Source organism: Petromyzon marinus, chromosome 19 (genome assembly GCF_048934315.1).
Source record: "Petromyzon marinus isolate PM22_M1 ecotype Great Lakes invasive population chromosome 19, UKy_Petmar_22M1.pri1.0, whole genome shotgun sequence".
In the NCBI taxonomy this organism is placed as follows: Eukaryota; Metazoa; Chordata; class Hyperoartia; order Petromyzontiformes; family Petromyzontidae; genus Petromyzon; species Petromyzon marinus.
In genome coordinates this window covers 2,548,452-2,652,690 of record NC_133685.1, presented here as the reverse complement: position 1 = coordinate 2,652,690, position 104,239 = coordinate 2,548,452, and the positions used below count along the sequence as shown (strand labels likewise).

The following is a 104,239-nucleotide window of genomic DNA, read 5'->3' as shown; positions in this document are numbered from 1 at the left end:
TTGGTGGGGGGGCACGAAAGTCGACATAGCGGGTGGCTGGGCGAAGAGAGTTCACGAGTTGGGGCGATCTTCCCACCGCGTAGACATTTGACTGGAAGCTTGACTGGAAGCTTCAAAAGGAAGCGTTGGTTGACAAGGCGGAGTGCGTGTATGGATGTTGGCCTTCTTTCGCACCGTACGTAGCCAACCGTGCTCATCGGACGTGTGCGGGAGGAGAGTGTAGAGTGAGTGGGGTTGAGAGGCAGCAGCGTGTGTGGAGGGGAGTAGAATGAGATGAGAGGTAGGAGAGTGAGTGGAAGGGGAGTAGAGTGAGATGAGAAGTACAGTTAGGGAAAAAAGTATTTGATCCCCTGCTGATTTTGTTCGTTTGCCCACTGACAAAGAAATGATCAGTCTATAATTTTAATGGTAGGTTTACTTGAACAGTGAGAGACAGAATAACAAGAATATCCAGAAAAACGCATGTCAAAAATGTTATAAATTGATTTGCATTTTAATGAGGGAAATAAGTATTTGACCCCCTCTCAATCAGAAAGATTTCTGGCTCCCAGGTGTCTTTTATACAGGTAACGAGCTGAGATTAGGATCACACTCTTAAAGGGAGTGCTCCTAATCTCAGCGAGTTACCTGTATAAAAGACACCTGTCCACAGAAGCAATCAATCAGATTCCAAACTCTCCACCATGGCCAAGACCAAAGAGCTCTCCAAGGATGTCAGGGACAAGATTGTAGACCGACACAAGGCTGGAATGGCTACAAGACCATTGCCAAGCAGCTTGGTGAGGTGACAACAGTTGGTGCGGTTATTCGCAAATGGAAGAAATACAAAAGAACTGTCAATCTCCCTCGACCTGGGGCTCCATGTAAGATCTCACCTCGTGGAGTTGCAATGATCATGAGAACGGTGAGGAAACAGCTCAGAATTACACTGGAGGATCTTGTTAATGATCTCAAGGCAGCTGGGACCATAGTCACCAATAAAACAATTGGTAACACACTACGCCGTTAAAGACTGAAATCCTGCAGTGCCCGCAAGGCCCCCCTGCTCAAGAAAGCATATATACATGCCCGTCTGAAGTTTGCCAATGAACATCTGAATGATTCAGAGGACAACTGGGTGAAAGTGTTGTGGTCAGATGAGACCAGAATGGAGCTCTTTGTCATCAACTCAACTCGCCGTGTTTGGAGGAGGAATGCTGTCTATGACCCCAGGAACACCATCCCCACCGTCAAACATGGAGGTGGAAACATTATGCTTTGGGGTTGTTTTCCTGCCAGGGGGACAGGACAACTTCACCGCATCAAAGGGACGATGGACGGGGCCATGTACCGTCAAATCTTGGGTGAGAACCTCCTTCCCTCAGCCAGGGCATTGAAAATAGGTCGTGGATGGGTATTCCAGCATGACAATGACCCAAAACACACGGCCAAGGCAACAAAGGAGTGGCTCAAGAAAAAGCACATTAAGGTCCTGGAGTGGCCTAGCCAGTCTCCAGATCTTAATCCCATAGAAAATCTGTGGAGGGCGCTGAAGGTTCGAGTTGCCAAACGTCAGCCTCGAAACCTTAATGACTTGGAGAAGATCTGAAAAGAGGAGTGGGACAAAATCCCTCCTGAGATGTGCAAATCTGGTGGCCAACTACAAGAAACGTCTGACCTATGTGATTGCCAACAAGGGTTTTGCCACCAAGTACTAAGTCATGTTTTGCAGAGGGGTCAAATACTTATTTCCCTCATTAAAATGCAAATCAATTTATAACATTTTTGACATGCGTTTTTCTGGATTTTGTTATTCTGTCTCTCACTGTTCAAATAAACCTACCACTAAAATTATAGACTGATCATTTATTTGTCAGTGGGAAAACGTACAAAATCAGCAGGGGATCAAATACTTTTTTCCCTCACTGTAGGAGAGTGAGTGGAATGGGAGTAGAATGAGATGAGAGGTAGGAGAGTGAGTGGAATGGGAGTAGAATGAGATGAGAGGTAGGAGAGTGAGTGAAAGAGGTGTAGAGTGAGAGGCAGGAGTTCGTGGAGGGGAGTAGTTAGAATGACACCACACATTGAGGGCAAGCCATAAAAAATGTGCAACTTGTAAACAAGACGTTTATTTTTCTTTATAATTTCACGGGGTATTTTTTTTGCAATGCCCGATATAACAGATGGCTGACATTTAGCCCATGCTAAATGATACTCGCATCGTATTAAAACAGTGATTATAATAATTAACACAGGTTTTATTTAGTACCTTCCAGACAGTAATCCTTAAAACAAAACAACACCAATACCAACATCCATATGCTCAACTCCTCGAAGGTTCGACAAATGACTTAACGTCAGCACTGAATTGGCCAAAAGAAAATGACTTACGGCACCAAGCGGACGTGAAGGCACTAAAATGATACGAGGGGAGGCTGAAAAAGATTTGAGAACACGCTGTGAATTAACAGGGGGAATGGCTCTTCAGTTTAAATTTCACCTTGGCGACCCAACACCGACCTGAACTCAACATCAATGGACCGCCGGGTTCTTTAGGATGAGACTCATGTTGGGTTAGGCACTGTTAAAATGAAAAATGACAACCGGCCAAACGTTGAACATGACCTACTTTATAATGGGGATGAGAGCAAGCCAGTTTAGGGGGAGGGGGGGGTTGAGCATATTAGTCAACCAAACTCGAACACACGAGTGACCCAGCCACTAGTACTAGCTCTTCCACTAAACCTAACCAAGTAGCTACTAGTACTGGCCCTTCCCAATGACCCTAACCCAATCGCCAAGCAGCAACTACTGCAAGCCTTCCATTTGCCCCAATCCACTAGCCAATTAGGCACGAGTACTCGCCCACTCTCTAATCAACCAGCCACTATTACTATCCCTCCCACTAACCAAACATTCACTAGTACCAGCCCTCTTTCCATCCCTAACTCTAACCAACTAGCCACTAATGCCAGCCAGCTCTTCTGCTAAACCCTAACCCACGAGACAACCAGCCAGGAGTACAAGCCCTCCCCTTTGACCCGAACACACCAGCCAATCACTAGTACTACCAGCACTCCCTTGAACCACAACTATAACCAGTCATTATTACCAATATGACCACTGACAGCAAATAACCACCCAAGCTTCCCTTCCCACCCACCCTTAATATCTGCTGCTGCTTTGTCAGGGGGGCCTCGGTGTTTACATTTTGTTCACGTTTTTAAATCGTTGGCGTTGACGGCGCCACTTACAAACGGCGGCTCTCAAAAGCGCATTCTCAAACCTCCCCCCGGGGTACGCACGCGATTGGCCAGATTAGAGAGTATCCCCAAAAATCTAAATGTGTCCACTGATTAAATAACAAACGATCATAATAATAAACGGGAGAAATTCATTGCGTTAAATTGGCTTGCTCATAATTGGCTGTTGACCAGTGCAAAACACACATACACAAAGTCGCACACACTGTCACATGTAAAAGGGGTTTCCTTTTCAAACTGCTCCTCTCGAAACACACTTTTATCTCTCTCCTAACGAACATATATACAGTATACGCGGAATTATGTACTTGGCAAATGCCAGCATTCACGCAACATTTTTTATCTCAAGTTATTGCTGCTCTTAAAACACATCGGGGGTGGGGTCCCGACAAGTCGTGAAACAAGAGTCGGTTGTCTCTGAACATACATCTCCACTGTTGGTCCTGAAGCCAGTGCTGTGAAATTCCACGTTCCTATGACGGGGACCAGCCTCACATCGGACAAACCAGAGCTGAATTTCCGTGCACTATACTGTATAGGTAGTCTCAACATGTGCGCTGCTGTATGACACACAATGAAATGGCAGTGACGACGGTGGTAATGATGATGATGATGGTGGTGATTAATGGAATTGAGATATATGGTTTATTTCAATGACACTAAGTCGGCTCATTAGACATGGTGATGATGATTGGGATGGTGGTTGGTGGTGGCAGCGACTGAACAGAATCGACCTTGGCTGGGATTGTGCGAAGCTTTTCCGCTACTCTGATTGAATTGCAATACATAAACAAACACAAGAAGCTACGTAGTAATCATTCCTGGCCGAGCAGCATGCCCCTACGCGCTTTGGATAAAACATCAAGTGTCCGAATGAGGTAGCCCCGATTAAGAACTACCCTTGCACGTCTGACCTGCGTGCGACGAGAATACGTCACTTGCGATAAGGTCAACTCTCAGTTTTCTGTGAACCGACCGACAGTGTTGAAGGGGGTCAACCGCGCGACCACGGTTCATTAGGCGGCTGCACGCTGACTCGTCCGAGGGTGAGCGATTCAGTGCCGACGCAATGACCGCAAACCGCGTGGGCAAAGTAAACCGATGGCTCAAAAAACAAACGCCAGGCTCACTCTTGACATCTCTACCGCCACCCCCACCACCACCACTCAACTCACGCAGGTAAATAAAAACATTTCCCATCAGGCCCCCACCATTTTACACTTTCCTTTGCACCATCTGGGTTGCTTGTTTCATCGCCGTCTGCACGCTGGATTATCTAATCGAGAAGCTGACTCGACCCCTAAAACCGTTGTGGAGTTTCAAAAACCATTGGTCCGGCTGCCTCCTGCCACGTGACGTGGCCTGCTATCCCCGGCAAAAGGGGGGTGGAGGGGGGCACAGCAAACACTCCCATCCCCTTCGAGAAAATAAAATTGCTCCCCTGCTCCTGCGCACAGCGATGGCACGCTCGCTCGCTCGCCACCCTTATTTTTCGGACAGGGTCTTGGAGACGGCGGGGTCACATTTCAAATTCTCGATACCTTAAAACAAACACAATGGGAATACTCAGAATATTTACTGGAGGGGAGGGGGCGGGTGTGAGTTGAGGTCTGTCCTTTGTGGGTCAACGTGTACAACCACCACCCCCCCAGAAGCCGCTACCTCAACAAACAGCAAGCGGCCTTACTGTTGTTTACAGCAGTCATAAAGCACGACGTCGTGGAAAGTGCGGGGGGGGGGGGGAGGGGGGTCAGGTCTGGTCCATGCAAGCTTCGATTTCCTCGTCTTTAGTTGTTGCTATAAATGCAGCAGCAGCAGCGCAACGCCGCGCTTGTCAGACAGACGGTGCCGCGTGTTCGACGTTCGGACGACGTCGCCGACTACGAACAGAGGGTTCACACTCGAAAGCCCCCCTCCTCCCCTCGTGACACGGAGAGGTGAGTGATAAGCGAGCAAAAATGTTGAAAAGAACCTGGTAGTGGGGGGGGGATGGGCAGGCTATATCCGTGCCACTTGACAGCTAACCACAGCCTGGCCCTACCGCCAAAACCTCAATACTAACCAGCTAGCTAACCAAACGCTAGTCCCTAACCACTCGCCTACTGACAACCAGCCCTATCACTAACCACGTAAGTCCTACACCTGATACTAGCCACATGTAGTCGTAAAACAGACACCGGCCGAGCCATAACCACGCTAGTCCATTAAACACCAACTTTAACCCCAAGCCCAAACTACGCTAGCCTACCAAACACGAGCCCTACCCCTCACTCTAAATACTAACCGCACTCCCCAACAGACCATTAAACTAGCCCTAACCACATTATCCAACCACACTCCAGACCCGTAACTCGAACCAATTAGCCAAACCCGCCCTGAACATGATCTCTAACCATAATTTTAGTTTAAAACTTTGTGTTTAGTTTTGTCCTTCCGCCGCACCTCCGATGAGAACGGCTGGCTTCGTACGGTGTGAAAGAAATTCAACATACGTACGTACATAGTTAGCCAATCATCAACTTGCACTAAACCTAACTAACCATACGAGCCAACCACACGAGCCAACCACCCCCCTAGCAATAACCCCAACAGCTGCGACTTCCCTATCTTCACACAGCCACTCCTGTAGCGATTCTCAACCCAACAGCACCCTTTATCATTTCTTTGTTCGCTGTCACTTTCTCGTCGTTAATGGTAAGCCCTCGGCTTCACGTGTCCTTGTTAACACTATAACGCGTTTTCGCTACTACGCTGTTCTTCCATGAGGGAACGCTTTTGACACTACGCGGAACGCGCTTTCCCTGTTATAACGGGGGCCGCGTGTCATCACGCGCTCCCCCCATTATAACGGGGTCCGCGTGTCATCACGCGCTCCCCCCTGTTATAACGGCGCTTCCGAGCGGTCGACGAGAAACTACTTTTCTTGAGCTACGCGGCTTCGGAATGACAGAGTAGCACTGCGGCGGACCCTCCGTTGTTTCCCTCGCCATCTGCGTGTGCGCGTAGCAGTAGTACATCGTATCTCGCCAAACGTTTACCGTTGCATTATTTATGGAGAAGCGGTTTTCCCTTAACGCGGCACTTTTCAGGAACGAGTCTACCCGCTGAACTCCCTGGCTGGCAAAAGGGGGGGGGGGGAGGGGTCCCAGGGGGGCCCACGTGAACTCGCGTCCATTCACCATTCACGTGGCGTTTCTCGCAACAAGTCAAGTAACCCCCCCCCCCACCCCGTTCCAGTTGAACGTTGGGGCCCGGTCCGGTTTAGAGACGATCCGCACGAACCTGAGAACGGCTCTCATCTGATGATGTATCTGTCCGACAGGAGTTTGTAGCTCCGTAAATATTTTTTTTTTCCATTAAGTTCGGATCAAGTAAGTCATTGTGGCACTGATGATGTCACTCCGGTAGAGTCATTTACAAGAGAAGCAGCGATGTTTAAGAGACCTCTATGGAGGCACACGGGAAAGTGAATTTGACGACTTTTTATACACTCATTACGGATGCTTCAAACTCGTGGCAGACAGCTCATGACACAGCCGGATTGTGTACATAGCCACGGCACGTGCGATCCTACCACGCCATGACAGTCAGTGTGCGGGTTGGCGAATGAGGAATAGATGTGGGAGCATAGACAGTAGAGTACAACACCACCACCTAGCCCGGCACAGCTATCACGCATGGCGGTCAAACATCCCAGCATGATCCAGGCTCAACCCTAATGTAGCTTCCGAGAATCAATGAGATCGGGCAGATTCTGGGCGAGTCGCTCATAGGCCTAGATACGTGTCCACACCGGGGCTGAGCAGTTTATCTTTTTGGGATGTGTCGTTAGTTAAAAAAAAAAGAGAAACCTGGCTCTCAAAATGTTTGCATGACATCCCGACCGTCGGCGCATCGACGCCACGCGACGGTTCTCTTGCGAGTCAAATCACTCCCCACCGCCCCCCCTCTCCCACGCCTACCGGTGTGCAAATGAGAGGCGTAAACAGAGGCAGTTTCCGAATCGGTCTCCAACAGAAGCCAGGCTTTGAGAACTGAAGTGGGCTTTCACCGTGCAGATGTCATCGCGGCTTCCGAGTGGGGAAAATGTATTCCTGCTCCGACTTGAGAGTGAAATGGAGCATCTTTTTCTGCGCACCGTAAATAAAAGTAACGCATGACCGTGTGCGGGGATCTAAAGTGGGCGCGGCAGCTTACGTGGAGCATTTGCAAACAGTCGGCTTCAAGTTATTCCTTGCGGTACCAGTTATGTCAACACAAATTGTTAAAAACCTTACAATTTTAAACCATTCCACACACACACACACACGTACAAAGTCAAAGAACCACCATATAGCCTTAACAGACTTTTGGGGGCAAGTGCCGTGAGCGGAGGTATCTTGCGTCTTCGAGGTCGCTCCCGTTCTGCTCCGGCGGCGAATCGTTTCAACCCTCGCGTCAGTCCTTGGCCCCGGACGTGTCTACGTCAGACATCCATCGACAGCGGCGTTATCATCGGGGGGGGGGGGGGGTAGGAGGGAGGTAGAGGGGGGCTCAGAGACGCAGCGCAAACCCGGGGCAGGGGGAAAGTAAGCGCACACACGGCAGCGGCACGCAAAAGACACTCGCCTCTCCGTAAACTTGAGACAGGCAAACATTACTTCACATACATGTCAACGAAGGGTAGAAATCCTATCGAAGTTTCATGCAGAAATCCTCATACGGCTCTCCGGTTAGACATCTACGAGATACGCGTCGACGTATAATTTTCAGGGTAAACCCGACCAAGAGGCTGTTTTGGAAGCTTACGTTTATGATGTCTTGGGCAAACTAATTTTCATCTTTGCAAAGTCTTTTTTGCCCTGGGTTATTTCTTCAAGTTATGTGACCCCGCCACACACACATTACGGCCAGAGAGACGGGACATAGATCTCGTGCACAAACGCCTTCAACCGTAGCTGCAAAGCAAGAGCAATTCCGCACAAAGAAGACGCGGCATTTTATACTCATAAAAGTTCCCATGGGGGGTGGAAGGGAGGTGTGGGGGGGAGGAGGTTGTGGTGTAAGCGTAACCCTAATATGCATAATTAATAAGATACAAATTGCTGGGAGGATGCAATCTACGATAAGGTCGCTCGTACTACTGCAGGAAACGATGAGGGAGGCGATCACAGAATACGGGGGATTCCGCCTTCTCGCGTACATATGTTCAACTTCTTTTGCACCGTATGTAGCTAGCCGTCCTAATCTGAGGTGCGGGGGAAAGACGACAAACTTAACGCAAAAAGCAGTTATCGAAGAAACAAGCTTTTTAAAGAAATGGTGGTAACACAAGTAGCAGCTCATTTCATTCTTTTATCTCCCACGTGCCAATGATGATCTTTGTCCCCCCAGTTTCCACCTTGGAATGTTTAGCCAATGCGTGGCTGCGGGATGCTAAAAAAAAGTCAATTGAGTTGTACGGCCCAACCTTTCGATCTATTGGTGATTTTTGCAAAATATGTTTTGTCGAGACCCCAGTGGTTTCGGTTTCAAGAAGCCTTCATTGGCGGCGGACGACCTTCACGTCACCACGAAACACGTTAAACACGGCACGGGAAGTTTTGGCCACAAACAGGGTAGAGGCTACAGTTTCGTACGTACGCACCAGACCCTGTTTCACGTATTATCATCAATAAATATCGACAACGCTGCAAAAATTTCCGCTCCTTCATTTCCATATACAACGCAGTACCTTTCCTAACTTGTGCCCGAATTAATTAAATAGTGGTTTTTAAATCTACATTCTCTCTTTTTCCGTTTCGTATTTACACACGTATGGTACATCGGCAATTTCGTTCCCAGAACTCCGCACGCACCCAAAACGCTGAAACATTTCCGGTAAAAAATAAAATAATGAAATCGACGGGGAGCGCTGTCGGCCAGAAGCCGCGGCTCTTCGAACGTCGAGTGGAATGTCATCGCGACAACGCTGGCCTCACGGACGCAGCCGCCGTTTGCCGCCGCCGCCGCCGCCAGCGGCGTCTTCACCGCCCGTCGATACCGCCGGATCGTGCCGCGTCGCGACTTTGCCGACACGCGGACCAACGCAGCGGATTCGCTCCTGCCTGCCAGGGGGCGGCGGGGGGGGGGGCAGGAGCGGTCGCAAACAGCGCGGCCACGGGAGGCGCGCCAAAAGGAACTGGGTGGAGGCCTCTAAACACACGACGCTTCACGCGGCGGCGTCCGTGGGTAAAAGTCGGAGTGCCGTGACGATGACCCCCGGGGGGGGAAGCGGCGAAAGAACGACGGAGGTTTAAGTCGAGTCCGCGCGGGAGGAGGCGGCCGGGGTAAATCACAAAGCGCGAGGGAGGGGGGGGGGGGTTGGGAGGCAGGAGGGGGGGCGGGTAGAGCAGAGCCAGCGTGCGTCGCGCTCAGTACGTCTCGGAGTCCGAGTCGACGATGTCATCGTAATCGTCGGTGGCGCCGGCGTACGAGTCGACGCCGCCGCCGCCGCCACGGCCGCCGCCGCAGGCTACGCTACCAACGGCACGCGCGTACGCGGCCACGCCGAGAATTCCCGCGCCGTTGTACGTCTCCTCGGCGGCGGAGTAGAGCGCGCTTTTCAGCGGGCCCAGGCTCCCCGAACGGCGGCACAGGGCGCTGAGGCCCAGGGCGGGGCTGCCCAGCCCCGGACACAGGGGCATCATCGTGGCCAGGATTAGGGCCAGGCAGTCGGCCACGTCTTTGTTAGGGGCGCATGCCAGGGCGGGCGTGTGACCTGTGGAGTTCCGCCCATACGCCATGCAAAGGCGGACACACGTTGATTGGGAAAGGGGTGGGGGGGGGGAGGGTTGGCGGGAGGCATAGAGGGAGACAAACAGGGGCAGGGGAGGGACAGGGAGAGGAACACACAGACACCAAAAGCAGGCGTTAGAGGAGTTAGACATGCAGAGGCCCAGGTGTAAGAAACGCGTCGAGGCGCGGGGTTAAAACGATCAGAACGGCGCGCGTTCACCGTCGCGTCGTACGATTGAGAGAGCGTCGCACACCACGGGAAGCGAGAAGTGTTTGTAACCAAGATCACGCCAGGAGCCACTGGGGTGGGAGGGAGGGGGGGGGTGGAGAGGGACTTTCGGCGATACAGCACACCCCGTGGTCTGGCGGCGGCTTTTAAATTGTGCCAAATGTGACAGATTCCATGGTGGACGACGCAAGGGGGAGGAGGGGGCGCTGATATTTACGGGGATCGCTCGTGTTAATGGTCGACGTTTTGATTCCGGACATGTAACACGAATCGGGGGTTTATTTTTTGACTGAACAAGGTCACCTTTAAAATTTGATATGGCACGTCGCTTTGGTTCCGCACCCTGTCAAACCAAAAGAGGACCCGATTGATTGAGGTGGAGTGCTGCAATAATAAACAGGGGGGATTAGCGTTAGCTGTGATGGTTTGCGTTCCTATTGTCAATCTACTGCCAGACGAAGGTCTCTCCGTGTCGCGTCGATCATGACAGTTGTTTGACTATACTTCATCGTGCAAAACACACTGCACTGCCAAAGAGGAGGGCCAGCACGTGCCCAGGACCAGTCCGGATATCGCTTGCTGCTAATTTTAGCTACGGGCCTGGAATTCAAGCACAGATGACCGGGTTCACAGTGCAGTAGGCTAACCACTGTGCCACAGCCCCACCTCGTTTAGAGAATCGTAAATAACATAATATTGCAACTTAACGCTCTCCCGAATCTGAGACATCCTCAAGTTGCAGGGTGGGTTCCGTTCACCGCCGAATCTCGGAAAGCGCAAGCGGTTCGGCATGAATTTTTTTTTAGAGAGGCACAGCGCCGTTATTTTTAAAAGCGCTGTTACACTTCGCAGAGAACCGTAGCGACACGACCACAGCACTCTAAGATACCTGGCGCCAAACTGTGCCACACGCCCTCCACGATGGCCTTGTAGGAACCTCGGTATGGATAAAGTTATTTTATTTAACTTTTTCTTTCGGTTCGTGTACGTCATCAGAACAGAATCGAAAGAAAAACGTACACGTACGCCATTGGATCGGGTGAAGCTCTCATCGAGAACAAGGCTTCGAATTTCACCGACACCTCCCATGCACTGCCACCGTTCGGTGACAGGATGGGGCGGGGGAGGTGGACTAGGGCCCAAGTCTTTGCAAGGAAGAGGACAAGAAAACCTCAACCAATACTGAAATCCCAATTGAGAGTGGGGGTGGGGGAGGGGCTCCAGCGTGGAATGGTTTTGAAAACGACGACATCAGGTCCGGGTGCTTGCGGGGTTCTGTTAGTGCAGGCTCCGGCACACAGGGGCATGCGTCTGCGCACAAGCACGGCACAAGCGAAGCGTGACGGAGAGCCCCCCAGCCCTGCCGACCCCCCCGACCCCACCGACGTGGAGGACGCTAGACCGGCACGCCGTTTAACCCGCGGTGGGTGCGAGTGAAACGGCGCCGTGGTGGAGAGTCGAACGGCACGGTCACGGTACCAGCGGCAGCCCGCATGTGCGGCGCATGCGCACATTAACAACGAAACGCCCTTCTAATCTCCTCTCTCTTTCTAATTAGCCTGGCGCGCAAAACCTGCTAACTCGGCACGGCAAAAGCGGGTGCTAAACTGCTGGGCGTACGTATGCGGTTATAGGCAAAACACACACAAGCACACACAAGTTGATCGTTGCTCGAGAATTAAAACGCTTTTTTGTTATTTTACCAGGTAAGGCCCTACTGAGCTATGTAGCTCTTTTTCAGAAGCGACCCGGCCACAAATTATAGCTCATAAAAATGGGCTTATCGCGTGGAAATGTCTAGCAGCCAAACACTCTAAACACGTGTTGATTCTAAATGTGAAGGGAAAGACTGGAGGGCCTGGAGAAAAATCCACACGACCATGGGGAGAAAGACACGCAAACTCCAAATATACAGCAGGCGTCGGGGATAGGGATGGAACCCACAACCTCCTGTGCACCAGGCGAGCGGGTTAACATCTCGCCACCATGGCGCGCTTACCGTTTTCGTCGAGAGCCAACACGCTGGCCCCCTTGCTCAGAAGGTCCTGCACCACGGTGGAGAGGCCATTGCGCGCGGCCAAGTGCAGTGGCCTAAGTGCGGAATGGCGGAGGGTTAACGCTGCACTCGACCGCCACCGTCACCATCGCCGTGCTCAGCTAGGGCGCGTGAACGTTCGTCAAATCCGAAGCACGGAGACACGACCGCGGTCGCGCACACTCAAAGACGACACAAAGTCTCTCAACGAGACACTTGAGCAGAGGCGATAATCACATACTCGACGGTGTATACACATGGTCACAGGGTCACGCTCATCCACAATCACACGCTCGACGCACGAGGGGTTGGGTGGACCAGCACCACGCCCGGCCGCCTTTGTCCCCTTTACTACACGTCACACCAGGTACTCATTGAAGGCTGAGTCTCCGGACCTCTGGCTTCGTAGTGCAGTGGTGATAACCATGACACTACTGGCATAACCACACACTCAACCACAGGCATAACCAACAACAACCGCCATTCGCCACGAAGTGGCTGTGACGTCACCACAATGCTTGTGCCAGGCTGTGCACGTTGAGGCCACGTGAAGTGTCGAACACCCACTGGCAGGAGGTCACGGGGCAGACCCAGGTGCCACGGGTCGACTGACTGAGATGACTGGCTGATGCAGCACCTGTGCCCCCGACTGTGCCAACTTGCTGTGTTTTAGCCACCCGGCGCTCCGCTCGTTGTTGTGAGCGTCGCTCCTCTGCCCTCCGTTGTTGTTGGAGGGCGACTGCCTCCAACTGGCCAGTAGCGTCCTTCACGAGCCTCCTCCACAGAGGCTGATCTTGACACCGCTGGTACCAGTCATTGGAAAGTCCACTCAGCTCCACATCCTCCTGTACCACATCACTCCATCTCTTCTCTAGCCCGTGCCGCACCCATTTAGCCCCCTCTATTCGGCCGAACAAAAGCTGTTTCGGCATGCGGTGGCTGGGCATGCGGGCTACATGACCCAGCCAACGCAGCCTTGCCTGCCAGAGGAGCTCACCGATGGGACCTTGCCCAGATCTTTCAAGGATTTGTGAGCTCCTCACACAATCCAGCCTGGTTAAACCCAGGATGGATCGTAGGCAGGCTAGCCTAAATCTTTATAACCGGTGAAGATGTTCCATTAGGAAGGTCCACATTTCGCAAGCGTAGAGAAGGTAGGGAATGATCATGGCCGAGAAGACCTGAAGCTTCGTGCGGAGCGTCAGACCAGGTAGCTTCCACAAAGCGTTACACAACCGATGAAAATATAATGCCGCTCGACTGATTCAGAGTGAGACCTCTGCTGTCAAACCGGAGCCGTTCATGAGCACACTCCCCAGGTATGGGAAACTCTCCACTCTCCACACCAATTGGGAGTTGTGGGGGTGGAGTGTCCGATGGTACAAAATACCCAGGCAGGTGCTTAGTTTTGGTGGGGCTGATGGTAAGGCCCCACCTCTTAGTGACAAGCTCCAGGTTCAGCAGTAGCGCCTCCAACTCCTCCTCTGAATGAGCAGCAATTACCAGATCATCGGCATACATAACTTGGTTGACCAACAGGGAGCCATCGCTTGACCGCACCCGGGCATCGATCAGCCTCCCATTGTATCTGTACCAGATGGAAATTCCTCCGGTACAGCCATTGAAGGCTTCACGAACTACGTGGTTGAAAAAGATGTTAATTAATGTTGGAGCCAGAGGACATCCCTGTCGCACTCTAAGGTGAACAGGGAATGGCTCTGACTCCCAGCCACCTAGTTTTACCCGGGCCCGCACACCAGCATCCAGGTCCTTAGTGATCGTGAGCAGAGGGTCAGGGTCTCTGAAAGCACAAAGAATAGCCCAGGCCTACTAATGGTATCGTAGGTCTGACCAGTTCAATAAAGCAAAATGTATGTTTTGTTGGAATTCCCTCCACCTCTGCTGTAGCAGACAGACAGAAAATATGGCATCTGTACAGGACCGCCCTTCCTGAAACCGCATTGGGGCTCCCGCAAGCTTCTCCTTAGCGTGCCTGGCAAAGCGATGTTGAATAATCCTTGCCAGAACCTTTCCCGGCACACTGAGGAGTGAGATGCCCCTGTAGTTGTTACAGTCTGTGCGGTCCCCCTTCTTAAAGAGGAGGACCACTAGGGCATCCTTCCAATCCTGCAGAACCCGTCCAGTGGTCCAGACTGTTGTTATGATGTCATGTAGGGCAGTCTGTGCACAAACGTCACCCTCCCTCAGCATTTCGCTTGGGAGATCATCTCTGCCCGGTGCCTTTCCTGGTCTCAGACTCTGGATCACCTTCAGTACTTCCTCAACACATAGCACCTCAGCCAGCCACTCACAGGGGGTGACATCTTATTCCAATATTTGAGACAACGCAGCCTCAGCAGGGTCATCCACACTTTGTCCCATGAGGTTTTCCAGGCTGAGGGATTTCCCCTCCCCCAGGACCTCACAGAAATGCAAAAGCAAATCTGCAAACCTGTTCCTGGGGGTCGGAGATTGGATCACCGTTTTTTCCCCTAATGATGGTAATAGGTGTGGTGCTGCAGGTTACTTTTTTGATAGAGTTAAATAGCGATTTGTGATCGCGCGCTATTGAGGCAGACTCCATCTCCTCAGCAACCCACGACCACCACCCATCCTTGCAGCGCCGCACGGCTCTCTGAACCTCCGAGTGAAGGCTGCGGTAAGCCTCCTCATTCTCTGATGTGGGACGCTGTACACGATGAGAGTGGGCCTGTCGCTTTTTCTTAGCTAGCCTGAACACCTCCTCTGTCAGCCAGGGTCTCTGGGGAGGTCTGGACTGCGTACCCAAAGCAGCCATTGCAGCTGCATGAGCCACAGTCCTAAATCTCGCCCATTTCCCCTCGACATCTGGAGGAGTGGGGGACGATGCCAACCCCAGCGGCAAGCGATGATGAAATTATCGCTTGCAACTTTCATCAGCTAGCTGAGACCAGGTCACTTGGGGTTTTAATGGGGTCCTGGGTGTACACCCACCACTGGAGTGGAAGAATGGCAGGCGCATCTTACAGATGACAAGTCGATGGTCAGTGGGCAGATCAGCTCCACGGTAGGTCCTGGTGTCAAGGACATGGGCCCGCATCCGCTGTTCCGTCACTATGTAGTCCAGTCGATGTTCTTGCTTGGACCTGGCATGCATCCATTATGTTGTGTGGATTCGCCGATGCCAGAACAGCGTGTTGGTAATTACAATCCCGTGGGCTGCACAAAAATCTAGCAGCCTCCTACCGTTGGTATTGAGCTGATCTGGCCCATGCCTTCCAATCACTCCAGACCAGGTGCCAGCATCATGACCAACTCGGGCATTGAAGTCACCCAACAAGATGATTCTATCCTGAGGAGCCACTTCAGCCAGCACCTGTGACAGGAGGTCATAGAAGGCATCTGACTCATCGGCCTTGCCTGCATCCCTCCACGGATGTTCATCTTCGGTGAGGGCATAAGTAACCACGACCACCACTCCTCGCCTCCGATTGATGGGAAAGCGAGCCCAAAGTAGACAGGCATAACCACACACTCAACCACAGACATAACCACACACTCAACCACAGGCATAACCACACACTAATACACAGGCATAACCACACACTCAACCACAGGCATAACCACACACTAATACACAGGCATAACCACACACTAATACACAGGCATAACCACACACTAATACACAGGCATAACAACACACTCGAGCACACGACACTGTGCACGTGTGCGACTGCGCATTCAACCAGAGTCACGTGACCACACTCACGTGTGCTGGTTGCGGTTGGGGCAGTCAATGAGGGCAACGACCTCCACCTTCTCCAGCAGGAGGAGAGCGCACGTCTCGTGACCCTGGCACATGTGAACAAAGACAAAGAGCCGCCGCGTAGCCTCTAACAGACTGTTTGAGCAAGTGGTGTTAGCGACCACCTATGGAGGCCGGAACAGCATACGAGGGGGTGGGTTGAAAGCACCATGCCCGGCTGCCTTCGTCTCCCCAGTGCTGATGTTCACACAGCAACAGGTACTAAATGAAAGCTGAATCGACCTAGGTGTGCTTATATCCAGCCTATACTGTGTATAGGATAACTGAATGAACAAATCTGGCTGTCGCCTGATGAAGCTAGTTGTAATTACTGGCAAAACATCGTACTCAAGAGTGTAAATGTCGTGGCTTGGCTCTCCAACACACCCGTGTGCTGTAGTAACGAATTAGAATGTTCTGTTTACGTGACAAACCTTACTAATTGGCTGTGTCGTGTGGTGGCGGGTTTAACAGCACATTTATATATTTACGCGATCTAACCCAAAAAAAACCTGTATTATGGATAATATTGGTCACGAAAGCCTACGTGTTAAACTAAATGAACAACAATACAAAGGAGATGGCAAGTATTAAGATCTCGTACATGAATCTGATTATTGCCATCTCTACATCTGAATCAGCTCAAGCCTCCCGTAAATCACGTGACCTCTATGTGGCAACCCCCACTCTGAACTCCTCCCCTCTCGCCGCCCGTGAAGCAGCAGCAGCAGCAGCGTCGAGGTCCCTTGTGTAGCTTCTACCTCCATCATCCACATCTTTCCTGACCCTGTGCTCTCATTTTTCCATTCCCCTTCCATCCTTAAGAGTATTTGGCTGCTGTAAATTCCACACGATAAGCCACTTCATTGGGCTATCATTAGACAGCAAGGTCGCTTCTGAAAAAGAGCTACATAGCTCAGTGTGCCTTACCTGGTAAAATAAAAATTGTTAGTTAGTTTTCCCTCTTATTTCCTATTCACTCTCTTCTCTCTTCCGTGTCCCATTCCTTTATCTTTGCATCACAGCAAAAACCCGGTTATACATCGGGGGATGCGTTTCTGAAAGTTGCGACGCCGAATATCTCAACGACGTCAATCGAAGAGATTTACAGGGGGTAGGTAGGTGGAGGCGAAGGCCGAGAGGCGATGGCTATCGAGAAAGGACGGACGATGCCGTCAGCGGCGTAGATTTGGGGTTGTGAGGCGATGCTAATCAGGTAGCGGTGTTAATTTTAAAGTGACGACGTATTTGCGAAAAGACGTAGAACGGGGAGATGTAAATCGGGGTACTATTGTATATCCTTAACTCTATTCCCACTGCCATGGTATGTATATGTATGTATGCTGGGCTTCTTTCGCACCATATGTAGCCAACCGTGCTAATCAGAGGTGCGGGGTAGAAAGTTGCAGGTTACTCTTAAAACACAACGTGGCCGCTGGACAGATCGGAAACTCACCTTCCCGCAGGCGAGGTGCAGCGCTGTGTTCTTTTTATCATCGGTGAGAGAGAGATCACCCTTGGTGTTGTTCACCAGGTACTCTGCAACGAGCACACGGGACGACAAGCAACGCGTCACAGGTACAATACACACGGGGCTACTTCGACAGCAGTGTTCTTCACTGCAAGGCCCATGGGCCACTGACGGACCCTGGTGGCCTTTAGAGCGGCCCCGAAAACATACAAATTTGAAAACATCCCATGGTGCTGTCAAACCCCAAAGGTTCCAAATGTGCGTCGGCTCTCGCGCTGATGTCTTCTCGGCAAAAGTAGCTATATAGATTTTTTTCGGAAGCGACCTGGCCTCAAATAATAGCTCCTATAAGTGGCTTATCGCGTGGGAATTTACCGCAGCCAAATACTCTGAACGCACGACGTCGATTCTAAAATGTGGAAGGAAAATCTGGAGGACCCGGAGGAAAATCCACGTGACCACGGGGAGAGAGAAACACGCAAACTCCAAATATACAGCAGCAGGCGTTAGGGTAGGGAACGAATCCACAACCTCCTATATACAAGGCGAGGTAGTTAACATCTCCTAGCCACGGTGATGATGATGATGAGAAAGAGAGAACGCAAACTCCAAATTTACAGCAGGCGTTAGGGTAGGGAACGAACCCACGACCTCCTGTATACCAGGCGAGGTAGTTAACATCTCCTAGCTAACGTGGTGATGATGAGAGAGAGACACGCAAACTCCAAATTTACAGCAGGCGTCAGGGTTAGGATCAAACTCACGACCTCCTGTACACCAAGCGAGGCAGTTAATATCTCGTGACCGTGGCGCTACCAAAATAAAACAAATGCATCTGCAATTCACCAAGCTGGAATTTAACCAAAGTGAGCAAAAAAGCAGACAATAGCGATCGGGTGTTAAGCCATCAACTCTCGGACACTGGCGACCTGGTTTCATTGCTGGCGAATTGAAACCTGGATTGGAACGCATTACTTGAGCGGTGATGGCTCGGTGCTCTGACAGCCTAGGCGTGTAGCTACAAGACAGGAGCTGATTATTATTTCAGTCGACACCCGAATTTGAACCCAGGATCTCACGAGGTAGCTGGCTCAACGCTCCGAAACTGCGAGTCACACGGGCCAGTCGCGCTTCACCAACCTCCTGTCGTCAAACTCGGTTGCTAGTTTTTTTTGTGCGTCGAATCGGCGCCTGTGACCCACCCACCCCCCCCTCCCACCCCCCCCTCGGGGCCTATCCACCCGATCCCACGGTTGGCGCTCACCCACGATGCCCGACTGCCCCTGCAGCGCGCCCGTCATGAGCGGCGTGCGGCCGCGCCGGTCCGTGGCGTCCACGCGTGCGCCGTGGCTCAGCAGCAGCTGCGCACACTCCACGTTGTCGGCGAAGGCGGCTGCGTGCAGCGGCGTCCTGCACACCCAACGCGTACACATACGCAAAGATTCCCCCAGCCTTTGCATGTATGTACACATTTATGTTGAACTTCTTTCACGACGTATGCTTTTGGCTGGCCATCGAACAAAGACTGCCACCGCATCGCGCGCTTTCGGATGCGCTCCTGCGGCCATCTAGAATGCTTTTTCTTTTCCCTCCATTGTACGCTGCCTTGTTTTAATGGTTGGCACACGGGAGTTGCGATCCACACGTCGCCGGTTCGTTGTCCCGGCGTGGCAGTTGACACAACGGTGCAAGTTTGCTTAAAATCCGCAACCTCCCCACCCTCTCCTCTGTCCACCCAGCAGTATCAACGCCAGTCGATCAGCAGGCGGCACACACGTTGGGGCACGTGGTGGGCAGCACCGGCCTCTGCTACCCAGCACGCTGCCCCAGGGCAGCCGATAACGAATGCTAACGCAAGGTGGTTGGACATCCAACAATCTATTTGCTTCCGACATCCACCGACGTTAACGTGTTGGCGGAGCTGCCCTGCGGGCCGAGCGATCCCGCCGGGCAGGAAAAACAAAGTGCGCGTACCGCCCCTTGCCGTCCTGGCACATCACAATCTTGGCTCCCATGGCATCAATGAGCATCTCCGCACAGCTCTCGTTATCGTTCATTCTGCGCAAGGAGACACAAAGACGCAAATCAAATTAAAGCAACTACAGACCCAAGTCAATTCACTGCTGGATGAAGCCCTCCTCGCCAGTGTATGTATGTATGTAGAACTTCTTTCGCACCGTAAGTAGCCAACCATGCTAATCGGAGGTGAGGAGGAAGGACAACAATCTAAATACAAAAAGGAGTTTTAAAGAAATTAGCTTTCAATTGAGATGATTTAAAAGTGCATAGCTCCAGTGGCTTCCTAATATCTGAAGAGCGCGTTCCAGACGGGCGCAGAAGCACATGCGAAAGCGTGCGATGCAGTGACCGTCTTTATTCGCCAGCCAAAAGCAGTTGCTGCTGCGAGGATGGCCAGTGGTGTAAGTGTGCTTGGTATGGGCCCTGGTAATTTAATGGGATCCTGGGATCCTGCCTACCTACCCCCCCCCCCCAACGATGTCCCCCCCCCCTCTTCGTAGCCCGGCACCTGGGCCCCCCTCTCGTCAGCGGACCCCTGCACACTTGACAGCCAATCCACTGCTCCCGCTGAGCCTCTGTCACAGTCACTGGGGCGTGTGTGACCATATTTAAAACCGTGCCGGTCGGTGTGGGTTGATGGTTGGTGAAGATGGGGGGGGGGGGGGAAGGGGGGTGTGGCCAGATCACCTCTGTAAAAGAGCTAATAGCTCAGTGGGCTTTACCTGGTACAATAATACAAAGTAATAATAAGTTTGTGGCCAGGAAAGGAAATCAGGTCACCACGATTGGTAAGCAAGGCGCCACCGCACTCCCCAAAAAGATTAAGAACGCACACAAAACACCAATCATGCAATCATAAACACGAGCAGTGGTAATAACAAAACTGAAGGCGGCGTAAGATTACTGTGCATTGTAGAATACAAATTAATCTTACTCGATATCTAAATGCTACCGCAAGCCGAGACGCTTCACTGAACTTTGCCCAGAACTATAAACGAGAGCAACAGTAAATATCAAAGGCGTAATTGGACAGATCAAGCGATGGGACGGAAGTGGGAGAGAGCGAGGACTCACACGGCACAGTGCAACGGAGTGAAGGGGTTCCCCTCGAACTTCTGGCAGAGCTGCTCCAGCAGCAGCTCAACGCACGCCTCGTGGCCTGCACGACATGACACACAGCACCCCGCCCACTCACCACACAGCAGCCTGCTTACTCAGCACTCGCCACACAGCACCCTGCTCACCAAAGAGCACCCTGCACACCACACAGTACCACCCTCACTCACCACAGCACCGCGCTCACTCACCTCTCACCACCCCGCCCAACACACAACACCCCACTCACTCACCAAACAGAAGCCTGCTCACCAAACAACACCACCGCTCCCTCACAACTCGCCACACAGCACCCCACTCACCACGCAGCGTACTGCCCTCCCCCACTCACCACACACCAGCCCGCTCACCAACCACTCACCAAACAGCACCCCACTCACTCACCACACAGCACTCCCCCCCCCCCCCCCACTATCACCACAGAGCAAGCCCCGCCCCACCCACCCACCGCCCGCGTACCGTGGTAGGAGGCCCAGTGGAGCGGCGTGTAGCCCCACTTGTCGGCGCCTCGCAGCGTGGCCGGGGAGGCGCGCGGCGCCTGCAGGAGCTGCGCCAGCACCCCGGCGTGGCCGCACGCGCACGCCAGGTGGAGCGGCGTGCGGCCGTGCGTGTCGCGGAGGCTCACGCTCGCCTCGTGCTGCAGCACTGCCTCCACGCACTCCTCGTGCCCCGTCGCCGCCTGCCAGGGCCCACACAGGAAGCCACTGGAGCTGCGCTCTTTCAAATGTAGATTGAAAACTAGTTTCTTTAAAACCGCTTTTTGAGTTTAGTTTGTTATTCTTCCCCCGCACCTCCAATTAGCGTGTTTGGCTACGCACGGTGCGAAAGCAGTGAAATATACATACACAGCGTGGAGTTGCCGCATTTATTATTGTTTGAGATTATTTAGATTATTTTGCTATGAATGTACAATATTTCAGAGATGTTTGTGGGGCACCGCGGTGGCGAGATCTTATCTCGCTCGCTCGGTATGCAGGGGGTCGTGGGTTCGATCCCGACACTGACGACGCATGTATATTTGGAGTTTGCGTGTCTCTCTCCCCGTGATCGTGTGGAATTTGGCTGCTATACATTTCCACATGCTAAGCCACTTTGTTGAGCTATCATTTGTGGCCAGGTTACTTATGAAAAATAAGTTGATACCTCAGTGGGCTTTACTTGGTTAGATAAAAAATTGTTGAGTTTTATTTGTATATATTTTAAAGTTATTTATTTACCTTTCCTATACCTGCACTTCTATCATGTTTTTGTATTGTTTGTTGTTGTAACATTCTTACCCCGTGCCCCTACTGGACATCTGTGAAAAAGATCTTCATAGCTCATCGGATTCCTCCAGCATAAATATTCTGATTCAGTTTTATTATTATAATATATTTTAAGATTTCGCTAGTTTACCCAGAAAAGCCGCACTGAGGACTCAAGATTCCTTTAAGGAGGGTCCTGCCAAGTGTTTTGCAATCGGGGGGCGAGGTTACTGCTTTGGGTGTCATCCCAATTGAGTAATTCGCAGGTAAATTTTTCAGCATTCGGATGTTTGGTCAATACCAGTTACAGCTATGGAAGGAAACTGGAGAACCTGGAGAGAAACCCATGCAGAGCAGAGGAGAAAACAAACTCCACACTGAAAGGGGCCCCCCGAGTCAGGAATCTAAAACCCAGGGCCTTCTCGCTGCGAGGCACCAGCGTCACAACTGCGCCGTCACTGTCTGCACGGTGACTGTGAAGATAGAGGTTAGTGGGGGCTTGGGGCAGGACAGGTCGCGAGAGGGGATGATGGCCAGTGATCGAGTGACGGGCAAAGTAGTAAACATGACCCGAGAAAAAAATGTCTCCGCGAAGATGGAGCAATGAAATCGATTCGTCTGCAGGCGCTAGGTGGATTGCTACATCACGTGACCGTGAGAGATTGGGAAAAGCATTCCATCCAGCAGCGGATAGGTCATGACTGATCATAATACTGACACAGAAGGCACCCCCCCCCCCCCCCCAGAAGGATGGTGGGGTCTGAGTCGTCTGACGACGGAGATTTGAACCAAATTCATAACCGGATCCTGTGGGCCCAACCCCCTTCAACAAACACAGTGACAAGCGCGATGAAGTATGGTCAAACAACCCCCAAGACCCACACGCCATGGGGAGAAATGATTAATTAACCAGTGGAAAGCGTCCGATCGACGGTGGTCATGACGACAAAGGCGACGGTTACGAAGGTGACGATGAGCACAGAGCGAAGGACGAGAGAGCCGCGACACACCCCCCCCCCCCCAAGGGTGCTGCCGTGCCTCACCCCGCGGTGCAGAGCGGTGTGTTTCTGGAGGTCGACGGCGTCAGGGTTGGCGCCCTTGTCCATCAGCAGCAGCACGCAGTCCGTGTGCCCGTTGGTGACGGCTAGCATCAGCGGCGTCCTGTCGGTACGAACAAACAAAATAAAAAAAAACATTTTACGTAACTATTTTCAGAAGTGACCTGGCCACAATTGATAGCTCAACGAAATGGTATATCATGTGGACATTTAGAGCAGCTAAATACTCTAAACGCATGTTGATTCTAAACATGGCGGGAAAAAAACGGAGGCCGTGGAGAAAAATCCACACGACCACGGGGACAGAAACATGCAAACTCCAAATATACAGCAGGTGTCAGGACCGGGATCAAACCCACAACCTCCTACATCTCGCCACCGGGGACACCCCACAAACATCTATGAGATACTGGACATCTGTGAAAGAGAGCTTCATAGCTCATCGCATTCCTCCAGGAAAAATAAAGATTACGATTCTGACAAGCAGCAGCACAATCGGTGAACGCCATGCAATTGCTTGTTGGCAGAGGTGCCTCCAACAGAGGGAGCTCTCGTAGAAGGAGACGCCGTTCCGCCCGAGCCAGACGTCTTGGAAGAGGCGAGAGTTCCCACATTTGACCGCACCACACGTGATCGACGAACCGCGTCGTACCCATTTGTTACTGCCGAGTGAACAAAAGCGGGAGGGGTGACTTTAAGAAAATCTCACCGTCGTTTCAAGTCCTGCGCCGGGAGATGGAGCAGCAAAATTATTGACATTAATATTACACGTCGACATTTTGGTGTCTGCACCATGGCAATGCCTATGCTGTGTGTGGGCGCCGTGGCGGTGTTGGTGCTATTGAGGTGTGCGCGCCGTGGCGGTGTTGGTGCAGGTGCCGTGGTGGTGTTGGTGCCGTGCTGGTGTTGGTTGGCACCGTGGCGGTGTAGGTGCCGTGGTGGTGTTGGTGCCGTGGCGGTGTTGGTGCCGTGGTGGTGTTGGCACCGTGGTGGTGTTGGCACCGTGGCGGTGTAGGTGCCGTGGTGGTGTTGGTGCCGTGGTGGTGTTGGCACCGTGGCGGTGTAGGTGGCGTGGCGGTGTTGGTGCCGTGGTGGTGTTGGTTGGCACCGTGGCGGTGTAGGTGCCGTGGTGGTGTTAGTGCCGTGGTGTTGGGAACGTACTGCCCCTCGGAGTCCTGCGAGTCCACCGCCGCGATCCCCTCCTTACACTCGAGCAGAACTCGGAGGCTCTCGGCGTGGCCGTTACACGCTACGCACACGTGACACCACAATGGGGGGGGAGGGGGGGACACAGGGTCAGTCCCGTGAGTTAACGTGTTCCGGCCGAGGTTGAAAAGGCATGCGTCGACCTTTTCCGCGTGACGTCATTAAGTCGCGTCACCTCCCGACACTGTAGACTACGTGACGCATGATGTCACTTCGTTGTGCAGCTCAGAAGGTAATGTGATTCCCTGCGCTAAACGAGTGTCGCAGCAGTGCTCAGCTCCTGTTCACAACCCCGAGCCAGTGGTGGAAATTTCCACATCCCTATGGCAGGGGAGAGTCTATCCATAGCACAACCACTGTTGGCTTCCCCACAAAGCGATACTTTTTTATCGGCCCCAGAATTTTAATTCGCGATTTTCCGATCGTAAGCAGCTCTGCAACTGCTGAGCCACCTGCCCAGTAATCTCCGATCATCGTCTTGCCGGCAGTTTAATCAAGCGTCACAGAATGCAAACGCGCAGTGAGAAGCATCACAGAATCCGCGTGTGCGCATGCACACGCGCGCGAGTCTCTACAGTGTGTATCGGCGCGTGTCGCTCCAGCGACGGCATCGGCGCTCACCGGCGGAGTGCAGCGGGCAGCGCTTGGCGGCGGTGCCGCTGCTGGCGCCGGCGCAGGCCCCGTTCGCCAGCAGCGTCTCGACGCATTCCGTGTGGCCCCGTGCCGCCGCCAGCTCCAGAGGCGCGCGGCCGTGCCCGTCGCGCAGGTCTGCCTCGCCCACGAAGCGCAGCAGCACCTCCAGTGCCTGGTGGTGTCCGTGGTAGGCCTGCCGGGAGGGGGGGGGGAGTGGTCACACAGCGGTTGGCGCGCTGCGCTACGAAGCCAGCAACTCGAGTTCGAATCCCGATCACGGCCAACACCGGTGACGATTATCTGAACCGGTCCTGGTCGACTCACCCTCAAATGAGTACCTGGCGCGGTGTGTAAACATCGCCACTAGGGAGACAAAGGCAGCCGGGCGTGGTGCTGGTCACTCACCCCCTTGTGTGCCGTGCTGGCCTTCATAGGGTGCTCGCTCACACCACTTGTCCCAAAAGTCAGTGAAGGCTATATTGGAGGATCTTTGTCGTTTGTGGGGGTGGAAGCAGTTTTTTTTGGTTTTGTAATTACTTTCCCCAATGTTAGCTCGATTGTGTTAAGTGTGTCAGGTCACAAAAAGGACTACCCCTTCGGAACTCTCGCAGAGCAGAGGCTTATTTATTAGAGGTAGGTTGAGCCCCCACGCGCTCCCCCATACAATTCAACTCGATATTCTACGGTGCTTCTGGGCTAACGAGGGGGCGAAGACTCACGGCCAGGTGTAGGGGGCTGACGAGCGAGCGGCTGTCGGGATCGCGAAGCAACTCCGCTCCCGCCATGTCCAGCAACTACTCGCGGGCACGGACAACGCGCGGGTCGGCACACCGAGGGCAGGGGTGGGGGGGAGAGGGTCGTCAGACAGAAGGTGAAGCAGCGGAGTGGTGTTAGTGGCAGAAGGGTAGAGGGTGGTGGTGTTGGTGATAAGACAGTAGAGGGTAGTAGTGTCCGTGGTATTGCGTAGAGTGATAAGAGGGTAGTAGTGTTAGTGATAGGGCAGTATATGGTGGTGGTATTCGTGGTAGAGGGTGGAGAGATAGAGGGTAATGGTGATAGAGATTTGGTGTGGTGGAGGGTAGAGTGGTAGAGGAGCGGTGGTGTCGGTTGTAGTAGCAGTGTTGATTTCGTGAGTACGGTGCTGTGGGTTAGTGGCAGGGATGAGTGTGTTGTTGTTGTTGTAGGGCTGGTGCTGGGCTCACAAGCTCGAGGCACAGCCGGTGCCCGAAGGCTGCGGCGTAATGCGCCGCCGTGTAGCCCTGTTTATCGCGCAGCGCCGGCTCCGCTCCGTTCTGCAGGAGGTGCTCCAGGCACCTGCGCAGCCGATATAGAACACGTCAACTCCTGGCCACACACACACACACAGCAAAACACTCACGTAACACACACCATGCACCGCCATGCCACTGCAAACTAAGCCCACCACACACAGCATAATACTGCCATGCCAAACCACCCGAAGCGCAGCAGACACTGCTACACAACGACTAAACCACACCAAGCACAAACAGCCACGTCATGTCTCGTACCGCCACGCCACACTATGAACCACGACACACCACATGACCACACCGAGGAGCACCGCCCAAGAAACTGGCCACACTACACCACGTACAGCTACACCATTCCACCCCAAGCACTACTGCACAAGTATGTCTACGCAACTCAACACGTACCATGCTACAGAACAGACAGCCACACTAAACAATCCCGTATACTGCACCACCACACAACACCAGAACTAGTCGCACACCACCAAACACCGTCATACCACTCCACGCACACATTCACACCACGGCACACCCACAAAACTAGCCACAGCGAGAGCCGTACATAACCACACAGAAACGCAAAGAGAAAAGCGTAGCTACGCCATGACATCGCACCCAGCCACCCAATGCCATACACAGCCAGTGTTACCACACATAGCCATACTCCACCACAAAAGGCTGGTACAGGCGCACTATACACGGCCACTCCATGCCACACGCAATACGCACGACCACACCATGCACCGCCACTCCACGCCGCGCAACACCCAAACCAAGCGCCACGGCACGCCATGCGACACCGCACCGCAGGTAACGCGGCCCGGAATGCAATGCACGCGATGATCCGGTGCACATTCAACAGAGCGCAGTGTGTGCACAACACCAGTCCACAACACACAAAGCCGGCTGTGCAAGGAAGCAACACGGACGTCGCTGTTTGGAACGCTTATCCCCCAAAGCACGCCATGCAGGTAAAAATGAATAAAAAATAATAAACCAACGAAAATCGGACCCAGGTTCGACTTTTAAGACGGACGCACGCGATGTCTTGACGATGCGGGACAAGTGCAGGCTGGATCGTGCGTTTGGGCGAGATGTAGCTTCACAGATTTTTCGATGTGATAATAATGGCTAAGCTGGCAACAATTTCAACAGCGAAAATCAGCTAACACGCGAATTGGGCTCCGGGTGTTGAAAGATTGCATCTTGAGGCACCGCGATGGGACTGCAGTTTTCCCTCGCTTTACGCGGCAGCGGACGCGTTACAAATTAAGGGCTCACAAAGCGAAACAAGTAGCACACACTGTACACGACACATTGCCCTCCCACGTCCAACCGCATAGCGAATTTTGGGTAGAAATAGGTCGTCCGCATATAGAGCGCCAAATCCTGAAAACTTATCCCGTGTAGAGCGGGGGAAACCTGTCTTAAGATGCTGTTTAAATCCCACTTGTGGCCTGCCCGTCTGAGAGACGTGGGCACCTTGGATGACCGTGAGCAGTCCCTCTATCGTGTCTTGAGCTGCCATGGTTGGGGACAGGAAATCAGAGAGTCCACCGATGTTTAAAATCGGTCTCAATCTCACGTCTAAATATGAAGAGTACGAATAATCATTTGGAGCTCTTTGTCAATCCACCCCTAAAAGGAAGGCCTCCCCCAATGCTGTGATGGTCATGAGGGTTGTTTGACCGTACTTCACCACGCTGGTCAGTGCTGATCGGTGAAGGAAGAGAGGTTCAGATATCACTCGCCACTGGCAAGGAATCAAACTCAGGTCGCTGGGTTCACGACGGCGTGCACGAAGCTTTTTCTCGAAAACTAAACTTTGTGAAGACACACCCTAAGTGTGTAGCTACAAGATGAGAGCCGCTTGCTCGTATTTTCCTACTTTGAGTCTCGATTTAACCCCATCACCCGGGCAGAGGACAGAGGAGTCAGAAGCCGCCCTCCCCAAATCCTCGCAGGAGCGAAAGGGCACCGAATCCCAGAGCAACTACGGCAAGGAAGCAGTGCAAAGGATTATGGGACAGGATGGAGGAAGCCCGCAAAGCCAGCACCGGCACAGGGATAAGCAGCGTGGGATGGGGGAGGCAGAGGCGGTGCCTCCGACAGCGACGACCACTTACATCAGCGCATCCTTCTGCAATTTGTCAAGCGAACTACCGGCTTCCTCCACGTCACAACTTTCCAACAAATTGTTCTTCCTTCACGGGGGAATGATATACAAAGGGTGACACACACACTCGACGGCACACACAGGGCACGCGGCAGAGCGCCGAGGTTCATTTTTACCGCGGGACAGTGGCGTGGCGCGCTCACGCACTGGCGGTGAGCGTCAGACGCAAGTGCAGCGAGGGGGTTGACGCGAGCGCCTGTGAAATTCTGCGCAGCTGTTTTGCGCGAACGTTTAAAACGGAGCAGAGTGCGAGTTCTGGCCGAGCGCCATTACAGGAGAGTTATAAGAGTTGCCAAAGTATTTGCGGGGGCGTTTACACGAGGGTGTCGCTTAAGCGCCGTGCGCTACTGCTGCCTGCGAGTTGAACGACAGCTGTGCGAGTGTTGCGTGCAACCGTTGAACGAGTGCTGATACAAGGCGCGCGAGAGTTTTTCTGGCAACAAAACAGGTGTTAAGATGTTAAAACACCAAAGTGAAACATTTTACAAGGAATCATGTCTGCATTAACCACAATGCTTGTGGTCAGAGTGCAAAAAAAACTGATAATATATGCATTGTCCTTGAAACGGATTGGTCCACACCAGAGACAGCTTTCTAATGAGCCTCGTCTCAAACGGTGTTAGACCAGAGGACGCCAAAAGGCGTACACAGCCCAAAGACAAAAGCCTTAACACCTATAAGAATAGGTTTCTCCCCTTTTTTCTGGCAACAAAACTGAGACCTGGTCTAACACCTGTCTTGTTGCCATAAAAAAGGGGAAAAACCTATTATCATATTTTGGTACTGGCAAAAGAGGTCCCATGATGTAGATGCTCACCCCGAGCTCTCATTACTCTGATAGTGGCATTGTCTTTGTGCTGTGTACGCCTTTTGGCGTCCTCTGGTCTCACACCGTTTGAGACGAGGCTCCAAAGAAAGCTGTCTCTGGTGTGGACCAATCAGTTTCAAGGACAATGCCAATATATTATCAGAGTTTGTGTTGTTTGCATTCTGACCACAAGCACTGGTTAATGTAGACATGATTCCTTGTAAAAGGTTCCAGTTTGGTGTTTTAACATCTTAACACCTGTTTTGTTGCCAGAATAAAAGGGAAAAACCTATTATCATATTTTTGTACTGGCAAAGGAGGTCCCATGATGTTGTACGAGTGTCGTGCGAATGTTGCTGTGCAAATGTTGCATTGGTCTTGCGACAGAGTTGCGCGGGTGTTATGCGATTATTTCACGACTGTTGATAGAGGCACCCGAGCTTTACAGCAGCGTTCATTGCACAAACATTGTAGCATTGTCGCATGGCTATTGTACGAACGTTGCACGAGTACCGAGAGTTGCCCGAGCCTTGCACGAATGCTATGCTGGCATTTAAAAAGCAAGTTACCCAATCTGGCAGTACTACGCAAGTACTGCCACAGATTGGGGCAACCCTCTAACGGCACTTTATTCATTTGCCCGAGTGTCGTGCGATTGTCGCACGGCGAGTGACGGTCGCAGCAGCTACGCAGCCTCCGCAGGAGAGCCGCGCGCGCTCGCTCCCACCCCCCCCCCCACCCCCACCGCGGTTTCACCCCACCTGGCGTCTCGGTCGGCGCCGGCGGTGTAGTGCAGCGGGCTGCACCCCCGCGCGTCCAGCTCGTTGGGCGCTGCCCCCGACAGCACCAGCTTCACCAGCGACAAGTAGTGGCAGCTGGCGGCCGCGTAGTGCAGCGCCGTCCTACGGCAAAACGACGGGCGCGGGGAGGGCGCCGGCCGATCAGGGGCGCGGGAGCGAGCCAGCGAGCGAGCGGGCGACACGACACGAATAGCAACGTCGCGACGGTATACTTCAGAAGGCGGGTCAGGCACTTGGCACGCACAACTTATTTTGCTTTGCAGATTTTGCTAAGTGCTCTCCTCCCCCTATCCGTTTCCCCTCTTCCCCAACTCCCGTCCCTTCTGTTCACTTACTTTTGTTCTTCCTCCCTCATCTTCCCGTCCCCATAAAAAATAAATCCATGCTCCCACTCGGTCCCAACTTGAGTGGGGCAGTGAGCCCAATCAACGTTTTTTTCCTCCCCTAAACCTAAACCCAGGAGCGCTGCGTTCAGGACTTTTGTCGAACTCAGATGGGCACTTTTAGAGCGGTGCCCCAACTGTTGGGCCACAACTCCCCCACAGACGCCTGTTTTTGGTGCATTAAAAAAAACATCTGGAGCAGGACTCTCCGAAACACCGAGTCTTGAGACTCAATCGAGGCTCACTAACACGGAACAGTGGGCAGTGGCTGCATGCGAGCCTGCGATCCGCGACCCGGCGGCAGGGGTTGGTAAATCCCGCAGGGATGCGCAAAACTCTCTGTGGCTTGCCGAGCTGCAAAGTGGCCAGGAGAAGGCAGTACAGCAAAAGCTGTTGGGTTGTCAACTCCCTCCCTACGATTCTCCTCCTGCACGCCCTCCCCCATCGTGCAACCCATCTCACCGCTCACGGCCGTGGCCGTTCCTCCACTCCACGGTTGTCGTACTCTACCGGTAACTTTTAAACCATATTAATATTTACAGGGAGAGGTAGAACTGGCTCTCGAAAACACGCCTCCCGGGCGTGACCCGGCACACACCAGTACCGCCGTACCTGCCATAGCGGTCCTTCTTGCCCAGGTCGGCGCCACTGGACAGCAGGAGGTTGATGCACTCGGCGTTTCTGCACATGCGCACAAAGGTGCGGCATAAGAGAGAGAGAGGGGGCCAAAATATAAACCTGGGTTGTTGGAACGGAGTGCGTGGAGGGGAGTAGAGTGAGGTGAGGGGAGAGGAAGGAGAGTGCGTGGAGGGGAGTAGAGTGAGATGAGAGGGGAGAGTGCATGGAGGGGAGTAGAGTGAGGTGAGAGTGGAGAGTGCTTGAAGGGGAGTAGAATGAGATGAGAGGGGAGAGTGCGTGGAGGGGAGTAGAGTGAGATGAGGGGAGAGTGCGTGGAGGGGAGTAGAGTGAGATGAGAGGGGGGAGTGCGTGGAGGGGAGTAGAGCAAGATGAGGGGAGAGGTAGGAGAGTGCATGGAGGGGAGTAGTGCGAGGTGAGAGGTAGGTAGAGGTGAGTCCGTGGAAGGGCTTGCGGATGGTGAGTGCAATCGTGAAATCGATCACAGATTGACGTTTGGCGTTGCGTTCTTTACCCGCCGGCTGCGGCAGCGTGCAGACAGGTTCGCCCAAACTCATCCACAGCGTCCACGTCAAAGCCTGGGCCGGGTTTGGGACGGAAAAACGGATTAGCGGCAACTCAAGGATGCATACGTTCATGTCGAGGTTGTCGAGTAAGCCAGTGGGGACGCATTCAGCAGTCACCGAATGAATTTCCGAAATGCTGCTGGCGAATGAAGCGAGGAGTTGCGTTAGCATGCCGTCCGTGGTTTGAGAAGACTCGTGTGTTAACTGAAGTGCGGACCCACTAAAGTTAGTTACTGAAACGGCCGGCAGGCTCCACAAGCTCATAGCTTTGCGCCAACAGAACGGAGCGAATACTAAATGTATCAAACTACTATCACTATCATTAGAAATCTGGCAGAGTGCAGACAATGCCGTGGTGTAGACAGCGCCGTGGTGCGGACACCAATATGTTGGGGCGTGAAATTCACGTTAAATTAATCTGTTGCTTGACCTCTGCAATCCACCCCCACTACACACCTCTGTTCACCCACCAAGATAAATGGGCACATCACACCATTACACCCCGCTGCTGTACTTCATTTGATTTAATTTGCCTCGTGTCTTTGGTGGCCTGGGTCCCTCTTGCAAATAGTTTTACTATCCTGGCCTCTTGAGTTCTCATCTTGTTCAACAAAGTAAACTCAAACCCTCTAACAATGCTCTATGCAACTCCCTCTCCACTGGAGGCCCTGCCACCAGCAGCACCACCAGCAACGGCATGAACAAGCAATTACAGGACCCCGCCTTTACCTGGCCAGGGCTCGACAAGGAAACGTTCCCCAACCTTTGCGTTAAAGTGAGGAGCCCCCCCCTCTCCCACCTCCCCATCCCGCCACGAGTGAGTGGAGAGCACTCACCCGGCGTGAGGAGCTTGCGGCAGCAGTCGGAGAAACCGCTCAGCGCCGCCAGGTGCAGCGGAAACATCCCGTGGCTGCCCCTCCTGCGCTCCGGAGCGGCACGGGCGGAGAGAATATGACATTGGCAAGATGAAAAAAAATATATATCCTAAGAGGTTTTACCCTTTCTGGCAATAAACCGGTGTTCAGATATTCAAACACCAAACATGACGTCTTCATTATAAACCACACGTACTTGTGGAAAAAAATTGCTCCGATGACATATGCATTGGCTTTTGATTGGCCTACACCAGAGACAGCCTTCTTTCTGGCATTGTCTCACCACCGGTGTTAGACCAGGGAACAACCAACAGCACGAAGGCAATGGCAAACATTGGCAGCGACGTCCGGTTGTGTGACGCCCAATGGGACGGTCCCAGCGACGCGAGCGTCAATTCAAGCCGAAGCCACAATCGCCCGTCGCGTGTCGCCCACACGAGTTTGGCACGCGGTTGGCGAAGCGCGCACACGCCCGTGAGCCAGCGCTGTTGGAGGCAAGGGTTGGTCGATCACGTAGAGATTCGTGAAATTCACAAAGCCCGTCAGCTAGAATGCACGGCGGTCATCGGGAGGTGGCCGGGCAGTAACTGGGCTCAAAGGAACCCATCTGTGCAAGGAGTGCAAGTGTTAGCCCCCTCGTCATTTCTCTGGGCAATGCGGTTTCTTGCCACGTGAAAAATACTCGGCAGGAAATGATTTTCCCCTCTCCCAAATGGACAAATGGTCACGATATTTCCCAGTGAACAATTTTACTCAAACCATAAAAATTGTATGTGAATTATAATGACAGAAGCTTCCGAAATTACGATTCAGGATCACGAATTCAATTCGAGAATCTTTTTTTTACGCACACTGGTTGAATGTAGCACCTCTAGTGGCTGCAGGGAGCACGTTAACCAATAACTTGCAATTCCCTGGACACCGTAATCCCTCGTTTAACGTGATAGATGCTTCACTGAAAAGTTCCACCTTTAGCGAGGAATTAGTGCATTGAATCACGTTTGCACTAGAGTATAATTTCAACCTGCAGCCATCTCGTGGCGGGGACAAACAACCGAGATGACGTTACGCCACCACGTTACCGCATCATTCCGCGTACTGCGTCGCACCGCTCAGCCGCGGCAGCTCAAGAAAGTAGTTCGTCGTCGACCGCTCAGAGACCGCGTGATACCGGTGTGCGCATTCCCCGTCGTGCGAAAAGCATTCCCAAGTAGAAGAACCGTGAAATAGGGAAAAGGGGTTTGATGAACATGCGTAAAAATCGCTGATCCACAGGCACCGTGACACGCTGACAAAACTGCTTAAAATAATCTATTGGGCCAAACATGCCAATGCTGGAACCGTCCTGAAAAATCCTTGTGACTGCATAAATAACAAATGACACTATTATATTGAATTTTGCACCGGATGGTAAAAACAACCAAAGTGCTCGTGGTTGTCCTTCGTGAGTGGAACAGAATGTTCCTTACTCGTTCGTAAAAGACACAGACTAAAAACTTTTTTTTTATCAACTTCGTCAAAAAACCAACCCCGGGGAAGGAAAACATCACTCGGCATTTAACCATCATTCTCCCAAGTAAACGAGTCAGATTCCCTGCACGATTATCTCTTTTGCAAGGAAGTTCTGGATATCCTGTTATTTTGTTAAAAAATAACTCTTCGCTTGAATGAAAGGTAAAAGACACAGCGCCCTGCAAAATTTCCTGCTCACGCCACTGCTGGTAGAAGGTCCCCCTCAACTGGAGGTCGTAGCTCTAGGGAGCCCGTCGAGAGGCTATGCTTCCCACACGGGTCAACCGTCTTGGAAGAGGCGCGGGTACCCACCCTCTACGGCACAACACACGACCGGCCATGGTGCGCGCCCCCTCCCCCGTCCCCATTTAAACTGCCGGGTGGACAGAGACCTCCGGGGGGATTTGAATCAGAAACGGGCACACAGCGACGCCCCAGCTAGCCGACATGAAACCATCTGTATTCTTAGTTCTTTCGGTAAAGTCACGTTGAAGGGAAACAACAAAATAATAAAATAATATATATTTTATTATTTTGAAGGGAAACATCAAAAAAATAAAATAATATATTTTATTATTTTGTTGTTTCCCTTCAACGTGACTTTAGCGAAAGAACTAAGAATATGAATTACTGCAGTCATGAAAGCTTTAAATCAAAAATGAAACCATCTGTCGCGAGAACATCCGAGCCGAGTCAGCGCGGGACACTCGCTGTACGCGTGGTTCTCCACTGGCCGTTTGGCGAGCCGGAAACCAAAACCGTGCTGTGCTGCTGGCTTCGCGTAAACGTCTGAAGCCGACTCGGGGCCAAGCAGGGCCAGGCACAGTGCTAATCGCCACCTTCATTACGTGACATCATCTTATCTTATTTAAATTCATATCATGCCTTGACAATGGCGCCGAACAAAGAAGTATCTATTTGTACAGCAGACTTGTGATGAGATGAGTTGAAGAGGATGGTGGTACATAATGAATATGATTATGCGTGGAAATAAACGATGGTGAAAGCGACAAAAAGTGGTTAATGATGAGTGAGTGTGGTGAATGGGTAGGACAGTTGGGAAAGGGGACAGTGTTAATGATGGGGGAGGGAAGGGAAAGAGGAGTGTGCTTAAGCGAGGGAAAACAAGCGAGTTTTAAAGGAAGAACGAAAAGTGGACAGTGAAGCTGATTGTTTGACATTTTGTGGCAGTTTGTCCCTACACACTTCTCGACTCGTTCATGCCGCATGATGTCCTTGGCACGGCTCTGCTTCTACAATGGAAAAACAATGCTGGCGCCTACCGAGCCACAACAGGCTTGCTCAGCACGGCCCCGGTGCGGCTCGGTTGTGCAAGTGGAAAGTTAAAAGTGGCACTGGCCTGGCAGCATCGGCGCCGTTGGAGATGAGGGTGTTGATGAGCAGCTCGTGGCCATAGCGTGCGGCGATGTGCAGCGGCGTGTTCCCCTCCTTGTCCCCGCAGTCGATCTCACCACCTGGGCAGACGAGCGGACGCAGAGACGCGAAAAGCACCGTTACTCCAACGCGTGGGAGCAGCATCGCTTCACAAGAAGCAGAACCCATACGGAAGCCTCTCGCAAAACAGTGTGACCCGTGCGTCAAGAGAACGGCCGCAGAAGAGATTTTTAACAGGACCTCTCTTTAAAAATGCCTCGGGCGGACTCTTTTAGCCTTTCTTTGGTGATGCTGCGTTGGCAGCGGTGCGCAAGTAACAATTAACAAATTAATAAGTACTGAAGACGGACACTTGTGTTGCGACCGAAACGTCGCGTTTTCTTTTATTATTTTTTCTATATACGCGACTTGACCGAAAGAACCACAGAGTATGGATTCCTGCAGTCGAGAACGCTTCAAATCAAATTAATAAGTGTGCTTTGATGAAGGGCCCTTTGCCCAGAACATCGTATATTTATTTAATTTTATTTTAAGGCCACAGTGTTATTGACAAATGCGTCGACTTTAATTACCTTTTACGCAGCACAGGGTGCATTTTCCCATACACCCAACTGAGAAACCGCTTGTCGCACGACAATTAAAAAACAAGTTTTTAATCTTCGCCGCCGGAATTTAGGCACAAGTGTGAAAAAAAGAGCCATCTATATATAACAAAAATACGTGGTCGTTTGTTTTTGTAGTCATTGGCGAGCAGCAACGAGACCACAGACTGGCTGCCGTTGAGAACCCGGCGCAAATTGGGAGCAACCGCAACCCAGACTCAAACCCAGGTACACAGCGGTGTTTGGGCTCAGTGCTCGGAGCCATGAGCCACCCAGCCACCTCGAGTGACACGTGATGTAAACACTAGAGAAATCGCTGTGGATTTACATGCCGTGAAATTGTAATACAGTACACGGTTTTTTTATATAAACACACCGTTCTGAATCAGAGTCTGTGATCTTGTGAATCGTCCATGAATTGCGGTCATGTGCAGTGGGCTCTTCCCATCGTAGCTCTGAAAGAACAAAGCACACACACACACCATTGATAAAACGCATCTCACACACACACACAACATAGTTACAACTCGCATCACATACACAAAACACACAGAAAAAACAGTGACCACACACATCACATAGACTATAAAGACCGCTCACATCACATACAAAACACGCAATTACAGCACATATGCACAGGAAGCAAATACAAAGGTTCCCCGTATAGCCTTAATAGACTGTTGGGACAAGTGCTGTTAGCGAGCACCTATGAAGGCCGGCACGGTACACGAGGGGATGGGTGGCCAACACGATGCCCGACCACCTTTGTCTCCGCAGTAGCGATGCTTTTACCGGCCGCGCGAGGTACTCATTTGAGGCAGCGCGGTAACCCGCTACGCCACCGCTCCCCAAAAAACGAGTGTGCCGACCACGTGCCACGCACGCACGCAGCACGCCACGTGACCCAAGACCGATTCCACACGACGATGAGCCACTTCGTCGAGCAATCATTTGCGATAGCCGGGTCGCTTCTGAAAAAGATCTACGTAGCTCAGAAGGCCTTACCTGGAAAGATACATAATTGTTAAGTTTTGGACCGATTCAAGGCAACGGGCCGACATCGCTGGCAAGGGTGCCGCGATCGGCGGCGTGGAGCTGCTGCGCTGGCGCCTTGCCTGCGCGTTCACGTCGGCGTGGTGGTTGACCAGCAGCTCCAGGCAGATGGCGCCGTGCGTGGATGCGGCGGCGAAGTGAAGCGCGGTGAAGCCCCGCTCGTTGCGGTGGCCGGCGTCGGCGCCGGCGTCCAGCAGCTCGCTCACGACGGCGTCCTGCCCGTTGTGGCACGCCACGTGCAGCGCCGTGTTGCCGAAGCCGTTGAACTCGTTCATCTGCAAGCGCGCAGATGAACGATTTAAAAAAAAACGAAGAAACGCACGCGACAAAGGGACGGTGGCACAGAAAACCACGTATGTACTTTTCCCGTATGCTCAGAATATCGTGTGCGTGTTTTCGCTACAACGCGGTTTTTCCATTAAGGAACACTTTTCGTACAACGCTGAACACGCGCACCGTTATAGCGCGGAACGTGCACCGTTATAGCGCGGTTTGCGAGCGGTCGACGACGAACTACTTTCTTGAGCTGCATGGCCGAGTGGTACAACACAGTACGTAGAATGATACAGTAATGTGGCGGCGTACCCTCAGATATTAGTCCCGCCATCTTACAGTGTGTCCGTATTTCATATCTCGCCAAACATTATTTATGGAGAAATATTTTTCGCTTCACGCGGAACTTTTCAGGAACGCATCTCCTGCGTTAAACGAGGACTGACTGCACATACACACGCCGTGACTGTAACGAACGGTTTGGAGCACTCGACTTGCAATGCAGAGGTCGCCGATCGTATTGATCTCCCGGTGCCGCAGTCAAAACGACAGGAGAGTTCCTGGATTTCAGTCAGTGCAGGTCGTGTGTGGTGGGGTAAAGCATGGATACTCCCCACTTCTTTTAAGAGCAAAAATACCCTCCGAGAAGGGGCTGTCGAGAGCTCCCACCGAATGGGGGCGGGGCCTTCCGCCTGCCAGCAGTGGCGCGAGCGAGCAATTACGGGGCTGCGTCGTTATCCGCGCCTTAACGAATCCAGGGCGCGCGTGCGGCGGTGGGGATACGCACTTCCGCTTTGAGACTCAGCAGCAGCCTCACGACGGTGACGTGTCCGCTGGCAGCGGCGGCGTGCAGTGGGGTGTAGCCCTTCTTGTCTTTCCAGTTCACGTCCGCGCCGTTGCTCAGCAGCATCTTCACCACCTCCGTGTGGCCTGGAATGAGTAAAAAAAACACAACACCACCCAGCGGTCGGCATTGGTGCCGGTCGACACCAAACACGGGAAAAAAAAATACCTCTGCGCGGCACGACTGAGAGGGAGGATTTTTGGCAAACGCCCGAGGCCGCCGTTGATTTAGTCGGCCAGCTCTTATTTTAGTCGTAGTCTGGTCGACGACTACAAGTGGAATTTAGCAGTCTCATCCACTGGATTTCATCGGAGTCATTCTCTTAGTCCGGTCAATTAAATCAGTCAAACGTTTAGTTTCTGTGATGCAAAAACGTTTAGCAGCCAACCGTGCCAATCGCACCTCCGATTAGCACGGTTGGCTAAGTACGGTGCAAAAGAAGTTCAACATACATACACACATAGAAGGGGAAATATGATAGACAGTCTCGGTGTAGGCTTTCTAGAGGCAAGGTTAGTAGAGGACGGAGGGGTTTGTGATATCCACTGGGCTGCTGCCAGGTAGTCCGGAGGGGGCAGCATAGCAAGTTTGTTCTTAAATTCATCCTTGTCCAGAGTTTGCATGGGTTTCCTCCAGGTGCCTACGTCTGACTACCTCAGTAAGACTTTCACAAATAATTATAATTACATTGTGAGATGACCAAGAAGATTAATGCAATAGGGATAGTTATCCATTTATCCGAAAGACCAAGTTGACATTAATTTACAAAGGCATGAGATTTAGGCTGTCACTCACCCCTGATGTCAGCCGTGGTCTGAGTTCAAACTAAGGTCGCCGGGATGATGGAGCAGTGTGCAAACTGGTGCCGCCACCCATCAAATCGATAAATTCAGCGCACTCAAAACATCACTGAGATCGCTCTACCCCCCATGTTTCAATGGCCACAAAAACTTTTGCAGCTCAGATTTTTTTTTAAAAAAGCTAATTTTTAAACCCACATCAGTGGATTTTTTATGTGCACTGATGTAAGGAATGAGGTCATGCTGTCACGGGGTTACCGCAGCAGATTCCAAAATAAAGGCACGAATGAGCGCTTTCTAGCGGCGTCCGCCAGGGTTTTCTCTTCACGACTGAGGGTCAAAGCGCTCTGACCAGACACCGACGGGAGAAATGAAGACCTCAATGTTCAGCCAAGCGTTCGTGCAGATTGTGCAACAGTGGACCACTCAATGTCAAAAACAACACGCTCATTGCAACACTGTAATCTAGAAGCGATGAAAAGACAAAGCTCCCCAGTATAGCCTACAGACTGCTGGGGCAAGTGCTGTTAGTGGAATGCCTATGAAGGCCGGCACAGTGGTGTGGACAGCACTAGGCTCAACTGCCTTTCGTCTCCCCAATGCTGTTGTTAACACACCGCACCAGGTACTAATTTAAGACCGAGTAGACCCTAAGGGAGGGCCACGATGGGTTCAGCAGATATTCATCACCGATGTTCGCCATGAGTGGGAATCGAACTTGGGTTGCCAGGTTCGCAGCGCAGCGAGTCAACCACGGCGCCACCGATCCACACGACGCAAACTCCGGTTCACTTAAACGCCGGTCATCCTTGCAGTGCTTTCAGGTGTGCTTCTGAGGCCTTCTGGAATGCTCTTCCTTCCCATACTAGGAAGCCACTAGAGCTATGCACTTCTAAATATAGATTTAAAACTAATTTCTTTAGAACTGCCTTTTTGTGTTTAGTTTGTTGTCCTTCCTCCGCAACTCCGATAAGCATGGTTGGCTACGTACGGTGTGAAAGAAGTTCACCATACATACATACGTGCAAAAAGAACACTAACCTCGAACGCATCATACCCGCACGCATTGTATTCCGTCCACCGTGCATTCGTAACATGTACGCTAAGACGCACGCGCAATGTGAGAAACAGCACAGGCCAAAAGCAGTCGCAGCTGTCTTTCCAAAATAGTGCTGCCCCCCTCTCACAGTCGAACAATGCAGCCTTTGTCACGTGTTCTAAAGAAGCTTGTCTGTTAATTAAAAATAAATTAAATTTTTTTGTTGCGGATCACAGACCCAAAGACCCAGCATGTCAAGCTGCCAGCTACAAAAAGCACCGCTGAAAGTGCAATACATATAACTCAAGAGTGGTTGTCCTATGGATAAACTTGCCCCTGCCATAGGAATGTGGATTTTCCATCACTGGCTCATGGTTATCAGAAGATGAGCACTGCACATAAATGCTCCAAATCACTTCACACTTTTTAATAGATAAGAGTTAATACATTGTTTTAATTGCGCATACTCGTGAGAACGAGGTGAAAGAGACGTTGGGAGGGAATCCCGAAGACGAGTAGTAATAGGGAAAGAATCAGAGAGAGGAAAGTTGCAACCTGTGGTGTACTGAGTTGGGGAGTGTATGAACAAGTGGGTGATTGAGTGGGTGGGTGAGTGTGTTGTTGTGACCTGGCGGTTGAACACAGAGTGGTGGATGAGATGCAAAACAGCAAGTCCCGGTCTCCCGAATCCTCAGCGTGGGTGGAGTTAATCAACGAGTGAAGTTACACGGGAACAGCAAACGTGGCAGTCGCAATACAAGAGTGATATGGAGGCGACCAACAGTGAATGGAGGAGGGGGAACGCAACCCGAACGGCACAGCCGCACGGGCGATCGCTCACCCATGTAGCCGGCCCAGTGCACGGCTCTCCGCTCCCTCTTGTCCATCGCATTCACGTTGGCGCCCTTGGAGATCAGCAAGTTCACCATCTTGGGGACAAACGCGTCGGCAAACATAGTACGGGACAGACAGGGCAGCACGACAAAGCATCAGGACACAGAGATGCAAGTGCAGTTACAAGGGGATACAGGGGGGAACAACAGGCAATATATTACATATATAAGGAGATACAAGGAAGTACAGGATGCTGACAGAGAAAAAGGGCAGTATTGGGCAGTACAGGATGTTTACAGAGATACAGAGATGCAGATATCGGATAGTACGAGGCAGTACAGGATACTCACAGAGTTACATGGCCGTACAGGATGCTTACGGAGATGCAGGGAAATACAAGGAGATACAACAGTTGAGTACAAGGCAGTAGAGGGCAGGACAGGGAGGGGCAGAGAAAACTGACGGTATGGAAAAGACGAGCACAACATGTACAGGCCGAGTCAAAGTAAGGAATGAAAAATGAGAAGCAAGAGTCTGTTAAGACAATGGGAAACACTTGATATTTTTGTTGGCCGACCTCCAAATGGCTAAAAATACCAGACAACTTATATACTCAGCCTCTCCTTCTACGCGGATGCCAACGCAGTCTCCAAGGATTTTGCATTCAAAGATGACCTTCTTATTAAGGCGGTCGCTGTAACTCCGGCGAGAATAGGAACCGCTGATGTTGCAAAAAATGGACTCGACTTTGAGCCCATCAACAGTGTAAAGCCAGTTTGCGGTGTTTGAGATGGTTTGTGGTGGTTGATGACACGATAATAGCAGCTTGTGTAAAGGAGCGTGATGGATCGTTGTTTTGCGAGACCACTACCCACGCAAGAGCATTAGGGATGGTGAGAGAGTGGGAAGGCCTTCAACCAGCAGTTGAGAGATTATTGCTTGTGGGTAATGGAGGTCGAGACGGCTTGCGGTGGTTTATCAAGTGATGAAATCACCGCGTGTGCAGAATAAAGATGAATCGTTGCTTTTACAATGTAAGCAAACCCCACGCCAGCCCGCGAGTGATGGCGATGCTTTGGGGAGTTCTTAATGCAGCAGTGGACAGATCAAGGCCGACGGTGACAGCTGTAAAAGCAGCTTCTGCCGACACACGAAACAGGCCCTCAATGTTTCCAGCGCCCATGGGTTTGGAAGCAGCGCCGTCCATCAGGCGGCAGTGGGTGCCATGGTCTCGTGGTGGAGCGCTTGCTGCTCGTTTGAGGTTCGAGCCCAGCGGCCACCCTGGTTAACACCGCGGGGTGTATTAACCACAAAACACTACGGTCCCATCTGCTTCAAGGTGATGAACGGCAAAGATTCCGTGACGCGATTCAAAAAGATGAGGTCAACGCGAGCATGGTATAACGATATAAAATCTGCAACATTTGAGAAATGACGTTGCAAATTAGATGGGCAAAGCCTTCGTAACAATGGCGCTCTCTACTAGCGGACTATATTTGTCTGTGAAAATGTGCGCCTCCGTGACTTGCCTTGCACTATAAGAACGGAGCGAATAGCCATCGCGCTACTTATGAATTAGAATTATCGAGGCTGTCCCTACGTTCACAGGCACAGGCAGGCATCTACATGGCCAGCTAACCTGGTGGACCCCCTTGGGGGAGGGGGGGGGGGCTTCACCCCCCTTGGGGGGGGGGTTAGGCAGCGGCAGTAACCAGCAACTACATTACCATGGCGACCGATCGCGGACGAGTCCACAAGAGCGGGCCATGGAAAATTTGCATCTTAATTGAAAACCCGCTGCGTAATGAAGCACGCATCTCAAAAGGCACCTACAGAGGGAAAGACACCAACCGGTCAATTACAATCAATTTACGCCATCACACCGTCAAAACGGCGGCGCGAAGCGTCGCGAGCGTTGACGTATGAACTAAACTCGAATCCGCGAGGAAAAAGCAGCAGCTGCGCAACACGGTAACGTTCATGGCAGAAACCCGAGCCAGATCGATATCCTAACCAGCCACACGCATTGATTGCATTTTTTTCAGCTTTTATTATTTTTCTCTCTCTCTCTCTCTCTCCTAATTTATCTGTCAGTGCTGTTAGTGCACGCCTCGGTAAGTCCCGCTTGTGTGTGCCACACAGGCACGCACACACGCACATCGCTGTCCTGCGTGACCTGGCGATACGTTGGGAGGTACAAATATGAGCTGGAAGGTGCATAGAGGTGCTAGGCGGTGAGGAAAGGTGCAGAAATGTACTTAATGGATGATGGGAGTCACTTGGTGGTACAAGCCGGTGCTGTATGGTGTAGAGGCAAATGGTTGATTTACATACGTGGTTGAACAAGACTGCACAGAATTCGACAGGGATGAAGAGCGGGTGGTGCAAGGGAAAGAGGAGAGAAATTGATATGCATGACATTAGCGGGCAAGTACGCACAGATGCAAGGTGGTGCAAAAAGGAACATCCGTGAAAAAGAGCTTCATAGCTCATTGGATTCTTCCAGGATAAATAAAGACCCTGAGAGATTCCGAGTATGACACACAACAGCACATGGCAAGGCAGAAATGTAACGGAAGTTACCATTAGTACAGAGCAACGCAAGCTGGCGAAGGGAGAATTGGCGGTACAGAAAGCGAAGAGGGGTGCGGTACAGGGCAGCACATCACCATACGGAGTGCCACACGGGCAGCAATAGAAATCACAGGGAGACACAGGAGCTACAGGGGGTACAGAGCAGAGCACGGAGATTCTGGGCAGTTTAGGGGGCGGCACAGGGGGATAAACAGGGTGGTGCATATTAGTAACAGAGGGCACAAGAAAGGCATGACTTTTGCAAGGCAACACAAAATGGGCATGGTGGTGAACAGAGGTCACGGGGGCAGCACGGAGTTGGGAGGTGGTGGCATACCCCTTATCATTGCCTACTTTATTACAGACCAATTCAGACCTTATTGATCACCCCGTGCACTTATACATCTCAACCTTCATCCTACAAAGGCCCATCACAAGGGAGAAACACAAATAGACAAAAAATAATATATTGTTTGGTCCGTATTGAAACGGCTGTACACCACATGGACCTGAAAACTAAATTTCCCTGCACAAGGAAACAGTGAAACCGTATAGTTTGACAAGTATGAGGTGGTGGTGGTGGTGGTGCGCGCGAGCGCACGCGAGGCCGACCTCCAGGTTCCCGTTGAACGCCGCATGGTGCAGCGCGGTGCGGCCGGCCCTGTCCGACACGTTGACGTTGCTCAGCAGCGGGATGAGCGCGTCGGCGCACTTGATGGCGCGGTTGGCGGAGGCGACGTGCAGCGGCGTCTGCCAGTTCTTGTCGCGCGCGTTCACGTCCGCCGCGTGCCGCAGCAGCATCTGGACGGCCGCCTGCGACCGAGCGTCCGTTAGTTGGTCGAGCGGATTTTCGGCCGGAACATTTTCCTCCTGCTTATCGACGCACTATTTGTTGTCCTTCCCCTACACCCCAGATTAGCATGGTTGGCTACGTACTGTGTGAAAGAGGTTCAACATTCATATACATACTATCCGTTATGAGGACCCATATCGAACAGAGGTCTGGCAGCTCTCACCAGCATTGGTTCAAGCAATCTCCGGACTCTGCTGATGAGACAGTGAATGTCGAAACCGGTTCAGAGTTTTTGCTTGTGTTGAGGCAAAGCACGTCCAGAAGGCCGTGCAGCTGATGGGATATGTAAAAAAACCCTGTATTGTTTTATGTAGAGGGACAGATAAGTGAAGGAGGCGTATTATCTGCTTGGTATTTTCATTATCCGGCTTCCACGGTTTCCTTCCACGTGTAGCCACTCATTGACAGTGTGGCTAAAATTTGCGAAACTCCCAAACCCATTGGGCTGCGAGGTGCTTAGGATATGACAGTTCAGTACGGCGACTTCTCAAATGTCTCTGTGCAGAGTTTGCATGGGTTCTCTCCGGGCACTCGAAGATTCCTGAGCAATGAGAAAATGCCGCATTGGGATGCTTAGCCACAGATCCCAATGCAGTGGGTAAACGGCAAAGGTGCAGAAATGCAACTGCTTGCTCACGCCACTGGTGGCGGAAGGGCTTCCACTCGAGGGCCCTCTGGAGAGTCTCTCCAGAGGGCCAACTCTTCCACACTTGCCGGCCATCGTTGCAGTAATGGGAGTACTCGCACTGCTCCCCAACCGCACGAGACCTGCTGATCGAGACCGTTTGTACCGGGCGGAGAGAGGTGGGTGAGAGGGGTGGGTTTTAGAAACCTGCACTCTTGTTTTAGCTCGCCGCGCCAGGAGATCGAGTCAAACCTGCGGACTCCAGAACGCCAAGTCCAGTGTTGCGAAACAAGAGAAAAGAAACCCTATTTTTTATTTTACCAGGTAAGGCCCCACTGAAGTGGCTTATCACGTGGAAATTTTATAGCAGCCAAATACTCCATGCGCATGTTTCTACACGTGGGAGGGAAACACCGGAGGGCCATGAAAAAAATCCACCACGACCATGGGGAGAACTTGCAAACTCCAAATACAGCAGCAGGCGTCGTCAGGGTCGGGATCAAACCCACGACCTCCAATGTACCAGGCGTGCTGGATAACATCTGGCCACGGCGGCGCCCCACGACACCCCCGGGCGCGCGAGTTTAATGACGGACGCCTGGACAGCTTCCCCGCGAGACGGCATCAGTGAATTAAATACCGCGCTTGAGCACGCGGCGCACGCCGCCCCAGTTCGCTGCCCCGTGACGGCGTCCGTTCCGAGTGCTTCTCACTCGCCCGCTTACTCGCTCGGTTGGTCGCGTGCTATTTTACATTTTAATCTATCTCTGCGTTTGCTTCCCCGAGGCGTCCAGGCAAAAGAGCGGGCGGTGTTTGCGTCCGTCTGTTTGGTGTGGGTCAATGTTGATCTTGACACGGCCCCTCGATTTTAAAAAGACGCCAAACCTCAACTCCAAGCTCACTCGCCCCCGGGCGCGAGAGTTTAATGACGGAAGCCCGATTCTCATCGGTACCGCTGAGAGTGGCTCTAATGTGGCGCTCTTCATGCACAGCACCCCTGCCCAAGAATAAGCCAACTCAAATAAATGTGACTTTAATATTTAATTTTAGAACACTTTTGAGTGTGCCAGCAGCATTCCTGATATGACCCGAGACGGACCGAGTTCGAGAGGCAGGGGAACCAAGCAACCAAAGGCTCACGGCCCCTCCTTATTTTGTATGTTTCTATTGTGAACTTCTTTTGCACTGGAAATGGGTAGCCATGCTTATCTGGTGCCGGGGAAGGACAACATTTTAGGCGACTGTTAGGACCCGTATGCAGTCAAGGTTGCGTACAGGTGGGATAAAGTGTGGGTAACTCTCAACTCATTTGAGACGTCTGGCCAGGGTGGAAGAGTAGGCCAAATACCCAGAGAACAGTCACTGGTGTTGGCCATGAGCGGAAATCGTACTCGGGTCGCTGGTTTCGTAGCGCCGTGCGCTAACCACCAAGCCATGCTTGCATGCACGCACATTCACACTCACGCAAGCATACAAGCAGCAACACAAACACACGAGCAAGCTCACCTCGCTGCGGGAGGCACAGGCCCGGTGCAGGGGGTTGAGCCATTTGTTGTCCTTTGCATTGACTCGAGCACCTGCGAATGATCGGCATGACAAGACGTCAACGTCACGTTTGATCGGTCGGGCAGCTGCGATCGATCAAAAGAGCGCCACATTGCATCGCGTTCAACGGGATCGGGGCACCTGCGAATGATCAAAGCGGCAAAAACAAGTCGCGTCACTTTCAATTGCTCGGGCATCTGAGATTCATCAACAGGGCAAACCCATCACGTCAAATGCTTGGGTAGCTGCCACTGATCGACACCGTCACGTCACATTCACCGAGGAGAGGTCACTTCACGAGTGACACATCTTCCCCCGTGTAGCCGACACAGGATTGTCGGACCAGGTGCTGTCAGCGACCATCTATTAAGGCCAGAGGACAGTGCACGAGGCGCTGGTGCAGACAACATCACTCTCGGCCAATTCACTGTATTTTTTTTAAATACAGTGTCCAAATGCTTTGCGTTTTTGGTCCTACATGTTTCACGTAACGGTGTTCTGACGTCAGTAGTGAGGTTGGCAGAAGCATCAAGGAGTCTTAGACGTCTCAACACCGTCACCAACACAGAGATTCTTAGAATGTCCACGACATTCTTGAGATGTTGCCTGCGGGAAGCATGACACCAGTTAGGCCGTGTGTGACAAACCGCTACTTTTACCATGTGGTATGTTGACAGAAGAGATATGTTGTCTTTTAAAATACGCCAAACACTCAAACAATAATCACAATCCACTCCTGTGCCGATTCCAGGAATATTCGCGAACCACAGTCATAACCTAATACAAAAGGTTTTTTTTTGGTCTCATTTGTATAGCCCTATGACAATCAACTGCTGGATGAAGGCCTCCTTATTTAATGTCAAGACTGAGGGTTGTTTGACCATACTTCAGCCTGCTAGTCCATGTGGGTCGGTGATTATGGATGAGTCCAGGACTGGTCAAATATGTTACTCGCTACTGATGTTAGTCGATGGTTGGTAAACAAATACAGGTCGCCTGGTCCATTGCGCAGAGCACCAATACCTGGGCCACCATTCGTTTACACTGTCTGGCATGTTCTGTCTCATTTGTTCTGCCTCGTTTGTTCCATTAGCCCGAGGGAAAAAAAAAACGCATGTGCATAAATCCTAAACGATCCATTCTCACATGCATGCACAGGTGCACGTATCACGTGCGTAAATGTCAATGGTGATCGACTCTTCGCCGCATGCAGAAATGGTTGCAAGGTCGTGCGTAGGGTCAGGATGAGGTCGTGATCCATTTCAACAATCGATTCCTTGCATGAACCCAGCGACCACGAGTGGCTGTAGGGGGTTGAGTGCACAAATCGAAACAACAGATCGATTCTTACGCATGCCGCTGGATACACATAGAGCAAATCTATGAACTGCTGCAACATTAGTCGCGTACTCCTGCCCACGTCCCCCCTTCTGAGCAGCACCCTCCTGACAAACGAGTCGTGACACTCGGTGAGAATTCCCTCGGTAAATAAAGAACATACTTCGTGTCACCCCACTATTTTGAGATGCGGTTGCATTTATAGATTTGTATTCGTTAGGAAGAGTCCATGCGTACACGCATGGATTATGTAACGCTTACTAACACGCAAAGTGCTGCATGAGCAGCGTGGATGACGCTGGGTAGCTACGGGAAAGGGAAAAAAAATGTCATTGACACAAGTTGTCCTTTTCAGCTCTCCGATCAGTGTGGTCGGTTTCCTCTTGGCAGCATCCTGAATAAGAACACATCTTGGGAGCGCCACGGTGGCTAGGAGATGTTAACAACCTCGCCTGGTATGCGGGAGTTCGCAGGTTCGATCCCGACCCTGACGCCTGTTGTACATTTGGAGTTTGCATTTTCTCCCCTACACATTTAGAATCAAAACGCGTTTCGAGTATTTTGCTGATAGAAACTTCCACATTATAAGCCACTTTCATCAAGCCATCATTTGTGCTCAGGTCTCTTCTGAAATAGAGCTACATAGCTCAGTGGGCCTTACCTGGTAAAATAAAAAATAGTTTATAGCTTAGTTTAGTTTTAAGATGAAAGTTGGGCTCTAGTGCATCATCTTTACCAGAGTTACTGTGCCCCACTGTTTTACGTATGGCCCAGACAGACGGAGTTAGTGGATAAACGCTGTCATCCTAAGTTGGAAAGAGTTACAAATGAAGGAACGTGATTATCAACGAGTAACTGACAACATAAGACAACAGATGTTGACGAATGTTGTAGTCGATCTTCTCCGCCACTGCACGGTGTCTTCAGGGGTCGCCCCGCTCACCGGAAAGGATAAGGAGCTCGATAATGTCGGGGTCACCGAGGAAGGCCGCGGCATGTAGGGGCGTCCTTTTCTCAGAGTCCTGAAAGAAATTACATCATAAAAATTACATGATCAAGTCACATAAATCAAAGCGTGGCTTCCCGCACACGTGTGTGTGTATATAGCGTGAATATCGTGTGGAGTGGTAGTGCAATGGCTAGTGCACTTCGCTATGAACCCAGCGGCCTGAGTTCGATTCCCGCACAAGGCTAACACCGGTGATGATCATCTGGACCAGTCGTGGGCCTCCCCTAGGTGGACTTAGGCTCCAATAAGTACGAGTCACTGTGTGTAAACATTGCCACTGGAGAGAAAAAGGCGGCCGAGAATTGTACTGGCCGCCCACCCCCTCGTGTGCCATTGCCGACTTGAAGGAGGTGCTCGCGAACAGCACTTGCCTAAACAATCTGTTAAGGCTATACAGGGGATCTTAGTCTTTGTATATGTACAGGAACGGTGCGTCGCCAGCTCTTTTGGAGTGTTTGCTCACAAATCCCTATTCTCAAAACTCAAGATGATACAACTGTCCGCTGCCAGACCAGCCAACCGCACCTGTGCTGTAGACCACGTCGCCAAAATAACCCTGATCACTCCCGCTGGCTCACAAATTAATTTCGGACCAATATAAAGATCACACCATCTTGAAGATCCTCCACAGACTTGACCCTGCCTGCCTCTCCACCTCCTGTCTCACTCTACTCCCCTCCACACGCTCTGTATGTGTGTTAAACTTCTTTCGTACCGTATGTAGCCGACCATGCTAATCGGAAGTGTTCTCCCGGCCTTTTCCCTCGCTCTAATACCCCTCCACACGCTCTCCCGGCCTCTGTCCTCTCATTCTATTCTCCTCCACGCACTCTCTGCTCCAGCAAGCCAGGCATTCGCACATTCTGCTCTGCTGTCCCAATTGTCTGGAACTCCCCCCCCCCCCACCCCTGCAGCCATCTGGAGTGTCGACTCAATGCTCCGTTTTAAGTCGAGGCTCAAGACCTTCCTCTTTCACCGAGACTCCCTACGAGTGAATGCCTTTCTCTTTAAAATAAACATGCCCAGTCTCGGTTGCAGCTTCCTGAGATGCGGTTGCATTTGGACACTGTCTAAACACACATTGCACCATGGTTGCTTTTACCATGGAGTTTATTTTTTTTCCCAACTGTATTTCCGACTGTGCTCTTATTGCTCAATTCAGTTCACGAAGAAGCTCCCAGAAGCGGAGGTAAACGACGAACATCGTGGCGAACAACACGCGGTACAACCCGAATACGCGTCGGAGAGCAGAGTTTGGGGTTGAACACAATAGGGGGACCTCTGTGGGTAATAGGCACCTGTTGACTGATGCGGTCCTGTGTTCAGACACAAGACCTGAGGTCTCAACCACCCCACCCACCTGGCCCCCAGATCCGGCTGGGCTCAGATTAACTGCACCCACCCTGGCTCAGTAGGGCTAGAAGGCTAGTCTGGAATTTCTGGTTTGGCAAGAAAAGCCAGGTGGACAAAAGTTAAATCGAGCATGAAAATAAATATTGACAATTGTAAACCAAAGTCTATGGATCAAATCACCAATAATGCGCTGGATCTCATATCAGATCTCGGAAGCTGAGCAGGGTCCGAGCCTGGACAGTGCTTGGACGGGTAACCGTCACGTACGAGACAGGCCATCTGTCACAGGCTGCTCCGGGGGCTCCGTAGCAGTGTGCAGAGGGCGGCGAAAATAATTAATGGTTGTAACGCGTTGCCGGGCGTGAGAATTTTGGACACTCACCAAGGCGTTGACGTCCTCCTTCTTGTAGATGAGAGCCCTCACCTCGTCGGGGTCCCCATTGAATATCGCTTGTATCAGAGGCGGCTGCCAGGAGACAAGAGGTGGCGAAAGCATGAGGTTAGGGTTCGAGTCGGGGCTAAGGTCAGGGGTTAAGTTTCGGGGGCCTGAAATGAGGGTTGTGGTTTGGGTTGGGGTAGGGTTGGGTTTAGGGTCAGGGCTAGAGTTAGAGTGAAGATTAAGGGGCTAGAGTGAGCGTTATAGTTTGGGTTGGAACTCGGTCTTGATTTTGAGTGAGTATTGAGGCGGGAGTTACGAGTGGGGTTAATGTTATGGGTAGAATTAGTTAGGGTCCTAGGTTACCGACTCAAACTCGCAGTTCCGCTTTATTCGCATAACTCACACAGACACACCGGGACGGCTTGGTTACAAGTGAACAAACAAGATCAAATGGCATTTCAAACACGACTGTAATGTAAATCGAAATGCAAAAAACAAATACGTATTTTAAGAAAGGCTCCAATAAAAATGTACAACAGCAAGCGGGCACGGTGCAGCAAGGCGAGCCAGAGAGCTGTTGCAGCCGGCTGGACAGTAAAGTTCTGACCTGCCCCATCTGTGAAAAAGAGCTTTATAGCTCATCGGATTCCTCCAGTATAAAGACACATTTAGATTCTAATCCTGACTGGCAGGATCGCGTGCAGGTGCTGGGGAAAGTCGCCCGCCCCCCCCAACCCGCTCAAACGCTTGCGCCCACAGGGCTCTCGGCGGCTTTCGAATTGGCAAAAACCAAACTCGTGCCGTCACAGCCGTCATTAGCATAACCGTGGCCCGGACGGAAAATACATTGGCGGCGGCGGCGTCGCTTGGGCCCAGAACGCGCATTGTCAGTTCGTGTTTTAGTTGTCGTAACAGCAGCAGCAGCAGCTGTGTGGGCGTTGTGATTTCAGCGTCCGGTGCTCCTTCTCAGCCCCGCGGTGAACATTATTTGGATTCCTCAAGTGCTCTACATTTTCACGTCATGATAAGCCACTTCGTTGAGCTATCCTTTGTGGCCAGGTCGAGTCTCAAAACAATTGCCAATAGCTCAGTGGGCTTTGGTAAAATAAAAAGTTTAGTTTCAGTTTTATTTCTGCATTTCTAGCGATTAAGCTTACCTTCCCTATACTTTGCACTCCTATCGCGTTTTTGTATTGTCTGTTGTTGTAACGTTCTGACCCGCCCCAACTGGACATCTGCAAAAAAGAGCTTTATAGCTCATCGGATTCCTCCAGGATAAAGGTTTCCGTTTCTAAAGCACCTGTGCTCCAGCACTTGGGAAGGCAAGGTCTGGTGGTTCGTGTAGATTTGCACGTGTGTGTGCGCATCTACGGTTCTGGGATGCTGTTGCATGGCCAGAAGGCAGCAGCTGTACACCGCAAGCGGGTTCGTCAACCTGTCTGTGCAGACCATCGAGTGTTATGCCCTCAAACGTGTGGTGGGTTTTCTATGCTTCCTTCCCACATGCAAACATCCAATAAATAAATTACATTGTTATATAGGTACATTAGAATTTAGCAATTGGGAATCTCGATTCAAGAATTGATTTTATTTTGCCCTCTCGCACGGATTGTTTCCAACTCACTTATATCGGCTTGTCCGCTCTTTTCGTCGTGCGATCATCAGCTATGATCTAGCCACTGCTCGATTCAAGCTTCCCAAAACCATCACGTCCCTTGCAATCGCGCACACGCAACAAGCCATCTCGCACCTGCACAAGCCGATTTCGTTTACGCAACAATCTGCGTAAATCGTAATTAACTGACACACGCACGCGGTTCAATGCAAGTATGACGAGCGGAAGAATTGCCTTTAATCAATTCACCGACGTCTCATTAGGTATCTACGTGGGTAAACCAAGGGAAAGGCCTGTCGTTTCACGATGTGAGCTGGACACAAAAGCCTCCGGGGGGGGGGGGGGGACACCTGGCAATAGCTCACGAGAGCGTGCAGCTTCTTGCGAGTTGAAGTTCCGGTCACATTTTTTGGGATCTGCGTGCAATCTCGCTGCTACAGTGTTCCATTGTAAACGGCGGGCGCAGCTCTGCGGCCCTGCGCTCGACTTATGAAATAACTTCCCCTCGATCGGGCAACGCAGAGCCGCTCCCCGCCTTTGTTCGGCCACGTTCCCGATCGTTGCGGCAAGCGTGTAACGTTGACGTTAACTCGGTAACGATGCACAGCTTCGTCAAATTCGTACCGACGAGTACGCTCGCGGTACAACGCGTCAGATTGCGCGCGTGAGAATTGACATGTTTTGTAACTTTTTTGTATGCAAATCGGGTCAAATCTGGCCACACATTCAATTATTTTGAGCCGGTGGTCTGAACAAGGCCGAGCACTTTATCCATGCATTGCTGGAAACTGTGTTCCTTGTTTTTCTGACAGGCACTTTTTTTGTTGTTGCGGCGCATGGGGTTTGTCACTATTTAACAGATCTGAGTTGCAATAAGTTCGTGCAACATCTCCAGCCACTGGAGGACACTACAATCACCGTGACGTAATTCATGTATTTACTTCATTAGACGCCAAGAGTTTAATTGTGACCCCGGATAGCGACACTTAAATCGAGAATCGCAAAGAGCGGCAGGGATGGTTGGATACGTAATTCGCGCATCTTTTGCATAAATAACCAACCGTCGCGCGAGCAACACGCGTATCAACGCCGCATCATCATCATGTGACCTGGTGGCAAGGAAGCGCTGAGGACCGAGGAGGAAGCTCGAGGCTTCACCGCACCGGAATCGCCTCAGGAAGGGAAGTACATGTTATCAGCCGCTCACGAACGTTCGCAACCCCCACCCCCCCTCTCCCCCACCAGCTAGAGCGTTAAAACGGCACACTATGAGGATACAAGTACAGAACTACACCTTTAATTTTGAAAACTATTTTATTATTCTTGGTTCTTTCGGTAAAGTCACGTAGAAGGGAAACAATAAAATAATATAAATATAAAACAATAAAATTCCCACCACGTTTCGACTGCAACACAAGCAATCATCACCAGGTGTGAAAACCACAGCAAGAAAATTTGAAAAGCTACCTTTTTTGGATGTCCTAATAAAAAAGAGACCGGATGGTTCAATGAGCCACTACCCATACGGATGCTTACCTGAAACCGGATTCCCACCACCATCCATCCCAGAAGAATTCCCTCATCAAGACTCTGCACCATAGAGCCCAATGCATATCCGACCAGGAACACATAGCCAGTGAACTCAAGCACGTACACCAAGCTCTTAAGGCTAATGGTTACTCCGACTACACAATCCGCAAAACTATCACTCCAACCATGAAGAAGGACCCTCTTGAAGAGCCATTCAAAACCATCACTTTACCCTACATTGCGGGGATAACACGGTAGGACCAACACCTCGGCCGTGGCAGATCAGTGTTATAATTCAGTAGGCTCACATGACATTGACTTCTCCAAGACAGAGGTTCTCTGCAAGCCATCTGGCTACCATGAGAGATTCGTTCATGAGGCTATTCACATATACACACACAGAGACAATTTCAACCGAGAAGATGGATTCTGGCTTAGCAATCATTGGAAGGATTTGATAAACCATTTTGGGCCTTAATTGATTGTTCACGCTTCCGGTGGCTTTCAGACCGCATCCATTATTTTCGTCTCCCCCCTCCTCTTTTCCGAACATAGATGGACGCATCCATCTGAATAACTTCCAAATCGCTCTCCGTGGTGCTAACGTAAAATAAACGCCACTTTTTTCAAATTTTCTTGCTGTGGTTTTCACACCTGATGATGATTGCTTGTGTTGCAGTCGAAACGTCGTGAGAATTTTATTGTTTTATATTTTTATTATTTTATTGTTTCCCTTCTACGTGACTCTACCGAAAGAACCAATATCAATGCCCGCGATTCGCCACTAAGGTGACGGTGGCATCACCACGGCGCCTGTGCCAGGCGCACTTTGAGGCCATAACCGCTCTCGCAAGCAACAGCCACCTCCGACACAAACTCGAAACGCGCCAATAACACAAAGAGTTGAGAGCATCAGCAAAACCCGGCGTGTCTCGTTCCAAGTGGTCCAGAAAGGACGTCGAAATTTCAGTTCGAAAGTCCCTCCAAACCTCAGTTCCGCCATTCAGCCCGGACCCAAAGAGGTCTACAGGATTCAGGTAGTTTGTCCAAAACCAGCAGGTGCCCCCCGCCCCCTCTCCCACAGGGCTCCAAATGTCTTCAAGGGTCCGAAACGAAAGAGCAGCTGCTGGAAGGGAATCTTGCGGACTCCCCCGGCGGCCTTTCGGCCACTAGCGTGGCCTCCGGAAGTCAATCGGTAGCTTGAATGCCGCTTCGGAGAGACTCTCAGCGTCTCTCGACAGTGGGCGCCTGCCTCAGCCGACACGGAACATGGCGGGCAGTGTCAAAGTGACTGCCCCGTCAAACTCTATGTAGGTACGTATGTAAGCATGTTGAACTTATCTTGCACCGTAACGTAGCCAACTGTGCGAATCGGTTGACCGTAGAGACGAACTGCAAACTCCAGAATAGATGAAGTATTGCATAATAAGGGAGTCATCCTGTCTCTTCGCACCTTTCAAACCGGGTGCACCTTTCTCTTCTTTATTTAAGTAGGTCCTAAATGGCGTACGCTTAAAGAAAAGCTTGATTTCGTACACATTTTAGACTCGTTTTGGAATGCAATCTTCAACAGTTGTTATGGCTTGCAGCTCCTCCGAAAATGGAGCAGCAGCTCCATGATTTGCACTTGCAGATTCCCCTGTGGCCTTGCAAATTGTGAAAATTTTTACGATTACTAAAATTGTAGTACCAGCCCTTACCAGCCACGAAGGACTCTTCAGAGCCACCTCTCTTGCTGCAGGCATTTGTGCAGCTTAGTAGCTTTGGTTCAGGTTACGGAAGAGGAGAGATTCATTTCTACTGGTTCTGGTTTTCCATCCATAGCCCTGACATCTTCTCGAACGACGAACGCCTCACTTTTGTCGCCTCTTGGCAGACAGCGGCGTAGAATGCATCGCAGAACTCCAGATTTTGCCTGTGCTGTTATTGCCGGCGCGTACCGTCAACTCGCCAAGGTTAAACGCAATTTCGGGCGCAGCCGGCCCCTTGCCACCTCCTGCATGCTCTACTACAATCTCCAACTTTACTTCAAGCGTTGAGGCAGTCCTTTTCTGCCTCATCGATGGTCCAGGGAGAGGGCTAATAGGACATTTAATCAGCCATAACAAGCACGGTTAATGGCAGATTATATGCGCCACAACAACGACAGCAAGTAACGTGTATGCAGACAGCACGAGAGAAAATGCAAGACTGAGTGGTAGCAGCATAGTAAGTAGCATTGAGCACAGTCACCCAAACCACAATGCATAACATGAGACAGCTGCCTGCCGGGTAGCGCATACAGTACACACAATGTTGTCCCATATCCGACCATATAGCCACACACAAGTTAATTCAACTGCGTACATGCAAAATTGCACAAACGGAACTGCCGTAAAGTGAGGGAAACCTGCAGAGTATAGCAAAAAACTCAGGATGACCGTGACCTGACATAGTTGTACAATTTGCACAGTCACTACCAGAAATTATTTAGCTGGTCACTTAGTTTTATATGAAATAGCCAGAGTTCCTGTAAACTACACTCCGCGGCAGGGAAGCTCGCTGCCGGAAACCGATAGGGAAATACTGTACGTGCTAACTTTCCTCTGAGTTGAAAAATTTCCACCGCGGTGATTATCGCCGCAATGCGAGAATCGTTTTAAGCGCCCATTCTCAGAATTCGCCCTTCACGAAGCGACCCATTGCTGCTGCCACTGCTGCTGCCATCCACTTGGCCGCGCTTCCCAAACCGAATTTACCGGAAGGCCGTGTTTGTACTCGCGTGGCCGGGACGGTGCCACCCGTTCTAGTTTCAAACGTTCGGCGAGCACCACGTTTACCAAAAAGGTGATCAGAACTCGCACACAGGAGACGTGCACAGCGTCGCTACGACGATAATTACAAGACCAATTAATTCAAGGAAAGATAAATTAAAAAAAAGACAAATACCGTGAGACCTCAATGTTACTTTTTTCATGAGGTCAGCCACAGTGAATGTTAGATGCGGGAAAATGTTAAGAGGCAACATTAACTGTAATTGTCCCAGAGGCAATTTATTTGAAACTTATCTGCAAGCTACGGCACGTCCTGCCAAAACCGGTCTTGCTTTTCTTAGTAATCAATGTGTAGTGTTCAACTTCCGACACGTGTTCCTTTCTGTCCCTCAGTGTAATTCCAAGCATGCCCACTCTTCTTTGGCCAGATAAAGAGCTGCTGTTACACATTCCTTACCAATGTCCACCCTTCTGATCACTGATTGACAGCTGTCTGCTTTGAAACACATTGGTATGTTGTGTGTTTTTGGAGCAATCATTCATAATCATCGCCATCATCGGCAGCTATATGCTCAATCTGATGCCGGATGAAGGCCTCTCAAAGCCACCACCATCTCCTGTGATACAGAGATCTAGCACACCCAGTACCTGCTGCACACGAGCCGATTAAGGACAAATCTAACCAAACAAACCCCACATTGATCTGTAACAAGTACCCTTATCATCACCAGCCATGATCAATCAACTGCTGGATGAAAGCCATTACCCACCACCAAACCACCATGATCCTATGCAATAATCCTAAACCTGCATATGGATGGATTTCATCGTTCCATCTCTTCCGTGGATGTCCTCTCAGATGTGATCCATCCCTTTAAAAGACGCTACGAGGCACACAACACAGACAGAGATGCATGAGATAATTCTCGCAGTCACACTCGTGCAAGTTTTATGTCTGTGAATTATCCACGAGTCAACACCCCTTGTTTTTAGAAAATGTTCTAAAACGCACAGTCACGCGGTAGCTTCATTAAACGATTCAATAAAAGGCAAGTGCCTTGTATACATCCCATATTTTTTATCCCGCTGGCACGATCAGCAGCATGTCATGGAGACAAAGTATCTGCTTGCATCTCTTGCAGAGCTATGCACCTCTCGGTGTCAAGAAAACGGTCCATAGAAGTGGATATTAAAGAGCTATCCCCGAGATCTCTTTAAGAAAACTTCTGGTCTACACAGCAGTCGAATCCATATTCCCACTCCCTCTGCTTCAAATGACAGTCAAACAAATACTTTATCCTCGGGAGCTGTAATTTAGCCATCTCAAGTGCAGAACCAGATTTGACGTGTTACTTTTTTTCGCGCGACCAGGCATTGGTGACCGAGCTGAGCCCATCCACTCGCCACACTTGAGAACCAGATGTAATCATCGGCAAATGAAAACCCGAAACTGGAGCCACGGATCTCTGCGGTGGCAGCTCAGCACTCCGACCTTCCATCCACCCAGGTGCCTCTTGGGTCATTTACTTCTTTTAAAAAGCGCACTTTCCATGAACAGCGTGCACAGCTTCGCCGGGGCGAGCCATCAGCTGCTCGCATTAAACCGTCCCCACATCACAGGCGTGGCACGGCGCTCGGCGCTAGCAAAAAGCAGATTATCATCCGCAGACGAGGAATTCAATTAATTTGGCTCTCGGCAGACTCACCACAATAGACGTTGCCACTCCCCCCTCCTTTCCGCTCTGCACGAACAATAGGGCCACCGGCAAACGCTGCCATGCACCCTCGGCAAAACTGCGCCATCAGTTATTCACGTGCAAAGCGCAAGCGCTGGCTTTCAGCTGCCAAGCGCGCAGGGAAACGTTTCACCGCTGAGCAGATATAAAAAAAAATATTTATGTAAACGCGCGGTTTAAATGGACCGCTCTACCTCTCAATGTCAGCGATAGTGACCCATCGTCCGACAGTGGGAGCAATTCGATTCGAACGCGACGGTTTGCGAAAAGCAACACTGGGGCGTGTGGACAAGTGACCACCCGATACGCACTCTGCTGCAGTGGAGAATAACATAATCTCAATAACATCCAGTATTATTCAATTGACTGGTGGATGAAGACCTCCTCATGATGTGTCGGTTGTTGTGGCTATTTAATCATATACTTCACCATGCTACTCAGTGCTGCATTCATAAAAAGGAAGCGGGCCCCAGGACCGGTTCAGATTATATCACTCGCCGCTGATAGCCGTGGCCGAGAATTAAACTCAGGTCAACAGATTCGTAGTTGGTGTGCTAACCATCTGGCACCGCCTCTCCACCACAATATACAACATCACACAATCCACTGTGAGGCCTCCTTTTCCAGCACCATCATCAGTCATGATCTATTGACTGCTGAATGAAGGTCTCCGGAAATCGTCACCATTCCTCACTGTCTCTATGCACATCATCCAATGTTAAGCCGCCCGATACATCATCATAATCATCAGCCACGATCTATCCACTGCTGGATGAAGGCCTCTTCCAAGCCATCCCATTTGGTTGCACATCCCAAAGCACATCACCTGCTGATAAACCTGCCCATAACAACATCAAAACGCATGACTCGTCAAACTTCACAATTTCATGACAATGTTGGCACGGTCCACTGAAGATGCGAGATTGCACAGATTTAAGCTGTCGCTGTTTAAAAAGACGGCGATGTTTCACTCTGGAATCGTGCGGTGACTTTTAAGCTATTACATATGCACAATGAATCCTGAGCGTGTATATATGTACCTAAGTAAATTACAGTGTGCCTGTACTGTGGCCAAATTTGGAGGGTGTCAGATTTAATTGCTGAAATTACGGGACTGCCCCTTTGCCAAATGCCTTCCAAGGGTGGGCACCCATCTGATGAGTGTGGGTGAAGACTGTTGCAATGTAACACCTGACACACACTGGCATGAGATCAGTGATTGAATACAGCGCTTGGGCAAATTAACAATACAACTTAATGTCAATCCATAAAGGATCCAAATGTGACCGCATCTCAAGATTTCGTACATAAACAGTGGAAAAACTGATTTTTTTAAATATACAGTCATATGCAGATGAAAAAGAAGAGCATAGCTATAGGGAAAACGAGAAAGTTCTTGAGCCTGGACCTTAACAGGGAGCTGAAAGCACAGATGGCAGGAGGAAAATAGGTCGAGGCCATGGGTGCAGTCCAAGAGAGTGAAGCGATTGCCTACTTGAGCCAAGGTTGGGGGGGGGGGCTTCGATAGAATGTTTTGGTGACTGGAGCAGAGTGCGTCAAGAGGAATGGAGTGAGATGTGGACAAGAGGTAGGACAGTACATGGAGTGAGATGAGAGAGAGGAGAGGCAGGCAGGGTGGGAGGTTGTTGAAGACAGTGAAAAATGTACATGACTCTCATCCGGGCTTCGTGTGGAAGATATGCAAAGGGTGTACATTACTGAACATGTTGTAAACACCAGAAACCAAAACAGGACAAAACATAAAACAAATCATAAGTTTCAAGAGGGAGGACAGGCAAACAAATTTTAGGGCCGAGTAAAGTGGCCCACTAAACATTACCCTGTCCCAATGACCCTAACCAACTGGCCAATCAGCCACTACTTTAACTCCCACTGACCATAACCTCCCCCAACTAACAAGCAAGCCACTACTAATACCAGCCCTTCCCACTGACCATAAGCAAACCCCTAACCCCACCTCCAATGCTTTTACTGCTAGGTTTGCTTCTAAATCTGGATGCTCACAAATATTTTGTAAATAACTTTCTGATTAACCACAATATCTGATGGGGTATTTTCATATTTATTATTAATAATGTCAAATATGTGTACAAGAGTCCAAGTGAACTTGTGAGTGTGCTGTGCTCGAATTCAGTGGAACACTTGCATAATTTTGGAATGACAAGCAGCACTTCAGACACGAAAATCGAAGGTGCGAGCGATCAATACCAACTACTCTGATGCGTGAACAGCACAATCATACCCATACTTCGCTAATCTAAAGCAAACACACACACAACAAACCACGCTTCGGGTATTTAAATTACATTTTGCTCCAATTTGATCCCAATTGTTACCATCAGCATCACGTCATCAGACAGAACTACCTACAAGATCCCTTGTATGTACTGTATGTTGAACTTCTTTCGCAACGTAAGGAGCCAACCGTGCTTCAAGTGACCTCTGTTCCACACAGGAGCCAGCACTTTCCCACCCGTGCTGCCACAGTAATGTCCGTCGCATGACATTAAAGTTACATTTTAAATCTCAGAGCTGGAATTTAGCCCATTAACGTGAGAACACCATTTAACGTTGTGGTTTTTGTGTGTGTGTGTTCAGTCATTGGTAACCGGGATGAGACCATGAACTCACTATCACTATAATTTAGAACCCAGTCCAATCATAGGTGGCTGAAATGTAAGATCCAAAACCAGGATCTCGGCGGTTCCAGCTCAGTGTTCTGACCTCTGAGCCACCAGGCCACCTCACAAACCCACTAAAGGTTTAAACAACATTCTACACAACAAAGCCATTTTCTCAATTTCCGTGCCACTACAAAGGCGAAACCCACAGAACATCAGCAGGAATTTGGTGGTGCCTTCGGGGCTCAAAGTCACTCCTCATTTGACCCAGTTTCTTTTTTTGTACATACAGGAGCCCTAAGCGTCGTCGGTGCGGTGTTGTGGATTGCCAAGTGGCTAATGTGACGGATGGGTTACCATTCTGCTCAAAAATCATCATTGTGATCACGAGCCATGGCCTATCCACTGCTGGATGAGAGCCACCCCATGCCACCGCCAGCCTTCGCAGTACAGTAGTACTATGATCTCACAAATCTTATCACTCCTGCAAATAACCTGATGTTCACATGGATGGTTGTCTTATCGGGTATGCTCTATACTTTGGCTGCCATTCCGTTGTCAGTCGAAATCACCCATCGGCCATCACCACTAACCGCGACAGCCCCACTTATTTTTACTTAAGTCCAAATTATCTCCATAGCTTGCGTTTGTTTCGCTAATCATGTGTTCCTCTTTCTATTCTCTGAGTGTAATACCAAGTGACCCGGTGAGATGGATGCGGAGTGCGTGGTGTATTTGCCAACAGACACTAAACGAGTCACCAACTTCATAAATCAGGCTACCTTGTATATAACGACAGCATAGTTTCCACTTCTGGCCAGTCAACATCAGTGGAACATCTTCGGCACCCGCCCTTCACCGACCGGCACTAACCAACGTGTTCAAGTGTGAAAAAGAAAAAAAAGCACCGTGAACGACACGGTGTAGGAGAGGCCTTCATCCAGCAGTGGCCTAACAAAGGCATGTGAGCTATCATCAGCATAACGTATTACTGCAATTAAGTAAAATCAAAATCGGAATGGTTTTTTAAAAGTCTTTATATATAGCTAAGAGGGGCAAATGTGAAGAGCACGTTCATTTTTACCGTGAAAACTACATTCAACTATTTAACTATTTTTATTTTACAAGGCAAGACCCACTGAGATATATTTTTTTTTCAGAAGCGACCTGGTCACAAATGATAGCCCAAATGAAGCGGCTTAAAATGTGAAAATGTATAGCAGCCAAATCCTGTACTTAAGCAACATGTTTTCTAAATGTGGAGGGGGGAAAAAACGGAGTTTGCATGTTCTCCTGGAGAAAAATCCACGCGAACCACGGGGGAGAACGTGCAACCTCCAAATAGACAACAGGCGTCAGAGCCAGGATAGAACCCACGACCTCCTGTATACCGGCCGAGGTAGTTAACAACAGCATCACTCTAACCCTCGACGTCTATGAACAAATCACCCGGGCTTGGGAATGCGCCCGACCTGGTCGGACCTCGAAAGCCAAGCAGGTCTGAGCTTGGACAGTGCCAGGCGTGAGGAGGCCCTCATCCAGCAGTGGATTGACAAAAGGGTCTCTATGCTCCTACGGACATTGCGCGGCGCGCATCTCCACCAGTGGAAATTCCACATTCCCGTGGCAGGGACCAGCTTTAACAACCATTGACGACTTCGCACAAAGTGGTACCGATTTTATTACCATGTAGCGATTGCAATGATGGCTTACCTATGTCAACCCTTAGACCCTACGAGAAATGAAAGCATGCGCATTGCTTATACAACGGTGTACGTAACAAGAATGATTAATAGCACGCTTATTACAATAACGATCGCCCCGATTGCAGAGGAGTGAAAGTACATTCAGAACAGCACGATACGTAGCAAGGCGTTTAAATGTCGTATTTGCCATCATTAAGTACTGTAGCGTCTGAAAGACGCCGAGGCACACAACAATACGCGCGTATACACAACGCGACACCGTTATTCCACGTGCACAGATTCGGCACTTTCACATCAGCAGCAATAGCAGAAATTTGCACGTTTCTTCGGACAATTTTAAATGTAGCGACAGTATCTGAGGGACATCTCATTCAACAAACAACAAAAAATCACGATTCGCGCTCCCCTCACCTGCTCGCTCAACTTCAACATAACCATGTTTGCGCCTCGGCGCCTCGGGAACGGTCGCGACGTTCACAATAAAATGAAACTGACGACGCTATTTATTACTGACTATTTGTTTTTGCCAATCGCGACGCTGGTAATTGTTAATTGTTATTATTTACAATTCGTTATCGGTGTCGCGCTTAAGGAGCTGAGAAGGCGACCAGCCGCTCCGGCGCCATGATGAGCGCGCCGATAATAAGCGCGCCCCTCTCATTGGTCGGAGGCTTCCCCCCCCCCCTCCAACAACAGCCGCTCTGATTGGACGAGACGTCCCTCCCACTCTGGCAACTGGGCTCGACCATTCGTGATTTAAAATAGGGGGGGGGGGGGAATGTTCCAGTTAACGAGTCACTTAAATTACTTGATGCACTGGTAAAAGAAGGCAAGTTCATGCTCTTTGGTTCTTTCGGTAAAGTCACGTAGGTATTAAATAAAATAATTTGAATCACGACGTTTCGGGCGCAACACAAGTGCGCGTCATCAGGTGGAAACAACCATAGTTCCATAGTTCCATTTATTTGGTGTAGCCCTGTGAGCCATTGGGCTCTTGAATCGGGTGCAACCGTAACAAACAAAAAAACAGGAACAAGAAAACGTCTTAAAGTGACTATGTGACTGTGCAAACAGAAAATCCATGAAAAAAAACATCAAAATATTCCTGAAATAGCACCGTACACCAACGCTGTGTGCAAAAATCCCAGTGGGATGCAAGTCAAACAACAACAACAACCACAAGTCAACAGCAATAAACAACGATTTTATTTTGATTTAAAGCTTTCGTGACTGCAGGGATTCATATTCTTGGTTCTTTCGGTAAAGTCACGTAGAAGGGAAATAATAAAAATATAAAACAATACAATTATCACGACGTTTCGACTGCAACACAAGCAATCATCATCAGCTGTGAAAACCACAGCAAGAAAATTTTAAAAAAGTGGCGTTTTTTTCATAACGATTTTATTACCAGGTTTACCAGAAAATATTCCAAAACTAGCCGACCATTGTCTAAATAACACTTATTTCTTGTGGAGAGGTGACTTCTTTAAACAAAAGGAAGGAGCAGCAATGGGATCTCCTTTGTCTCCTGCTATAGCAAATCTGTACATGGAAAAAAACTTTTAAACAAGACCACTTGCCTCAAGTACATTAAAACCATCTTTTTGGTTTAGATATGTGGCTGACACTTTGGTTGTCTGGCCACATGGTAAAGATACACTTCATGAATTTTAAAATAATCTCAATGCGCAAAACCCAGCCATTCAGTTAACCATGGAAATGGAGGTGAACAACACACTCCCATTCCTGGATATTTTGCTTGGACGCGGTCAAAATGGCAAAATAACACCACACAGCGTCTACTGAAAGGGAATGCACACGGATGGCTATCTGAATGCAGATTCTCATCATCACCCAGCACAGAAATCCTCTCTCATCAAGACGCTCGTACATCGGGCAAAGACAGTGTCAGATGGTGAAAGTTTAAGGAAAGAGATTAAACATGTCAAAGAAGCACTGCGACTGAATGTCTACAATAATGCTCAAATTAACAGAGCATTGATTGCCAAATCAAGATCGAACAACAATACTGCTGAAAGTGATCAGATTATCAAAACAATTAAAATACCATATATCTCGAGAGTTACTGACAAATTAGCCCGTGTTTTGCAAAAGCAAAACATTAAAGTGAGATTTGGTACGGTACACAAAATAAAAACTAGTGTATTGTACTAAAGATGAATTACGGAAGTTATCAACAGAAGGTGGATATCGGTTCAATTGCTTATGCGGAAAATGTTATATTGGACGGACGGGATGTAACATTAGCGTAAGACTAAAAGAACACCAAAGAAACATTAAATGATCTCAAACACAGCTGTCAGCAGTGGCAGAGCATGCTTGCCAACAAGGAGATTCAATTGATTTTGATAAAGTTGAAGTGGTTTGCATAACTAATTATTACTGGCCAAGATGAGTTAGATAATCAATTGAAATTGAGAATAATTCAAATAATTTTAATCGCCGTGATAGCTATAGACTCAGCGCAGCCTGGAAGCGTATTAAGGAATACACAACACATTGCAATTCATTACAGGTGAGTCACATGCTTAGTGGCTGATTACTGATCTATTACATTATTGCATTCATCACTACCTCTGATCTCGAATCCTGACGGGGTTCAAGAATTATGACATCATCCTGCACTATTTAAGACCGGAAGCAGGTGGATGGCTTCACTATTCTGGCAAATCGCCCCACGATGCTAGATGTAATTGGCAGCAAAACGTCGTACTACTCAAATTGTAAATGTTGTGGCTCCACTCTTCAACACACTGGTGGGCTAAAGTCGTGAACTATTTTGTCTTTTGTCAACGTGACACTTTTTTACCAATTGGCCGTGTAGGGTGGTGGAGGGTTACAACACTTTTATAAATAACGTGATCTAACCCTAAAAACCTTTATTATGAATAGTACTGGTCGCAAAAGCCTGCTACGTGTTAAACACGGGGGGGGGGGGGGGGAGGAGGAACATGGTGTTAATTATTGATTTGAAGCTTTCGTAACTGCAGGAATCCATTCTCTTTGGTTCTTTCGGTAAAGTCACCTCCTGCGTGACTTTACCGAAAGAACCAAGAAGAACATGGTATTAGTTACACAAACATGATCACTTTTCTGGCTGGCAAAGCAGTTCAATTTGTAGCAAAAACTGAGCATATATATAGAAAACGCGTTTGCCTATTGAGACAACACATTCTCCTGCGGAGGGAGCTGGTAGGAACGTTGGGTTGCTTGGTCAATGGCCAGGGTCAACGGCGGCACCACGTGGTGTATTCCGCAAATATGCCCGACTGTGAGGGCGGGCACAAGCCGGCGTGAGTAGGTTAAACGTTGAGTTTTATAAGGGCACCACGGGGTGACCAGCCCCTCCCCACCCAGCCTCACCCCTCCCACCCAGCCCCTCCCCACCCTCCCCACCCAGCCCCGTGCCAAACGTGTTATTATTATATTATTGGTTCTTTCGGTAAAGTCACGTAGAAGGGAAACAATAAAATAATAAAAATATATTATTAACGTGCCAAACGTGTTGTTATTATTAATAACGTGCCAAACGTGTTATTATTATTATTAACGTGTTATTTATTATTCCACCGGAGTGGTCGAGCAGTGGTTACTCATAGCAAGGCGCGTGGGCCACCGGCGACTACCGACAATACACAAATGGTGAAAACACCCCCAGCATCCACGAGGTTTTTTTGGGTTAGATCGCATAAATGTGTCGTTAGGGGCCGTCCATAAATGACGTCACGCGATTTTTGACCCCCCCCCCTTGTCACACGGCGTCACAAAAAGTCAGACCCCCCCCTCAAATGACGTCACAATGCTCTGCCCCCCCCCCAAAAAAAACATGCTTCAAATCGCTTTAAACTATTGTCATTGTAGCGCGCTTTTAATGTACAGCTGCACTCTGATGTTGTAGGAGAAAACATTTATTAAAAATTCTAGATTTGAAGCTTTCGTGACTGCAAGGATTCATGCTCTTTGTTTTTAAACGGTAAAGTCACGTAGGTAAGAGTATTTATTAAACAGTCTATTTAATTGTGGAACGTGTTGTTTCAATTTATTTAAAGTTGAGCATTTTGATGTGACGTCACATTTCTCAAACCCACCCCCCTCGTCACACATCGTCACAAATGTCTGACCCCCCCCCCACCCTAGGTGCGTGACGTCATTTATGGACGGCTCCCTAAAACCCGCCACCACCCGACACAGCCAACTAGTAAGGGTTGTCACGTAAACAGAACGTGGCAAATTCGTCACTGGTACAGCAGCACCGGTGTGTTGGAGAGCCAAGCCAAAACATTTACAATCAGAGTACGACGTTTCGCCAGTAATGACCTGGTTCGTTGCTTAGAGGCGTAGATGTGATGACCACGCTTCTGAGTCAAGGCGCATTATGCGAGCCCTGTGTACTCGTCGTTCCTGTCCATTGTGTATTAAAATATCGTGCTGCTGTCAAACCCAAAAATGGCTTCAAATGTGTATCGGCCCTGACACTGATGATGTCTTATCGGCGAAAGTGACCCCCCCCCCCCCCACCCCCGAAAACCCACTCTGAAAACTGGTGAAGAAAACTGCTCTAATGTAATTTCACAACATTTAAATGGACACGGCATTTAGCTGGAGAGTACATCCAGCAAGTTACGACACTTTCTCACAACACTGGTCAATAAAAAAAAACCCAAATCATGTTAACTTGTTGCATCATTGACGGTGCTGCGTGAATGCTGGTGGCTTGGCGTTTTGAATCATTGGTTAGAAACTGGTGACAACAAAAATCCACTGCCTTTAGTCGTCTCACCGCGCCACTGGGCATCTCACGCCACCCGCTGGCCAATCCTCGTATCTGCGTATAGAAGATGAAATCCTCAAGTTCTGAATTCCCATTGCTTATTCGTGACCTTCATTCCCAACTTGCGTGCGTGCGTGCTGAACCAAAACGTCGCCCGAAGAGATGGTCGGGGAGGAGTTGAGACTAACGGTGTAGTGGCAGGCAAAGGAAGGAACGCTCCCGGGAAGTCATCCACCCAGAGATGGGAGCTATGACATCGGCTCGTGTGCAGGTGAGCGAAGATAGGATTTGTTGGTTCGCAAGACTGCGACACTTGGCTAACCTTTGCGAAGACCTCTAGCCACGAGAAAGGTCAAAGCAGCGATATTTGGTGATGCAGGGCCTACCCCAGCACCTAAACTATTTTTTATTTATTTGACCTGGTAAGGTACCCACTGAACCAAGTAGAAGTTACCTGGCCAGAAATGATAGCTCTAAACGCACAATTATAAATGTGGACCCCTCTAGTGCCAGCCCTGATCTGTTTATCAGCTTTCATTCTTGTACACATTTTTGCCTTTTATGAAACTCAAGAAACGTTGGATTCATCTACGTTCCCTTTTATTGAGATATTTCTGTAACATCCATTGCTTTTCATCCCTGGTCTTCCTTGCAAAGAGAATGTTGTCTCTCACGTGGTTATAAAGGCAAACATTTCCTCTCACATTATGGGATTATTATTTATTGTCGTTTGCAGCCATCACTTTGAGACAGCTGTATCTCTCATACAAAGCAGTATTTTTAACTCTTGCACGCAGCCGTCAGGCCCCCCCCCCCCCAAAGAAATAGCCACCCTCATCAAACACCCCACCAGATGGCCAGATGGCCGGCCATTTCAGAGTGACATTTCTCAGTCTCACTAAAACACTATCAACATTTTGAAACACAACTGCCTCCATTCTCAAGCACAGCCGCTACCACGTCCCCCCTGCCAAAACACAACCACCATCCCCCCCTTAAAACGCTTTACACTCATGCACAGGGAAACGCGCAGCCACCGCGTCTCCTCCCATCAGACGCACTCAGGAGAGGGGTGGTGCTGCTGCACCAGCCGCGAGCAGGAATCGGACCCACGCTCCCTTGGGCCGCCGCCGCTGCCACCGCCGCCCCCCTCCATGTGCGCAATGCGAGAGCCGAACTGCAGGGCGCGCTTGGGCCGAGCGGAGGCCTCGGCCAGGCCGAGGTGCACGAGCGCCGCCTGGCGCAGCAGCAGCTTGTCGCCCGTGCCGCGCGCCGCGCCGGGCTCGGCTTTCACGTGCGCCGGCAACGCCGAGAGCTGGGACACCACGGCCTCGTCCAGGTACGGGAACCTGGCGGCACAGCCACAACGCGCGTGCACCGTCGCACCAACCCACAGACCCGGCAATCAGCGCCGCGCTCCGCAACGCACGGCCTGTGATCGTGTTGTACGTACGTACAGTAAAGGAAAAAAGTATTTGATCCCCTGCTGATTTTGTACGTTTGCCCACTGACAAAGAAATGATCAGTCTATAATTTTAATGGTAGGTTTATTTGAACAGTGAGAGACAGAATAACAACAAAAAAAATCCAGAAAAACGCATGTCAAAAATGTTATAAATTGATTTGCATTTTAATGAGGGAAATAAGTATTTGACCCCCTCACAATCAGAAAGATCTCTGGCTCCCAGGTGTCTTTTGTGCAGGTAACGAGCTGAGATTAGGAGCACACTCTTAAAGGGAGTGCTCCTAATCTCAGCTTGTTACCTGTATAAAAGGCACCTGTCCACAGAAGCAATCAATCAATCAGATTCCAAACTTTCCACCATGGCCAAGACCAAAGAGCTCTCCAAGGATGTCAGGGACAAGATTGTAGACCTACACAAGGCTGGAATGGGCTCCAAGACCATTGCCAAGCAGAACTCTGACGAAAACAAAATTTGCCAAACATCTCAATGCTGACCCAGGGAGGCGTTCTTAAATAAGCAGGTAAAAAAAAACGAATGTCCAAGCGGCAGCCAAAACAGGGTTGGGGTAGGCCTTCATCCAGCAGTGGAAAGATCACGGCTGACGATGACGAATGCCGGTGGTGCCCACTGCTCACCGGGCCTCCTTGCCGTGATCGGCCGTGACGCGGTCGTCCCGCCCGAGGTTCCGGCGTCCGATGCGGCCCAACTCGGCGCGCAGTTCGGCGGCCAGGGCGCTCCAGCCTCCCTGCCGGAACCGTGCTGCGTGCCGTGAGTATCCAGCGAGTTGCTCGTCCGCGCCGAGACCGCTCAGCAAAACCTGACGGGGGGGGGGTTGAGGAAGAAGAGGAGCGAAGCACCAAAAAGTGAGGCTCGTGGATTGGAACACATCACATTAAACTATTCAAACTATTTTTATTTTACCATGTAAGGCCCACACTGAGCGAGATAGCTATTTTTCAAAGGCGACCTGGCTATCACAAATGATAGCTCAACGAAGTGGCTTATCGCGTGGAAATTTATAGCAGCCAAATACTCTAAAACGCACGTTTATTCTAAATGTGGAGGGAAAAACCGGAAGACACGAAGATAAATCCACGCGACCACAGGGAGAACAAGCAAACTCCAAATATACAGGTGTCGGGGTCGGGATCGAACCCACGACCTCATGCATACCAGGTGAGGGAGATAACATCTCGCCACCGCGGTGCCCCATTCGATGGCACAGAGATGGGGCACAACGCAAGCCCGGCATGGTGGTGGTAGTGCATGCCTGTGATCTGGTGCTTTGGAGGAAAGGGTTGGTGAACCGCCAACCAGCCCAATCCCTCTACTGGCTCCCAATCCAACCCCGGATCAATTTCAAAAGAACCTCACTATTTTCTTCCGCCATTATTTGTGGGATCGGAGGCTCTGGTAGCCATTGGGCGAATGACTAGCTTGTTGGTGGGTGGGGGGGGCGAGTGGTCATTGTTTCAACTACCACTCCGTGAGATTGAACCAAACCGGCGACATGCGGATCACCAGTACAGTGTGCCAACCATTACACCATGGCAGCGTCAACAACCAAGGTAGCACAATCTACTGCAAGAACGTTGAGACGCGAAACGACATTATTTTTACTCAGCAACTGGACTTCACCTTGGCTCGACTCACAAACAGCTCCGGTCCAGCGGGCATCGTGACGGCGGCGGCGGCGGTGGTGGACCCTGGCGGCGGTGACCCCGGCTCACTCGGAGGGGTTCCCTCCCAGTCCCCCTCGTCAAGGAGGAGCTCTCCGCGACCGCGTGCGGCGAACCACAGGGCGCATCCCAGCGCGTCGTCCAGCACGGAGCGCGCCGGGTGGACGAGGTGGGCGATGCGGCGAGCGCGGGCGGACGCCAGCTCATCTGCACGCACGTCCACCCCGAGCAGGCGCCAGCGGCGGTGGGGAAACAGCGTCCGCAGCTCCTCCAGCCCCGCTCGTGCACTTAGCCTGGCACGGGCACCCCCGACGGAGGGCGAGAACGAGTGACGCTTTGTTGTTGTTCAATCGCGGAGCAGGTGAAAACGCACCACCTCTACTTGCGAATAAATATTTTTTTGTATTTTCGCGAAAATCTAAGTTATATATTTCTCCCTATGCGAGCGTAGTGCCTAACGTACCACGCTGTGTACCCGGCCAACTAAGTTCGAATGTTGGCACCAACTAACATCAGCAGTGAGTGACATCTGAACGAGCAAATCCCATTGAGCTCAGAAAGTTCTGTTTCAAGGGCGACTTGGTTGGCCGACAACATAAAAGTATTCCACAATTATAGATTTAGTCTCACTTGGTTTGAAATAAAACATCATGATCGACTGATTGAGCAGTCTCACCTGTCAGGAACATCAAACGGTCCTCCGTCCCGCCCTCCAATCTCCATCTCCTCTTCACCAGCCCCACTCTCCGCCGGCGGTGCTGCACTCCCGTCTCCATTGCTGCGCTCATCCTTCGCCACCTGAGCAGCTGGCGCCCCCCTCTTTGGAGGGTCGCCTTTCCGTGCCCCCGCCGGCTTCCGCGAGTTCTTCCCGTGGCCTCGATGGCGCCTGCCGATACCGGAAGCCACCGCACCGCCCAGCGGCCGTCGCCGGCACTCGAAAGCGACATTCAGGAGGTCGATGGGCTCATGGGCCGGGACGTGGCGGTGAGCCAGCGCCGCTAGCACCATGCAGTCGAGCCCGCCCGAGAAGAGCACGGCCACCGAAGCCTCACCGGCAATGCTACCACCATTTCCGCCATAGCCGCTGGTGCTACCACCGGCGTTACCCGCGCCCCCGCCATCGTCAGTGCTGCCGTCGCCAACGCCAACGCCGCCTTCTCCTGCTCCGCTGCTGCCGCTACCGCCGCCACAATTCTCTGGGATGCATCGCACACGCACGGCCTCATCCAGAGCCTCCACCAACTGCCGAGCGGCCACCATGCGCTCCGAGATCACGTCGGGGCCTAGCGGGCCGGGACCGTGAGGATGGGGGCCCTGAGGGTGGGGGTCCTGGGGGTGGGGGCTCTGGGGGTGGGGGGCCTGAGGGTGTGGGCCCTGAGGGTGGGCGCTCGGGGACTGCGGCACGCTCATGTTCATGGGTGGCACAAATGAGCGAAGTCCCGGGTAAGCTTTGCTCTTTGTCACACAGAAGAACGGCGGCAACTCCTCCGCTCTTCCATCCTCTTCGGTCGGAGTCTCTCCTCTCGTCCCTCCCAATGGACGGGGGGTCGTGTCGAGAGGGGATCCCGAGTGACAGTGGCAGGAGTCGTCCTGGGTGTCGGGCGTCGTTCTGGCAGCTCCATCCACGCCAGATGGTGGAGCCAACTCCGGTGGGCTCCAGCGCCAGGGAAACCACTCAACATGGAGGCAACTACCACCGCTACCACCACTCCCCAGATGCACCTTGTAGACTCCATCAGCTGGAACTTCTGACCACCGTGCACCGGCAGGCACCTGCTGTGATGCCACAGAGCTGATGGCAAACCAGCGAGGATCCACCGTGCCACCACCACCGCCACTACCACCGCCATCACCAGCATCACCAGCCTCCGGGAACAGCCACAGGAGGCTGCGGCGACCGAAGCAGTCTCTGCCGAACCAGAGGCATCGGCTGGCACGCTGGTAGTAGAGCAGCGCCCAGGGGCCCCGTACGAGGCTCAGCGTGGAGACGATGGCACTGTCGACGCCATCGCTGCCACTGTCGCCACCGTCACCAGCCAGCGCTCGCAGCACTACGCTCGTGTCGCTCTCTCCGGGGGGCACCTCAAGCCCCCCAAACACCTCGCCGTTCCACAGCAGCACGTTTCCCCGAGCGTCCACCGCCGGCTGCGGCTCGGGCGAGTCGCCCCGCAGGTGCAGTACTCGTGCCAGAAACCGCAGCTCGAAGCTGGCGCCCGTCCCGGCGCCGGCGTCGTCAGGCGTCGCCACCACCGTCAGCTGCCCGCCAAGGTCGGGCCCCCGCCCCTCCAAAAGGTCCCGGGTCAATCGGTCGGGCAGGGGATCGGGTCGAGGGATCGCGGGGTCGTGCGGCACCACCGCACAGAAGATCCCGCACATGGCGGGCGCCTGGGTCTGCTCCTCCGCCCGCACAGACGTCAGTGGAAGGAGCGCCGCTTGTGAGAATCTTCGGCGGTGCTGCTCGCCAGCGCTGCCTCCTGCTTCTTCTCCTGCTGCTTGAGGTCGTCGAGCGTTTCTGGGTGGACAGAGGTGATGCAGAGATTGGATTGAGACGGCGACCAGAGGCCAGGGGACAGAGCGCATAGGATACCTACACCATCTCACAACAGACCGAGCTGAACATGGAAGCGCACACACGCCTGCGATCAGATGCTTTGCAGGCAAAGGTCGGTGGATTACACGGAGATTTCACGGAACTTCTAAACTCGCTGCAAGGTCACCCGTGTGTTAATTCAATGCACGAACCATAACGCCAGTATTCGGGGTTAGCGTTATGAGTGGATGTAAGGTCGGTGGTTACAGCCACGATTATAAGTCAGGAGTATGGTTAGGGTTTTGGTGTAAGATTACGGGTCAGTGAAAGGTAAACCGGGCTACGGCGAACCCTGCCACTCACTTCTGCACTTGCTCAGCATCTGGGGTTTCTCTGCCAGGAAGAAGATGTCGCTGTTTGGCTGCTGCATGTAGACGCTCTGTGAAGACAACAACAGGCCAGGGCATGGGTGCCTAGCGCTCCTGTCCCTCACGTGCCTCATACCAATCCTCTGCTTGTCTCTTACGTGCTTCTTGATGATACGGTCCTCCTCATAAACTATCCCTTGCATGCCCATGAGCTATCTTCCTGCATGCCCACTGGCTGCCACCTGCATTCCCAATCAACTTTTCCAAGCCTGTCCCTTAATTATCCCACGCCTCAGGGTCACAGCCATGTATGTCTGTGAAATATCGTGCGAGTTACAAATGACATTATTATTTGCTTACCTGCCCCTGTGCCTGCCCAATAAGAGCTTCATTGCTCTTCGGATTCCTCCACTTGATTCAATAACTATCGCTTACCTGACCCTTGCATGCCCATTGCCAGTCCACCCTGCGTACTGGGGCCAATACCCAAGTCACCCCAATGCCACATTCACCACCGTCACCCCAAAGGCCGCATTCAGCATCATCAGAAGCCAATGTGTGGCCAACCCCTCCCGCATTGACAGGCGCAGTCATGATGATGATGGATCCGAGTGGGGTTCACTCACCCTGCCAGCGGCCAGCCCCGCAAGCTCCTCGCAAAGTACCGTCTGGTCCCGCACCTGCGCAACACGCGTCATGGTTAGAGTCCAGGACCGGGTCCAGTATAGCCTGGCAGAGGGCACAGCAGTCTCATAGACGGTTAGAGCGGTTGATAGGCATAAGTCGAAATCAGAATATGTATTTATACTGGAAGAATCTGGTGAGCTATGAAGCTCTTTTTCACAGATGTCCAGTAGGGGCAGGTTAGAACGTTACAAGACTCTGACTTTGTTGTCAGGCTACAAGCTTAACTCTACTGACGAGCCACTAAATGTCGAAAACCAGTCTAAGAGTTTCGCGCGTTAAATCAATGATTGCTCGCAAATTGCACTTTCGAAAGCCCGCGTGGCCGATGGAATGCGTAACAAAAATTACTTAAAACATTTTACGTGAAGAGACATATATGGGAAAGGAGGCGTAGTCTGGCTTAGTTATCGTTGTACATTGGTGAATGAACGATGTAGAATTGTAGATGGCACCAATAACAGGTCCCTGCAGGGTGGGCTGGTAGGAACATTGGAATTTTGCGCAATTTTATTTTTACACCCCAACAGCACGAGATTTCACTTCGTTAAAGTATTGAAAGGGGACGGACGGACGGACACATTCATCTATTGCAGGCTGGTACACTCAGTTTACAACTTCGTTCCTACCAGTATAAATGAACGCGTTGGGTGAACCTAGCGCAGGAGTGAACTGTGACTCGGCGAAGCAGCTTGAATTGGTGAAAGTAAACCCGTGCGAATATGCGAACCACAGCTAATAAGCGAACGGCAATGCCGCGGGGCGAATGAGTGGACCGCGGTGAATGAATCGTGGCGACTCAAACCGCGGCGAAGGAACGCAGTAGAATGAGCCTGCGTGTTCAAGCTGGCGAGCGACGCTTGGCGGATGAGTGAACAGTCGCAAACAAACACCACGGTGCAACGGAGTCACGATTCAGCAGCAGCAGCAGTCACCTTCTTGCTCAGCTCCTTCAGGTCTGACGCCATCGCGGGTCCACTCCCAACCACCCCGAGCAAGAGGAGAGATGAGACGCGTCGGGGTCCCGTGGCTCAGGGACAAAGTGGAGCCACGTGCGGCACGGACGTTACCACGTGTACTTAGCGAATGACGTCACGCACACTTCCTGGTGCGCGTGACGTCACACGCGAAAGTACCCCCGCCTTAAATTTTGATTTAAAGCTTTCGTGACTGCAGTAATTCATATTCTTAGTTCTTTCGGTAAAGTCACGTTGAAGGGAAACAATAAAATAATAAAATATATATAAAACAATAAAAATTCTCACGACGTTTCGACCATAACACAAACGGTCGTCTTCAGGTGTGTCGGTTTGCATAAATTTTCATTTTTTTACTTTACCGAAAGAACTAAGAATATGAAGTACCCCCGCCTTCTCATATTGTCAGTGACGTCACTCGCTCGCGTTTCGCACGGTTGCGGTGGCGTCCACCTGTCGCGTGGGTGACGTCACGTCACGCGCACCCCGGTGCCGAGAAATGCCGAGTGACGTCGCGCGCAGGGTTGCGTGGGTTACATGACGTCACACAGCAAGCGCCCCTGCAAAGGCTGCTCGCTCTTACCGAGATCACAACGGATTGTTGAATCCTTCCGTGCGGAGTATTTTTTTTTCTCTCCAGGTACTCCCAAAGAATGGGCCAAACCTTCCCAATGTAGCAGCGCCCTCCCTCCTCAAAGTGTCGACACTCTCCGTGAGACTTTCCTCCGTTAAAGACGTTGCATTGTGGGAGGTGGGGAGCGGTGGGGCAGTGGTTAGCGCACTGCGTTTTTCAACCAAGGCGACCCAAGTTCGATTACCCGTCGACGGCGAAAATCGAGTGGCGAGCGAACCAGTCTTGGGGGCCCGCAAACTCCATGCACCAATCTGCAATGACTGGTGCGGTGAAGTATGGTCAAACCCATATGACCCGGAAGCGTGAAGGAGGCCCTTCAACAGCGGATTGACAAAGGGCTGCCGATATTATAATATCGGTGTTCGCGTAAATATTAATGTGCTGTCAAACCCGCCACCACCCGACACAGCCAATACGTTTGTCATGTAAACAGAACATGCCAATTCGTTACTCTCCAACACATCGGTGTGCTGTACTAGACACGAATCGGCATGTTTTGTTTACGTGACAAACCTTTACTAATTGGCTGTCGGGTGGTGGTGGGTTTAACGACACATGCACGCGATCTAACAAAAAAACTCTGTATTATGGATATTGGTCACGAAAGCCTACGTGTTAAACTACTGGCCCAAGTAGTATTTGGATAAATATAACTCAAGTAACTTATTTGGTTCAGAGACTGACCCACCTTTTGTATATTTTACATTTAGTATTTTTCCCCAATTTTACTCCTATTGTGCCAACATCACGTAATTCGAGTAAAAATCCACTCGGTTTTCTCAAAGAGCAGTAACAACGCTTTGTGCTTGAGAACGGCCCACGGAAGCGGATATCATAGGGCTACCTCGGAGATCCATTCGACAGACATCTGGTCTCGCATAACAGTCAAATTGATATTGTGAATTCTCAGAGCTGGAATTGAACAAATTTAAATGCACGGCCAAATGTAATGTTATGTTTTGTTGTGTGTGTGCAATCATTGGCGACGTGGCTGAGACCGTGAACTCGCTACAATTGAGAACCCAGTTTAACCACAGGCGGCTTGTCTGGATCGAACCCAGGACGCTCAGTGCTCTAACATCTTGAGCCACACGGCCACCTTCACACGTGATGTGCCACTCCCTGCAGTGGGACTCGGCAATCACAAGTTTCAACACGAAGATTTATTAATTTTTGTTTAAATAAATATTTCACAGTACTCGACTTCGGTACAATTGTGGCGGTACATCTTCCGACGCTTCCCTCCAGCAGTTGGCGTAGCACGGTTGGCATGGGCCCTGGTGCAAGTTATGAAACAGGGCCTAACCTCTACCCCCTGTCCCAATTGCCTCCCCCTCTCTTTGTGGCCCTGGCGTCTGGGCCACTCTGGCCCGTCGTTGGCCCTTGGTGCAGTTGCAACGCCTGCGCACACTTGAGAAAGCTGCGCCGTTACTCTCCCGCTGTCCGAAGCACAGTGGGGAAGGAGGTGACAGCAACATCACCAAACGAGCTAAGCCAACGCTTTTCCGACACCGGGACTTCACGGTCCAGTGCGGGCCGGGTTTGCAGGCAGTGAAGAACAACTTTAAAACCGGGGCGCGTGTCACGCAGTCATTATGTACGACGGCAGCTCACCCACTCTAGTGCTGCCCGCCTCTTGAGGTACTAAAAAAAAACAGCATTATATAATGTAGAGAAGAATATCGCACAATACCAGAATGGGAACTACATGTAAATGCATTTTCTTGAGCGGTGTGTGTCAAGCAGGTGATAAAAACCGGGACTTTTAATGTCCTGGGGTGACAGATTTCCTAGGACAGCAGCCTCCCCAGGGCAAGTGGCAACCCTGCATTCACTGCATGCACCAAGGAAGCTGGGAAGATTCCCACTGTGGAGGACTGGGCAGTTACTTATCCACGATGATTGAGACACTTTCCTTTTGTAAGCGTTCACCGTTCATTCCATATAATAAGATATGGGCTCTTTGGGCGAAAAGGACCAATACTTAGGGGAAAAATGCTCTTCACGACGTCGTGACGGTAAGCATCGCTGAGCGCACGATTAATCGCCGGGCGTTTCAAGAACGGTTTCCTATTGCTCGTGCTCGCCGTTGTTAACTTGAGTTTCTTTTCGATCTTTGCACTCCCTCAGTCTACTTGTGACGACGGAACAGCCAGTGGCGCTGGTTGCGTCACAGCGATCAAAACGTCTAGACAACAGCTCTGACCATTCCTCTCATGCCCTGCGTTTCTCACCGCAGTCAGCGGAATTAACTACCACCCCCAGTATTCGGTCCGTATTGACACCATGACTCCGTCAATGCATGACGGAGTCAGCTACCCCACACTTCTAGAATTCGGTCAACGGCTCTGACCTCCATTCCTCACTGCATTTCCCACGGCAGCCAGTGGCGTGAGCCATCACCCTCCCAGTATTTAGTCGGTAACGTTAAATAAACTTCCAACTGCTTTGACAACGGTCCCGTCTATTTATTACTGCAGTGTGGAGTAAGCTACCGCTCCAGCAATCAGTCGGCCAGTCGTCACGTGGAAGAAACCTCCAAGTTTGCGCATTGAGATCTACAGATGAAATGCGCCTTGCAAATGTAAATAATTACATTAACTATTTTGACACCGTCTTGTTTCATACAAAACAAAGTCATTTAAATAAGCAGTATTTATAAATAACGTAAATACATTCCAACTTCATACCGTGGCTGGATATTTTTTTTGTTTAAAGAGGACGTGTATAAATTAGCATACACGTACTTATTGCGACACCTGGTTTAAATACGCATAGCGACGTGGCCCGGCAGGGCTACCACGAGGCGAGCGGCGAATGTTTGCCGGCCTTCGTTTTTGACAACACCGACTGGGCAAATAACGAGTCCTCAATCGTACGCGGTTCCTACACTCGCGATAACACATGCATCAACTCGCGCGTGTGAGAAGCAAATGTTTACGGGTTATGCAAATTCCATGTAAATGATAGGCAAATGTAACACTTTGGCAAATGGAAAAACAACTAGACGGACAACACACACGAGACTGAATAAATAATAGATTCTTCAAGTGAACGGTGGTAATGAATCTTGACATTTTGATTTGTTACAAGCCTAATGTTTCTGCTTCATCACCTGCAGCGCCACCACACTTGCAGTGAGAATTTGCGACGATGCCGTTTTCACATTGGCGAACACAAACCAGTTTTGGTGCAACCAAATTTGACGGAACCTTACCGTTCATGTAAAACCAGTTTTAAACTATTGCAATCTAAATTTTTTCGTCTTATTAAAAAAAGACGTGTTCGGTAAAAATGGTTGCGTCAATACAATTTATATTCTCACGTCAAAAGGGCTTGTTTGAAAACACCATCCGATAGCGAAAGTGAGCGTGTATGATCAGTGCATTCAACTAATTATGTCACAGCGCGGTGCAGTGTGCGCATCTAGCCCAGCGGTGCACTCTACTGTGGAAGCGTGCCGTCTATCTTCCCTGGGGGCTTTTGACAAAGCGTTTTCTGCTACCGGCAGCGATTCTATGGAGAACTTGGGGGGGGGGGGGGGGTTCCATATCCCTCTTAAAACCCAGTTATTGAGTTTCACATTGAGGGTGTAGGTGTGGGCGGTCTGCCCTTATTAGCTTGTTACCCACCCCCCCTTATTACTGCTTCTTCCACACCACCCCCCTCTCCTCTTTGGATCACCAGTCTCCCGCACCGCAGCGCCCTTCTCTCCCCATCGCACCGCCCCTCTCCCGACAAGACTCCTGACTACAGGCACACAGATCAGTGGGGCCCATCACCCTTAGAGGCAGAGCCCCGACGCGACTCGGCCTCCCTCCAGGTCAAACCTCGGCTTCGACTTGGGAGCGCCGCCAACAATAAGCGGGCGTTCCTGGAAAACGACGTCACGGGGGAAACTCCTGTCGGTGTTTGGGTGTCGGGGGTCAGGGGCCGGTGGCTGGTAGCGCTCTCATGCATTCATCAGCTCCTGGTCCTCGCTGGTGCGGCCGATGGCGTCTGGATTCTGCAGCGGGTCGAGGTCGGCGAAAAGGTTGAACCACGCCGACATGTCCTTTCCGGGCTTGCCAGCACCGTCCACAATCGCTGCCGGATGGAGAGGGGGGACAGCAAGAGAGTCACCGCACGGGGAACTCGTGCCGATGAGCCGGCGCTCGAGAGGCAGGCCGATGCACCTGAGTCAGCTGTACCACGAGTCAGCCGAGTCACTAGAACGTCACCAGCACCACGAGAGTCAGACAAATATTAACATTATTTAAAATATATTCGACACATTTGGGGGGTTCCTCTGACAGCTAAAATCTGACTGCTGATGATTGACTGCTGATGAGTGACCTGGAGTGAATCGGCGTGTGTTGGATCACCAACCGACATGTGCTTACGTTTGGCTGTGGCATGACCCAGTCCTGTGTGGGCATCGGCCTGGGATGTGGCTGAAAACTGCTTTCTGTTACTTGAAAGGGACCAACCTGGGTTACAACGAACACGAGAAACATCATTTTCAGAACAGGAAAGCGGTGGTGCGGTTTCTAGCATGCTGCACTTTGAACCCGTTGAACGCGAGTTTGAATCCCGGCCACCGCTAACATCGGTGGCAAGTGATAATCTTAACTGGTCCTGGCTATCGCACCACACCCCCCCCTCCCATTTCACTAACCCACATTGACCAGCACGGCGAAATGTGGTCAAACAGCTGACATGACTGATTTGGCATGGGGAGGTTTTCATCCAGCAGTGAATTAACAAAGGGCTGAAAATTATCAATGACTTTTTAAAGCAATATGGTGTGGGGGATGCAACATCGATGGCGCCAACCCAAGTAGCTATCCTGGGAGATTTGCCTCCGGGTGTTGGTAATATATGTCCAGGTTGCCTCCACGTACACTGCTCTCACCGTGGCTATACGCCTGACATAGGGGCTCATTTGAGGGACAGATCTGTTATGCGTGCCTAAATACAGCACATGAGGCATACGAGTAAATTTTATGTGCACTCGTATGCGGTGTCGGCAACTTCTCCGAATATGTAAAACGGCTCGAGCAAGACAGCGAGGGAGGGAAGGTAAAGGTGCAACCCCGCAATTACTTACGCCACCGCTGGCACAAGGGCACTCCCACTAGAGGAAGCTCTCGAGCACCTCAGAGAGGGAATTTTCACCTCTTCCATGCCGACGTTTCGGAAGGGGTGGGAGCATCCACACTCTACACCACCACATGCTGCCTACCGATTGACTGTGGTGAACCCATTGGTAACGTTCTGACCCACCCCCACTGGACATCTGTGAAAAATAACTTTATTGCTCATCTGATTCCTCCAGTATGCTGGGTTGACAGAGGCAGCAGGGGTGGAGGGGGGATTAGATAAACTCGCACCATTGTTTCAGCTGCTGCTGCCCCTGAAGCATCGAATTTAACCGGCGACCTCTGGCTGACAAGTTCAGTGCGATACCATCACGTCCAAGCAGGGCCGCCCATAGTGGGGGGGGGTGCAGGGCCCGGGGCAAATCCCACCGTGTGGGGCCCCCCACCCGAACCCCTGACGCCTTCAAACTAAACCAGAAGTATTACGTCTGACACCGTGACATCGAAGCGCAGGGGGCCCACTCCATAAGCGTGGGGGACCCCGGGCGGCCGCCCCGATTCGCCGTACACCCTAGGGACGGCTCTGCGTCCACGGCAGCATCCCATCCCCCGAGCGTACCGCGTCCCTTTTACAAATAGGCCGGTGGGTTCAAGCGTGGAGGCTCACCCGGCCGGGCGGAGCCCTCGTTCCGCGAGCTCATGTCCAGCAGCTGCGACGGGAGGAACCCGCCCACCGTGGGTCCCGGGGCGGGAGGCCCATCAGGGTTCGAACCTGGGCCTCCGGGCGCCGTCGCAGTCAGAGCCGTGGCGCCCTGCCGCTGCTGCTGCCTGGACTGCTGCGGCCAGGTCTCCCCTGCTGGGCCGCCGTCATCGCCGAACACATCGTACCACTGCCGGCTGAAGCCCCCGCTCTCCCCCTCCTCGCCCGGCGCCCCAGCGTTGAGGATGTCGTTGAGCAGCGACATCACATCCCGTTCGCCGTCTGCCGAGTGATACAGCACGTCGCGGGCCCCTATAGCGACGAACCTCCGATTAGCACGGTCGGCTATGTACGGTGCGAAAGAAGTTCGATACTGTATACTGAACCAAATACAATCCAAGCACTTTCCAGAAAAGTTAGGAGAAATCGCGCGTAAGCGTAAATCTATTATTCAACGCTCTCCAAACGTGCGTTTGTTCTCGCAGGTATTTCGTTCGCAAGTACTTAAGCCGATGAATTTACATTTGCAAATAAAGTAAAACCTTGGATTGCGAGCATAATTCGTTCCAGAAACGTGTTTGTAATCCAAAGCACTCGTATATCAAAGCACTCGTATATCAGTTGTGATCAGGTGACGCTCGGCAGACAAAGCGTATACGTACTGCTCGTATTGCAAGACCCTCGCTCGTTTATCAAATTAATATTTCCTTTAAAAAAATGCTCGTCTTGCAAAACACTCGCAGACCAAGTTACTCGCAATCCAAGGTTTTACTGTAAGTCCTTTTTGCTCTGGCTTTTGTCTCCAACCAGTCAATCAATGTGAACGGTTTACAGGTGGCCAAGTTCGCAATAGCAGCAACAACTTTACGTTAAATTTTGGTTCGTAACGGATCATCGTACGAGAGTTCTATTGTCACCCCCAGTTACGGACTGGCAGACAGAGGCACAGGGCTCGTTGTTGGTGCTAGGCCCAGGATGCTTCGTCCCGGGTTGTGCTGTGGCGCTGCTCTCTCCTCCTGCATTTCCCTGCCATTAACTCACTCCATTAACTCACCTTCTGCCCTGATATAGTTTGTTGTTGTTGTTGAATGATAAGCCAAGTGCGTTGGTAGCTTGCAGCCCAAGTCTACAACACCTGGAACCGTGAGTCACCGACGCGAGCGCCAACCGGGCTTGGCGCTGCTTAGCTCCCGAGATGCAACGAAGGAGCGCCGTGCTCCAGACTCACCGGCGGGAGTGCCAGCCAGAGCGTGGCCCAGGTCGGTGAGATCCAGCGCACCGCCCGAGCCGGTGCCATCGGCCCCTTTGAGAAATGACACGCGGCCCTTAGCGCTGGCGCCCATCCCCGACACTCGAGGGCCAGACAGAACCATCAGCTGTCACGGTTAGCTCAGCACATTTAGCACAGCTGTAAACTGGTGTTTAGTTTGCTTTCCTTCCCCCCGCACCTCCGATGAGCACGGTTGGCTACATAGGGTGAGAGAGAAGTTCAACATGCTTATGTCCACATTGTGATCACCCACCACACTGCAGGTCAAAACACTTATCTGGCGGCTTCTTCTCTCACACCATGGCTATGTCGTCGTTTATTTTTCTGCCTTCATTTCTCCAATCCCGCCCCCTACTGGACATCTGTGAAAAAGAGCCTCACAGCTCATCGGATTTCCCCAGCATAAATAAATATTCTCATTCTGTTTCAATTCAACTTTCAGAACAATTTAATTATTCAAACGCCGCTGTGAATGACTTTGGTGACAGTGTCCCCTTTTCCCCTTTTATTTTGTTACTTGATGAAAATCTTGAGTGTGGCATCTTTGGAAAATGTTTTTTTGTTTGTAAATACATTTTCACTTTGGCCCAAGTTGATGAGATGGCTGCAATTATTTCCACCGAGTCAAATGAATTGGACGCGTCAACAAAGGCTACTATTAATCTGTTTTCCGCAACTCTGAAAAGCACAGTTGGCTATGTACGGCATGAAATAATTTCAACGCACATACGAGGTGCTTGAGACTAGCGCGAGTCAGCTCAAGAAGGGAACCCCTGCCAAGAGGACATCTATCACAAAGACGGAGCGATGAAATCAGCTAGTAAGCAGGAGCAAGATGGATTGGTACATCAGGAGAACTGTGCGATACGTATGCTGAACTTCTTTCGCACCGTACGTAGGCAACCATGCTAATCGGAGGTGCGAGGCAGTTTGGAAGATGTGCATTTCAATGTGTGATAGTGAGTGGTGGTGACGGTTTGGAGCCGATAATGATGATGATAATAAAACTTAAAAACAAAAATATCCTCCACCGCAGGATCTCTTTTATGCAGTGTTTATTCTAACAACTTATTTCTGCGAGATGTATAAGGTTTTGTATCAGTGTGTTTGTTTTTCCAGCACACCCCTCACACATTCTGTTTGTAGGTAGGATAATGACGCCCGGCGTTTATCTTACCATCGGCAGCTGCCTTGCCCATGGAACCGTCTTCTCCCAAACAGATCAACCTGAAACGGCACAAACGTTGGCCTCACCTAACAGTGCAGGATGCAACGTGATACGAATGTAGGCCCAACTTGGAACCTAACCCCCTGAACAAGGTGATCCGTGTGTAAGAATCTGCATTCATAGGGCACCTGTTTGAAATCCTCAGAAACTCAGAGCGCCTGGACAAAACATCCAACCTCAATTATTCCAATGCCCAGCTGTGTGTGTGTGAAAGTTAAATGAGTGTGGGAGTTGGCATAGCTGTGCGCCCAAGGGTAAAATATAACCGTAACAGAATTATGGGGCAAGGTGCTGTTAGCGAGCACCGGCACGGCACACGAAGGGGTGGGTGGCCAGCAGCACACCCGGTCGCCTTTGTCTACCCAGTGGCAAAGTTTACACACCCAACCAGGTGCTCATTTGAGGCTGAGTCAACCTACAAGGAGGCCCAGCGCCCATTCAGATAATCGTCACTGGTGTTGGCTGTGAGCAGGAATCGAACCTCGGGTCGCCGGGTTCGTAGCATAACCGCTAAACCACTTCACTAAGTGACACTCACTCATCGTCATCCCCGGTGGCGTCTCGTTGCTCCTCGCCGTCCACTTTCTCCCCCGCTCCGACTGTCTCCTTTGCAGATTTCTTTCCATGGCCTGGCGCGCCGGGCTGACACGCACACGCGGTGCGGGTTAAAAGCATTGACGGGACAATAGCCGGACGCCTCAAGAGGTCAGTGCGCTGAGCTGGCACCGCTGTGATTCTGGGTTTCAATCTAGGGAACTGCCTGAGGATTAAACCTTGATTGCAAGTGTAGTTAGCTGATGTTCTCTGCCCAGTCACCAATTACTACACAAAATAATCATAACATTATATTTAAGTTCTGCACTTGATTTGGTTTCAATCCAGCACCTGGGAATAACGAATATATCAACCTGCTGTGTGTGAAACATTACTCTGTGTGGTAGGATGGGTGGGAAAGTGCTGCTTCATGCTGTACAGGACCTCAGAGGGAGCTCTGTATTATCCGCTTCTGCGGGCTGTTATTTAACTCAAAAAGCTGCACTACTCTATAAGAAATCTGAGTGGATTCTTTGACTTATGACCTGATGCTAAGGGCACAATCGGGATAATCGCGTCTACGATTAGCGCGGTTGGCTACGTACGGTGCGAAACAAGTTCAACGTACATACACATACATTACATCGGGGTAAAAACGCGATAAAAGTTTCAAGGGAAAAGGAAAAAAAAAGGATAGTTGCCAGGATACCTGCCAAGTGGGGCCAGGCAGCGCTATTCGCCCGGCTGGTGTTGGGCGCACGCACGTCGAAGGGGACACTGGCGGTGCAGCGGATACCTTGTCCGTAGCCTTGTACATCGGCTGGTAGTCTTTGTAGCTCTCGTAGATGGCGGCCATTGTTCTGGACGTCTTCTCCCAGAAGTGCAGCAAGGAGGTCTGTCGAGGCCGCAGGAAGACGAGCGTTAAGGGAGACTAAACCCGTAAAGGCAAACTGATCTCACAGCGCCGCCCGCACCAACGGGTGGTTCGGCGAGACACTCACCTGACCCCCGTCAGACATTTTACCACTCGCCTGACACTCGCCAATCAGTTGGCAACAACTAATCTGACCTTCCTCACCACTCACCAGGGTAAACAATGTAGTGGGAAACAACCCGCTGAGATTCAACGGATCCCCCTGCGCACACCCATCCCTATCCAACAGCACACGTCTATCCAATGTACGATTTTGAAACAGGGCTCATGTCACGCACCAAGGCATTGTAAATAATCGGGTTGATAAGCAAGTGCCGTGACAGATAAACTGAACAATAGGGATAAAGAGAAAACGTTCTCGTAGCGTCAACCTTGTTTGCACTACATATCACACGCTTTGAATGAACTCCTCGTTCCAGACACAAACAAGTATACATACATATTAGCAACCTACACATTAGATATACACATGGGCTGTGAATGTGTTTATTATTATCGCCTGCTTACAGGATTGTTCTTGAAAGCGGAAATGCCGACTCGGTGCTTTGGCATGGTAACAGTGCCGAGCCACACAGCCACCTCACCACTCTGCGGTCAAACGCCATTATCCCCGTGACATGAGGGCTGATACATTATGGATGCACCAACCCTAAGTGCCTCCGACCTAATCACCCGGGCACGAGGCCGATCTCATCGAAGCCAGAGCGTTGCTTGGATGAGCACCCACCACACACATGACAGGTGTTATAGGCTCTGGACTTCAAGGTGGCTTGGCGGATGCCAGAGGGTTTGCATTAAACTACTTTTCTGTACTTTACCTGTACGCTCCAGTCTCTTATCCTCCCCACCTTCACCAACCTGCAGCGACCGGCGTAGTGACGTGGTGTCAGATCACCCCTCTAACACGAAGGATTGCACCGCTCTGCGAGACATCCAATTTCGTCCGTGTCTCATGACACGGCACCGATTAGGCAATCGGGGTAAAATTGCGTCAAAAGACGAGAGAGATTCTTTTTAAAAGGCCGAACTGCGTGCCGCCCCACTCACCTGGTACGTGGCCAGCGTGTGGGACAGCAGGTTGCAGCGGCTGGCGCCCAGCAGGTCTACCTTCTGGCACACGTCATTCTTCAGCTTGTCGAAGCGGCCCTTCGACACCCGCACCTGTGTCTGCACCTGCCTCGTGACACACAAATACAAAGGTCTCCCGTATGGCCTGTAACAGGCTGTTGGGTTAAGTGCCGTTAGCGAGCACCTACGAAGGCTGGCACGGCACACAAGGGGGTGGGTGGCCAACACCACGCCCGGCCGGCTTTGTCTCCCCAGTGGCGATGTTTACACACCGCACCAGGTAATCATTTGAGGCCGAGTCGACCTAGGGGAGGCCCAGGACCGGTTCAGATATTCGTCACTGGTGTTGGCCGTGAGCAGAAATTGAACTCAGGTCGCCAGGTTCGTAGCGCAGCGCGCTAACCACGATACTATCGCCCCCACCGACACACATAATCACAATTCTCATCGTTCCACGGCATCAATCGCCACCACTCATCACCCTTTCATCTCATTGTGGAGGGACATTATTCATTAACCATTCCATTGCCAAATCATCACCATGTATCTTCCCCAAATCTGGGGGTGAATGGTCTTGGGCTACCATCTGTTTCTGTCGCTTGTTTCTTAGAACAAATTATTGATCTCGATGCCCAGCACTTATTGCCTTCCCTATCACAGTATGGTGGCGAGATGTTATCTGCCTCGCCTGGTATGCAGGAGGTTGTGGGTTCGATCCCGACCCTGACGCCTTTATATGTGGAGTTTGCGTGTTCTCCCTGTGGTGGCGTGGATTTTTCTCCGGGTCCTCCGGTTTTTCCCCTCCACATTTAGAACCAACATCCGTTTAGAGCATTTGGTTGCTATAGATTTCCACACAATTGGCCACTTCGTTGAGTTATGATTTGTGGCCTGGTCGCTTCTGAAAAAGAGCTACATAGCTCAGTGTGTCTTACCTGGTAAAACAAAAACAAAATAATAAATAGTGTATGAAAAATGTCCCTCCAGCACAATCATCACATCTTGCATCAGCACAACTGCGTCCCTCACCTTGCGGAACTTCTCCAGCTGCTTGTAGGTGTCTGGGTCGAGCTCCTGCGACACGTCCTTCATCCAGAGCAGCGCTCCGCGGTACTCGGTGCGCTGCTGCTCCATGCGGTTGATGGTGATGAGCGTGTCGGAGATGGCGCGGTAGCGGAACGTCTCCACCTCCTGGTGCAGTCGCATCAGGGGGTGGTGCAACACCAGCCTGGGTTCACAACGGGGGGCGGGGAAACGGTGGAGGAAACCGCCGACGGAACGTGACGGACGCGGAGAGGCCCACAGCTTGCCGACCCGCCCCGACTGGACATCTGTGAAAAAGAGCTTCAAAGCTCATTGGATTCCTCCTGCAGTATAAATAAATAGAGGTAGTCCCCGACTTACGATACTTCGATCTTACGATGGCGATAGCGACATCACAAAATTGTAACATATTTGTAATTTCGCGCAGCAGGCAAACGCAGCAGCGTACGAGGTACGATACTGTAACTTGATCATCGCCATTCTCCTCTTCCGACAACTAAGTTAATGTAGCCATCATCAACCTAAACATCATTCAAGTATGCAGACGACAGACAGAATCTTGGTGAGTACAGTAGAATATGATGCGTTACGATACGTTCAATGCATGTATGATACATAGCTTTAACGATTTCATTTTAGGGTTACCACAATACGATACATACGTTCAATGCATGTTAAAAGTTTTTTTTTTATAGCAGATAGGATTGTTTCCTGAAAACAACTTTCTATGAAATTGCAGTTCATATCGGTAGGCTAAGAATTTACCTTGTTTTTTTACTTTACATTTTACTGTGCAATACAGTATTGTAATTAATACATACATACAGTATATAGTTTATACAGTACGGTACTGTAAATTGCTCTGTTTTGATAAATTATCACCATTCTTTAAGACTCCTGGGTAGGCTAGGCCAGCTTCGACTTACGATATTTTCGACTTACGATGGGGTCGTCAAAACGCATCTCCATCGTAGTCGGGGACTACCCTTTATTCTGATTAAAGCAGGAGTGGGCAACTGTTACCTTAACTAGGGCTGAACAAAAGTTAAAGGTACGGCCCTACAATGTCTTTCTCGTGCCACTGCCAGTGGAAGGGTCTCCACTAGAACAAACTTTGGTCTACTCTTTGACGTCATACCAGTCGTGTTGGAAGAGGCAGACGTATCCCCCACTTTACCCCGCCACACACGTGACCTGCTGATCGACCGATTTGAGAACCGAATCAGAATATTTATTCATACTCGAGGAATCCGATGAGCTATAAAGTTCTTTTTTTTTACAGATGTCCGGTAGTGGCGGGGTCAAAACGTTACAACAACAAACAATACAAAAACACAATTGGAGTGCAATGCAAATGAAAGTTAAACAAATCACTTAAAAAGATACAAATACAATATTTTTTTATTTTCATTTTACCAGGTAAAGCCCACTGAGCTAGTAACTTCTTTTTCAGAAGCGACCTGACCACAAATGATAGCTCAACAAAGTGGCTTATCGTGTGGAACTTTATATCAGGAAAATTATCTAAATAATCTCAACACATTTCGATTTAAAGCTTTCGTGACTGCAATGATTCATCTTCTTTGGTTCTTTCGGTAAAGTCACGTAGAATGAGAATAAAATAATAAATTGATAAAATAAAATAACACAAAAATTTGGGAGCGAAAAACCAGAGGACTCTTGAGCATGGGAGTTTCAAACATTTTCATGGCGGGCAACCAGCCGTTAGCGCAATGGCTTCCTGTCACCAAAGGAAGCCCCCCTCCCATGAGACGAGGTGCCCCCACTCTGCGGGCGGAGTGCCGGGGGAGCGTCGGGGGAGAGTGCGAGGCGCTCGCGTTGCTCACCTCTGCTGGGAGGAGAAGCACAGAGCCTTCCCCGTGGCCAGCATCATTTTCCCAGCCCTCGTCTGCTCCTGCGATCCCTGGTGCTTCAGAAAGTGTCCCATGTCGTTCTCCTCTTCCGACAGCGCTGGAAGGAAACATTTACAAACGCGTCGTCGTCATCGGCCGTCGTCATCAATCCACTGCTGCATGAAGGCCGCCCCCAAGCCGTTTCCATCGCTCACGGCCCTGCGATGTACGAATGACGGTCTTTCTTTACCCAGGAAGGCCTCACTGGCTGCCCCCCTTCCTCTTGGTATGTATATATGTATGTTGAACTTCTTTCACACGGTACATCGCCAAATATTTACCCTTATATATGTTTAATATTTATTTTGTAAAGCATTTTGGAATACAATTTCAATTAGATACTATGTTTATACAATTTTTGTTGTTGCTTGTTGTTGTTCAGACTTTTTCAGATGGGTCCTGCTACAACGTACATCGGCCAATTCTATTAAGGGAGTGTTTGTCACATGGCACCATACCGGAAGATCCAGAGAAAACGAAAACCCACCATGCATACTCGGGGATAATACTCACAGCTCCGCACACATAGATTCAAAAATCCATAGCTGTACAGTCAGCTCCATACCCCCTCACACCCCAAACTTACACCACCTGATATCCCCCAGCAGTCTCGCATCCCAAGTACTAACCAGGCACAACGCTGCTTAGCTTATGAGACCCGTCCACAACGTAATCTTGCATGATGTCACGGATGGTACAAAGTGGCACAGGGTCAACAATGGGACAATCAATCAATCTTCATTTGTTTATAAAGTGTACCCGACATCAATAAAGGCGTTTCATATAGCACTTTACATAAAATACAATTTACATGAATGGCCAAAAACACTGAATATATAAAATACAAAACAGTGTCAACAACCTAACAACACCCAAACACCAATGGTGTGACCAACAGGGACAGTGAGATATACAACTCAGGCCGAGTACCTCCAAGCCGCCTCTGATACAGCTCTATGACTTTGAGAAGCTCCACACACGACCTCTGGACATCCTGGAAGACCTGCAAGAAGAGACGAGCCGATGACCACATTCTAGCGGAGTTGGAGAAAAAAAACATCACGGGCAGTCTGGGTGATGCAGTGGTAAGACTTGCGCCTCAAGATCTGGCGATGTAATAACAACTGCCATTCACCACTAAATGGCGGTGACATCACCACTTTAAGGCCACGTGAAGTGTTGAACGCCTTTTGGCAGGAGGTCACGGGACAGACCCAGGTGCCATGGGTTAACTGAGATGACACTCCGATGCACCATCTGTGCCCCCTACTATGCCAACTTGGCAATGTAATAATCCACTCAGCACCTGCACACGATCCGATTTTATCGCTCAATCTCCTTAGTAGATGTTGTCGGATGCGTACCGAGAATAAGACCCGTGTCCGTTTAATTAATGCCATCATCCTCCACTCTGCCAGGCGCCACGTGTCTTGATGTCACTTTGATCAATTTTTATGAAGCCACCTCGATAATTCACTGTTCGCCGAATGCAAAACAAATTGACGTTGCCATTACGCTGCCAATATTTGAATGATCGTTACGGCTGGACTAATGCCGAAATTCACGTCCATTGGGATGTTTGCCAAGGAATGGTCCGTTTCTGGTATCCATCAGATTTCTCACGGAGGAGCGCGGCCATTCATGTTGGAGAACAGGCCACAGAAGAGGATGTCACGGAGGGATTTCTCAGAGCCCTTTAAGTCTCCTCTGGTCCACACAATAGAGGGCGGCGCTTTCCCACCCCTCGTCACATGACAAAGTGATCATATTAATTCCCAGAATCAAATGTCACGCGATGGATTATTTTGCGTGGTTATTGGTGACTGGGCTGAAGACCATCGACTGACTTCACTTCAAAAGGCGGTTTAATCACAGGTGGCTGCCTGGATTCCAACCTAGGGTCTCAGCGGTGCGTGCTCAGCACTCTTGACCTCTGAGCCACATGGCCACCTCAATGCCATTAACACTGCATGCAGCGGTGAGGAGGGCGGCACAATCAGCAGGTCAGGCCCTCCTATTTAAAAGACTTAAAGGAGAGAGGAAGGAGAGGAAGGAGGTGGCCGTACCTAGGGCAACATTTCAGCCACGTCTGTTCAAGTTGCCGACCTTGAAAATGTTTCCTTGTCCGGCACATTACACGCAGTATACTTCTCACTATGGCTGCGGCTATTCTTAGTCACATATAACTTCCAGTGTCCCCGCAACCTGGCAAAGTGAGGAATTAATACTTGGGCGTACCTCGAGTTTCCTGTCAAGGTCGGAGTCGGATGCCACCACAAACTCATCCTCCTTTTTGCCTGTGACCCGGATGAGCGTCTGCTTGGTCTTCCAGTACTTCTGCTGCACCTTGTTCATCACTGACCTCTCCTCCCAGCGAGGGTCGTACGTCTCCGGAGAATAGCCGCTTGTCCCCACACGGCAGGGCACCACCACGCATGCCACCACACACACACACCTTGCGTCACAACTTCGCCATAATGTCCGATGTTTCGCTCTCAAGTGTTGGTAGCATTTTCAGGAATCCAAGACATAGAGCGAAACGCCAGATATCTTGCCGAACAATGCAAAAACACACTCCAGAGCTAGACAGCACAACCGCGAAAAACTACGGAGTTCTTCGGATAAACCATCCATATGCAAGGATCATTTAAAAACTTTTCAACACGATTTTGTCCTTGTATTTAATTTTTTGTACATAGCCAATGAGTACCGTATGAGCAAAATGTGTTGGCAGATTTAAAAAATTGTAATTTTTTTCTCTAGTTTGTGTCTCCAAGGGTTGGGGCAAACCCTTTGATCAATGTGGCCAAATTTCCATGGGGTCCACAGTCCATGTAAACAGTCAGCCACGGGAGATATTGGCGCACTCGGGATGAGTCAACAGTCGGCAGCAACAGTAGTGATGTGCCATAAAATGATCAAATGCAGAAGTGCTCGTCCACACACGAACGTACAGCCCACACTGAACTAACACGTAGGCTTTCGCGACAAATATTGCTCACGACGTTTTTTTGGGGTAGATCGCGTAAATGTAAACATCCTGTAAACACCCACTCCCACAATTCTGGCAATTGCCTGACGAAAGTGGTTGTGATGACGAGCGAAATGAAATTGTAAATGTTGTGGGTTTGCTTTTCAACACACTGGTGTTCTAAAGTAGAAAACGAATTGGCACGTTGTGTTCACGTGACAAATCTTACTAACTGGCCGTGTCGGGTGGAGGTGGGCTCACGACGCATTCACATGTAGGCGATCTAACCATAAAAAGCGGTATTATGAAGCCCACACTGATGTGCTGCGCCTCAGCCTATCTGGTTTGCTCCTTCCGGACCTAAATGCTTGCAATAAAAAATGTTTCACAATGTTACATTGTTCCGTTCCGAGAGTTAATAAGGGCTTTGACCAATCCTCCTTCTAATCTATCGCGTTATAATCCTCCAGGAATATCTTTGCATCCCAATTGTGCCTTGAAGCCATTTTCTCTTCGCCAATTTTGATTCTAACGTATTCTACATTGAAGGCAACTGTTTAAGTGAATTCCACATTTTTTTCCACTTATAATTTAAAATGTAATTGAATACTTCGTTATTTATAAAAAAAATTATCAGGATAATAATACTGTAAACGTTGTCATTGTTATCGTTCGCTTAAATGCCCCAGCAACTTAAATCACAACCAGTCTCAACCATTTCCCCCCTCCCCCCCCCGCTACAGTCGAACCAAAGGGGACACCAAGCGGCAGCTGTCCCTCTGCAACACAACAGCTATGCTGCACCGGCTGCGATTTCAGGTTTCCGCTGTTTGTTGTTGTGTTCTTGATGCTCTCTTTAACCTGCAAGGATCGTGAAACCAAAGGGAGGCCACCCGTATGAGGGTGTCCCTCCGTGAGTGACGTTGTTTTTTAATGGATCGTTTTCCATTCTCCTGGGTGAAATATAAGTGTTGCTACGAAGCACGTGAAATAGCCGACACATTTAGCAGGTTCAAACAGAAGCCGGCACTCACTAGTAAGACATCGTTTTCACGAATACGGCAGAAGATCCACCTGTAATTCACAGTTGAACAGGAACACAGCGATAAATCAGAATCAAAATCTTGATTCGGACCGGAGGAAACCGAGAAGCTCTTTGTCGCAAATCCAGTTATGGGCGGGTCAGCAAAGTTACAACAGCAAACAATAAAAACAAACTACGATAGCAGCAATACAAGATAGAGAAAAAATAAAAATAAGCACGCCACTGACTTTCAATAAAAACGTTAATTTAGAATTATATAATTTAAAGCGTTTATTGGTCAATGGCATCAGGGTACAAGCAGCTCCTTCACAAGAGTTGCTTTCACTGCCTACAGCTGTGTACATACTGAGGTTGTGTACCTCTGGGTCTCAGCCTCAATATGTCATCTATGTCTCTGCCATGCATCTCGGTCTCATTATCCCAAGCAATCCCCAGTTGTCCCATTAGCTCAAGGAGCCCCACATAATGTACACAATCACACACAGACAATGTACACAATCACACACACAATGTACGTAATAACACACACACTGTACACAACACAATGTACATAACACTGTACACAATCACACACACAACGTACACAATCACACACACAACGTACACAATCACACACACAACGTACACAATCACACACACAACGTACACAATCACACACACAACGTACACAATCACACACACAACGTACGCAATCACACACAACGTATACAATCACACACATAATGTACACAATCACACACACAATGTACACAATCACACAAGGTACACAATCCTACACACAATGTACACAATCACACACAATGTACATAATCACACATACAATGTACACAACATAGCATACCGTGCACGAGACGGTACACAACACACAATTGTTGTTTTATATGGCATGCACAAATACATACACAATATACCACAGTATGTATAGGCAATAACGCAGCAGAGCTCACCCAATGATATACATACGATATACACAACGCGCATAACTACACAATTGTATACACAATCGATATGACCCAAGCCGAAATATGGATAAAAACATCACGAGAGAAATATACACACCACAATAAACTACAGTAATACACTATACACAGTTATATACAGAATACACAATCAAGTAAAAACTGTATACACAATACAATATAAACACAACACTGTATTCGATATACAATTGCTATATAACCGGTACACACACACAATAATACGAAGTATACACAATCAACAAGACATAACATCCACAAGACAATACAACAGAACAGTACACAATGTTACTGTACAAAGACAAAGATCCCCCGTGTAGCCTTCACAGACTGTAGGGGCAAGTGCTGTTAGCGAGCACCTATGAAGGCCGGAACGGTACACGAGGGGGTGGGTGGCCAGCACCACGCCCGGCCGCCTTTGTCTCCCTAGTGGCGATGTTTACACACCGCACCAGGTAGGCATTTAAGGCCGAGTCGACCTAGGGGAGGCCCGGGACCGGTTCAGATAATCGTCACTGGTGTTGGCCGTGAGCAGGAATCGAACCCGGGTCGCCGGGTTCGCAGCGCTAACCGCTGCGCCACCGCTCCGCATACTGTACTGTACCGCATACACAAACACGTCCAATGGGATACACACAGAACAAGATTCACGCAGGCTGCACCCAATGAAAGCACATTGTGCAATACGTATACACAAATGTACACAATGCAATAGAACTAAATTTCTGCATAGACTCACAGTACACAACCACACTCCAGTACACCGTATACGCACGCACACAACGCGACAGTCCTTAACGTATGGGCTGACTCCGGCCTCGGCCACAGTAATAAACACAATTAGTCGTAAACAAAGCAAAACCACCACAACAGAAGCGGCGATGAATCGCGACGCCGACAGGCATTGTCTACACATTCAACACGAAGGCAGCGCCTTCGTGTTTACCGCACGCGGCGCCTCCACTCGCTCACCCCTCCCCCTAGCGCATCCCGGCTTGGCCGCCGCCGCCGCCGCTGCCGCTGATGATGACAGCGGATTAACAGCGGTTAGTGAGCGAGTGGACGCATGGATTATGGTGGTGAGGGTGACGACGTTGATTGGTTACCAAGGAAACGGGCGCGCGCCGCTTCCGCCCGCCAACCCCCACAGCCCCCACCTCGCATCCCCCCACAGCCCCCACCTCGCATCCCCCCACAGCCCCCACCTCGCATCCCCCCCACAGCCCCCACCTCGCATCCCCCCACAGCCCCCACCTTGCATCCCCCCACAGCCCCCACCTTGCATCCCCCCACAGCCCCCACCTTGCAGCCCCCAAAGCCCCCACCCCGCATCCCCCACAGCCCCCACCTTGCATCCCCCCACAGCCCCCACCCCGCATCCCCCACAGCCCCCACCTTGCATCCCCCCACAGCCCCCACCTCGCATCCCCCCACAGCCCCCACCTTGCATCCCCCCACAGCCCCCACCTCGCATCCCCCCCACAGCCCCCACCTCGCATCCCCCCACAGCCCCCACCTTGCATCCCCCCACAGCCCCCACCTTGCAGCCCCCAAAGCCCCCACCCCGCATCCCCCACAGCCCCCACCTTGCATCCCCCCACAGCCCCCACCTCGCATCCCCCACAGCCCCCACCTTGCAACCCCCCACAGCCCCCACCTCCAGCCCCCACCTCTCATCCCCCCCACAGCCCCCACCTCGCATCCCACTGCAGCCCCCCACCCCGCATCTCCCACAGCCCCCCCGCTCCACAGTCCCCCCCCCCTACCGCGAAATTGCGCATGCGCAGTAAGGCTTAGTGGGGTGCACGTTTCTTAAGATCCTCGTTTTTTTTAGGGTGCAAAAGTAAAACACAAAATAAAAATACTTACATAATAGGCGACGTTTCGGGAAATGGCCCTGCTTTATAGCACCACCATCACGTGCACATAATTGGCCACAGTGTGATCGAGGAGTGTCTTAAGTTATTTGTTATGCCAATAAATGCAGCAGCATCAGCAAGTTAACGTGTGTTGGGATACGAGTTGCCAGTCGCATGCAAGAAATAAATCCTTGTCTACAAAATTATCTTATATATTGCTCTTTAAATCAGGGTCAATTACGGGAGATGCACACTTAAAGCCTTACGGTGTTTTTTTGCAGCTGGCAGGTTTCCAAGGCCTCCTGTCATGCTTAGCCCAGGGTTGGGTTTCTTATTGGCCCTGTTTGTGGGGTCAAGTTAGGGGGTGGCCCTGTTTGTGGGGTCAAGTTAGGGGTGGCCCTGTTTGTGGGGTCAAGTTAGGGGGTGGCCCTGTTTGTGGGGTCAAGTTAGGGGTGGCCCTGTTTGTGGGGTCAAGTTAGGGGGTGGCCCTGTTTGTGGGGTCAAGTTAGGGGGTGGCCCTGTTTGTGGGGTCAAGTTAGGGGTGGCCCTGTTTGTGGGGTCAAGTTAGGGGGTGGCCCTGTTTGTGGGGTCAAGTTAGGGGGTGGCCCTGTTTGTGGGGTCAAGTTAGGGGGTGGCCCTGTTTGTGGGGTCAAGTTAGGGGGTGGCCCTGTTTGTGGGGTCACGTTAGGGGGTGGCCCTGTTTGTGGGGTCAAGTTAGGGGGTGGCCCTGTTTGTGGGGTCAAGTTAGGGGGTGGCCCTGTTTGTGGGGTCAAGTTAGGGGGTGGCCCTGTTTGTGGGGTCAAGTTAGGGGGTGGCCCTGTTTGTGGGGTCACGTTAGGGGGTGGCCCTGTTTGTGGGGTCAAGTTAGGGGGTGGCCCTGTTTGTGGGGTCAAGTTAGGGGGTGGCCCTGTTTGTGGGGTCAAGTTAGGGGGTGGCCCTGTTTGTGGGGTCAAGTTAGGGGGTGGCCCTGTTTGTGGGGTCACGTTAGGGGGTGGCCCTGTTTGTGGGGTCAAGTTAGGGGGTGGCCCTGTTTGTGGGGTCAAGTTAGGGGGTGGCCCTGTTTGTGGGGTCAAGTTAAGGGGTGGCCCTGTTTGTGGGGTCACGTTAGGGGGTGGCCCTGTTTGTGGGGTCAAGTTAGGGGGTGGCCCTGTTTGTGGGGTCACGTTAGGGGGTGGCCCTGTTTGTGGGGTCAAGTTAGGGGGTGGCCCTGTTTGTGGGGTCAAGTTAGGGGGTGGCCCTGTTTGTGGGGTCAAGTTAGGGGGTGGCCCTGTTTGTGGGGTCACGTTAGGGGGTGGCCCTGTTTGTGGGGTCAAGTTAGGGGGTGGCCCTGTTTGTGGGGTCAAGTTAGGGGGTGGCCCTGTTTGTGGGGTCAAGTTAGGGGGTGGCCCTGTTTGTGGGGTCACGTTAGGGGGTGGCCCTGTTTGTGGGGTCAAGTTAGGGGGTGGCCCTGTTTGTGGGGTCACGTTAGGGGGTGGCCCTGTTTGTGGGGTCAAGTTAGGGGGTGGCCCTGTTTGTGGGGTCAAGTTAGGGGGTGGCCCTGTTTGTGGGGTCAAGTTAGGGGGTGGCCCTGTTTGTGGGGTCAAGTTAGGGGGTGGCCCTGTTTGTGGGGTCAAGTTAGGGGGTGGCCCTGTTTGTGGGGTCAAGTTAGGGGGTGGCCCTGTTTGTGGGGTCAAGTTAGGGGGTGGCCCTGTTTGTGGGGTCAAGTTAGGGGTGGCCCTGTTTGTGGGGTCAAGTTAGGGGGTGGCCCTGTTTGTGGGGTCAAGTTAGGGGGTGGCCCTGTTTGTGGGGTCAAGTTAGGGGTGGCCCTGTTTGTGGGGTCAAGTTAGGGGGTGGCCCTGTTTGTGGGGTCAAGTTAGGGGGTGGCCCTGTTTGTGGGGTCAAGTTAGGGGGTGGCCCTGTTTGTGGGGTCAAGTTAGGGGGTGGCCCTGTTTGTGGGGTCACGTTAGGGGGTGGCCCTGTTTGTGGGGTCAAGTTAGGGGGTGGCCCTGTTTGTGGGGTCAAGTTAGGGGGTGGCCCTGTTTGTGGGGTCAAGTTAGGGGGTGGCCCTGTTTGTGGGGTCAAGTTAGGGGGTGGCCCTGTTTGTGGGGTCACGTTAGGGGGTGGCCCTGTTTGTGGGGTCAAGTTAGGGGGTGGCCCTGTTTGTGGGGTCAAGTTAGGGGGTGGCCCTGTTTGTGGGGTCAAGTTAGGGGGTGGCCCTGTTTGTGGGGTCAAGTTAGGGGGTGGCCCTGTTTGTGGGGTCACGTTAGGGGGTGGCCCTGTTTGTGGGGTCAAGTTAGGGGGTGGCCCTGTTTGTGGGGTCAAGTTAGGGGGTGGCCCTGTTTGTGGGGTCAAGTTAGGGGGTGGCCCTGTTTGTGGGGTCACGTTAGGGGGTGGCCCTGTTTGTGGGGTCAAGTTAGGGGGTGGCCCTGTTTGTGGGGTCACGTTAGGGGGTGGCCCTGTTTGTGGGGTCAAGTTAGGGGGTGGCCCTGTTTGTGGGGTCAAGTTAGGGGGTGGCCCTGTTTGTGGGGTCAAGTTAGGGGGTGGCCCTGTTTGTGGGGTCACGTTAGGGGGTGGCCCTGTTTGTGGGGTCAAGTTAGGGGGTGGCCCTGTTTGTGGGGTCAAGTTAGGGGGTGGCCCTGTTTGTGGGGTCAAGTTAGGGGGTGGCCCTGTTTGTGGGGTCACGTTAGGGGGTGGCCCTGTTTGTGGGGTCAAGTTAGGGGGTGGCCCTGTTTGTGGGGTCACGTTAGGGGGTGGCCCTGTTTGTGGGGTCAAGTTAGGGGGTGGCCCTGTTTGTGGGGTCAAGTTAGGGGGTGGCCCTGTTTGTGGGGTCAAGTTAGGGGGTGGCCCTGTTTGTGGGGTCAAGTTAGGGGGTGGCCCTGTTTGTGGGGTCAAGTTAGGGGGTGGCCCTGTTTGTGGGGTCAAGTTAGGGGGTGGCCCTGTTTGTGGGGTCAAGTTAGGGGGTGGCCCTGTTTGTGGGGTCAAGTTAGGGGGTGGCCCTGTTTGTGGGGTCAAGTTAGGGGGTGGCCCTGTTTGTGGGGTCACGTTAGGGGGTGGCCCTGTTTGTGGGGTCAAGTTAGGGGGTGGCCCTGTTTGTGGGGTCAAGTTAGGGGGTGGCCCTGTTTGTGGGGTCAAGTTAGGGGGTGGCCCTGTTTGTGGGGTCACGTTAGGGGGTGGCCCTGTTTGTGGGGTCAAGTTAGGGGGTGGCCCTGTTTGTGGGGTCAAGTTAGGGGGTGGCCCTGTTTGTGGGGTCAAGTTAGGGGGTGGCCCTGTTTGTGGGGTCACGTTAGGGGGTGGCCCTGTTTGTGGGGTCAAGTTAGGGGGTGGCCCTGTTTGTGGGGTCACGTTAGGGGGTGGCCCTGTTTGTGGGGTCAAGTTAGGGGGTGGCCCTGTTTGTGGGGTCAAGTTAGGGGGTGGCCCTGTTTGTGGGGTCAAGTTAGGGGGTGGCCCTGTTTGTGGGGTCAAGTTAGGGGGTGGCCCTGTTTGTGGGGTCAAGTTAGGGGGTGGCCCTGTTTGTGGGGTCAAGTTAGGGGGTGGCCCTGTTTGTGGGGTCAAGTTAGGGGGTGGCCCTGTTTGTGGGGTCAAGTTAGGGGGTGGCCCTGTTTGTGGGGTCAAGTTAGGGGGTGGCCCTGTTTGTGGGGTCAAGTTAGGGGGTGGCCCTGTTTGTGGGGTCAAGTTAGGGGGTGGCCCTGTTTGTGGGGTCAAGTTAGGGGGTGGCCCTGTTTGTGGGGTCAAGTTAGGGGGTGGCCCTGTTTGTGGGGTCAAGTTAGGGGGTGGCCCTATTTGTGGGGTCAGGTTAGGGGGTGGCCCTGTTTGTGGGGTCAAGTTAGGGGGTGGCCCTGTTTGTGGGGTCAAGTTAGGGGTGGCCCTGTTTGTGGGGTCAAGTTAGGGGGTGGCCCTGTTTGTGGGGTCAAGTTAGGGGTGGCCCTGTTTGTGGGGTCAAGTTAGGGGGTGACCCTGTTTGTGGGGTCAAGTTAGGGGTGGCCCTGTTTGTGGGGTCAAGTTAGGGGGTGACCCTGTTTGTGGGGTCAAGTTAGGGGGTGACCCTGTTTGTGGGGTCAAGTTAGGGGGTGGCCCTGTTTGTGGGGTCAAGTTAGAGGTCAAGGTAATTGATCAGATTCCTTCGGGTTCAAACGCTTTATTTTCTTGTGTTTTAATAAATGAGTGTGTTGTTTTTACTTAAAACTTTCGTGACTGCAGGAATTCTTATTCTTTGGTTATTTTGATAAAGTCACGTAGATAGAAAAATAAGAATAAAAAAATAAAGTGAATAAACATAATTAAAATAATAATAAAAACACAAAAACACTGATTTAGACTGTAGCCTGGTTCTTAACCTCGGTGTTTAATTTTAATTAAATTTTTTATTACTTAAAGAACCAATAATAAGTCTACATTATAGACTGCCAGTACACTCACTCCGATTAAGAACCAGGCTGCACATGATTCCTTGTAAAAGGTTTCAGTTTGGTGTTTTAACATCTTAACACCTATAATAATAGGGGTTTTCCCCTTTTTTCTGGCAACAAAACTGAAACCTTTTTACAAGGATTCATGTCTGCATTAACCACAATATTTGCAGTCAAATGCAAACAAAAACACACTATGATTAATATATGCATTGTCCTTGAAACTGATTGGTCCACACCAAGGGACGGCTTTCTTTTGAGCCTCGACTCAATTGGTGCTCGACCAGAGGACGCCAATGGCATACAGCTGACTCCTAACTTGACCCCAGCTAATATATACAATGCATATCATAATATATACAATGCAAGTATTATCAGTGTTTTTGTTTGCATTTGACTGCAAGTATTGTGGTTAATGCAGACATGAATCCTTGTAAAAATGTTTCAGTGTTTTGCCAGAAAAAGGGGAAAAACCCTATTATTATATTTTGGTACTGGCAAAGGAGGTCTAATGATCTTCACACCTGTTTGTTACCAGAAAAAGGTACTGGCAAAGGAGGTGCCATGATGAAATATGAAACGCCGAGAGGAAACATTGAACTGTAAGATGTTTTACAAGAATATCTGGCAGAGGACCTTGGGTAAAAAAAAATGTTCCTTGAAAGATTATTACAATTAATGTTTTTAGGGTTATTTTAATTTCATGTTCTTTAAAGTGTCTTCGAATTTTGTAATTATGTTGTTTTCTTTGCATACCTATCAACCCGTTATTATTGCCGACCTTATCAGACCAATTCAGACCTAAGTGGTCACCCGAAGCTCTTATAAATCTCAACGTTCACCCCACCAAGTCCTGTCACTGGGTAGAAACACAAAAAATAGACAAATTTTGTTTTTGCCCGGATTTCAACAGCTGTACGCCGTATGGATCTCAGAACTCAATGTTCCTGGACGAGAATAAACCGTGTGGGATGACAGCTATGTATTTGTACGTGCACAGTCCTCATCTCTATCCGCTGCTAGATGAGGGCCTCCCCACGCTGTGTGGGTCTGTGAGGCTATTTTAATAAACTTCACAAGGCTGGTCAGTACGGATTGGGGAACGTGCAGAGCATCCTACGCAGTACAATAGATTTTGCGCTTTAGTTAGCCTCTGCCGCTCCAACCACGTAGCCTGCAACAACTTTGTTACGCATGGCGGATTTCCCATCCGACCACAAAATCATCTGACGAGGTGGGACGCATCCCGGGAGACGTGGATCTAATCCACGGTCTTCACACGCCTGCGATGTAATAATCCACGTCGCTCCATCTCCTCGACTCGACGCGTCAACCATCGTTCGGCAGTCGCTCCCGTCATTGCATCTCGCCCCCAACAGCCATTAATCACAATACCCCCTTCCAACCAAGACGCCGTCTCCTAACCCATTTGGCTGGCAAGAGCTGCAAGATTAAGTTACACCGGCGAGACAACGAGAGGGCTTAGGGAGGCATTCATCCAGCAGTGGATTGCATAGCTGTTAACCCATACGGTTTACCCTGTATTCTTGTACTGGGAAATTGCGTTTTTAGGTCCATACGGCGAACAGCCGTTTCAATACGGGAGAAACATTTTTGTTAGTCGATTTGTTTGTGTTTCTCCCTTGTGATGGGACATTGTAGGATGAATGTTGAGATTTATAAGGGGCACGGGGTGACCAATAAGGTCTGAATTGGTCTGTAATAAGGTAGACACTGATAAGGGGTTGACAGGTATGAATAAGGTAGTCACTGATTTAAAGCTTTCGTGACTGCAGTGATTCATATTCTTGGTTCTTTCGGTAAAGTCACGTTGAAGGGAAACAATAAAATAATAAAATATATAAAACAATAAAATTATCACGACGTTTCGACTGTAACACAAACAGTCATCATCAGGTGTGAAAACCAACGGTAAGAAACATTTGAAAGAAGTGGCGGTTTGTATTTATTTATTTTTAAACGTTAGCACCACGGATGGCGATTTGACAGTTTGTTTAGATGGACGAGTCCATCTATGTTCGGAAAAGAGGAGGGGGAGACGAAAATTTAATGTATGCTGTCTGAAAGCCACCGTAAGCGTGAACAATCAATTAAGACCCGAAATGGTTGATCAAATCCTTCCAATGATTGCTAAGCCAGAATCCATCTTCTCGGTTGATTGTTCACGCTTACGGTGGCTTTCAGACAGCATACATTAAATTTTCGTCTCCCCCCTCCTCTTTTCCGAACATAGATGGACTCGTCCATCTAAACAAACTGTCAAATCGCTATCCGTGGAGCTAACGTTTAAAATAAATAAATAAATGCAAACACCGTTTAAAAATAAATAAATACAGACCGCCACTTCTTTCAAATGTTTCTTGCCGTTGGTTTTCACACCTCATGATGACTGTTTGTGTTACAGTCGAAACGTCGTGAGAATTTTGTTTTATATATATTTTATTGTTTCCCTTCAACGTGACTTTACCGAAAGAACCAAGAATATAAGGTAGTCACTGATAAGTGGTTGACAGGTATGAATAAGGTAGTCACTGATAAGTGGTTGACAGGTATGAATAAGGTAGTCACTGATACGGGGTTGACAGGGTATGAATAAAGTAAACACTGTTAAGGGTTTGACAGGCATGAATAAGGTAGACACTGATAAGGGGTTGACGGGTATGAATAAGGTAGTCACTGATACGGGGTTGACAGGTATGAATAAGGTACACACTGATAAGGGGTTGACAGGGTATGAATAAGGTAGTCACTGATACGGGGTTGACAGGTATGAAAAAGGTAGACACTGATACGGGGTTGACAGGTATGAATAAGGTAGTCACTGATACGGGGTTGACAGGTATGAATAAGGTAGTCACTGATACGGGGTTGACAGGGTATGAATAAGGTAGTCACTGATACGGGGTTGACAGGTATGAATAAGGTACACACTGATAAGGGGTTGACAGGGTATGAATAAGGTAGTCACTGATACGGGGTTGACAGGTATGAAAAAGGTAGACACTGATACGGGGTTGACAGGTATGAATAAGGTAGTCACTGATACGGGGTTGACAGGTATGAATAAGGTAGACACTGATACGGGGTTGACAGGTATGAATAAGGTAGTCACTGATACGGGGTTGACAGGTATGAATAAGGTAGACACTGATAAGGGGTTGACAGGGTATGAATAAGGTAGTCACTGATACGGGGTTGACAGGTATGAATAAGGTAGTCACTGATACGGGGTTGACAGGGTATGAATAAGGTAGTCACTGATACGGGGTTGACAGGTATGAATAAGGTAGACACTGATACGGGGTTGACAGGTATGAATAAGGTAGTCACTGATAAGGGCTTGACGGGTATGAATAAGGTAGACACTGATAAGACGTTGACAGGTATGAATAAGGTAGACACTGATACGGGGTTGACAGGTATGAATAAGGTAGTCACTGATACGGGGTTGACAGGTATGAATAAGGTAGACACTGATAAGGGGTTGACAGGGTATGAATAAGGTAGTCACTGATACGGGGTTGACAGGTATGAATAAGGTACACACTGATAAGGGGTTGACAGGGTATGAATAAGGTAGTCACTGATACGGGGTTGACAGGTATGAAAAAGGTAGACACTGATACGGGGTTGACAGGTATGAATAAGGTAGTCACTGATACGGGGTTGACAGGTATGAATAAGGTAGACACTGATACGGGGTTGACAGGTATGAATAAGGTAGTCACTGATACGGGGTTGACAGGTATGAATAAGGT

General features: G+C 50.6%; 4 protein-coding genes across 17 annotated transcripts; all 4 read right to left on the bottom strand.

Annotated features, from left to right (window-relative positions):
- Positions 1-2,081: 2,081 nt before the first annotated feature.
- On the bottom strand, positions 2,082-65,720 carry LOC116943923 (serine/threonine-protein phosphatase 6 regulatory ankyrin repeat subunit C-like). 4 transcript variants are annotated; one of them, XM_032957269.2, is made up of 28 exons: positions 62,730-65,720; positions 50,340-50,423; positions 48,539-48,617; positions 46,219-46,289; positions 43,847-44,047; positions 40,668-40,755; positions 37,931-38,073; positions 36,933-37,145; positions 36,194-36,272; positions 35,181-35,295; positions 32,270-32,352; positions 31,382-31,445; positions 30,844-30,912; positions 29,810-29,950; positions 28,191-28,268; positions 25,996-26,107; positions 25,513-25,587; positions 24,782-24,986; positions 24,116-24,203; positions 22,940-23,057; positions 21,112-21,331; positions 20,611-20,695; positions 19,492-19,575; positions 18,782-18,927; positions 17,503-17,585; positions 16,011-16,093; positions 12,227-12,318; positions 2,082-9,981 (listed from the first exon to the last, which is right to left on the bottom strand). In XM_032957269.2, the coding sequence occupies exons 1-28, from the start codon at positions 62,754-62,756 to the stop codon at positions 9,635-9,637; spliced, it is 3,273 nt and encodes a 1,090-aa protein (XP_032813160.1). In that variant the 5' UTR covers positions 62,757-65,720; the 3' UTR covers positions 2,082-9,634. The 4 variants fall into 4 exon arrangements, with proteins under 4 accessions (XP_032813160.1, XP_032813162.1, XP_032813161.1 ...); XM_032957271.2 differs by having other exon boundaries at positions 2,082-7,702; positions 62,730-63,037; XM_032957270.2 differs by lacking the exon at positions 28,191-28,268.
- A 1,976-nt stretch (positions 65,721-67,696) lies between these two features.
- On the bottom strand, positions 67,697-72,634 carry ASNSD1 (asparagine synthetase domain containing 1). The gene is made up of 4 exons (XM_032957273.2): positions 70,935-72,634; positions 70,218-70,551; positions 69,215-69,396; positions 67,697-68,462 (listed from the first exon to the last, which is right to left on the bottom strand). Exons 1-4 carry the CDS (start codon positions 72,632-72,634, stop codon positions 68,165-68,167), a joined length of 2,514 nt encoding a protein of 837 aa, XP_032813164.2. The 3' UTR covers positions 67,697-68,164.
- On the bottom strand, positions 72,635-74,960 carry ASDURF (ASNSD1 upstream open reading frame). Its single transcript, XM_076068065.1, has 4 exons — positions 74,776-74,960; positions 73,783-73,836; positions 73,152-73,227; positions 72,635-72,770 (listed from the first exon to the last, which is right to left on the bottom strand). The coding sequence occupies exons 1-4, from the start codon at positions 74,806-74,808 to the stop codon at positions 72,673-72,675; spliced, it is 261 nt and encodes an 86-aa protein (XP_075924180.1). The 5' UTR covers positions 74,809-74,960; the 3' UTR covers positions 72,635-72,672.
- Positions 74,961-76,599: 1,639 nt separating this feature from the next.
- LOC116943926 (islet cell autoantigen 1-like) lies at positions 76,600-95,371 on the bottom strand. Of its 11 annotated transcripts, none has more exons than XM_032957278.2 (14): positions 95,163-95,316; positions 93,229-93,268; positions 91,462-91,627; positions 90,154-90,226; positions 89,158-89,281; positions 87,296-87,494; positions 86,246-86,371; positions 85,061-85,159; positions 84,269-84,372; positions 83,680-83,729; positions 82,461-82,535; positions 81,200-81,544; positions 79,834-79,920; positions 76,600-79,537 (listed from the first exon to the last, which is right to left on the bottom strand). In XM_032957278.2, the coding sequence occupies exons 2-14, from the start codon at positions 93,237-93,239 to the stop codon at positions 79,404-79,406; spliced, it is 1,593 nt and encodes a 530-aa protein (XP_032813169.2). In that variant the 5' UTR covers positions 93,240-93,268; positions 95,163-95,316; the 3' UTR covers positions 76,600-79,403. The 11 variants fall into 11 exon arrangements, with proteins under 11 accessions (XP_032813169.2, XP_032813168.2, XP_032813165.2 ...); XM_032957277.2 differs by having other exon boundaries at positions 95,189-95,316; XM_032957274.2 differs by having other exon boundaries at positions 94,956-95,182.
- Positions 95,372-104,239: the final 8,868 nt, after the last annotated feature.

Excerpts from the sequence above, each read along its gene's own strand:
- LOC116943923 (XM_032957269.2), bottom strand. The coding sequence starts at position 62,756 with ATGGTTATGTTGAAGTTGAGCGAGCAG. Across the intron at positions 35,296-36,193 it reads ACAGACTCTGATTCAGAACG|GTGGTGAGATCGACTGCGGG; the intron begins GTGTGTTTATAT and ends TCGTCTGCCCAG. Across the intron at positions 9,982-12,226 it reads GTTGGCTCTCGACGAAAACG|GTCACACGCCCGCCCTGGCA; the intron begins GTAAGCGCGCCA and ends GGAACTCCACAG.
- ASNSD1 (XM_032957273.2), bottom strand. The coding sequence starts at position 72,634 with ATGTGCGGGATCTTCTGTGCGGTGGTGCCGCACGACCCCGCGATCCCT. Across the intron at positions 69,397-70,217 it reads TGTTTGTGAGTCGAGCCAAG|GTTTTGCTGAGCGGTCTCGG; the intron begins GTGAAGTCCAGT and ends CCCCCCCGTCAG. Across the intron at positions 68,463-69,214 it reads GATCACGGCAAGGAGGCCCG|GTTCCCGTACCTGGACGAGG; the intron begins GTGAGCAGTGGG and ends CTGTGCCGCCAG.
- ASDURF (XM_076068065.1), bottom strand. The coding sequence starts at position 74,808 with ATGGCGTCAGACCTGAAGGAGCTGAGCAAGAAG. Across the intron at positions 73,837-74,775 it reads TGAAGGAGCTGAGCAAGAAG|GTGCGGGACCAGACGGTACT; the intron begins GTGACTGCTGCT and ends CGTGTTGCGCAG. Across the intron at positions 73,228-73,782 it reads CGGGGCTGGCCGCTGGCAGG|AGCGTCTACATGCAGCAGCC; the intron begins GTGAGTGAACCC and ends TTGTCTTCACAG.
- LOC116943926 (XM_032957278.2), bottom strand. Across the intron at positions 90,227-91,461 it reads ACCTTGACAGGAAACTCGAG|GTCTTCCAGGATGTCCAGAG; the intron begins GTACGCCCAAGT and ends CTCTTCTTGCAG. Across the intron at positions 79,921-81,199 it reads CGAGGGCTCCGCCCGGCCGG|GTTGGTCCCTTTCAAGTAAC; the intron begins GTGAGCCTCCAC and ends GTTGTAACCCAG.